A 144,179-nucleotide genomic window follows, 5' to 3' on the forward strand; every position below is an offset into this window, starting at 1 on the left:
TTAACTTGGTTACCTTTCTTTGCTATTATTTTTCCTTTGTTTTTCTTGTATTTTCTTTTCTTGTATTTCATTATTTTATGTCTCCTCACTCATAACGAAGTGTAATTCCAGGCATCCTAGCTGTCCGGACAACACTGGTCACCGGAGTAGTAGAACGCACTACCGAACTTAGGGGTGTTATAATTCTCCCCCCCTTAAAATAAATTTCATCTCGAAATTTTACCTGGCATTAGTCTCTGAAGAGCTGTGGGTGCTGTCTCCTCATATCATCTTCACGTTCCCAAGTAGCTTCCTGGCCTGAATGATGGTTCCACAGCACTTTAACCAGGTGTATCTATTTGTTCCTCAGCTGCTTCACCTCATAAGCCAGAATTTTTATGGGTTCTTCCTCATATGAGAGGTCTGGATTTACCTCAATCTCTTCAACTGATAGTACATGAGATGGATCAGATCTGTACCTCCTTAACATGGACACATGGAAGACACTGTGTATCCTTGCTAGCTCTGGAGGTAATGCCAACCGATATGCCAAAGGACCCACTCTTTCCAGAACTTCATATGGTCTGATGAAACGAGGACTCAGTTTTCCTTTTCTGCCAAATCTCATAATCCTCTTCCAAGGAGAAACTTTGAGGAATACCTTATCACCCATTGCATATTCAATATCTCTTCTTTTCAGATCAATATAGGACTTCTGACGGTCTGATGCAGCCTTGAGTCTATCTCTAATCACTCTGATATTTTCCTCTGTCTGCTGAACAATTTCTAGTCCAATCATCTTCCTCTCACCTACTTCATCCCAACATAAGGGAGTTCTACACTTTCTGCCATACAAAGCTTCATATGGAGGCATCCCAATGCTTGATTGGTAGCTGTTGTTATAAGCAAACTCAATCAAAGGCAAGTATGTATCCCAACTACCTTCAAATTCAATCACACAAGCCCGTAGCATATCCTCCAATATCTGAATAACCCTCTCGGTGGCCATCATGCATGGGTGGAATCTTGTCTTTGAAGTTCAATCTAGTTCCTAGGGCTCTCTGAAGACTACCCCAGAATCTAGAAGTGAACCTAGGATCTCTGTCAGATACAATTGATACTGGCACTCCATGCAATTTTACAATCTCATATATGTACAATTTGGGCAATCTTTCCAGGCTATAGTCCATCCGTACTGGCAAAAAGTGAGCAGACTTGGTCAATCTGTCAACTATAACCCATACTGCATCATGACTACTCTTTGTCCTTAGAAGTCCTGTAACAAAATCCATAGTTATTCGTTCCCATTTCCACTCTTATACTGACAAAGGATGTAACAAACCAGCTGGAACTTGATGTTTTGCCTTCACTTGCTGACAAGTTAGGCATTTGGAAACAAATTCAGCTATATCTCTCTTCATACCCATCCACCAGTAATGCTCTTTCAGCCCTCTGTACATTTTAGTTCCACCAGGGTGCATAGCAAATGGAGACTCATGTGCTTCCTTCATAATGATCTGTCTCAATTCAGTATCATTAGGAACACACATTCTGCGCTAATGTAGCAATAAACCATCATCTCTCACAGAAAATTCAGGTTTCTTGCCCTGCTGGACTTCTTTTAGTAGCTTCTGATATTTTTCATCACTCTGAGCAACCATTCTAATCTGATCAATCAACACTTGCTGTACATGCCAAGCAACTACTGTCTGTCCCTCATTATCAATCTCTAAACTGGCATGCTGTGCTTTCAATTCACCTACCATGGACAAAGGAGAAACTTTGAGACTTGCCATAGTCTTACGACTTAAGGCGTCAGCAACCACATTTGCTTTTCCTGGCTGATAGTCTATTAAGCAATCATAATCTTTGATGAGTTCTAACCATCTCCTCTGCCTCAAATTTAATTCCTTCTGGGTGCCTAAGTACTTCAAGTTCTTGTGATCTGTGTAAATGTAGCATTTCTCCCCATAGAAATAGTGTCTCCAGATCTTCAGAGCAAAAACAATAGCTGCTAGCTCCAGATCATGTGTTGGGTAGTTCCTCTCATGCGGTTTCAGTTGGCGTGATGCATAAGCAATGACATTCCGATCTTGCATCAGTACACAGCCTAGCCCATTGTGAGAAGCATCACTATAAACTGTGTATTCTTTACCCGGAGTAGGTAAAGTGAGAACTGGAGCATCAGTCAAACACCTCTTCAACTCATCAAAACTTTGCTGGCATTTATCAGTCCACTGAAATTTTACATCTTTCCGAAGCAGTTTGGTCAGTGGAGAAGATAACATAGAAAACCCCTTTACAAACTGACGGTAATATCCAGCTAGACTCAGAAAACTGCGAATTTCTGTGATGTTCCTGGGCGGCTTCCATTAAGGATAGCTTCTACCTTACTGGAATCTACCTTGAACCCTTCAGCTGACACAACATGTCCCAAAAAGGAGATTTCTTTCAGCCAGAATTCACATTTCGACAATTTGGCATATAGTTGTTTCTCCCTTAAAGTCTGCAGTACAATCCGCAGATGTCTGTCATGCTCCTCTGCATTCCTTGAGTATATCAAAATGTCATCAATAAACACCACCACAAATTGATCGAGATACGGTCTGAAGATAGTGTTCATCAGATCCATAAAAGTAGCTGGAGCATTTGTTAACCCGAATGGCATTACTAGAAACTTATAGTGGCCATACCGAGTTCTGAAAGCAGTTTTTGGAATACTCTGCTCTTGCACCTTCAACTGATAATAACCAGATCGCAGATCAATTTTGGAGAATACAGCTGCACCCTTCAACTGACCAAACAGATCATCAATGCGAGGCAATGGATATCTGTTCTTTATTGTCACCTTATTCAACTGTCGGTAGTCAATGCATAAGCGGAGAGTACCATCCTTCTTCTTAACAAACAATACTGGTGCTCTCCAAGGTGACACACTAGGGCGGATGAAGCCCTTTCCAAGTAATTCTTGCAATTATATCTGCAACTCCTTCAACTCCGCTGGTGCCATTCTGTATGGCGTTATGGAGATTGGTTCCACACCAGGCATAACATTAATTTCAAACTGCACTTCTCTTTCCGAAGGTAATCCTGGCAATTCATCAGGAAACACATCTGGAAAGTCATGTACTGTAGGGATGTCCTTCAATGCTGGACTCCCCACTTGGGTGTCTACCACATGTGCCAAGTAGGCTTCACACCCCTTTCTGATCATCTTTCTGGCTAGTGTAGCCGAAATGATGTTTAATGGCAATAACTGCCTCTCCCCAAGTATTACCACATCATTGTCTTGAGGAGACCAAAGTGGATCTTTAGCCTACAGTCAATCATGGCATGATGCCTAGCTAACCAATCCATGCCCAAGATGATATCATAATCTCTGAAGGGCATTTCAATGAGATCAGACAAAAAAGTGTGTCCTTGGATCACCAAAGGACAATCTCTATATATTCTATTAACCCTGACCTCCTGTCCTAACGGACTGGTTACTAGCACCTCAAAGTCCATTTTTGTACATGGAACAACAATGCAATCAATGATGCTAGCACTCACATAAGAATGGGTAGAACCCGGATCAAATAACACAAACACATCTTGGTTAAAAGTTGAGAAGGTACCAGCCACAACATCAGATGTCTCTGCCTCTTCCCTCTGTCTCATTGCATACATTTTGATTGGAGCACTATCCTGCTCTGAATGTTTCACTGTTCCTTGGCTGCCTGCTGGGCTACCTGTACCCCTGCCTTTACCTCTGCTGGGTGGTTGTGAACTTCTGGTGACAGGGCTGCAGGCGGCCCTTCTCTGATGGTAGGAGGTGGTCCAACTCTGCGACTACTGGTGCAGTCCTTGGCAAAGTGTCCGGTGCCTTCACAGTTATAACAGGCTATAATAGCCTTGTAGCAGATCCCACCATGATTTCTTCCACATGTCTCACATTGGCGGGGAGGGTAGGAACCTCTGGTACTCTGCTGACCAGATAGGGGAGGCTTCTGTCCTCAATATCTTCCCCTACCAGATTTCTTGCCACCTCTGTTGTGTCCCCCATAGTTCTTCCTCTTTCCAGTAGGACCACTGGAACTCTGTTCTATAGATTTTCCCTCTTTCTCTGTCTTCTCTGATTTCTTTTTCTCAGGAGCAGCTTCAGACTCAATTCTTTCTAACTCTAGAGCTTGAGAAATAAGTTCAAAGAAGTTAGTGTGTTTGAAGCCGACTACTTATAATCTGATACTGGGCTTCAAGCTAGTTTCAAACCTCTTGCATCTCTCCCTGCTGGTAGCAAGTAAACTTATTGCAAATGGATCAGGCGGGAAAATTCTCTTTCATACTCAGCCACTGATCTGTTCCCCTGTTTCAGACTTAGGAATTCTTGTAACTTCTGGTCAACATAAGCATCAGGGACATATTTCTGTCTGAATTCCCTGAGAAAGTCATTCCATGTTAGCACTGCAGGTTCTACCAGACTGTGGGGAATGGTTTTCCACCAGTCATAAGCATTCCCCTGTAACAAAGATACTGAATATTCAAATCTGAGCTCCTCCGTGCAATGCAATTTCTTGAATACCCTATCCATCCTTTCTAACCACTGTTCAGCCTCTAGAGGATCTACTTGTTAGTAGTATGCCCTATAGCATATCATTTAGTATGTATCTTGTACATATTTTATTAATAAATGGCATTTCCACTTTTCTGTTTATATAATATATTTATGTGTAATAGAAAAGGTCCATTGATATTTTGTTAGAAATATTATTCTTAAGTTGTTAAGAATATGAGTGACAATATTTCTAACACAAAGTATCATAAATAGGTTCACAATCGAGGATACTTCATAATAAGGACATGACTTATCCAGAAAGATTGTATTCATGTTTGTTCCCAAGTTATTTATATGAGATATAAATAAGATGGAATGGTGAGTCTCATGCCATATAACAAACATGATAGGCACTTATAAATGATAAGTAGGCCGAACCAGTGACACTTATGACAAGCACATGGAGTTTACTCTTGTCAATGTTTTGTCATAAATCATATCAGTGCATATGATCTTTAGACCTGAGATAGCACAGTTATCTTGTATATAGGTAGTTTGAGTTTGATACTGCTTTCATACTTATACTGTGTATGGGTTTATGGGCATCTGTTGGCTCCTACTAGTTATATATGGTGGTAGGTGTTGATCAAGATGGAATCTGTTCCTCTAAATAAATAGAGATAAAATCCTATGTTTATTTAATTCTTCTTGATGTTTCAAGTTCCTAGCCAGGACAGATAGATTTATTCAGAAAAGAGTTTCTGATGAGAAAAATCTTTTTAATCAAGAACTGGAATTAAAAGAGAACATAATATTCATAGCAAATGGAGTTTGACATAAACCATGACTCCAGCTTGAGTTGGGATTTTGTAACAGAGAGATTATAGTGCATGGTAACATATGATTTTAGGTTCATTTAAGGTGAACCTTATTACTAATTTGGTGGCCATGGCATGCTATGCTAGGTGTTAACCATGGTCTATGAGGTTCATAAAATGATTTAGAGAAATCATTTATGGTAAGAAAGAGTTCTGATGATATTAAGAGTTGATATCATGTCTCATTGCCAATTAGTGATGAGCCTAGTAAGTCACACACATACACAAGTAATCACCTATTTAAATATGATTTAATTAATTAATTAAAGAGTTTAATTGATTAATTAAATAGGTTTGGTTTGCAATTAAATTGCAAAGTCCCTAGCATGACTTGAAACCAAATCTAGATTATTGGATGTATAATATAAGTTAAATTTATATTTAAAGTGTTTAAATATGAATTTAATTAATGAGAAATTAATTAATAGAGATTAATTAATTAATTTATATTTGATATAAATTAATTAGAAGAAGAAAATAATTATTTTGGGTTAAGAACTCAAAATTAAGACACAGGGGCATTTTGGTCATTTTGCAGTGTGACACGTGGCACCATGAGATGGTGACACATGGGATTACACATAAGCGTGCCAAATGTTTTTTAATCATGTAAGATGATTAAAATCAAGATTACATATAGGTTTGACACTTGGCACAATGTGATTGGAACCTAGAGCTAATCAAAGGGTGACATGTGGCAAGGGTTTAATGTGTTAACCTAGCTATTTAAGTGTTGTTATGAGAAAATAAAACACAACCAGCAGCCACACTCCTTTGTTATGCCACTTTGAGGGTTTTTATCTATTCTTCTTCATCTCTTATCAATTCAAAGAGATTAGCCATCAATCTCTTGAATTAAGAACACTAGAAATTGTTTCTAGTGTCCTGTTTACATCTCCAATCTCTTAAAAGGTAGAACTTGAATTTCTAATTAATAGAAAAAGCTTTAGAAGCTGTTCAAGGGCTGCCATAGGTGTTCTTGGTGTGGACAAGCTAGAGGGACAACATTTGGTGTCCTAAAGACGAATCTCAAAGGCGCAGACACGCTGCAGTGCATCAAGAGGTTAGTGTAATCGTTCTTGATTTAATCTAGGGTTCTAAAATTAATCTGATTAATTTTAAAATCTTAAATGGCAAATACAGATCCAAAAACATATTAAAAGAGTTTTAATATGTTGTTTATCATTGAATTCAAATAGATAAAAATAAATCTTGCATGATGCATGTGACCCTAGGTGAAAATTTTTGAATTCAATGGTATAAACTTGTGTTTTTCACGCTTCCGTTCCTTCAATTGGTATCAGAGCCACTATATTTGCCATTTAGATTGTTGATTATATGATTTAATTGTGTGATTTGATCATGAGATGATTGATCATTGCTGGTTGCAAAGCAAGTTGGCGGCATACTTGAAAAAACACCATCAATGGTGCGCATGGTTTGGCTTCCATGGGTGGTTTAAGGTTTGGCTTTTAATTCTGCAATTGTTGTATGATATAAGGCCTATTCTTTGACTAATTAAAGTGTTTAAAAATTGTTTGAATGTGATTCAAATCTGAATTTTAAAAGTTGTTTGAATGTGATTCAAATCTGAATTTTTAAAGTTGTTTGAATCATATTTAAATCTGATTTTTTAAAATTGATTGAATAAAATTCAGATCTGATTTTTTAAAAAATGTTTGAATGTGATTCAAATCTGATTTTTTAAAAAATGTTTGAATGTGATTCAAATCTGAATTTTTGAAGTTGTTTGAACGTGATTCAAATCTGAATTTTTAAATTTGTTTGAATGAGATTCAAATATGAATTTTTAAATTTATTTGAATCATATTCAAATCTGGATTTTTAAGTTGAATATGAGATATTCAATTTAATTTAAGTATGTATGTTTTATTTAATTGTTAAATAGTGATATGCATGATGGATGATCATAGACTATAAAAGACCAATGTGATTGGATTTATTTCTTTTATGTTTCTTTGGGATTGTAAATTAATTAATTTATTTTAATTTATTTTGGGCATGTATTATTAAGTTTGTAATAATTTTTGGGTTGTAATTTCATTTATTTAAGTTCTTGTAAATTCGCCTTGGTATGCCAAGGATTACTATGTAATATTGGATTGCAAGAAGTTCAAGGAGGTCAAGAGCATTGGTGGGACCAGTGGGAGGAATTCAAGATCAAGTGTTGATTATGTACTCCTTCAGCAACTCTTGTAAAATGAATGAATGAAATGCACCTAGGAATGCCCTGATTCAATTCTTGGTGGCTTAGAATTGAATCCCTTAGAAAGTCCATGATCATACCATATTTACTGCTTATCCATGAATGCATGAGATGTATGGGAATGTATGCAATTATATGATATATGCATGCTAGATGGATAATATGCAAAGTGAGACCTTAATAGTAATTAGAATGACCATAAAATCTTCCAAACAAATGATTAAGTTGGAAATGCTATAATTAAAGTAATTATAACATAGGCCCTCCATTGGGGCAATTATTTTAAGAAATTTTAAATAGTTGCATAAGATGCAATTAATTTAAGAGATTTTCTTAAGAATAATTGTTAAGCATGAGATGTTGTAAATATGTAAATGGTTTAGTGGCCAATATTGGATGTACCTGAGGACATTAAAATTATTTGCATAATTACTAGCTCAATGGGATCAACTTAACTAATGCAAGATAAGTCAATAATGGATGTACTTGAGATTTTGAGCATTAGGGGCTAGGTAAATGATTGAACCTCACATGAGATGTGATGGGCAAGGAGTTGCTCACTTATAGTTTATTGTAATTCCAATAATGGATGTACCTGAGGATGATCAATAGAATTATAAGAATTCAATCACCCACTAGAAATCCATCCAACTAGGATTTCCGTTTCCTACTTTGGAAGTGTAGGATTCGCTAAGTTAGTGGGAGGACCAATTTGATTAAAAGACCATAATCATTTTGGTTAATTACATGATACATTTACTAATTAATCTAGTTATTTTCTGCAGTTAATTTTCTGATAAAAATGAGCATAAAACAACCACCACCATCCAATATCCTTGCAAGCATACTTGATCACAATAGGTTGACAGGACCTAATCATGCGATTGGCTAAGAAATTTGAAACTTGTCCTGAACCTTGAACATATAGGATATGTTCTAGATTCAAATGTTCCTGGTCCCTTACCTCCAGAGGCCACACAAGAGGAACATGAAACTTTGGACAAGTGGAAGGAGCATGATATGAGAGCTAAGTGTTACATGCTTGCTTCCATGAGTAATAGGTTACAGAAGCAACATGAGAATATGCAGAGTGCGGTGAGATCCTCCTTCACCTACAAGAGTTGTATGGTGAGCACAGCAGGAATGCTAGGTATGAGATATCTAGACATCTTTTCCGTATTAGGATGTCTAAGGGACAGAATGTTGGGGATCATGTCCACAAGATGATTCGGCTGATTGAGCAGTTGGAACATCTTGACTTCAACATGGATTTCCAACTACAGACGGATTTGATCCTTCAGTCCCTTCCTGAGTCTTTTGGGAATTTTGTGACAAATTTCCATATGACTAAACAGGAATGCACCTTAGCTGGTTTACTTAACATGCTGGTTATTGCCCAAAAGAATATGCTAGGTAATAAAGGAAAAGAGGTAGCTTTGGTTGTATCTTCTTCTGCTGGAAAGTCCAACAAGAAGAAGGGCAATAAGAAAAAGAAACCTCAGATTCCTGGTCCTTCCAAGAAAATAGCTAAACAGAAAAGGAAGACTAAAGCTGATGGAGGCAAAGGAAAGTGTTTCCATTGCCAACAGGAAAGTGTTTCCATTGCCAGTAAGAAAGTGTTTCCACTGGCCAGAGTATAGCAATCTAAATGAAAGCAATGTCGTGGTGAAAACCAACTCAAGTTCAAAATATATTTGTGACACCCCTTACCCGACTACAGTGTAGCCGAGCAAGTTATGCCACTCAGTGTGCCGGAGCACTCTATTTTATCTTAATTCATTTTTATCATAGTTTTGAAAATAATTTGTGAAATATAATTCATTTATTGAAATTGTAATTTATTTGAGGTTCCGAAAATTTTAAAGAAAATCCGAGTAAATCTGGCTAAAAATGGAGAAAACCGTTCTTCGGAACCTGTGAAAAACACTTCCTATATTCTTATTCATTCATCTCAACTCCATTTATCAAAATCTCAATATTTTTCAGTTCACGTTCATTTCATGTGATAATCATATATATATCACAGATAAACATTCACTTTTTCATTTACAAACACAATTCTCATTATTTACATGAGCATCAAATTACATTTCATAAGTTCATTTACACATGAGAAAATAAGATCAATTACAAAATACCAAAATGACACCTAGTGTCCTACCAATGCACTGTGGAAGTTGAGGTGACATGGACACTATGCAGAACTGTGAACGGCCTTACCCAATCTGTGGTCTACCGGGCCCTCTGTCCAAATCTTGATGCCTACAGCGTTGCAAAGCGGCCGCGCTAAGCATAAAGCTTAGTGGTGCAAATAATAAAATAGAAAGAAATAATATGCAAATAAAAATCATAATTTCTTAGCCATTGTGTTCATAAGAACTGAATAATTACTAACTTATTGTTTAGTCGAGGGCTAATCATGTTTTATGATATTAACTTCTTCATGCATTTCGTTAATTATTTTCTTCATGATCTTGAGCTTCTTTGTATTTTTGTAATCATTCCTGATTCTTAATTTTTGTATTTTCTTTAATAATCAGTTCAATCACAGTTATACTTTTCCATGCCCAAGTAACCTATCTTTGACGACGGATGGATAACGGGTCGTTAACCTTGGAACCGGGTGCCTCGGGCGTCATACCATGGGACCAGACGCGTCAACCACGTGTATGCGATCGGTATGGCTAAAAAGCCATGATATCACATAATCGGCATAAAAGCCATGAATACGGGCATAAAAGCCATGAATACGGGCATAAAGCCATGAATACAGGCATAAACCTTTCCTTTCGCAGTACTGCTAAAACAATACCCTATTGGCATGCCAAACTATCCAAACCAATCACATTAGGCCTACTAGGGCATTTTGCATTTTTAAGTTTCACAATTTTTGAATTTCAAGTTTTCATGTCACTATTCATTTCATTAGTCAACTAAAATGTTGACTTTTGCATAAACAATAGGTACATCGGTTTTAGTACTCCCAACATACCACATGTTGTATTCAAAACTTGTTGGTTTTGGTCACTTTCTTAAAGTTTAGGTCATTTTGGCAAAATTGCCAATTTTTTGTTTTGGTGTCACTATTCACCTCATTGGTCAACAAAAATGTTGACTTTTCGATAGAAAATAGGTGTATTGGTCTTAACACCTCAAACATACCACATTTTGTATTTCAAACTTGTTGGTATTGGTTGCCAATACCATTTTTAAGCTTAATGCTAATTGAGCAAAATTTTCGGTTTTCATGCTTCATCTTTACTGTTCCATTTGTTATTTTTACAGTGGGAATTTGAGGAAATGGTAAACATGAAAGTTGTTCCTTATTTTGTCTAGTTGAATTTCCTTTTTTGAATCACTCCATTTGGAGTTTTGTAGCTCAAGTTATAGCCAAAATAAGTTTACTGTTCACGTGCCTTTATTCATGCTGAGATTTTGGGTCCGCAGATTTTTGGTCCAACTTTGGTCAGTAATTTGATCAAGTTAAGTTCATAATTTGGTCTAACTTTCTTCATATGAAATGTTCTACTATGCCTTAGGTTTCCATCGGTTCAAGAATCGCCTAAATCCGAGTTTTCTAGAGAGAGTTATAGTCCTCCAAACATTGCTGCTCAAATGAAAATTCTGGAAATCTCAGTACAGTAAACTTCACTTTGCTCAATGATTTGATTAGGTTCTGCTCATAATTTGGGATAGCTTTCTTCATGAAAGTTGTTTGTCTATGTCTTAGCTTCTTGCTGTAAAACTTTCAGGTCAATTGACCATATCTACAGTGAGTTATGGCCAAATGAACAGTTACTATTCATTTGGTCATTCTGCAGAATTGGCTTGCAGGGTACCCGAATTGGGGCCAATTTTTGGTCCTCTTGCTTTGGTCTTTTGGGCATGGTTTCTTCAGAAAAATTGTGCCATTATATGTCTAGTTTTATGTCCAATTGGCCAAACACCAATTGAACCTACACAGCCAAAGATATGGCAGTCCAAACAGGCTGGACTCACAGCCTCCCTGCTGCTGTCACTAGGCAGCATGCCCATTTCAGTTTGCCATGCAATAGTTCACTCCAAATTATGGTCAACTTACCCCAAATGGTCACTAATTGACCATTAGAATGTTCTTTAACAATTTCCTAAGCAAAGTCAAATTTTCACTCCCAAACCCTAGCTCAAAGTCAAGGTTTTCACAAATTTCCTTAGTTAACTCTTGCATTCCTTATATATATATATATATATACACTTTAAACATAATCTCTAATTCACTATAAGTCCATTAAAACAATCAAACTCATTCCTTCCTTAGGGCTGCCGAAATTCATGGTATACATACACATGAATTCTTTTCATTTAATTTACAAATTCTTGTTCACTTTAAGTCCTTAACATGGAATGAAAGGGATTTAGGTATAAATATTCACTAACCTTTTTGAAACCAACCTTGAGCTTGTTATTCTTCAAGATTTCTCCTAGAATCATAATAATCATAATCAATTATAACTTCACTTTCCTAAATTAAATATCCAATAAAAATTCAACAGCATTTCCCCTTAAATTGGACTAAACTCCTATCATAAATCTTAAATCCACAACCACCCATTAATACCCAATCTGGCAGCTTGTGCATTCAAATTTATATATAATGATCTAACTGTTAGATAAATCCAAAATTTTAACCATATATTCAATACATCCCTATACAATATCAGTAAAAATTTTAGCATCAAATAATCTCTATATCATGAGATATCAAAACATTCATTCAACCCTTCAAAATCTAAATTTTTGCAGAAATCAATGTTACTCAGACAGCTCATGCAAAACAATTTATATCTCATAAACCACAAGTCTAAAATTCACCAAATTTTAACCCAGCAGCCTCAACATCCCAAGTATCATTTGTACCAAATTTCATAATTTTATAAGCATCCTAACTATTTATTTTTCTCAAATTTCAGTAGCCAAAATTCAGAATTCAAACTACAGACAGCCTGTGTTCAACAATATATTTCTCCAAATCCAACCGTTGAACAATCACCAAATTTTAACCATAACTTCCAAACATGCATACCTCAAACATATCCAAAAATCAGCCGTAGATGTTGAGCCAAACTTACCTGGACGGAAGAGAACAATGCTGCCCTGCTGAACCCCTTTTTCTGCTACTGTTCATCTCCTTCTCCTTCTTCCTTTCTTTCTTTCTTTTCCTTTTCTCTCTCTTTCTCTCTTGATTCAGCCCGTATGAAGAAGGGAAACTGCTGGTTTCTTTTGTTTTTATCTCATTTTTGCTTCATTTTTATCCCTTTTATTTATTTTTTCAAGTGGTGATTGGGTGGGAGTGCTTAGTGACATAAGCATGAGGTCAAAATTGCAATTTTAATTCATTTTCTTTTCTTTTCTTTGCTACTCATTTTCAATTCAATTTTTAGCAATATTTATTCACATTTTATGTCATAATAATTATTTACTCAACTGGACAAGTCGGCCAAAAATCACCTCTGAAGGCGAAATGACCAAAATGCCCTTTGTTTGGCTTAACGGGTCAAAATTGTCTGTACCGATTGAAAAATTTTTCTAACTATTTTATTGGCATTATAATGCCATAGGAACCTCAATGACCCTTCTCTGGAGTCCCAAAAATTATTTTATAATTTTTTCCCTGGGTCTAGGGCTCCTCGTTGTGAGAACCGCAACTTACCTCTGGTTACCCATCGCTTGGGCACCGGCTCTTTTGACTTAACTGTATTTTATTTCTAAAATTTTTACTAAATTTTTCTCATTAATATTTGAGTTAATTATGGTCCCTCACTTTGATTTGAATATTTTTCCGGACGTTCTAGCTGTCCGGACCGACACTACCACGAATAAAGAGATCAAAATTGCTACCGGGAGGATGTTACAATATTTGGTACTTAAGGTTATGTCATGTTGCAGAAGATAGGATTACAAAATTGGAGAAAATGGGGATTCTATCCTCATTGGGCTCTGAGCCTACTCCAACTTGTGAATCTTTCCTTCAGGGCAAAATGACTAGATCACCCTTTGTTGGACAAGGGCTAAGAGCTGAAAATATTTTGGAGCTAATACAAAGTGATGTATGTGGTACGTTTAAAGAAATGGCTAGAGGGGGCTTTCATTATTTTATTACCTTTACTGATGATAAATCAAGGTTTGGGTATTTGTATTTGATGAAATACAAATATGAATCTTTTGAAAAGTTCAAAGAATTTAAATCTGAAGTAGAAAATCAAACAGGAAAGAGTATTAAAGCTCTTCGATCAGATCGTGGAGGTGAATATTTGAGTACTGAATTTGATGAATACTTGAGAGAGCATGGCATTGTTTCTCAGCTGACTCCTCCAGGAACGCCATAGCTGAATGGTGTATCTAAAAGGAGAAATCGTACCCTATTGGATATGGTACGTAGTATGATGAGCTATACTGATATGCCAATCTTCTTTTGGGGATTTGCATTAGAATCAGCTTTGTATATTCTGAATAGGATTCCATCAAAATCAGTTTCTTCCACACCTTATGAGATATGGCATGGAAGAAAACCAAGTGTTAAGCATGTTAAGATTTGGGGTTGTCCAGCTTATATAAAAAAGCTGAACACTGATAAATTGGAGACCAGATCAGAAAAAGGTTGATTTGTTGGATATCCAAAAGATAGTTTTGGATATTATTTTTATTTACCTACTTCACAAAAGGTTGTGATAAGTAGAGATGCCACATTTCTTGAATAACAGTTTGTTCAAGAAGGAGGCAAAGGAAGGCAAATAAAGTTAGAGTTGGAGAATTCTGACCAACCAACAGATCAGATGGATATAGATCCATCTAGTCAACCAATACCCGTTGATGAAACATCTACAGTTGTTCCTCGTAGAACAACCAGGGTATCTCACCCACCAGTGAGATATGGTTTTCTTCATGAAGAAGAACAAGAGTTGTCTACTCATGAAGAAGTAGATCATGGAGATGATCCACTTACCTATGAAGAAGCTATATCAGATATAGACTTTTCAAAATGGATTGATGCTATGAAATCCGAGATTGATTCCATGTATAAGAATCAAGTTTGGGATCTTGTTGACCCACCAGAAGGTATTATACCTATAGGGAACAAATGGGTTTTCAAGAAGAAAATTGGTTCTGATGGATAGGTGGAGACCTATAAGGCAAGGCTAGTAGCGAAAGGGTTTCGCCAAAGGAAAGGAATCGACTATGAGGAGATTTTCTCGCCTGTTGCCATGCTTAAATCAATTAGGATTTTACTAGCAATAGCTGCATACTATGATTATGAGATTTGGCAGATGGATGTCAAAACAGTTTTTTTTCAATGGATACATTGAAGAAAACATTTTCATGGAACAACCTAGGGGATTTGAATCCCAAGATGGTTCCAAGGTATGCAAGCTAAAGCGATCCATTTATGGGTTGAAACAAGCTTCGAGTAGTTGGAACATCCGTTTTGATGAAGCCATTAAATCCTTTGGTTTTATCAAAAATGAGGATGAGCCCTGTGTATATAAGAAGGTTAGTGACAGTGCTATCACTTTCCTTGTCTTATATGTGGATGACATACTGTTGATGGGTAATGACACAGGTATGTTGACGACTTTAAAGGTATGGTTGTCAAATACATTCTCCATGAAAGACTTAGGGGAGGCAACCTATATTCTTGGGATTCGCATCTATAGAGATAGAGCGAAAAGAATAATTGGTTTATCCCAAAGTCTATACTTTGAAAAGGTGTTAAAGAGGTTTAACATGCTTGATTCCAAGAGAGGATTGTTACCAGTGAGACATGGTATCCATCTTTCTAAAGAGATATCTCCAAAGACACCTGAAGAAAGAGATAAGATGTCCAGGATTCCATATGCTTTGGCTATTGGAAGTTTAATGTATGCAATGTTGTGTACTAGGCCGGATATCGCATATGCTGTTAGTTTGACTAGCAGGTATCAATCCAATCCAGTTTGGAACATCGATAGTCATCAAGAATATCCTTAAGTACTTGAGAAGAACTAAGGATTTATTCTTGATTTATGGAGGTAGAGACTTGCAATTGGATGGTTATACTGATTCTAATTTCCAATCAGATATCGATGATAGAAAGTCTACCTCTGGATATGTGTTCTTTTATAATGGAGGTGCAGTCAGTTGGAAGAGTTCCAAACAGAGCACGACTGCAGATTCCACTACAGAGGCTTAGTATATTGCTGCATCGAGATCTTTGCAAAGGAAGTCGCTTTTGGATAAAGAAGTTCGTGATGAGAACTTACAGAGTTCCTTCCATTGAGTCAGCGGTTCCACTACACTATGACAATAATGGAGCATCATACTGAGCTAAGGAACCAAGGTCTCACCGTAAATCCAAACACATAGAAAGGCGCTACCACATTATCGGAGAAATAGTTGGGCAAGGCGATATAGCCATGCAGAAACAAAGATCACGGTGAAAATCCGGTGATCCATTCACTAAGCCTATGTCACAGACTCAGTTAGACCGACATCTTGAGAAGATAGGTCTGAGATATTGTAATAAGTGGCTCTAGTGCTAGTGGGAGATTGTTAGTAGTATGCCCTAGAGCATATCATTTAGTATGTATCTTGTATATATTTTATTAATAAATGGCATTTCCACTTTTCTGTTTATATAATATATTTATGTGTAATAGAAAAGGTCCATTGATATTTTGTTAGAAATATTATTCTTAAGTTGTTAAGAATGTGAGTGACAATATTTCTAATACAAAGTATCATAAATAGGTTCACAATCGAGGATACTTCATAATAAGGACATGACTTATCCAGAAAGATTGTATTCATGTTTATTCCCAAGTTATTTATATGAGATATAAATAAGATGGAATGGTGAGTCTCATGCCATATAACAAACATGATAGGCACTTATAAATAATAAGTAGGCGGAACCAGTGACACTTATGACAAGCACATGGAGTTTACTCTTGTCAATGTTTTGTCATAAATCATATCAGTGCATATGATCTTTAGACCTGAGATAGCACAGTTATCTTGTATATAGGTAGTTTGAGTTTGATACTGCTTTCATACTTATACTGTGTATGGGTATATGGGCATCTGTTGGCTCCTACTAGTTATATATGGAGGTAGGTGTTGATCAAGATGGAATCCGTTCCTCTAAGTAAATAGAGATAAAATCCTATGTTCATTTAATTGTTCTTGATGTTTCAAGTTCCTGGCCAGGACAGATAGATTTATTCAGAAAAGAGTTTCTGATGAGAAAAATCTTTTTAATCAAGAACTGGAATTAAAAGAGAACATAATATTCATAGCAAATGGAGTTTGACATAAACCATGACTCCAGCTTGAGTTGGGATTTTGTAACAGAGAGATTCTAGTGCATGGTAAAATATGATTTTAGGTTCATTTAAGGTAAACCTTATTACTAATTGGGTGGCCATGGCATGCTATGCTAGGTGTTAACCATGGTCTATGAGGTTCATAAAATGATTTAGAGAAATCATTTATGGTAAGAAAGAGTTCTGATGATATTAAGAGTTGATATCATGTCTCATTGCCAATTAGTGATGAGCCTAGTAAGTCACACACATACACAAGTAATCACCTATTTAAATATGATTTAATTAATTAATTAAAGAGTTTAATTGATTAATTAAATAGGTTTGGTTTGCAATTAAATTGCAAAGTCCCTAGCATGACTTGAAACCAAATCTAGATTATTGGATGTATAATATAAGTTAAATTTATATTTAAAGTGTTTAAATATGAATTTAATTAATGAGAAATTAATTAATAGAGATTAATTAATTAATTTATATTTGATATAAATTAATTAGAAGAAGAAAATAATTATTTTGGGTTAAGAACTCAAAATTAAGACACAGGGGCATTTTGGTCATTTTGCAGTGTGACACGTGGCACCATGAGATTGTGACACATGGGATTACACATAAGCTTGCCAAATGTTTTTTAATCATGTAAGATGATTAAAATCAAGATTACATATAGGTTTGACACTTGGCACAATGTGATTGGAACCTAGAGCTAATCAAAGGGTGACATGTGGCAAGGGTTTAATGTGTTAACCTAGCTATTTAAGTGTTGTTATGAGAAAATAAAACACAACCAGCAGCCACACTCCTTTGTCACGCCACTTTGAGGGTTTTTATCTATTCTTCTTCATCTCTTATCAATTCAAAGAGATTAGCCATCAATCTCTTGAATTAAGAACACTAGAAATTGTTTCTAGTGTCCTGTTTACATCTCTAATCTCTTAAAAGGCAGAACTTGAATTTCTAATTAATAGAAAAAGCTTTAGAAGCTGTTCAAGGGCTGCCATAGGTGTTCTTGGTGTGGAAAAGCTAGAGGGACAACATCTGGTGTCCTGAAGACGAATCTCAAAGGCGCAGACACACTGCAGTGCATCAAGAGGTTAGTGTAATCGTTCTTGATTTAGTCTAGGGTTCTAAAATTAATCTGATTAATTTTAAAATCTTAAATGGCAAATACAGATCCAAAAACATATTAAAAGAGTTTTAATATGTTGTTTATCATTGAAATCAAATAGATAAAAATAAATCTTGCATGATGCATGTGACCCTAGGTGAAAATTTTTGAATTCAATGGTATAAACTTGTGTTTTTCACGCTTCCGTTCCTTCACTACTGTCCCCTTGAACTCTGTAGCCCCATACTTCATCAATTTATCATACTGCCTAGTAGGAGATTGTGGTTGTACCACTGGTGTCTATATTGGGACTTGAGTAGGCACATTACCAGCCATTTGTTGGAACATTACAGCCATCTGCTGAGCGAACTGAGCAGGAAACTGTGGTACTGCAGGGGCTGGTGCTGCTAAACCACTGACATTTTGTAGGCCTGGGGCATCCCCTTGCACCTCAGCCTCAATAGATTGATCGACTGAACGATCACCCTCTTCCATAGTCAATGCGAGGATTTTAGATCTACTGAACAAATCACACAAGGAGATTTTCTCCCGTTAGTGCATATTTATAATGTAATGTACAGTATGTATCAAACGATGATATTGAGTAGTTGTACTATGAAGAAAGAATATTCAAATAACAGGTGAAAACAGAATTTAAAAAAAAAACTAGCTCTGATACCACTAAAACATGTCACACCCTACCCCTCTGTAAGGCATAACATGATCCCATAGTATATCTAATGAATTACCAATTCCGTCTACTGATAACCCATTAAATACACTACAAGGGATTTTAAAAACTTTTCTTACTTCTTTTACAGTGGTGGGCACTATTTACAGATATTAAAAACCTTTTGAATTGTAGTGATAGAACTAACATATTTGAATTATTTGGAATTTTTGTAAAAATTTTGGCAGAGTGCCATCTGTATTTTGGATAAAACAGTTCTTCAAAAAAACTGTAAAAAGCACTTCAATATTTTTCCAAATCTCAACTTCAACATATTTCTCAACACAACATATTTATCAACTCAAATCCACAGTGATTTTTCAAAGACTGAGATAAAAGAAATATAATACAATTTTTACAAGTCAAAATAACTCATAATTTACTTTACAACTTCAATGTATAATTTTAATTTATAACTGCTCAAAACCAAAAATAATATGTACATACAGTGGTCATACATTACAGTACAAAATGCAAAATGTTGGTATACTCATTATACCCGGTAATCTCTCATTTGGAGGTACTAGCGACCTAGTCTCACGCCTGTCTGTCTGTCTACTGCGGCAAAGAATAAAGCTATCATTTGAGACAATGTCTCAGTGGTGCACAACACTAACCAAATACAATTTAAATCACAATTCATAAATCATATAAATAGTGGATACTTAAAACCATAGTAAATTTCAAGACAGTAATTGTCCACAAGAATTTAAACTCCATTTCTCAATATCACAATAAATTTCAATAAGTCATATCATGGTTAAATTCAAAAGACAGTATATGTCAATAAGAGTTTAAATTCATTTCACAATCTCACAATACATATCAATAAATCACACACAGCTTAATCATGTTCCAAAGTTCAATTCGTCCCAAAAGCCGATGGCTAATGAGGTATTCAATTCGTCCCAAAAGTCGATGACTAATGAGGAATAACATAGCTAGCTAGCAAAAATATGAGTACTCACACACCTCAACACTTCAGCCAGAGAGGGAATTCAATTCGTCCCACTAGACAAGCTAGAGAGGAATACAATCAATATACATGATAGCTGTGGTTTCAAACCATTTACAGTGCTTTTTAATCAATAAGTATCCATCAAATATCATTCAAACAATTTTTCACAGTTTCACAATTTAAAACAATAATATACAAATAGTCAAAATTTATTTCAATTGAAAATAATTCAAAAGAAATAGCTGTTGTGCACAAACCTCTGATAACTGTCTCTTGGTCTGGACTCAGTGTTTCCTTCCCTTTCCCAAATTAGTGTTTCCTTACCTCGCTGGAATCTACCTTGATCCTTTCAGCTGGCACATCATGTCCCAAAAAGGAGATTTCTTTCAGTCAGAATTCACATTTTGACAATTTGGCGTATAGCTGTTTCTCCCTTAAAGTCTGCTGTACAATCCGCAGATGTCTGTCATGCTCCTCTGCATTCCTCGAGTATATCAAAATGTCATCAATAAACACCACCACAAATTCATCGAGATATGGTCTGAAGATAGTGTTCATCAGATCCATAAAAGCAGCTGGAGCATTTGTTAACCCGAATGGCATTACTAGAAACTTATAGTGGCCATACCGAGTTCTGAAAGCAGTTTTTGGAATACTCTGCTCTTGCACCTTCAACTGATAATAACCAGATCACAGATCAATTTTGGAGAATATAGCTGCACCCTTCAACTGATCAAACAGCTCATCAATGTGAGGCAATGGATATCTATTCTTTATTGTCACCGTATTCAACTGTCGGTAGTCAATGCATAAGCGGAGAGTGCCATCCTTCTTCTTAACAAGCAATACTGGTGCTCCCCAAGGTGACACACTAGGGCAGATGAAGCCCTTTTCAAGTAATTCTTGCAATTGTATCTTCAACTCCTTCAACTGTGCTGGTGCCATTCTGTATGGCGTTATGGAGATTGGTTCCACACCAGGCATAACATTAATTTCAAACTGCACTTCTCTTTCCGGAGGTAATCCTGGCAATTCATCAGGAAACACATCTGGAAAGTCATGTACTATAAGGATGTCCTTCAATGCTGGACTCCCCACTTGGGTGTCTACCACCTGTGCCAAGTAGGCTTCACACCCCTTTCTGATAAACTTTCTGGCTAGTGCAGCCGAAATGATGTTTGATGGCAATAACTACCTCTCCCCATGTATTACCACATCGCTGTACTGAGGGAGACCAAAAGTGACTGTCTTCAGCCTAAGTCAATCATGGCATGATGCCTAGCTAACCAATCCATGCCCAAGATGATATCATAATCTCTGAAGGGCATTTCAATGAGATCAGACAAAAAAGTGTGTCCTTGGATCACCAAAGGACAATCTCTATATATTCTATTAACCCTGACCTCCTGTCCTAACGGACTTGTTACTAGCACCTCAAAGTCCATTTTTGTACATGGAACAGCAATGCAATCAATGATGCTAGCACTCACATAAGAATGGGTAGAACCCGGATCAAATAACACAAACACATCTTGGTTAAAAGTTGAGAAGGTACCAGCCACAACATCAGATGTCTCTGCCTCTTCCCTCTGTCTCATTGCATACATTCTGATTGGAGCACTGTCCTGCTCTGAATGTTTCACTGTTCCTTGGCTGCCTGCTGGGCTACCTCTAACCCTGCCTCTACCTCTGCTGGGTGGTTGTGAACTTCTGGTGATAGGGCTCTGAACTGACCCTTTTACAGTAGTAGGAGGTGGTCCAACTCTGCGACTACTGGTGCAGTCCTTGGCAAAGTGTCCGGTGCCTCCACAGTTATAATAGGCTCCAATAGCCTTGTAGCAGATCCCACCATGATTTCTTCCACATGTCTCACATTGGCGGGGAGGGTAGGAACCTCTGGTACTCTGCTGACCAGATAGGGGAGGCTTTTGTCCTGAATATCTTCCCCTACCAGATTTCTTGCCACCTTTGCTGTGTCCCCCATAGTTCTTCCTCTTTCCAGTAGGACCACTGGAACTCTATTCTATAGATTTTCCCTCTTTCTCTGTCTTCTCTGATTTCTTTTTCTCAGGAGCAGCTTCAGACTCAATTCTTTCTAACTCTAGAGATTGAGAAATAAGTTCAGAGAAGTTAGTGTGTTTGAAGCCGACTACTTGTAATCTGATACTGGGCTTCAAGCTAGTTTCAAACCTCTTGCATCTCTCCCTGCTGGTAGCAAGTAAACTTACTGCATAATGGCTCAGGCGGGAAAATTCTCTTTCATACTCAGCCACTGATATGTTCCCCTATTTCAGACTTAGGAATTCTTGTAACTTCTGATCTACATAAGCATCAGGGACATATTTCTGTCTGAATTCCCTGAGAAAGTCATTCCATTTTAGCATCAGAGATTCTACGGTATCGTGGGAATGGTTTTCCACCACCATAAGCATCCTCAGAACAAAGATATCGAATATTCAAATATGAGCTCCTCCGCAATGCAATTTCTTGAATACCCTATCCATCCTTTCTAACCACTGCTCAAATTTCTAGAGGATCTACTGTCCCCTTGAACTCTGTAGCCCCATACTTCATCAATTTATCATACTGCCTAGTAGGAGATTGTGGTTGTACCACTGGTGTCTGTATTGGGACTTGAGTAGGCACATTACCAGCCATTTGTTGGAACATTGCAGCCATCTCACGAGCAACCGAGCAGAAACTGCGGTACTACAGTGGTCTTCTTTGAACCACTGACATTTTGTAGGCCTGGGGCATCCCCTTGCACCTCAGCCTCAATAGATTGATCAACTGAACGATCACCCTCTTCCATAGTCAATGCGAGGATTTTAGATCTCCTGAACAATGATAATGTAATGTATATTTATAATGTAATGTACAGTATGTATCAAACAATGATATTGAGCAGTTGTACTATGAAGAAAGAATATCCAAATAACAGGTGAAAACAGAATTTAAAGAAAAAACTAGCTCTGATACCACTAAAACATGATCCCATAGTATATCTAATGAATTACTAACTCCTTCTACTGATAACCCATTAAATACACTACAGGAGATTTTAAAAACTTTTCTTACTTCTTTTACAGTGGTGAGCACTATTTACAGGTATTAAAAACCTTTTGAATTGTAGTGATAGAACTAACATATTTGAATTATTTGGAATTTTTGTAAAAATTTTGGCAGAGTGCCATCTGTATTTTGGATAAAACAGTTCTTCAGAAAACCTGTAAAAAGCACTTCAATATTTTTCCAAATCTCAACTTCAACATATTTCTCAACACAACATATTTATCAACTCAAATCCACAGTGATTTTTCAAAGACTGAGATAAAAGAAATATAATACAATTTTTACAAGTCAAAATAACTCATAATTTACTTTACAACTTCAATGTACAATTTTAATTTACAACTGCTCAAAACCAAAAACAATATGTACATACAGTGGTCATATATTACAGTACAAAATGCAAAATGTTGGTATACTCATTATACCCGGTAATCTCTCGCTGGAGGTACTAGCAGCCTAGTCTGCTGCCCTGTCTGTCTGTCTACCTGCGACAGCAATAAAAAGCTATCGCTGAGACAATGTCTCAGTGGTGCACAACATTAATCAAATATAATTTAAATCACAATTCATAAATCATATAAATAGTGGATACTTAAAACCATAGTAAATTTCAAGACAGTAATTTTCCACAAGAATTTAAACTCCATTTCTCAATATCACAATAAATTTCAATAAGTCAGATCATGGTTGAATTCAAAAGACAGTATATGTCAATAAGAGTTTAAATTCATTTCACAATCTCACAATACATATCAATAAATCACACACAGCTTAATCATGTTCCAAAGTTCAATTTGTCCTAAAAGCCGATGGCTAATGAGGTATTCAATTCGTCCCAAAAGTCAATGACTAATGAGGAATAACATAGCTAGCTAGCAAAAATATGAGTACTCATTCGATTCGTCCTCAACAGGCACACACCTCAACACTTCAGTCAGAGAGGGAATTCAATTCATCCCACTAGACAAGCTAGAGAGGAATACAATCAATATACATGATAGCTGTGGTTTCAAACCATTTACAGTGCTTTTCAATCAATAAGTATCCATCAAATATCATTCAAACAATTTTTCAGAGTTTCACAATTTAAAACAATAATATACAAATAGTCAAAATTTATTTCAATTGAAAATAATTCAAAAGAAATAGCTGTTGTGCACAAACCTCTGATAACTATCTCTTTGTCTGGACTCAGTGTTTCCTTCCCTTTCCCTGAGTCTTTGGTAACTGAGAAACACAATTTGAAGTGTTTCAGTACTAAATTAACTTGTCTCTAACGATAATGTTCGATAAGTAATTCACTGAAAGCTATTATTTGCTTAATCACCTAATATACCGACCCTCGATGCGTTCTAGGTAAATTACGTTTTGGTGTCACTAATATGTCACATTCGATAGTGTTTTAGGGTTGGTACACGTTACCAATTTCATTTCCTTGTTTAGTGCATTTTATTGCAACTTGTTGGATTCCGGTATACTAGTTTGACCTAGCCGGAAGACCTAGTTCCCTCAGTTTTCTGGTTTCGGTCAAAACTACAAACTTGTAGATCTATGTCTTGTGGAACGCCGGGCAAAATTTTAGGTCATTCTGAGTTATGTAGACCAAGTTATGGTCATTTTACTATTGCTGGTCAAATGGCATCAAATTATGTCATTTTAGGTCAAATTTGGTCAACTTTGGTTCGGCCAGGTTTTGGACCTGAACTTATGCAAGCTGTTTGACTTGCTTATGGTCATTTCTGGGCTTTGGTGTCTTCATAAGACTTGTAGATATGGGTCTTAGCTATTCATGGTTAAAATTTTAGGTCAATTGGACCTGTTTTGAGTGAGTTATGGCCTAAACACTAACTGCTGCCTAATTGGTAAATTTTCAGGTCTCAATTGTACTTAATCCGAATTGGTCATTTTTCATGCTACATTGCAAGCAGAATTTTGGTATGCTTTCTCAATGAAAGTTGGCACATTTTGTGCCTAGTTTCACCTCCCATTGGTCTCATACCAATTGGACTTACATATTTAGAGTTATAGGCTAAAATGCATACTGCCCTTAAATACATTGCATAAACATGTATCAATTACACATTTACCTTACCATAATTCCACTCCTCAACCCAATTCTGTTTTGGTACATTACCAAAACCATATACCACTTCACTTTAAAGTCACTTTGGACAGATTACAAACATCCTTAACACACCAAATAAAACTCTAATTCATAAAGTCCAAATACAACCACAAATACACATAAACACTACTCATTATTTCATACAATTTCCACAACTAATTTATATACATATCCATCAATCCTCAATGTCATAATTCTGCCAATATCTTCATGAATTTATACATTCATCATGGAGTCTCAAGGCTACCGAAATGCTCCACCTTGCCAAAGTTTCACATAATTTCCTCAACTTTAATTTCAAATGCACCTTTACCATTACATATGGAAATAACTAACTAGGACATTAAATCACCCTACTCAACATGAATCCACATCAAATATATGTAGGAATACTTCATCAAATATAGAACTCCATGGCTATCCAAAATTGGACATATCAAGAACTCCTCAAACTTGAAAATTTTCTTCACAAATCAAACACCCATAACATGTATACAAAGTTTAACAAAGCAATATTCAAAAATACAAACTTACCTATGTTTGGGACTTGCTAAACCTTCACTAAACTTCTTGATTTTGGTATCTAACTCTTCCTTGTGATGTGGAGGTAATCTTTAATGAAGAAAATTAATCAAAATCTAGCTTGAAAATGGGTGAAATGAAGCCATGCAAATGGGGTGGCCATGGAAGGGCTTTAGGAGTTCTTCCTTACGGCAATGGATGAATAAATGAGGAAGATGAAGTTTTAATGGAAGTAATCTGCCCACTTAATCAATATTTTAATTCATATTATAATTCTTAGTGGTCCACTTACTCAAATTAATCATATAATAAGCTTAAAGTGCTAATTACACAATTTTCACTCCACTTTTGACTATTTGCATTAGGAACTACTAAACTAATTTTTCATTTTATTTTCTAAGTGTAATATTATTTATTTTTAATGGATATTTAGGTCAAAAGACAATTCGGGATGTCAAATGACCATAATGCCCCTGTTCGGGTTGCATTCCCGATTTTTCGGTAACACCGAATTTTGTCTGTTTTTCGATTTCACTTTTCTTTGTACTAATTATTTAATTTTTCTTTGATATTTCTAATGATATTTATACTTCAATTGATGTCTCTTTAAGTCCTAAAAATATTTTCCAGGGTTCCCATGATCGGGAGCTAGTCAACGGTCCACGCCGTGACTTTCCGGTGCGGTCACCCATCGCTAGGGTTCTCGACTCGCTTAACTTGGTTACCTTTCTTTGCTATTATTTTTCCTTTGTTTTTCTTGTATTTTATTTTCTTGTATTTTATTATTTTATGTCTCCTCACTCATAACGAAGTGTAGTTCTAGGCATCTTAGCTGTCCGGACAACACTGGTCACCGAAGCAGTAAAACGCACTACCGAACTTAGGGGTGTTACATCAACCCAAATTCAATGTACAACAACACATATATCACACATACACTTCCATGGCAATTATACGAACTGCCAACTATTCAACAACATCATATTTCATTAATAAATTTCATAAACTCATGCACAAATTCATGATATTTAAGGCTGCCCAACATGGCAGTTTACTAAAGCATCAAAGTCCCACTATTAAACTCTTAATTCAAGCACTAACATACACCTACTTGGATATTAACTTACTACAACTTCCATTTGAGTTAATCAAACTTAATTCCCATCCATTAAATTTAAGAATAAGTCACTAACCATGCATTTTCATGGCTGTCAAAACTAAGGTTCACCAATACACAATCATTTCCTCAATTTTTCTTAGCATCCAACTTACCCAAAGCTCAACACAAGAATTAGTGAAGGAAAATGGGATGATTAAGCACTAACCTTTATTTGGAGCTTGCTAAACCTCACCAAAACTCTTCCTTTTTGCTACCTATAGGTTGCCCATGGTGTAAGGATCATTTTTCTTGAAGGAAGCTTGAAGAAATAATGGCTTGATCATGGAGAACTCGAGCTCCATGCAGGGTGCGGCCATGGAGGAAAACTTGAGAACTTGAATTCGGCCATGGGTGTTTGGGTCATGAATTCTGTCCACTTAAGTATTTATACCCTCCAATAATGTAGATTAATGAATATAATATTTACCACTCACTTTAGGTTAATATTAGAATAATTAAACTTATGGTTATTTCAATCATGTCCCCATAATTTCTTTTAATTACACTGTGTATAAAACTTCTTATTTTCATGATATTTTCAATATTTAATATTACTTATTTTTAATGAAAAATTAGGTCAAAAGGCAACTCTAGGTGTCAAATGACCAAAATGCCCCTCTTCGGGTCAAATTTGGACATTTTTTGTGCTACCGATTTACTTCTTGTCATGCTGATTTCTTAAATTTTCGTTTTTGTTTATATTGACTTACTAAATTTTCATTGACATTTTCAATGTCAATTACACCTCAGTAGACCTTTTATTATGTCCCGAAAATATTTTCCCGAGTTCCCCGCAGTCCAAGGCTAGTCAACGGTCCTCGCCGTAACTTCCCGGTGCGGTCACCCATCGCTATGGGTTCGGCTCGTTTAACTTAGTCACATTTTATCTTTTTTATTTTTCCTTAATTTTTTTTATCACATATTTCATTATTTTATGCTTCCTCACTGTCAATTAAGTGTAGTTCCAGACATTCCAACTTGCTGTGGTAGACATTAGCTATCGGAATAGTAGGATATACAGGCTATGAAAATGAGGATGTTACAACTCTTCCCCTCTAAAAAGGAATTTGGTCCTCGAAATTCATCAGATTCAAACAACTGAGCTTATCGTTATCTCAAAATTTTATTCACTTTCCCGTCATTGTTTTCTTTTGCCTTTATTATTTCTACTCATGGAAGTCTATTATTCATTAGTTCTCTGATTTCTCATACTGGAATCCTTACTGGTCCTTCAGTCTCTTTTACCAATTCCAACTCTGTTAAATTACCCTTTGTTTAGGTATTCTGCATTTATCTCATATAAGACCTTATAACTTGGTATCTTCATGCTTATTTAATACATATCACTATGCACAAATTGTAACACCCCTATGTTCGGTAGTGCGTTCTACTGCTCCTGTAACCAGTGTTGTCCGGATAGCTAGGATGCCTAGAACTACACTTAGATATGAGTGAGGAGACATAAATTCATGAAATAAAAGAAAAGAAAATACAAGAAAAACAAAGAAAAATAATAGCAATGAAATGTAACCAAGTTAAACGAGCCGAGAACCCTAGCGATGGGTGACCGCACCGGGAAGTCACAGCGTGGACCGTTGACTAGCCCTTGATTGTGGGGAACCCTGAAAAATATTTTTAGGACTTATATAAATGTCTATTGAAGTATAAATACCATTAGAAATATCAAAGAAAAATAAATTAATTAGTACAAAGAAAAGTGAGAAATCGAGAAAACGATAAAACTCAGTGTTATCGAAAAATCGGGAATACAACCCGAACAGGGGCATTGTGGTCATTTGACATCCCGAGTTGTCTTTTGACCCAAATGTCCATTGAAAATAAATTATATTACACTTGGGAAATGTCTAAGAAAAAAATTAGTAAGTCAGTATAAACGGAAAACAAAAATTAAAGAAATCGGCGGTACAAAGAGTAAATCGATAGCACCGAAAAAGTCCGAATTTGACCCGAAGAGGGGCATTTTGGTCATTTGACATCTAGAGTTGGCTTTTGACCTAAATATCTATTAAAAATTACTAGTACTAAATATTGAAATTTCATGGAAATAAGAAATTAATATAAAATGTAATTAAGGAAATGTGGGAGGAATAATTGTAATTATGAAAATTTGAATATTTTAACTGTTAAACTAATTGAAAGTGGGGGTATAAAAGGGCTTGGGAATAGGATTTATCAACTCACAACTCCATTTCCTTCAAATCACACATCCATGGCCGAATTCCCAAATCTCCAAATTCCTCCATTGCTGTCCATGCAAGAGCTCCAATAGTCCATGATCAAGCCATGATTCCATGCAAGTATCTTCATTAAACTTGTTCTACACATCATGGGCAGTATGTAGGAAGCAAGAAGATCAAGTTTTGGTGAAGTTTTGAAGAGTTTCAAAAGTGGTAAGTAGGTATTTTTGATGCTTGCTTCATTAAAGTTTGTGTGGGTGTTACGGGTTGTTGGATTGTGGAAAGAATTTAGGAGTTTGATGTTTTAAGAGAGATGTATATTTTTGGCAGCCATGGAAACTCCTTAAGGGCAGTTTATCCTTGTATGTAAATGGTGGATTAAAGTGTTGATGAAGTGTTTATATGTGTAGGAATAAATTGGGTGATGTATACTAAGTATATGTGAATGTATACTTGAATTTGGAAGCTTGGAATTTAATGGAGAGAGATGTATGAATCGGCAGCTTGAATTGTGAACCAAAAAAATTTTGTTTCATGGTTTGGTTTATGGAATTATATGGTTGAATTATGGTACTTATTATGGCAGCATGTAGATGTGTATAAGGGTTTGAGTTTGGACATGTAAATAAGCTAGACTATGTAGTTAAATTGTGTGTAATTTGGACTCGGTAAATTCTATACTATAAGGTGCATATTGAGTGTGATTATAAGCTGTCAAAATGACCAACAACGTGAAGTAAAATGTGTTTAGGTTATGGTACAAACCAGAATTGGCATGAATGTGTAAACTAGTAAGTGTTAAAGGTGTCCTTTGATTGAGTGATGGACAATGTGCAATAGGGCAGTGTGTAATTTGGCTTAGAACCTTAAGTGTGTTACTCTAATTGGTATGAGACCAATTGAAGGTGAAACTAGGCACAAAATGTGCCAACTTTCATGAAGGAAGCTTACCAAAATTCTGCTTGGAAGGTAACTTGAAAAATGACCAAATCCGGATTAGTGCAATTAAGGCCTGAAAATTGACCATTTGGGCAGCAGTTAGTGTTTTGGCCATAACTCACTCAAAACAGGTCCAATTGACCTGAAATTTCTACCATGAATATTTGAGACATATATCTACAAGTCTTATGAAGACACCAAAGCCCAGAAATGACCATAAGCAAGTCAAATAGCTTGCACAAGTTAGGGTCCGAAAACTGGCCGAACCAAAAGTGACCTAACTTGGTCTACATAACACAGAATGACCTGAAATTTTGCCCCACGTGCAATAAGACATAGATCTACAAGTTTGTAGTTTTTACCAAAACTCAAAAACTAAGGGAACTAGGTCATGGGGTTAGGTCAAATTAGTATACCGAAATCCGACAAATTGCAGTAAAGTGCACTATACATGGAAATGAATTGGGTAACATGTACCAATACTAAAAGGCTATAAAATGTGACATATTGGTAACATTGAAACCTAATTCACCTAGACTGCATCGAGGGTCGACATCTTAGGTTGACTAAGAAAATAATAGAATTCGATAAATTAATTATTGAACCTTATTCTTAGAGACAGTTTAAATGAGTACTGAAACACTTCAAATTATGTGTTTCAGTTAGCAAATATTCAGGGAAAGGGAAGGAAACACTGAGTCAGACCCAAGAGACAGTTATCAAAGGTTTGTGCACAATAGTTATTTCTTTTGAATTTTTCAATTGAAATAAATTATGATTATTTGTATGTTATTGTTTTAAATTGTGTTTGTACACAATAATTTTGACTTCTCATTTTCTACTTAAAAATTTAATTGAACACTATAGTTTTAAATTGTGTCTGTGCACAATATTTTATATTCACTGCTTTTACTAGCAAATTTATTTGGAGAAATGAGTTATGAATAATTTTTTTATTGTTTTGGTTTTGGGAATATTATTTGGAAATTATTGTGTTGTCTACTTTGTAAATGGAAATTTTGAGATAAATTGTGTTTAGTGGTATCAGAGCAAAGTAGGGACGGCGATACGTAACACCTACGATTCCTGGGAACTCTCACGCGTGAACCCATGAGCTTGCAGGGATGGCGATACGTAACGCTTGTAAGTGCTCTGACTATATTCCTCCTCCATTCATGGGGTGAGTATGACTATATTCCTCCCTCCTTGACTTGTCAGTCTGAGGTGAGTGTGGATGAGTACTCATTATTTAGCTAGCTTCCTCCCTCATTGATTTCAATTATTGGGGTGAGTGTGTCTTGTCGTGGTATACAACACGGTATGTGTGGAAAAATTGTGTCATGGCCTAAATTGTGTTATCGATTGGCAACACTGTATTCTTCAGTTATTTGATCAAATTGTGTTATTGATGGGTAAAACTGTGTTATTCAGTTATTTGATCAAATTGTGTTATTGATTGGCAAAACTGTATTGTTCAGTTATTTGATCAAATTTGTGTTATATGAACTTTGTAAATTGTGAAATGGAATTGTGAATCATTTGATTTGTGAATTGTCAATAAAAGATTTATATATCGCATTTCAAATTGTTATTGTGCACCACTGAGTAAATTTTACTCAGCGATAGCTTTTCATTGCTGTCCCAGGTAGACAGACTGATAGGGCAGCAGACTAGGTTGCTAGTGCTTCAGTGAGAGATTATCGGGTATATTGAGTATACCATATTTTTCATTTTGTATTATAATGTATGATCACTGTATGTATATAGTGTTCTTGGTTTTAAGCAGTTGTAAATTAAAATTGTACATTGAAGTTGTAAAATAAATTGTAAATTATTTTGGGCTTGTAAAATTTGTAATATATTTCTTTTATCTCATCCTTTAGAAATATTGAAAAATTATTGTGGTTTTGAGTTGAGAAACATATTATGTTGATTAAATGTTAGATTTTGAGATTGAGAAATATATTTGAAGTGCTTTTTACAGGTTTTTGAAGAACTGCTTTATTCAAAATACAAATGGCACTCTGCCAAACTTTTTACAGAAATTATTATTTCTTCAAATGTGTTAGCTGTTTGACTTCAGTTCAAAAATTTTTTTTTTAACACCTATAAATAGTGCTCACCACTGTAAAAAGAAGTAAGAAAAGTTTTAAAATCCCTTGTAGTGTATTTAATGGGTTATCAGTAGGCGAAGTTGGTAATTCATTAGGTATACTACGGGATCATATCATGCCTTACAGAGGGGTAGGGTGTGACACAAACTCCATCAATGGAAGGTATCTATTCTTGCTTCCAGAGGGAGTAGCACTACAACTTCTAAATATATTTTCAAATACCTAAATCATTCTTTTCTGACAAAAATATCAAAATAATTATAAGACTCTATATCAATGTTTAGATATCTTTTCCCTACTCAGTTCAACGTACTGATGTTCTGCACTTTTTCCCTTACAGTGTTTCATAAAGTGTCGTTTGTATGCTAGCTTGACATTTATTATTGTATACAAATTCTGTTAGTGGGACGTATTTGTCCCATCTCCCCTCGGATTCAATGACACAAGTTCTTAGTATATTCTCAAGGGCTTATCACATATTACAAGTTATTATTATCATTTCATTTCATTGTTTACAGGAACTCAATTTGTTTCAAAATTTATCTAAGTTACTTGTTTCGACTGTCCATCCGTCTGAGAATGATAAGTCGTATTGATATCTCTAAGCTTATAGCAATTACTGTGGTATAAGGCAGTTCATATTAATGTAACCGAGTCACTAACTCTAGCTACCTTACAAGTGTAGTCTTTCAATAGGCTAGTTCTGAAGTTTTAAATTTCTGATAAGAATTTTCACATTTATTTCCTGTAATAGTACTCTATTCGGGTGTAACTGTATCAAATTATAGACTACTTACAAATATTCTTAGTTTATTGTACCACGAGGAAGCATGTATCTCTACACAATAATCTCATGTCAGTACTGTAATCTGCAGCTTACAATACAAACATCGAGAACATTACATAGTCACTACGTTATAACCTCATGAACTAGGTTTTTTACTTCTTTTTCTAATGCCCTCTATGACTCTGAGTCCATATCTTAACCTTGAATAATCAAAAGTAAACAGATCTGCATTAGTGTCACTTTGACTCTTATGAATGCAATGCATGTATGCACACTAGTTCTTTCTACTTATCTGTGCCTAGGAACGCCTAAACCTAGCTCTGATACCACTAAATATAACACCCCTCACCCGTCTATAGTGTAGTCGAGTAAGGGGTGCTACACAGTGTGTCGGAGCACCTAATCTTATCTGATTTCATTATAGTTCTTGATTCACTTGTTCAAAAACATTATATGAGGTTTAGGCTATTTTTATTGTTTATCAAAATCTGACTAATTTGGAAAATTCAGAAATTTTAATGATAATCCGGCAGAGTACCAGCTGTAATTTGGACTAACAGTTCTTTTGAACCTGCTAAAAACAATTTCAATATATGCTCAAATTGTAATACCCCTATTTTCGATAGTGCGTTCTACTATTCCTATGACCAGTATTGTTTAGACATCTAGGATGCCTAGAACTACACTTAAATATTGGTGAGGAGACATAAAATAATGAAATACAAGAAAATAAAATACGAGAAAAACAAAGAAAAAACAATAGCAATGAAATGTATTCAAGTTAAACGAGCCGAGAACCATAGCGATGGGTGACCGCACCGTGGACCGTTGACTAGCCTTGGACCACGGGAAACCCTGGAAAATATTTTTATGACTTAAATAAACATCTATTGAAGTATAAATGTCATTAGAAATATCAAAGAAAAATTAAATAATTAGTACAAAGAAAAATGAGAAATCGAAAAAACGACAAAACTCGGTGTTACCGAAAAATTGGGAATACAACCCGAACAGGGGCATTGTGGTCATTTGACACCCCGAGTTGTCTTTTGACCTAAATGTCCATTAAAAATAAATGATATTACACTTTATAAATGTTATGAAAAATTAAAATAGTGGTACATAATCTAAATAGCAAAAGATAGGAGGAAAATATGGAAAATTTGAAAGTTTAACATAAAAAAATACTTTTAATCCTATTAGTGCTCCACTAACTCCACTTAAGTGGACATTTAATCAACATATGGACAGAATATGGCTTCATCTTCCACACTTTGCAAAACTAGCCGAAATTGAAATGCTCTCAAACCTCCATGGCCAAATTGCATGCAAGCTCCATTCTTCCATCTTTAAGCCATGATCCTTGCATTTTCCTTCACTAAACTTTGCCTACACATCTTGGGAAACATATAGGTAGTAAGAAAGTTAAGTTTTGATGAGGTTTTGAAGAATTTCAAAAGTGGTAAGTATGTATTTTTTATTCTTATTTCATTAAACTTTTAATGGATGTTGTGGGTAGTTGATTTGTGGAAGAATTTTTAAATTTTGATGAGTTAGAGGAAATGTACATTTCGGCAGCCATGGAACTTCACTATGAATAGTTTGTTCTTGCATGTAAATAGTGGTTTGAATGATGATTTAAATGTTTGGTTTATTTTAGTTGAATTCCATGAGTAAGGTTTGATTTGTAAGCTTGAAAATTGCAAATGGAGGTTGGTGGGTATGTGTAAACTTGTGGCAGCCTCGTGAAGAAGATTGAAGTGTTTGAGTTCATGAAATATTGTTGAATTATGTTGTCATGGATGGCAGCATGTGTGTGTATTTAATTGTTAGAATTTGGACATGGAAATGAGGTATGTTCATGTGGTTGAATTGTGGTAAATGGGACTTTAATTGTTGTAAATGGGACTTTGGAAAATTCTGTATTATAGTGTGTATGTTGAGAGTGGTTACAAGCTGCCAAAATGACCAAAAATGTGTTGCTAAGTGTGTTAATGTTATTGTAACACCCTCCCGGTAGCAACTCCGTACATTCTACTATTCCGGTGACCGGTGTCGGTCCGGACAGCTAGAACGTCCGGAAAAATATTTAAACTAAAGTCAGGAACCATAATTAACTCAAATATTAATAAGAAAAATTTGGTAAAAATTTTAGAAATAAAATACAACCGAGTTAAACGAGCCGGTGCCCAAGCGATGGGTAACCAGAGGGAAGTTGCGGTTCTCGCAACGAGGAGCCCTAGACCCGGGGGAAAAATTATAAAATAATTTTTGGGACTCCAAAGAAGGCTTACTGAGATTCCTATGGCATTTGAATGCCAAGAAAATACCTAAAAAAATTTTTCAATCGGTACAGACAATTTTGACTCTTTAAGCCAAACGGAGGGCATTTTGGTCATTTCGCCTTCAGAGGTGATTTTTGGCCGACTTGTCCAGTTAAGTAAATAATTAATATGACATAAAATATGAAGAAACATTACGAGAAATTAAATTGAAAATGAGTAGTGGAGGAAAGAAAAGAAAAATATAATATATGCAATTTATGACATCATTGTGATGTCATTTAAAATTACCAACCAATCACAATTAAGTAACTATTTGACTAACAAATAAAAGAGACTAAAAGAAGACCAAAATAACAAAAAATGCAGCAGCCATCTCCCTCCCCAAAAAGCCAGCCGAAACCTTAATTGCCCTGAACCTCCATTAATCCTTCAACCAAAGCTCAAGTTCTCCCCTTATTTCACCATAAATTTCCCTACTCTATTCACTAAAACTTATCCCCACATCACAAGGTGTCTCTAGGCAGCCACAAAGAGGAGGAATTCTAGAGTTTTCACAAGCTCAATAAGTTGAGCAAAGAGGTTAGTGCTATACTTTCACTCTCACTCTTTTAATCCTTGTTAGAGCATCACTTTAAGTTAAGAAATTGTAAGAATTTGAAGTATATCATATATGTTAGGGTATCTTCAATTTTTGGCAGCCCTAAGGAAGGATGAGTTTGATTGTTTTAATGAATTTAGAGTGGCTAGAAATGATGTTTAAGGTATGAATATGCATGGATGTTGAACTAGTGTACTAATTGAGGTTTATGGGTAAATTGAATTGGACATTAGGGTTTTGAGAAGTACAAATTGACTTGGCTTATGAAACTATTAAAGAACACTCTAATGGTCAATTAGTGACCATTTGAGGTATGTTGACCATAAATTGGACTGAAAAATAGCATGGCAAAGTGGAATGGTAGGCTGCCTAAAGACAGCAGAATGGTGACTGAGATTCCAGTCCAATTACACAGCCATAACTTTGGTTGTGTTGGTCCAATTGGTGTTTGGCCAATTGGACATGAAACTAGGCTTATAATGGCACATTTTTGCTGAAGAAACCATGCCCAAAAGACCAAAGCAAGAGGACCAAAACTTGGCCCCAATCCGGATACCCTGCAACTGATTCTGCAGAATGACCAAATGAACAGTAACTGTTCATTTGGCCATAACTCACTGTAGATTTGGTCAATTGACCTGAAATTTTTACAGAAACAAGTTAAGACATAGAAAATAAACTTTCATGAAGAAACCTACCCCAAATTATGGCCAGAACCAATTCAAAAATGCAATCACAGTCACTATTCATGTTACTGTAGATATGGTCAATTCTGCAGATTGGCAATCCGGCCAGCTATTGTTTTTGAGCCATATCTGGAGCTACAAAACTCCAAATGGAGTGATTCAAAAAAGGAAATTCAACTAGACAAAATAAGGAACAACTTTCATGTTTTTCATTTCTTCAAATTCCCAATGCAACAGTGTTTAATGGAACAGTAAACATATGCTTCAAAAACTGAAATTTTCTGCCCTCTTGGTTTTAAGTTAGAAATGGTAATGGTGACCAATTCCAACAAGTTTTAAAGGCAAAATGTGGTATGTTGGGAGTGCCAAAAGCAATGTACCTAATTTCTACCTAAAATGACCAAAGAGGTGAATAGTGACACCGAAATTTGAAATTCAAAGATTGAAGAATTTAAAAGTTTCAAATGCCCTAGTATACCTAACAAGATTGGTTTGGATAGTTTGGCATGCCAATAGGGTTCGATTAGCGATCGCACATGGCAACATGCCATTCGTGATTCTATGGCTTTTAGCCATTCGACCTTGTATTGAGATTTGGCATTGTGCACGATGTATTTCTGACTTGTTAGCTCATTACATGCCGGAGATGCATATGTGACCGATGGTGTGACGGCCCGAGGTACTAGGTACCCAGTGCCAGTTTACCCATTTATCCAGTCCAATCGTCTAGTGTAGGTTACTTGGGCAACCAAATGAATGAAAGTGAACAAAGTTAATGAAATGATGGATGTACCAATACCAAACAAACAAATCACACACATTCTATACATATTTATTTTCTGCTATTTTCTTTTATTATATTATTGTACCACTAAGCATTATTGCTTAGCGCGTTGCTTTTGCCATGCATAGGTACTGGAGATACAGATCGTGAGCCCAGTAGACCGCAGACTGGGTGAATCCATCCTGCAGTTCTGCACAGTGTCCGTGTCACCTCAACTTCTGCAGTGCATTAGTAGGACACTAGGTGTCATTTTGGCATTCTGTAATAAACTTTGATTTTCTCATATGTAATTAAACTTGTGTAATGTATATTAATGTTCATGTAAATTATGAAAATTTTATTTGTGAATGGAAAAGTAAATGTTTATTTGTGATTTATACTTGATTATCACATGTGATGGATGTTTGAGAAATGAAAAGGTTGTTGAGAACTGAAATTGAGAAATATTGTTGAGATTTTGGATATTGGAGTTTGAAATGATGGAATACAAATATTGGAAGTGTTTTTAACAGGTTCCGAAGAACTGTTTTCTCCATTTTTAGCCGGTACTCCGTCGGATTTTCTTTAAAATCTTCGGAACCTCAAATAAATAATACTTTTGATAAATGGCTAAAATAAATTATATTTCATAAATTATATTCAAAAGCATGGTATAAATTAATTAAGGTATATTAGAATGTGCCGGTACACCGTGTGGCATTACTTACTCGGGTATATTGTACACGGGTAAGGGGTGTCACAGTTATGGTACAAACCAGAATTGGCATGGAAGAGTGAACTTGGTAAGCATTGGATGTGTAATTGGTAAAGGATGAACAAATTATAATAGGGCAGTGTATGTTTTAGCTTAGAACCTTAAGTGTGTGACTCCAATTGGTATGAGACCAATTGGAGGTGAAACTAGGCACAAAATGTGCCAACTTTCATGAAGGAAGCTTACCAAAATTCTGCCTAGAAGGTGACTTGAAAAATAACCAAATCCGTATTAGTGCTTTGAAAACCTGAAAATTGACCATTTGGGCAGCAGTTAGTGTTTTGGCTATAACTCACTCAAAACAGGTCCAATTGACCTAAAATTTTTACTATGAATAGTAGAGACATATGTCTACAATTCTGATGAAGACACTAAAGCCCAGAAATCGCCAGAACCAAGCCAAATAGCTTGCACAATTTCAGGTCCAAAAACTGGCCGAACCAAAAGTGACCTAAAAATGACCTAAAGTTACCATTTTGGTACATTCTGTCCAGCATTGGTTAATTGACCATAACTTGGTCTACAAAACTCAGAATGACCTGAAATTTTTCCCCGCATGCAATAAGACATAGACCTACAAGTTTGTAGTTTGGACCGAAACCCGAAAACTGAGGGAACTAGGTCATCCGGCTAGGTCAAATTAGTATATTGAAATCCGGCAAATTACAATGAAATGCAATATACTTGAACATGAATTTGGTAACATGTACCAATACTAAAAGGCTATAAAATGTGACATATTGGTAACATTAAAACCTAATTCACCTAGAGTGCATCGAGGGTTAACATTTTAGGTTGACTAAGGAAATAATAAAATTCAATAAGTTAATTATTAAGCTTTATTCTTAGAGACAGTTTAAATGAGTACTGAAACACTTCAAATTGTGTGTTTCAGTTAGCAAAGACTCAGGGAAAGGGAAAGAAACACTGAGTCAAAGCCAAGAGACATTTATCAGTGGTTTGTGTACAACAATTACTTCTTTTGAATTTTCAATTGAAATGAATTATGACAAATTGTCTATTATTGTTTAAATTGTGAAAACTTGTTTGAATGATATTTGATGGATACTTATTGATTGAAAGACATTGTAAATGGTTTGAAACCACAGCTATCATGTATATTGATTGAATTCCTCGCTAGCTTGTCTAGTGGGATGAATTGACTTTGAATTCCCTCTCTGGCTGAAGTGTTGAGGTGTGTGCTTGTTGAGGACGAATAGAATGAGTACTCATATTATTGCTAGCAAGCTATGTTATTCCTCATTAGCCATCGGCTCTTGGGATGAATTGGACTTTGGAACATGATTAAGATGTGTGTGATTTTATTGATATTTATTGTGATATTGTGAAATGGAGTTTAAATTTTTTATGACATTCACTGTCTTTGAATTTAACTATGGTTTTAAGTATCCACTATTTGTATGACTTATGATTTGTGATTCAAAGTTGCATTGTGTTAATGTTGTGCACCACTGAGACATTGGCTCAGCGATAGCTTTTCATTGCTGTCGCAAGTAGACAGACTGACAGGGCAGCAGACTAGGTTGCTAATACTACACTGAGAGATCATCGGGTATATTGAGTATACCATATTTTGCATTTTGTATGGTAATGTATGTTCACTGTAGGTATATATTGTTCTTAGTTTTGAGCAGTTGTAAATTAAAATTGTACATTAAAGTTGTAAAATAAATTTTAAATTATTTTGGCTTGTAAAATTTGTGATATATTTCTTTTGTCTCAGCTTTTGAAAACACTGAAACATTATTGTGGATTTGAGTTGACAATTGTTGAGAAAATTATTGTGTTGATTGAATATTGGAGTTTGGGGATTGAACAAAATAATTGAAGTGCTTTTTACAGGTTTTTGAAGAATTTTTTTATTAAAAATACAGATGGCACTCTACCAAAATTTTTACAGAAACTATTAGTTCTTCAAATGTGTTAGCTGTTTCACTTCAGTTCAAATTTTTTTTTTTATAACACTTATAAATAGTGCTCACCACTGTAAAAAGAAGTAAGAAAAGGTTTAAAATCCCTTGTAGTGTATTTAATGGGTTATCAGTAGACGAAGTTGGTAATTCATTAGGTATACTACGAGATCTTGTTATGCCTTACAGAGGGGTAGGGTGTGACATGTTTAAGTGGTATCAGAGCTAGTTTTTAAATTCTGTTTTCACCTGTAAATTGAATATTCTTTCTTCATAGTACAACTGCTCAATGTCATTATTTGATACATACAGTACATTACATTATAAATATGCATTAACGGGAGGAAATCTCCTTGTGTTATTTGTTCAGGAGGTCTAAGATCTTCGAATTGACTATGGAAGAGGGTGATCATTCAGTCGATCAATCTATAGAGGCTAAGGTACAAGGGGATGCCCCAACCCTACACAATGTCAGTGGATCAGCCGCGCTAGCCCCCTCAGTACCGCAATTTCCTGCTCAGTTCGCTCAGCAGATGGCTGCAATGTTCCAACAAATGGCTGGTAAGATGCCTACTCAAGTCCCACTACAAGTCCCACTACAGACACAGTGGTACAACCACGGTCTTCTGCTAGGTAGTATGACAAATTAATGAAATATGGGGCTACTGAGTTCAAGGGGACAGTAGATCCTCTAGAGGTAGAATAGTGGTTAGAGAGAATGGATAGGGTATTCAAAAAGCTACATTGTACAGAGGAGCTTAAATTTGAATATTCAGTGTCTTTACTACAGGGGGATGCATATGACTGGTGGAAAACCATTCCCCATGGTTTGGTAGAACCTTCAGTGCTAACATGGAATGATTTTCTATGGGAGTTTAGACAAAAATATGTCCCTGATGCTTATGTGGACCAGAAGCTGCAAGAGTTCCTAAGTCTGAAACAAGGGAGTAGATCAGTGGCTGAATATGAAAGGGAATTTTCCCACCTAAGTCATTATGCAATAAGTTTACTTTCTACCAGTAGGGAGAGATGTAAGAGGTTTAAAACCGGCTTGAAGCCCAATATCAGATTACAAGTGGTCAGATTCAAACATAACAACTTCTCTGAGCTTATTTCTCAAGCACTAGAATTAGAAAGAATTGAATCTGAAGTGGCCCCTGAGAAAAAGAAATCAGAGAAGACAGAAAAAGAGGGAAAGTCAGTAGAATAGAGTTCCAGTGGTCCTATTGGAAAGAGGAAGAACCATGGGGGACGCAGCAGAGGTGGTAAGAAGTCTGGTAGGGGAAGATATTCAGGACATAAACCTCCTCTATTTGGTCAGCAGAGTACCAGAAGTTCCTACCCTCCCTGCTAATGTGAAACTTATGGAAGAAACCATGGTGGGGTGTGCTACAAGGCCATAGGAGCCTGTTATAACTGTGGAGGCACAGGGCACTTTGCCAAAGACTGCACCAGTACTCGCAGGGTTGGAGCACCTCCTATTACTGCTGAAGGATCAGTTCAGAGTCTTGTCACCAGAGGTTCACAACCACCTAACAGAGGTAGAGGCAGGGGTAGAGGTAGTCCAGTAGGCAGCCAAGGCACAGTGAATCAATCAGAGCAAGATAGTGCTGCAGTCAGAGTCTACGCAATGAGACAGAGAGAAGAGGCCAAGATATCTGACAATGTGGCTAGTACCTTCTCAACTTTTAATCAAGATGTGTTTGTGTTATTTGATTCGGGTTCTACCCATTCTTATGTGAGTGCTAGCATCATTGATTGCATTGTTGTTCCATGTATAAAAATGGACTTTGAGGTGCTAGTAACAAGTCCGCTAGGACAAGAGGTTAGGGTTAATAGAATGTATAGGGAATGTCCTTCGGTGATCCAAAGACATACTTTTCTGTCTGATCTCACTGAAATGCCCTTCAGAGATTATGATATCATCTTGGGCATGGATTGGTTAGCCAGGCATCACGCCATCACTTTTCGTCTCCCTCAATACAATGAAGTGGTAATACACGGGGAGAGGCAATTATTGCCATCAAACATCATTTCGGCTGCACTAACTAGTAAAATGATCAACAAGGGGTGTGAAGCATACTTGGCACATGTGGTAGACACCCAAGTGGGGAGTCCAGCATTGAGGGACATCCCTACAGTATATGACTTTCCAGATGTGTTTCCTGATGAATTGCCAGGATTACCTCCAGAAAGAGAGGTGTAATTTGAAATTAATGTTATGCCTGGTGTGGATCCAATCTCCATAACACCATACAGAATGACACCAGCAGAGTTGAAGGAGTTAAAGGTGCAGTTGCAAGAACTACTTGAAAAGGGCTTCATCCGCCCTAGTGTGTCACCTTGGGGAGCGCCAGTATTGTTTGTTAAGAAGAAAGATGGCACTCTTCGCTTATGTATTGACTATTGGCAGTTGAATAAGGTGAAAATAAAGAACAGATATCCATTGCCTCGCATTGATGATCTGTTTGATTAGTTGAAGGGTGTAGCTGTATTCTCCAAAATTGATTTGCGATTTGGTTATTATCAGTTGAAAGTGCAAGAGCAGAGTATTCCAAAGACTGCTTTCAGAACTCGATATGGCCACTATGAGTTTCTGGTAATGCCATTCGGGTTAACTAATGCTCTAGCTGCTTTTATGGATCTGATGAACACTATCTTCAGACCATATCTCGACCAGTTTGTGGTGGTGTTTATTGATGACATTTTGATATATTTGAGGAATGCAATGGAGCATGACAGACATCTGCGGATTGTACTGCAGACTTTAAGGGAGAAACAGCTATGCGCCAAATTATCGAAATGTGAATTTTGGCTGAAAGAAATCTCCTTCTTGGGACATGTTGTGTCAGCTGAAGGGATAAAGGTAGATTCCAGCAAGGTAGAAGCTATCCTTAATTGTAAGCCGCCCAGGAATATCATAGAAATTCATAGTTTTCTAGGTTTAGCTGGATATTACCGTCGATTTGTGAAAGGGTTTTCTATGTTAGCTTCTCTGCTAACCAAGCTGCTTCGGAAAGATGTAAAATTTCAGTGGACTAAAAAATGCTATCAGAGTTTTGATGAGTTGAAGAGGTGTCTGACTGAAGCTCCAGTCCTTACTTTACCTATGCCGGGTAAAGAATACACAGTTTATAGTGATGCTTCTCACAATGGCTTAGGCTGTGTACTGATGCAAGATCGGAATGTCATTGCTTATGCATCACGCCAGCTAAAACCGCATGAGGGGAACTACCCAACACATGACTTGGAGCTAGCAGCTATTATTTTTTCTCTGAAGATCTGGAGACACTATTTGTATGGGGAGAAATGTTACATTTGCACAGATTACAAGAGCTTGAAGTACTTAGGTACCCAGAAGGAATTGAATTTGAGGCAGAGGAGATGGTTAGAACTGATTAAAGACTATGATTGCTTAATAGACTATTAGCCAGGGAAAGCAAATGTGGTGGCTGACGCCTTAAGTCGCAAGACTATAGAAAGTCTCAGAGTTTCTCCTTTGTCCATGGTACATGAGTTGAAAGCACAGCATGCCAGTTTGGAGACTAATGATGAGGGATAGACAGTAGTTGCATGGCATGTACAGCCAGTATTGATTGATCAGATCAGAATGGCTGCTCAGAATGATGAAAAATATCAGAAGCTACTGAAAGAAGTCCAGCAGGGCAAGAAACCTAAATTTTCTGTGAGAGATGATGGTTTACTACTACATCAAGGCAGAATGTGCGTTCCTAATGATGCTGACTTGAGACAAATCATTATGAAAGAAGCACATGAGTCTCCTTTTGCTATGCATCCTGGTGAAACTAAAATGTACAGAGGGCTGAAAGAACATTACTGGTGGATGGGTATGAAGAGGGATATAGTTGAATTTGTTTCCAAATGCCTAACTTGTCAGCAAGTAAAGGCAGAACATCAAGTACCAGCAGGTTTTTTACATCCATTTCCAGTACCATAGTGGAAGTGGGAATGGATAACTAAGGATTTTGTTACGGGACTTCCAAGGACACAGAATAGTCATGATGCAGTATAGGTTATAGTTGATAAACTGAACAAGTCTGCTCACTTTTTGCCAGTCCGGATGGACTATAGCCTGGAGAGATTGGCCAGATTGTACATAAATGAGATTATAAGACTGTATGGAGTGCCGGTATCAATTATATCTGACAAAGATCCTAGGTTCACTTCTAGATTTTGGGGTAGTCTTCAGAGAGCCCTAGGAACTAGATTGAACTTCAGCACAACATTCCACCCACAGACAGATGGCCAATCTGAAAGGGTAATTCAGATATTGGAGGATATGCTATGGGCATGTGTGATTGAGTTTAAAGGTAGTTGGGATACACACTTGCCTTTGATTGAGTTTACTTATAACAACAGCTACCAACAAGCATTGGGATGCCTCCATATGAAGCTTTGTATGGCAGGAAGTGCAGAACTCCCCTATGTTGGGATGAAGTAGGTGAAAGGAAGATGATTGGGCCAGAAATTATTTAGCAGACAGAGGAAAAGATTAGATTGATCAGAGATCGACTCAAGGCTGCATCAGACCATCAGAAGTCATATGTTGATCTGAAGAGAAGAAATATTGAATATGCAGTGGGTGATAAGGTGTTCCTTAAAGTTTCTCCTTGGAAGAGGATTATGAGATTTGGCAGAAAGGGGAAATTGAGTCCTAGTTTCATCGGACCATATGAGGTTCTGGAAAGAGTGGGTCCTTTGGCATATCGGTTGGCATTACCTCCAGAGCTAGAAAGGATACACAGTGTCTTCCATGTGTCCATATTAAGGAGCTACAGATCTGACCCATCTCATGTACTATCAGTTGAAGAGATTGAGGTAAATCTAGACCTCTCATATGAGGATGAACCCATGGAAATTCTAGCATATGAGGTGAAGCAGCTGAGGAATAAATAGATACACTTGGTTAAAGTGCTGTGGAACCATCATTCAGGCCAGGAAGCTACTTGGGAACGTGAAGAGGACATGAGGAGACAGCACCCACAGCTTTTCAAAAACTGATGCCAGGTAAAAATTTCGAGACGAAATTTATTTTAAGGGGGGGACAATTGTAATACCCCTATGTTCGGTAGTGCGTTCTACTGTTCCTGTGACCAGTGTTGTCCGAACAGCTAGGATGCCTAGAACTACACTTAAATATTGGTGAGGAAACATAAAATAATGAAATACAAGAAAAGAAAATACAAGAAAAACAATAGCAATGAAATGTAACCAAGTTAAATGAGCTGAGAACCATAGCGATGGGTGACCACACCGGGAAGTTGCGGCGTGGACTGTTGACTATCCCTGGACTGCGAGGAACCTTGAAAAATATTTTTAAAACTTTAATAAACATCTATTGAAGTATAAATGTCATTAGAAATATCAAAGAAAAATTAAATAATTAGTACAAAGAAAAACAAGAAATCGAGAAAGCGACAAAACTCGATGTTATCGAAAAATCAGGAATGCAACCCGAACAGGGGTATTGTAGTCATTTGACACCTCGAGTTGTCTTTTGACCTAAATTTCCATTAAAAATAAATGATATTACACTTTAGAAATGTTATGAAAAATTAAAATAGTGGTACATAATCTAAATAGCAAAAGATAGGAGGAAAATGTGGAAAATTGGAAAGTTTTACATAAAAAAATACTTTTAATCCTATTAGTGCTCCACTAACTCCACTTAAGTGGACATTTAATCAACATATGGATAAAATATGGCTTCATCTTCCTCACTTTGCAAAACCAGCCATAATTGAAATGCTCTCAAACCTCCATGGCCGAATTGCATGCAAGCTCCATTCTTCCATTTTCAAGCCATGATCCTTGCATTGTCCTTCACTAAACTTTGCCTACACATCTTGGGAAACATATAGGCAGCAAGAAAGTTAATTTTTGGTGAGGTTTTGAAGAATTTCAAAAGTGGTAAGTATCTATTTTTTATTCTTATTTCATTAAACTTTTAATGGATGTTGTGGGTAGTTGATTTGTGAAAGAATTTTTGAAGTTTGATGAGTTAGAGGAAATGTACATTTTAGCAGCCATGGAACTTCACTATGAACAGTTTGTTCTTGCATGTAAATAGTGGTTTAAATGATGATTTAAATGTTTGGTTGTATTGTAGTTGAATTTCATGAGTAAGGTTTGATTTGTAAGCTTGAAAATTGCAAATGGAGGTAGGTGGGTATGTGTAAACTTGTGGCAGCCTCATGAAGAAGATTGAAGTGTTTGAGTTCATGAAATATTGTTGAATTATGTCGTCATGGATGGCAATATGTGTGTGTGTTTAATTGTTAGAATTTGGACATGGAAATGAGGTATGTTCATGTGGTTGAATTGTCGTAAATGGGACTTTAATTGTTGTAAATAGGACTTTGGAAAATTCTGTATTATAGTGTGTATGTTGAGAGTGGTTACAAGCTGCCAAAATGACCAAAAATGTGTTGCTAAATGTGTTAATGTTATGGTACAAACTAGAATTGGCATGGAAGAGTGAACTTGGTAAGCATAGGATGTGTAATTGGTAAAGGATGAACAAATTGTAATAGGGCAGTGTATGTTTTAGCTTAGAACCTTAAGTGTGTGACTCCAATTGGTAACATGTACCAATACTAAAAGGCTATAAAATGTGACATATTGGTAATATTAAAACCTAATTCACCTAGAGTGCATCGAGGGTCAACATTTTAGGTTGACTAAGGAAATAATAAAATTCAATAAGTTAATTATTAAGTTTTATTTTTAGAGACAGTTTAAATGAGTACTGAAACACTTCAAATTGTGTGTTTCAGTTAGCAAAGACTCAGGGAAAGGGAAGGAAACACTGAGTCAGGGCCAAGAGACATTTATTAGAGGTTTGTGTACAACAGTTACTTCTTTTGAATTTTCAATTGAAATGAATTATGATAAATTATCTATTATTGTTTAAATTGTGAAAAAAATTTTGAATGATATTTGATGGATACTTATTGATTGAAAAACATTGTAAATGGTTTGAAACCACAGCTATCATGTATATTAATTGAATTCCTCGCTAGCTTGTCTGATGGGATGAATTGACTTTGAATTCCCTCTCTGGCTGAAGTGTTGAGGTGTGTGCCTATTGAGGATGAATAGAATGAGTACTCATATTATTGCTAGCTAGCTATGTTATTCCTCATTAGCCATCGGCTCTTGGGATGATTTGGACTTTGGAACATGATTAAGCTTTGTGTGATTTTATTGATATTTATTGTGATATTGTGAAATGGAGTTTAAATTCTTTATGACATTCACTGTTTTTGAATTTCACTATGGCTTTAAGTATCCACTATGTATATGACTTATGATTTGTGATTTAAAGTTGCATTGTGTTAATGTTGTGCACCAATGAGATATTGGCTCAGCGATAGCTTTTCATTGCTATCACAGGTAAACAAACTGACAGGGTAGCAGACTAGACTGCTAGTACTACACTGAGAGATCATCGGGTATATTGAGTATACCATATTTTGCATTTTGTATTATAATGTATGTTCATTGTATGTATATATTATTCTTGATTTTGAGCAGTTATAAATTAAAATTGTACATTGAAGTTATAAAATAAATTGTTAATTATTTTGGCTTGTAAAATTTGTGATATATTTCTTTTGTCTCAGCTTTTGAAAACATTGATAAATTATTGTGGATTTGAGTTGACAATTATTGAGGAACTTATTGTGTTGATTGAATATTGGAGTTTGGAGATTGAACGAAATAATTGAAGTGCTTTTTACAGGTTTTTGAAGAACTGTTTTATTCAAAATATAGATGGCACTCTGCCAAAATTTTTACAGAAACTATTAGTTCTTCAAATGTGTTAGCTGTTTCACTTCAGTTCAATTTTTTTTTTTAAACACCTGTAAATAGTGCTCACTACTGTAAAAAGAAGTAAGAAAAGGTTTAAAATCCCTTGTAGTGTATTTAATGGGTTATCAGTAGACGAAGTTGGTAATTCATTAGGTATACTACAGGATCATGTTATGCCTTACGGAGGGGTAGGGTGTGACACAAATTCATAACTCAGATTATCTCAAGGCATTCTCATCAGTTTCTCAAACTTAGATTCAGTCTCAAAATTTCTCAAATTGAATCTCATTCAGAATCATTATGATTAGATAATCAATTCAAATATCAGAATTCTTATATTTTATTAACTTAAATTAAGTAAAAATAGTAAGAGTTTGGACACTAACCTCTTTTGACCACTTTCTTGGCTTGTTAAAACTTCAATCTCTCTTTAATTTTCTGCTACTTAAAGCTTCCTCAAGGTTTAGGGATAATTTTTTGTGAAGCAAGTTTAGGGTTTTGGGGTGGAAAGCTTAGGGAAAATAAAGCTTGAGCAAGAGCTTTTATGGAGGTCTTTTTTTTTCTCTCTCTCTCTTTCTCTCTTGGTTCAGCCGGTATGAAGAAGAAACTGCTGGTTTCTTTTGTTTTTTTTTTTTTTTTATCTCATTTTAAGTTCATTTTTATCTCTTTTTATTAGCTTGTCAAATGGTGATTGGTTGGGGGTATGTTAATAACATCACATAATGTCATAATTCCTAATTTATTTCATTTTTCTTTCCTTTTCTTTTCTACTCATTTTCAATTTAATTTTTAGCAATATTTATTCACATTTTATGTCATAATAATTATTTACTTAACTGGACAAGTCGGCCAAAAATCACCTTTGAAGGCGAAATGACCAAAATGCCCTCCGTTTGGCTTAACAGACTAAAATTATCTGTATCCATTGAAAAATTTTTCTAAGCATTTTCTTGGCATTCTAATGCCATAGAATCCTCAATGACTCTTCTCTGGAGTCCCAAAAATTATTTTATGAATTTTCCCCCAGGTCTAGGGCTCCAAGTTGCGAGAACCGCAACTTCCTACTAGGTTACCCATCGCTAGGGCACTGGCTCATTTAACTTGGTTGTATTTTAATTCTAAAATTTTTCCTAAATTTTTCTTATTAATATTTGAGTTAATTATAGTTCCTCACTTTAGTTTAAATATTTTTCCAGATATTCTAGCTGTCCGGACCGACACCGGTCACCGAAATAGTAGAATGTACGGAATTGCTACAGGGAGGGTATTACATTGACACTTGGCACAATGTGATTGGGTCAATTAAGCCTAGAACCAATCAAAGGGTGACATGTGGCAAGGGTTTAAGTGATGACCTAGCTATATATGTGTTGTTGAGAGAAAATAAAACACATAAGCTGCTGCTCCCAAAGGTACTGCCACCCCTTGGCTGCCTCTCCCTTGTTTTCTTCTTCATCTCTCATTAATTCCAAGAGACTAGCAAACAATCTCTTGAATTAAAAATACTATAAATTGTTTCTATTGTCCTGTTTACATCTTTAATCTCTTAAAAGGCAGAACTTGATTTTCTAAATAATAGAAAAAGCTTTAGAAGCTATTCAAGGGCTGCCATAGGTATTCTTGGTGTGGAAAAGCTAGAGGGACAACATCAGGTGTCCTGAAGACACATCTCAAAGGCGCAAATACACTGCAGTGTATCAAGAGGTTAGTGTGTTTGTTCTTGATTTAATTTAGGGTTCTAAAATTAATTTAATTAATTTTAAAATCTTAAATAGCAAATACAGATCCAAAAACATATTAAAAGAGTTTTAATATACTGTTTATCATTGAAATAGATAAAAATAAATCTTGCATGATACATGTGACCCTAGGTGAAAATTTTGAATTCAATGGTATAATCTTGTGTTTTTCATGCTTCCGTTCCTTCAATTGGTATCAAAGCCACTATATTTGCCATTTAGATTGTTGATTATATGATTTAATTGCGTGGTTTGATCATGAGATGATTTATCCATTGCTGGTTGCAATGGATGTGTAGCGGCATGCTTGAAGAACTGTAACACCCTCACTGTAGCAATTCCGTACATTCTGCTGTTTCGGTGACCGGTGTCGGTCCGAACAGCTAGAACGTCTGGAAAAATAATTAGAATAGAGTGAGAAGTCATAAATAACTCAAATATTAATAAGAAAAATTTAGGAAAAATTTTAGAAATAAAATACAACCAAGTTAAATGAACCGGTGCTCTAGCGATGGGTAACCTAGTGGGAAGTTGCGGTTCTCGCAACTAGGAGCCCTAGACCCCGGAGAAAATTCATAAAATAATTTTTGGGACTCCAGAGAAGAGTCATTGAGGTTTCTATGGCATTAAAATGCCAAGAAAAGGTTTAGAAAAATTTTTCAATCGGCACGAACAATTTTGGCCCGTTAAACCAAATGGAGGGCATGTTGGTCATTTCGTCTTCAGAGATGATTTTTGGCCGGCTTGTCCAGTTAAGCAAATAATTATTATGATCTAAAATATGAATAAATATTGCTAAAAATTAAATTGAAAATGAGTAGAGAAGAGAAGAAAAGAAAATGAAAGAAAATGCTAATTATGACATCATATGATGTCATTTAAATTTCCTCCACCAATCACAATTTGTTAAACTCATTAAAAGAGATAAAAGAGACCAAAAAAATTGAAAAACCAATCTGCATCTTCAACCTTTGGGCAGCCAAAAACGTTGAGAGAGAGAGAGAGAGAAGAGGTTCCACCATTAAAGCTCCCTTAAGCTTCATTTCCCACTTCAATTCACCTTAAAACCTTATCCTTCCTTCACTAAAAATTATACCCACACCAAGGAGAAGTATTTGGCAGCCAAGAAAGAGTAAGAAAGTAAAGGAACATTAAAGTCTTGGTTGGCTTGGATTTGAGCTACAAGAGGTTAGTGCCCTAAACAATTTCTTTTCTTTCTTTAATCTTGTAAGCATGCTAAATCAAGTAGAAATTGTGTGAAATTAAAAGAAAAACTTGAGTAAATGAAATCTCTAAATTTGGCAGCCATGAGAAAGTTTAAGGATTGTTGGTTTTTAATGAAATTAAGTGGCTTAATTATGTTGTTGATGAATATAGATGATGGATAAAGTGATTTGGTATGGGTTTGGTGTGTGTATGCCATGAATTGGAAATTGGAGTTAGGGTTTGAGCATGAAATTGAGAATTTGATCATGTAACGATGAAAGTGAGTTTTAATGGTCAATTAGTGACCATTTGGTTAAATGAAGTGTGCTTAGTGATGGGATTTAGGTTTAGTATGGCTGCCCTAGGTGACCTGTAGAATTGGACATGAGTCCAGCAGGTTTGGGCAGCCATAACTTAAATTGTAGAGGTTCAATTGGTGTTTGGCCAATTGGATATGAAACTAGACACATAATGGCACAACTTTGGTGAAGAAACCATACCCATAGGACCAAACCAAGCTGACCAAAAGCTTGCCCCAATCCGGGTGACCTGCAGTCTGTTTCTGCAGAATGACCAAATGAATAGTATTTAGTCATTTAGCCATAACTCAGTGTAGAATGGTCCAATTGACCTGAAAGTATACCCACAACAAGCTGAGATATAGAACAACAACTTTCATGAAGAAACCCAACCCAAATTATGACCAGAACCTATCCAACAAGTGAGTTGAAGTTACTCTTTACTGCACTGTAGATATGGTCAGTCCAGAAAAAATTTCAATCCGGCCAGTTGTGGTTTTTGGACCATAACTTGAGCTACAAAACTCCAAATGGAGTGATTCAAAAAAGGAAATTCAACTAGACAAAATAAGGAACAACTTTCATGTTGATCATTTTGCCAAATTCCCATTACAAAATTGACCAATGGAATAGTAAACACAAGGCATAAAAACTGAAAATTCTGCCCAATTAATATTAACCTTGGAAATGATATTGGCAACCAATACTAACAAATTTTGAATGCAAAATGTGGTATCTTGGAGAACTTAGGTTCAATAAATTTATTATGTATTAAAAAGTCAACAATTTGAGTGAATAGTAATGTGAATAGTAATACAAAGACACAAAGTATAATAACTAAATTGGTAGAGGAAATTAAGGTATGAAATTTGGAATCCATGAAACATTCATGGATTATTTGGAATAGAAATAGTAAATCACCTAAATGGCTTAATGAACATTTAAGTTATGTGAGTATATAGTTAAGATTTATTTCCATTACTAGTAGGTCTAATAAAACATAAGTAATACCACTTGAATATGAAATGACATTAACCTAGATGGATTGTTGAGTATAAATGGGATGAGGTTTACATTAGGATTTATGTTCTCATTACAAATAAGATAATAACACCTTGTATGAGTTATGAATTCATATAAATATTGTAATGAATAAATGAATTACATGAAAATATGAATGAAACATTAGTTTTCTTTATAAGAGAAAGGAAAAATGTTTTGAGTACAATGGTATATGAACACCATTGTTGTGAATTGTGATCAATATGAATGATGTAAGGAATGTATGAATATTATGATTAATGTATAAATTATGAAAGTTATCATGAAATAATAAAGTCATAAAACATAATATATTAATATTTAATGATATTATGTGCCATTGTATTGCCTAGACATGTGTGTCAGATTAGATAGTTTGGCATGCCAATAGGGTATTGTTTTAGCAGTACTGCGAAAGGCTTTATGCCTGTATTCATGGCTTTGTGCCCATATTCATGGCTTTATGCCAACATTCATGGCTTTTATGCTTGATTATGTGTTATCATGGCTTTTAGCCATACTGACTGCATACGTGGTTGACGTTCTGCGTCCCATGGTATGACGGCCCGAGACATCGCGGTGTCCAGTGCCAACGACCCGTTATCCAGTTTAGTCAGCCTGTCATAGGTTACTTGGGTAGTGAAATTTATTGAGATAATTTAAGAATATTAGCAATTAAAAATATTAGAAATTAAATAAAATAAATGAGTAAGATGACCTAAAATAAATTAGGATAGTTATTTATTGGAAAGAATCGAAATGAACTGGACAGATATTAAAATTTACTTATTATGAGATAATCTGAGACAACCTAGCAAGTATAGAGAAAATGCTAAAAGATTAGCAAAGAAAATTATAACATAAATAAATATTGCAAATGTGACTTATATAATAATATAAGCATAAATTTATTATTTTTAGATCATTTTTCTTTGTACATTATTACTGTACGTTGGCAAAGTAAACACTTTCAAAGAAGACTAAATTAGGATAAAACATATTAAATTTTAGAAACTGCATGTGAAGTATAAATAAATAAATCTTAATTATTTGAATTATGTTTTATTTTTATCTTTATTTGTATATTATTTCCTTGTTATATTATTGCACCACTAAGCAGCGATGCTTAGCGCGATGGAATTATTTCCTCGTGCAGGTACTGAAGGTAAAGCCCAGATAAAAATATTAAACAGAGATTTTGGAGTTATGATCTGCAGAAGTGCTTGAAGTATTCAAGGTTGTCACCTCCTCAGCAATGCATGTAGATAGGGCCCGTATAGAACATATTTTATATTTTGTATAAATTGCTTAGATATTGTATTGTAATGTATATTATGAACAGGTAATTAATAGGAATGCGATGTAAATTAATAAATTAGCTTTTTCATATGTAATTAATTTATATATCATGTAAATTATGAAATTTTGCAATTATTTTTTAAATTTTGTAAATTAAAGAAATTTTGAAAATTTTGCTTATGTAATTTGAGAATGTTTACATATGAATTGAGTATGAATGGAAATGTATAGAAATGATTATGAAATTGAAATGTATGGATGAGATTTGAAATATGAGAAAATTATGAGAATGATTGATGAGATAATTATTATTAGCATCGATGAGATTTTTATTTTAAAATATTATTGAATTTCAAACAGGTAAATATTGAAATACGCCAAATGATAATAAAATAGGGGAAACTTCACTGGTTTCTCCGTAAAAAAATGATATTAAATTAAACGAATTCAAAATTATTAAAAAAATAAAGTAAGATAAGTTAGGGCACCGATTGTAGCACGCCTTGCTCGGCTACACTGTAGTCGGGTGAGGGGTGTTACATTTATTGGTATCAGAGCACGGTTTAGGCGTTCCTAGGCATAGATAGATGGAAGGGGATAGTGTGCATAACATGCATTGCATTCATATGAGTCGAGGTGACATTAATGCAGATATGTTTTCTTGGTTATTTTAGGTTAAGCTATGGACTCAGAATCACAGAGGGTAGTAGAAGAAGAAGTAGTAAGCCGTATCCTGACTGAGAGTGATATTAGAAATTGGGGAGATCTTGCTCCATCAGTGCAAGAGGTGCCTGTACATTCCCAACAGGCCTTGTTTGAGCAGATGATTGAATTCTTTCGACAGATGACTGGGGTTATTCCACCACCGCCTCAGCAGAAATCACCTCTAAGAAAAATTAGGAAATATGGAGCCGTAGATTTCAATGGTAAAAAGGAAGACGATTCTTCAGCGGCAGAGTATTGGTTAGAAAGGACTGAAAGAGTCCTACAGCAGCTCCATTGCACACAAGAACAAAATTTGGAGTGTGGAGTTTCATTGTTACAAGAAGCTGCATATCGGTGGTGGGATGTCGTAACCAAGGTAGTGCCACCAGTCGACGTAACTTGGGAATTCTTTCTGATAGAGTTCAGAAAGAAATATATTAGCTGTCTTCATGAATAGGAATAGAAGAGGAGTGGTGATCAGCAAAAGAGGAAATTTGGACAGTCTAGTAATAAGAGGCCAAGAGAACAGTTAAGTCAGACATCTGATCAAAGTAGGAGATCCAAACCCAGACCTATACCCAGAAGAGATCAACCAGAAACACTAGTAGTGAGTGCGCTAGGACTAGCAAGAAAATGTGGGCATTGTAATAAGTGGCATAAAGGTGAATGTAGGGGATTGACTAGAGCCTGTTATAGATGTGGGGCCATAGACCATCGTCTGAAAGATTGTCCTAAGAGGAATTTACCACGGACCTAGACAGAGGTTGTGTAAGGACCAACTACAATAGTAACACCACTTCCAAATGTCACCCAAGCCGGAGAGGAGCAAGAAGCCCCAGATGTGAATTTGAGGTAAAATATTTCCTTTATGATATGCCTAAGTGTATAATGATATATTCGAAAAGACTAAATAGTACCATATATATAAAAGAAGTAGACAGAGGGAGCAATAGAAAGGTAAAACAATTATCTTAGATACTTACACCCAGTAAATTTCGAGGACGAAATTTAAATTAGAGGGGAAGAATTGTAACACCCTCACTGTAGCAATTCCGTACATTCTACTGTTCCGGTGATCGGTGTCGGTCCGGACAGCTAGAACGTCTGGAAAAATAATTAGAATAGAGTGAGAAGTCATAAATAACTCAAATATTAATAAGAAAAATTTAGGAAAAATTTTAGAAATAAAATACAATCAAGTTAAATGAGCCGGTGACCTAGCGATGGGTAACCCAGTGTGAAGTTGCGGTTCTCGCAACTAGGAGCCCTAGACCCTGGAGAAAATTCATAAAATAATTTTTCGGACTCCAGAGAAGAGTCATTGAGGTTTCTATGGCATTAGAATGCCAAGAAAAGGTTTAGAAAAATTTTTCAATCGGTACAAACAATTTTGGCCCGTTAAGCCAAACGGAGGGCATTTTGGTCATTTCGTGTTCAGAGATGATTTTTGGCCGACTTGTCCAGTTAAGCAAATAATTATTATGATTTAAAATATGAATAAATATTGCTAAAAATTAAATTGAAAATGAGTAGAGAAGAGAAGAAAAGAAAATGAAAGAAAATGCTAATTTTGGCATCATATGATGTCATTTAAATTTCCTCCACCAATCACAATTTGTTAAACTCATTAAAAGAGATAATAGAGACCAAAAAATTGAAAAACCATTCTGCATCTTCAACCTTTGGGCAGCCAAAAACGTTGAGAGAGAGAGAGAGAAGAGGTTCCACCATTAAAGCTCCCTTAAGCTTCATTTCCCACTTCAATTCACCTTAAAACCTTATCCTCCCTTCACTAAAAATTATACCCACACCAAGGAGAAGTATTTGGCAGCCAAGAAAGAGTAAGAAAGTAAAGAAACATTAAAGCCTTGGTTGGCTTGGATTTGAGCTACAAGAGGTTAGTGCCCTAAACAATTTCTTTTCTTTCTTTAATCTTGTAAGCATGCTAAATCAAGTAGAAATTGTGTGAAATTAAAAGAAAAACTTGAGTAAATGAAATCTCTAAATTTGGCAGCCATGAGAAAGTTTAAGGATTGTTTGTTTTTAATGAAATTAAGTGGCTCAACTATGTTGTTGATGAGTATAGATGATGGATAAAGTGATTTGGTATGGGTTTGGTGTGTGTATGCCATGAATTGGAAATTGGAGTTAGGGTTTGAGCATGAAATTGAGACTTTGATCATGTAATAATGAATGTGAGTTTTAATGGTCAATTAGTGACCATTTGGTTATTGGTAAATAAGAAATGAAGTGTGTTTAGTGATGGGATTTAGGTTTAGTGTGGCTGCCCTAGGTGACCTGCAGAATTGGACATGAGTCCAGCAGGTTTGGGCAGCCATAACTTGAATTGTAGAGGTTCAATTGGTGTTTGGCCAATTGGATATGAAACTAGACACATAATGGCACAACTTTGGTGAAGAAACTATGCCCATAGGACCAAACCAAGTGGACCAAAAACTTGCCCCAATTCGGGTGACCTGCAGTCTGTTTCTGCAGAATGACCAAATGAACAGTATTTGGTCATTTAGCCATAACTCAGTGTAGAATGGTCCAATTGACCTGAAAACAAGCTGAGATATAGAACAACAACTTTCATGAAGAAACTTAACCCAAATTATGACCAGAACCTATCCAACAAGTGAGTTGAAGTTACTGTTCACTGCACTGTAGATATGGTCAGTCCAGAAAAATTTCAATCCGGCCAGTTATGGTTTTTGGACCAGAACTTGAGCTAAAATACTCCAAATGGAGTGATTCAAAAAAGGAAATTCAACTAGACAAAATAAGGAACAACTTTCATGTTGATCATTTTGCCAAATTCCCACTGCAAAATTGACCAATGGAACAGTAAACACAAGGCATGAAAACTGAAAATTCTGCCCAATTAATATTAACCTTGGAAATGGTATTGGCAACTAATACCAACAAATTTTGAATGCAAAATGTGGTATCTTGGAGAACTTAGGTTCAATAAATTTATTATGTATTAAAAAGTCAACAATTTGAGTGAATAGTAATGTGAATAGTAATACAAAGACACAAAGTATAATAACTAAATTGGTAGAGGAAATTAAGGTATGAAATTTGGAATCCATGAAACATTCATGGATTATTTGGAATAGAAATAGTAAATCACCTAAATGGCTTAATGAACATTTAAGTTATGTGAGTATATACTTAAGATTTATTTCCATTACTAGTAGGTCTAATAAAACATAAGTAATACCACTTGAATATGAAATGACATTAACCTAGATGGATTGTTGAGTATAAATGGGATGAGGTTTACATTAGGATTTATGTTTCCATTACAAATAAGATAATAACACCTTGTATGAGTTATGAATTCATATAAATATTGTAATGAATAAATGAATTACATGAAAATATAAATGAAACATTAGTTTTCTTTATAAGAGAAAGGAAAAATGTTTTGAGTACAATGGTATATGAACACCATTGTTGTGAATTGTGATCAATAGGAATGATGTAAGGAATGTATGAATATTATGATGAATGTATAAATTATGAAAGTTATCATGAAATAATAAAGTCATAAAACACAATATATTAATATTAAATGATATTATGTGCCATTGTATTGCCTAGACATGTGTGTCAGATTGGATAGTTTGGCATACCAATAGGGTATTATTTTAGCAGTACTGCGAAAGGCTTTATGCCTGTATTCATGGCTTTATGCCCGTATTCATGGCTTTATGCCAACATTCATGGCTTTTATGCTTGATTATGTGTTATCATGGCTTTTTAGCCATACTGACTACATACGTGGTTGACGTTCTGCGTCCCATGGTATGACGGCCCGAGACATCGCGGTGTCCAGTGCCAATGACCCGTTATCCAGTTTAGTCAGCTTGTCATAGGTTACTTGGGCAGTGAAATTTATTGAGATAAGTTAAGAATATTAGCAATTAAAAATATTAGAAATTAAATAAAATAAATGAGTAAGATGACCTAAAATAAATTAGGATAGTTATTTATTGGAAAGAATCGAAATGAACTGGACAGATATTAAAATTTACTTATTATGAGATAATCTGAGACAACCTAGCAAGTATAGAGAAAATGCTAAAAGATTAGCAAAGAAAATTATAACATAAATAAATATTGCAAATGTGACTTATATAATAATATAAGCATAAATTTATTATTTTCAGATCATTTTTCTTTGTACTTTATTACTGTACATTGGCGAAGTAAACACTTTCAAAGAAGACTAAATTAGGATAAAACATATTAAATTTAAAAAACTGCATGTGAAGTATAAATAAATAAATCTTAATTATTTGAATTATGTTTTATTTCTATCTTTATTTGTATATTATTTCCTTGTTATATTATTGCACCACTAAGCAGTAATGCTTAGCGCGATGGAATTATTTCCTCGCGCAGGTACTGAAGGTAAAGCCCAGATAAAAATATTAAACAGATATTTTGGAGTTATGATCTGCAGAAGTGCCTGAAGTATTCAAGGTTGTCACCTCCTCAGCAATGCATGTAAATAGGGCCCATATAGAACATATTTTATATTTTGTATAAATTGCTTAGATATTGTATTGTAATGTATATTATGAACAGGTAATTAATAGAAATGCGATGTAAATTAATAAATTAGCTTTTTCATATGTAATTAATTTATATATCATGTAAATTATGAAATTTTGCAATTATTTTTTAAATTTTGTAAATTAAGGAAATTTTGAAAATTTTGCTTATGTAATTTGAGAATGTTTACATATGAATTGAGTATGAATGGAAATGTATAGAAATGATTATGAAATTGAAATGTATGGATGAGATTTGAAATATGAGAAAATTATGAGAATGATTGATGAGATAATTATGATTAGCATGGATGAGATTTTTATTTTAAAATATTGTTGAATTTCAAACAGGTGAATATTGAAATACGCCAAATGATAATAAAATAGGGGAAACTTCACTGGTTTCTCCGTAAAAAAAATGATATTAAATTAAACGAATACAAAATTATTAAAAAAATAAAGTAAGATAAGTTAGGGCACCGATTGTAGCACGCCTTGCTCAGCTACACTGTAGTCGGGTGAGGGGTGTTACAAGAACACCATCAATGATGCACATGGTTTGGCTTCAAGGGTGGTGCAAAGGTTTGGCTTTTTAATTTGCAATTGTTGTATGATCTAAAAGCTCATCCTATGTCTAATTAAATTGTTTAATTATAATTTTAATCAAATAATTAATTTCGCCAAAGGCAAGGAATCGATTATGAGGAGACTTTCTCGCCTGTTGCCATGCTTAAATCAATTAGGATTCTATTAGCAATAGCTGCATACTATGATTATGAGATTTGGCAAATAAATGTCAAAACAGCTTTTCTCAATGGATAAATTGAAGAAAACATTTTCATGGAACAACCTAGGGGTTTTGAATCCCAATATGGCTCCAAGGTATGCAAGCTAAAGCGATCCATTTTTGGGTTGAAGCAAGCTTTGAGGAGTTGGAACATCCGTTTTGATGAAGCCATTAAATCCTTTGGTTTTATCAAAAATAAGGATGAGCCATGTGTATATAAGAAGGTTAGTGACAGTGCTATCACTTTCCTTGTCTTATATGTGGATGATATACTATTGATGGGTAATGACACAGGTATGTTGACAACTATAAAGGTATGGTTGTCAAATACATTCTCCATGAAAGACTTAGGGGAGGCAACCTATATTCTTGGGATTCGCATCTATAGAGATAGAGCAAAAAGAATAATTGGTTTATCCCAAAGTCTATACTTGGAAAAGGTGTTAAAGAGGTTTAACATGCTTGATTCCAAGAGAGGATTATTACCAGTGAGACATGGTATCCACCTTTCTAAATAGATGTCTCTAAAGACACCTGAAGAAAGAGATAAAATGGCCAGGATTCCATATGCTTCGGCTATTGGAAGTTTAATGTATGCAATGTTGTGTACTAGGCTAGATATAGCATATGCTGTTAGTTTGACTAGCAGGTATCAATCCAATCCAGGTTTGGAGCACTGGTTAGCTGTCAAGAATATCCTTAAGTACTTGAGAAGAACTAAGGATTTATTCTTGATATATGGAGGTGGAGACTTGCAATTAGATGGTTATACTGATTCTGATTTCTAATCAGATATCGATGATAGAAAGTCTACCTCTGGATTTGTCTTCATTTGTAATGGAGGTGTAGTCAGTTGGAAGAGTTCCAAACAGAGCACGACTGCAGATTCCATTACCAAGGCTGAGTATATTGCTGCATCAGATGCTGCAAAGGAAGCTGTTTGGATAAAGAAGTTCGTGACAGGACTTACAGTAGTTCATTCCATTGAGTCAGTAGTTCCATTACACTGTGATAACAATGGAGTAGTCATACAGGCTAAGGAACCAAGGTCTCACCACAAATCCAAACACATAGAAAGGCGCTACCACATTATCAGAGAAATAGTTGGGCGAGGCGATGTAGCCTTGCAGAAAATAGCAACTGTAACACCCTTCCGGTAGCAACTTCGTACATTCTACTGTTCCGGTGACCGGTGTCGGTCCGGACAGCTAGAACGTCCGGAAAAATATTTAAACTAAAGTGAGGAACCATAATTAATTCAAATATTAATAAGAAAAATTTAGAAAAAATTTTAGAAATAAAATACAACCAAGTTAAATGAGCCTGTGCCCAAGCGATGGGTAACCCAGAGGGAAGTTGCGGTTCTCCCAACTAGGAGCCCTAGACCCGAGAGAAAATTCATAAAATAATTTTTGAGACTCCAGAGAAGGGTCATTGAGGTTCCTACGGCATTAGAATGCCAAGAAAATATTTAGAAAAATTTTTCAATCTGTACAGACAATTTTGACCCGTTAAGCCAAACAGAGGGCATTTTGGTCATTTTGCCTTCAGGGGTGATTTTTGGCCGACTTGTCCAGTTAAGTAAATAATTAATATGACATAAAATATGAATAAACATTAGTAAAAATTAAATTGAAATTGAGTAGTGATGAAAAGAAAAGAAAAATAAAAAAAAGGCTCATTTATGGCATAATGTGATGTCATTTAAAAAGCTACCACCAATCATATGTAAACAACCAAGTAACTAACTAATAAAAGAGATAAATGAAGACCAAAAAAAATAAAAAAACACAGCAGCCATCATCCTCCCCAACCAGCCGAAAACCTTGCCCTAGCCAAACCTCCATTAAAACCATCAAAAAGCTTCATTTCTCTCTTGTTTCCACTACTAAACCCTAAACCCCTTTCATTAAAACTTATCCACTCATCTTGGGAAAGTGTTTGGCAGCCTAGAAAAGAAAAGAAAGTGAAGATTAAACTTGGAAAATTCTGCCCTACAAGAGGTTAGTGCATCTATATACCTAAAACTCTTTAATTTCATGATTAGGGACTTGAATTTAGTAAGAAATTGTAATTTAAATGGACAAAAACTCATGTGTATGTGTACATGAATTTCGGCAGCCCTAAGGAAGGAATGAGTTTGATTGTTTTAATGGATTTAGAATGAATTAGAGATTATGTTTAAGGTGTATATACACATATATAATGAATGAAAGTGTTTAATTAGGTGTATGGGTAAATTGAAATGGAAATTAGGGTTTTGGGAGTGAAAAATTGGACTTGGCTTATGAAATGATTAATGGACATTCTAATGGTCAATTAGTGACCATTTAAGGCAAGTTAATCATAATTTGAAGTGAGCTAATGCATGGCAAACTGAAATGGGAAGGCTGCTTAAAGGCAAGAAATGAGTCGTGAGTCGGCTGTTTGGACTACCATATCTTTGGCTGTGTAGGTTCAATTGGTGTTTGGCCAATAGGACATGAAACTAGACTTATAATGGCACAATTTTGCTGAAGAAACCATGTCCAAAAGACCAAAGCAAGTCGACCAAAAATTGGCCCCAATCCGGATACCCTGCAAACAGGTTCTGCAGAATGACCAAATGAACAGTGGTCATTCTGCAGAACCTGTTTGCAGGGTATCCGGATTGGGGCCAATTTTTGGTCGACTTGCTTTGGTCTTTTGGACATGGTTTCTTCAGCAAAATTGTGCCATTATAAGTCTAGTTTCATGTCCTATTGGCCAAACACCAATTGAACCTACACAGCCAAAGATATGGCAGTCCAAACAGGCTGGACTCACAGCCTCATTTCTGCTGTCTTTAGGCAGCCTTCCCATTTCAGTTTGCCATGCATTAGCTCACTTCAAATTATGATTAACTTGCCTTAAATGGTCACTAACTCACTGTAGATATGGTCAATTGACCTGAAATTTTTACAGCAACAAGTTAAGACATAGACAAACAACTTTCATGAAGAAACCTACTCCAAATTATGACCAGAACCTATCCAACAAGGAAGTGGCAGTCACTGTTCATTGTACTGTAGATTTGGTAAATTCTGCAGATTGGAAATCCAGCCAGCTGTGGTTTTTGGACCATATATGGAGCTACAAAACTCCAAATGGAGTGATTCAAAAAAAGAAATTTAACTAGAGAAAATAAGGAACAACTTTCATGTTTACCATTTCCTCAAATTCCCACTGCAACAGTGCTTAATGGAACAGTAAAGTTAGGCTTCAAAAACTGAAAATTCTGCTCTCTTGGTTTTAAGTTTAGAAATGGTAATGGTGATCAATTCCAACAAGTTTTAAATATAAAATGTGGTGCACTGGGAGTGTTAAAACCAATGTACCTATTTTCTATCCAAAAGTCAACATTTTTGTTGACCAATGAGGTGAATAGTGACACCAAAACTTGAAATTCAAAATTTAAAGAATTCAAAAGTATCAAATGCCCTAGTATACCTAACAAGATTGGTTTGGATAGTTTGGCTTGCCAATAGGGTTCGGTTAGCAGTACTGCACATGGCATTATGCCATTCTGTGATTTTATGGCTTTTAGCCATTTTGATATTGTGTTGGGACTTGGCCTTGTGCCTATTGTTATTCTGACTTGTTAGTCATTACGATGCACACCGGGAGATACATATGTGACCGATGGTGTGACGACCCGAGGTACTTGATACCTAGTGCCAGTTTACCCGTTTATCCAGTCCAGTCGTCCAGTATAGGTTACTTGTGCAACTAAATGAATGAAAATGGACAAAGTTAAAGAAATAAATAAATATAACAAATACAAAACAAAAAAGACATATACATTCAATACATATTTATTTTCTGCTATTTTCTTTTATTTTATTATTGCACCACTAAGCATCATTGCTTAGCGCGTTGCTTTTGCCACGCGTAGGTTCTGGAGATACTGATCGAGAGCCCAGTAGACCGCAGACTGGGTGAGTCCATCCTGCAACCTGCATAGTGTCCGTGTCACCTCACCATCTATAGTGCATTGGTAGGACACTAGGCTTCATTTTGATATTTTGTAATTGATTTTTATTTTCCTTTGTGTAAATGAAACTTATGTAATGTATTTTGATTTTCATGTAAATAATGAAAATTGTGTTGATGAATGGAAAAGTGAATGTTTATTTGTGATTTGTACATGATTATCATATGAGATGAATGATTGAGAAATGAAATTGAAAAATAGTGAGATTTTGATATTGGAGTTTGAGATGATTGAATATGAATATTGGAAGTGTTTTTCACAGGTTCCAAAGAACTGTTTTCTCCATTTTTAGCCGGTACTCTGCCGGATTTTCTATAAAATTTTCTGAACCTCAAATAAATTAAAATTTCGATAAATGGCTCAAATATATTATATTTCACAAGTTACATTCAAAACCATGATAAAAATTAATTAAGGTATAATAGAGTGTGACGGTACACCGTGTGACATTACTTACTCGGGTATACTGTACACGGGTAAGGGGTGTCACGTTTAGTGGTATCAGAGCACGGTTTAGGCATTTCTGGGCCTAGATTGAGTCCATACCATGCATTGCATTTGTAAGAGTCGAGGTGACACTAATGCAGATCCGTTTGTCTTTGTTATTTTGAATAGGATATGGACCCTACATCTCAGAGGGCAGTTGAGGAGGAAGTGGAGAGTCATGCTCCACTGCGGCACCGAGGCGGGGGTAGGGGAGAACCTACTCCGCCAGCTCAAGCAGAACCTGCTCAGCCTCCACAGGCCATGTTTCAGCAAATGGCCGATTTCTTTAGACAAATGGCCGGGGTAATGCCAGCAGCACCACCACCACCACCTCCACAGCAGAAATCACACCTGGAAAGACTAAGAAAATTTGGAACAGTGGACTTCTTCAGCAAGAGAGAAGATGATTACATTGCGGTAGAAAATTGGTTGAGCAGGCAGCGAGTTCTAAAACAACTCCACTGCACCCCAGAGCAAAACTTAGAAGCTGCCATATCTCTATTGCAAGATGATGCATATGAGTGGTGGGATACGGTGTCCAGTGAAGTACAGCCATAAGCTATAACTTGGGACTTCTTCCTCTCCGAATTTAAGAAGAAATATGTGGGTATTGTATACCTAGAAGAGAGAAGAAGGGAATTCATTAACCTGAGGCAGAGACAGCTGTCAGTGGCCGAATATGAGAAGGAATTTGTCCGATTGAGCCGCTATGGAAGGGAGATAGTCCCTAATGAAGCTGAAAGGTGCAAGAGATTCGAAGAGGGAATCACAGCTCACTGCCTTGGGAATCACAGAATTTACCAAGTTAGTGGAAGCTGCAATAAAGGTTGAAAAAGTAAGAATCAGTGAGCAGACCAGAAGAGAGAGACAGCAGAAGAGGGGCCCAGGTCAGTCTAGTTCATCTCCTGCACCTGGGAAGAGGTTTAAGGGTCCATCTGCACAGAGTTCAGGCCAGCCACAAGGTCAGGGTCAGTCTTAGGGGCCCAGGCCACAGTTTACCCCTAGGAGAGGTCAGTCCACACCATCAGTGGGCAGCTCTCCAGGGATGGGGTTCAGGGGACCAGCCCCAACATCTTCTGTATGTCCACACTGTTTGAAATGGCATAAGGGGGAGTGTTGGAGAGTGACTGGTGCCTGCTTAAGGTGTGGGTCGACAGAGCATCAGTTGAAGAACTGTCCATGGAGAACTACTACATTGCTCTAACACAAGCGTAGACCTACTCCTACACCACGAGAGGGTAGAAAATCGCAAATCGGCGTAGTGGGACCATCGCGAGGCTCGCATCGAGCCGGCAGAGGCTCGATAGCGGACCACTGCGAGCCTATGCCATTAGAGCCCAGGAGGAGGAAGATGCCCCGGACGTCATCAGGGGTATGTTCTCCCTCTACAATACGTCTGTGCATGCATTGGTGGATCCAGGATCCACTCATTCATACATCTGCATCAACTTACCCGTAGAAAGGGGGATACTAGTAGGGGAGAGTGATCAAGACATTCTGGTCACTAATCTATTGGGCCACAGTGTAGTGGTGAACAAAGTATACAAGGGTTGCCCGTTAAGGATTCAAGGGTATGAATTCTTGGCAGACCTAATTGAGTTGCCCTTCCATGAGTTTGACGTGATTTTGGGAATGGACTGGTTGTCACGTCATCAAGCAATAGTTGATTGCAAATTGAAGAGAATTTCTTTAAAAACTTCTGAAGGTAATGAGATCACTGTTGTGGGGGAAAGGACAGATTTCTTGTCCAATGTTATCTCAGCCATAGTTGCAAGAAGAATGATGAGAAAAGGCTGTGAAGCCTACCTAGCACATGTGGTGGATACTAGGCAGGCTAAGCCAAACCTGAGTGACATACCCACAGTAAGAGACTTCCCAGAAGTATTTCCTGAAGAGTTGCCTAGTTTGCCACCAGAAAGGGAAGTTGAATTTGCTATTGAAACACTGCCGGGTACAGCACCCATTTCCATTGCTCCTTATAGGATGGCACCCACTGAATTAAGGGAGTTGAAAACTCAGTTATAAGAGTTGCTTGATAAGGGGTTTATACCCCCCAGTGTGTCACCATGGGGAGCTCCAGTGCTGTTTGTGAAAAAGAAGGATGGGACTTTGAGGCTATGCATTGATTACCGGCAGTTGAATAAAGTGACTGTGAAGAACAAATATCCGTTGCCTAGAATTGATGATCTGTTTGATCAGTTAAAGGGAGTAGGAGTATTTTCTAAGATTGATCTCAGATCAGGGTACCATTAGTTGAGGGTGAAGGATGTAGATGTGCCCAAGACTGCATTCAGAACCCGATATGGGCATTATGAGTTTCTGGTGATGCCCTTTGGCCTAACAAATGCACCAGCAGCATTCATGGACCTTATGAACCGTATCTTCCATCCACACTTAGATCGGTTCGTAGTGGTCTTTATTGATGATATTTTGGTGTATTCCAAGACCAGGGAAGAACATGATGAGCATTTGAGGATTGTTCTGCAAACCCTGAGAGAAAAGAAGCTGTATGCTAAATTGTCCAAGTGTGACTTTTGGTTGAATGAGATTGCATTTCTTGGACACATAGTGTCAGCTGATGGGATTAGGGTGGATCCCAAGAAAATAGAAGCAGTGATGGAATGAAAGCCTCCCAGAAATACAACTGAGGTCAGAAGCTTCATGGGGCTAGCTGGGTATTACAGAAGATTTGTGAAAGGATTTTCCTTAATAGCTGCTCCAATGACCAAGTTGTTACACAAGAATGTTAGAATTGACTGGAATGATAAGTGTCAGACCAGTTTTGAGAAATTGAAGGCTATGTTGACAGAGGCACCAGTGTTAACACAACCAGTGTCAGGAAAGGACTTTGTGGTCTACAGTGATGCCTCTCATAATGGCTTAGGGTGTGTATTGATGCAAGAGGGGAAGGTGGTCGCTTATGCTTCCAGGCAGCTAAGGCCACATGAACAGAATTACCCTACCCATGATCTAGAGCTTGCAGCAATTATCATCGCACTGAAGATATGGAGGCATTACTTGTATGGTGAAAAGTGCTACATTTACACGGACCACAAAAGCCTAAAATACTTGCCAACCCAGAAGGAGCTCAACCTTAGACAGAGGCGATGGATTGAGTTCCTGAAAAACTATGATTGTGTAATTGACTACCATCCTGGGAAGGCAAATGTAGTTACTGATGCTTTGAGCAGAAAATCCATGACAACTTTGAGATCATTGAATGCCTGTCTATCTTTGGTTCGAGATGGAGCTATTTTGGCTGAGTTGCAAGTGAGGCCAAACCTGCTAAAGCAGATTTTAGATGGCCAAAAGGCAGATGAAAAGTTAATGGCTATTATGAGCAAAATCTCAGAGGGAAAAGCAACTGACTTTGAGGTGAAAACAGATGGGTGTCTGTACTACAAAGGAAGAGTATGTGTACCAGATGATGGGGAATTGAAGGCCAATATTCTGAAAGAGGCACATACCAGTGTTTATGCTATGCACCCAGGAAGTACAAAAATGTATCATGATCTGAAGCTTCAGTATTGGTGGCCTGGTATGAAGAAAGACATAGCTTACTATGTGACTAAATGCTTGACATGTCAGCAAGTCAAGGCAGAACATCAAGTTCCATCAGGTTTGCTACAGCATATACGCATACCTGAATGAAAATGGGATCGGGTCACCATGGATTTTGTAAGTGGTCTACCTCTCACCCGGAAGAAACATGATGCAATATGGGTGATCGTTGATAGATTGACAAAGTCAGCACACTTTCTGCCAGTTAGAACTGACTACTCACTGGAGAAGTTAGCAGAATTGTATATCAGTGAGATAGTTAGACTGCATGGAATTCCACTTTCCATCATATCTGATCGAGACCCAAGGTTTACATCGAGATTTTGGAAGAAGTTGCATGAGTCCTTGGGTACACAACTCCACTTCAGCACAGCTTTCCATCCTCAGACGGATGGGCAATCCGAAAGAGTAATCCAGGTAAACAATTGAAACCAATGGAATTGATACAAATATTGAATTAAAATGATAATAATAACATGAAATATATGTCAGGTCCTTGAGGATATGCTGAGGAGTTGTGTCATTGAGTTTGAGGGAAGTTGGGATAGATACCTCCCACTGGTAGAATTTGCATACAACAATAGCTACCAAGCTAGTATCCAAATGGCCCTATATAAAGCACTGTATGGGAGGAAATGTAGAACTCCAGTGTGCTGGACTGAATTGGGCGAAGACAAGCGGTGGGACGGACACAGTGAAACAGATCGAGGAGAAAGTGAAACTAATCAAAGCCAATCAAGGTTGCCTCGCATGCATGTAAATCTTATGCCGACCTGAAGAGAAAAGAAATGGAATATGCGGTTGGCGACAAAGTGTTCCTCAAGGTGTCACCGTGGAAGAAGGTATTGAGGTTTGGAAGAAAAGGTAAGTTGAGCCCTAGGTTCATTGGCCCATATGAAGTCATTGAACGTGTGGGTCCAGTGGCCTATAGGCTAGCTTTACCACCAGAGCTGGATAAGATCCAGAATGTGTTCCACGTGTCCATGCTCAGAAGATACCGCTCAGATCCTTCACATGCCATCTCCAGGGAAGAAATTGAAATACAACCGAATTTGACATATGAAGAAGAACCTCTACGGATCCTAGCTCGGGAAGTAAAAGAATTGAGGAACAAACAGATTCCACTGGTGAAAGTGATTTGGAGGCACCACAACACCGAGGAGGCAACTTGGGAAAGTGAAGAGACGATGAGGCAACAGTTCCCTCAACTGTTTGCATCAGGTAAATTTCGAGGACGAAATTTAAATTAGAGAAAAAGAGTTGTAACACCCTCCCGGTAGCAACTCCGTACATTCTACTGTTCCGGTGACCGGTGTCAGTCCGGATAGCTAGAACATCCGGAAAAATATTTAAACTAAAGTGAGGAACCATAATTAATTCAAATATTAATAAGAAAAATTTAGAAAAAATTTTAGAAATAAAATACAACCAAGTTAAATGAGCCGGTGCCCAAGCGATGGATAACCCAGAGGGAAGTTGCGGTTCTTGCAACTAGAAGCCCTAGACCCGAGAGAAAATTTATAAAATAATTTTTGGGACTCCAGAGAAGGGTCATTGAGGTTCCTATGGCATTAGAATGCCAATAAAATATTTAGAAAAATTTTTCAATCGGTACAGACAATTTTGACCCGTTAAGTCAAACGGAGGGCATTTTGGTCATTTCGCCTTCAGGGGTGATTTTTGGCCGACTTGTCCAGTTAAGTAAATAATTAATATGACATAAAATATGAATAAACATTACTAAAATTAAATTCAAATTGAGTAGTGATGAAAAGAAAAGAAAAATAAAAAAAATGGCTCATTTATGACATAATGTGATGTCATTTAAAAAGCTACCACCAATCATATGTAAACAACCAAGTAACTAACTAATAAAAGAGATAAATGAAGACCAAAAAAATTAAAAAAACACAGCAGCCATCATCCTCCCCAACCAGCCAAAAACCTTGCCCTAGCCAAACCTCCATTAAAACCATCAAAAAGCTTCATTTCTCTCTTGTTTCCACTACTAAACCCTAAACCCCTTTCATTAAAACTTGTCCACTCATCTTGGTAAAGTGTTTGGCAGCCTAGAAAAGGAAAGAAAGTGAAGATTAAACTTGGAAAATTCTGCCCTACAAGAGGTTAGTGCATTTATATACCTAAAACTCTTTAATTTCATGATTAGGGATTTGAATTTAGTAAGAAATTGTAATTTAAATGGACAAAAACTCATGTGTATGTGTACATGAATTTTGGCAGCCCTAAGGAAGGAATGAGTTTGATTGTTTTAATGGATTTAGAATGAATTAGAGATTATGTTTAAGGTGTATATACACATATATAATGAATGAAAGTGTTTAATTAGGTGTATGGGTAAATTGAAATGGAAATTAGGGTTTTGGGAGTGAAAAATTTGACTTGGCTTATGAAATGATTAATGGACATTCTAATGGTCAATTAGTGACCATTTAAGGCAAGTTAATCATAATTTGAAGTGAGCTAATGCATGGCAAACTGAAATGGGAAGGCTGCCTAAAGACAGCAGAAATGAGGCTGTGGGTCCAGCTTGTTTGGACTGCCATATCTTTGGCTGTGTAGGTTCAATTGGTGTTTGGCCAATTGGACATGAAACTAAACTTATAATGGAACAATTTTGCTGAAGAAACCATGTCCAAAAGACCAAAGAAAGTGCACCAAAAATTGGCCCCAATCCGGATACCCTGCAAACAGGTTCTGCAGAATGACCAAATGAACAGTAACTGTTCATTTGGCCATAACTCACTGTAGATATAGTCAATTGACCTGAAATTTTTACAGAAACAAGTTAAGAAATATACAAACAACTTTCATGAAGAAACCTACTCCAAATTATGACCACAAACTATCCAACAAGGCAATGGCAGTCACTGTTCATTGTACTGTAGATTTGGTAAATTCTGCAGATTGGAAATCCGGCCAGCTGTGGTTTTTGGACCATATATGGAGCTACAAAACTCCAAATGGAGTGATTCAAAAAAAGAAATTCAACTAGACAAAATAAGAAACAACTTTCATGTTTACCATTTCCTCAAATTCCCACTACAACAGTGCTTAATGGAACAGTAAAATTAGGCTTCAAAAACTGAAAATTCTGCTCTCTTGGTTTTAAGTTTAGAAATGGTAATGGTGATCAATTCCAACAAGTTTTAAATGTAAAATGTGGTACACTGGGAGTGTTAAAACCAAAGTACCTATTTTCTATCCAAAAGTCAACATTTTTGTTGACCAATGAGGTGAATAGTGACACCAAAACTTGAAATTCAAAATTTGAAGAATTCAAAAGTATCAAATGCCCTAGTATACCTAACAAGATTGGTTTGGATAGTTTGGCATGCCAATAGGGTTCGGTTAGCAGTACTGCACATGGCATTATGCCATTCTGTGATTTTATGGCTTTTAGCCATTTTGATATTGTGTTGGGACTTGGCCTTGTGCCTATTGTTATTTACAGCTTGTTAGTTGTTCTGATGCACACCGGGAGATACATATGTGACCGATGGTGTGACGGCCCGAGGTACTTGATACCTAGTGCCAATTTACCCGTTTATCTAGTCCAGTCGTCCAGTATAGGTTACATGGGCAACTAAATGAATGAAAATGGACAAAGTTAAAGAAATAAATAAATATAACAAATACAAAACAAATAAGACATATACATTTAATACATATTTATTTTCTGCTATTTTCTTTTATTTTATTATTGCACCACTAAGCATCATTGCTTAGCGCGTTGCTTTTGCCACGCGTAGGTTCTGGAGATACTGATCGAGAACCCAGTAGACCGCAGACTGGGTGAGTCCATCCTGCAGCCTGCATAGTATCCGTGTCACCTCACCATCTACAGTGCATTGGTAGGACAATAGGCTTTATTTTGGTATTTTGTAATTGATTTTTATTTTCCTTTGTGTAAATGAAACTTATGTAATGTATTTTGATTTTCATGTAAATAATGAAAATTGTGTTGATGAATGGAAAAGTGAATGTTTATTTGTGATTTGTACATGATTATCATATGAGATGAATGATTGAGAAATGAAATTGAAAAATAGTGAGATTTTGATATTGGAGTTTGAGATGATTGAATATGAATATTGGAAGTGTTTTTCACAGGTTCCAAAGAACTGTTTTCTCCATTTTTAGCCGGTACTCTGCCGGATTTTCTATAAAATTTTCGAAACCTCAAATAAATTAAAATTTTGATAAATGGCTCAAATATATTATATTTCACAAGTTACATTCAAAACCATGATAAAAATTAATTAAGGTATAATAGAGTGTGCCGGTACACCGTGTGACATTGCTTACTCGGTATACTGTACACGGGTAAGGGTTGTCACAGCAACAGTTGAAAATCCAGCTGATCCATTCACTAAGCCTATGTCACAGACTCAGCTAGACCGACATCTTGAGAAGATGGGTCTAAGATATTGTAATGAATGGCTCTAGTGCTAGTGGGAGATTGTTAGTAGTATGCCCTAGAGCATATCATTTAGTATGTATCTTATACATATTTTTATTAATAAAAGGCATTTCCACTTTTCCGTTTACATAATATATTTATGTGTAATAGAAAAGGTCCATTGATATTTTGTTAGAAATTCTATTCTTAAGTTGTTAAGAATATGAGTGACAGTATTTCTAGCACAAAGTATCATAAATAGGTTCACAATCGAGGATACTTCATAATAAGGACATAACTTATCCAGAAAGATTGTATTCATGTTTGTTCCCAAGTTATTTATATAAGATATAAATAAGATGGAATGGTGAGTCTCATGCCATATAATAAACATGATAGGCACTTATAAATGATAGGTAGGCTGAACCAGTGACACTTATAATAAGCACATAGAGTTTACTCTTGTCAATGTTTTGTCATAAATCATATCAGTGCATATAATCTTTAGACCTGAGATAACACAGTTATCTTATATATAGGTAGCTTGAGTTTGATACTGCTTTCATACTTATACTGTGTATGGGTATATGGGCATGTGTTGGCTCCTACTAGTTATATATGGAGGTAGGTATTGATCAAGATGGAATCTGTTCCTCTAAGAAAATAGAGATAAAATCCTATGTTCATTTAATTATTCTTGATGTTTCAAGTTTCTGGCCAAGACAGATAGATTTAATCAGAAAAGAGTTTCTGATGAGAAAATCTTTTTAATCAAGAACTAGAATTAAAAGAGAAGATAATATTCATAGCAAATGGAGTTTGACATAAACCATGACTCCAGCTTGAGTTGTGATTTTGTAACAGAGAGATTCTAGTGCATGGTAACATATGATTATAGGTTCATTTAAGGTAAAACTTATTACTAATTGGGTGGCCATGGCATGCTATGCTAGGTGTTAACCATGGTCTATGAGGTGCATAAAATGATTTAGAGAAATCATTTATGGTAAGAAAGAGTTCTGATGATATTAAGAGTTGATATCATATCTCATTGCCAATTAGTGATGAGCCTAGTAAGTCACACACATGCACAAGTTATCTCCTAATTAAATATGATTTAATTAATTGATTAAAGAGTTTAATTGATTAATTAAATAGGTTTGGTTTGTAATTAGATTGTAAAGTCCCTAGCATGACTTGAAACCAAATGTAGATTATTGGATGTAAAGTATAAATTAAATTTATATTTAAAGTGTTTAAATATGAATTTAATTAATGAGAAATTAATTAATAGAGATTAATTAATTAATTTATATTTTATATAAATTGATTAGAAGAAGAGAAAAAATTATTTTGGGTTAAGAACTAAAAATTAAGACATAGAGGCATTTTGGTCATTTCATAGGGTGACATGTGGCACCATGAGATGGTGACACATGGCATTACACATAAGCTTGACAAATGTCTTTTAAACATGTAAGATGAATAAAATTAAGATTAAATATAGGTTTGACACTTGGCACAATGTGATTGGGTCAATTAAGCCTAGAACCAATCAAAGGGTGACATGTGGCAAGGGTTTAAGTGATAACCTAGCTATATATGTGTTGTTATGAGAAAATAAAACACACAAGCTGCTGCTCCCAAAGGTGCCGCCACCCCTTGGCTGCCTCTCCCTTCTTTTATTCTTCATTTCTCATTCATTCTAAGAGATTAGCAAATAATCTCTTGAATTAAAAATACTAGAAATTGTTTCTAGTGTCCTGTTTACATCTTTAATCTCTTAAATGGCAGAACTTGATTTTCTAAATAATAGAAAAAGCTTTAGAAGCTATTCAAGGGTTGCCATAGGTGTTCTTGGTGTGGACAAGCTAGAGGGACAACATCTGGTGTTCTGAAGATGCATCTCAAATGTGCAAATACACTGTAGTGCATTAAGAGGTTAGTGTGTTTGTTCTTGATTTAATCTAGGGTTCTAAAATTAATCTAATTAATTTTAAAATCTTAAATGGCAAATAAAGATCCAAAAACATATTAAAAGAGTTTTAATATGTTGTTTATCATTGAAATCAAATAGATAAAAATAAATCTTGCATGATGCATGTGACCTTAGGTGAAAATTTTGAATTCAATCGTATAATCTTGTGTTTTTCACGCTTCCATTCCTTCACCCATATGGAGAGCCTTAGGAAAAATTATGACTGTAATATGTCCAACTATTTAGACAAAGTTAGGATTCCAGACTATGCCTAGTTCTGGAATCAAAAGGAGACAGTGAACCAATTACGGTTATTTGACCATAAATGGAGCTCTAAAACCTTAATTGATATAATTCAAAATAATATGAATAACTAAGATGAAGACTTAGAACTTTATTTTAAGGACCTAGTCCTAGTACTTGGAATTGTGTAACAAGGAAGATAGAGAAATTTTCTGAAATTAGTAAACTTGCAGGGTTCAGTACCCTGGACGATCATTAATTAATTGATTAAAATTAGAGTTATATTACATAGAAAGAGAAATTGAGAAAATTAAAAAGAGAAATTAAAGTTAATACATAAAGAAGTCTGTATCTAAACTACATTGCTTGTAACACCCTCCCTGTAGCAACTTCGTACATTCTACTGTTCCGATGACCAATGTTAGTCCGGACAATTAGAACACCCAGAAAAAATATTTAAACTAAAGTTAGGAACCATAATGAACTCAAATATTAATAAGAAAAATTTAGAAAAAATTTTAGAAATAAAATACAACCAAGTTAAATGAGCCGTTGCCCTAGTGATGGGTAACCTAGTGGAAAGTTGCGGTTCTCGCAACTAGGAGCCGTAGACCCAGTGAAAAATTCATAAAATAAATTTTGGGACTCTAGAGAAGGGTCATTGAGGTTCTTATGACATTAGAATGCCAAGAAAATGCTTAGGAAAAATTTTCAATCGGTACAAACAATTTTGGCTCAATAAGCCAAGCGGAGGGCATTTTGGTCATTTCGTCTTCAGAGATGATTTTTGGCCGACTTGTCCAGTTAAGTAAATAATTATTATGACATAAAATGTGAATAAATATTGCTAAAAATTAAATTGAAAATGAGTAGAGAAGAAAAGAAAAGAAAATGAGATTTAATGTCAATTTTGACATCATATGATGTCATTTAAAGTAATTCCCACCAATCACATTAAAGCATCACTTAAGTAAGTAATAAAAGAAGATAAATAACACCAAAAAAAGAAAAAAAAAAACAATTTGTTTCTTCACCAAACTAAAGAACAGCCGTTTCCCTCTTCTCCCATAGCTATTTCCCCCATGAAAGCTCACCCAAGCTCCCAACCTCACCAAATCTCACTTGAAACCCTTACCTAGCTTCATAAAAAATTATCCTAGCAACTTGAACATCCTCTAGGAAGCGAAAAGAGGAAGGAAAGAGCAAGTTTAATTGGTTTCAAATTCTGCTCCATTCAAGGTTAGTGTCCAATCTTAGTTTTTTTTGCTTTAATTCATGTTTAAGGGCATGAATTGTATAAGAAAGGTAAGAAAATAAAATAAACATGTTTGTGTGTGCACCCTACAATTTTGGTAGCTAGGGTTAGTTAGGGTTTGATGATTGTTCTTAGTAGAAAAATGGTTATGAGCAGCCTTTGGTAGTGGATGAGGCATTGAACATAATTGAGTAAATGAAATGCAAGAATTGTGCATGTGGGAAATGAAAAAAATTGGACACTTGAACAATTCTAGGGTTTGCTTATGTGATGGTTCATGTCACACCCTACCCCTCTGTAAGGCATAACATGATCCCGTAGTATACCTAATGAATTACCAACTCCGTCTACTGATAACCCATTAAATACACTACAAGGGATTTTCAAAACTTTTCTTACTTCTTTTACAGTGGTGAGCACTATTTACAGGTGTTAAAAACCTTTTTGAACTGAAGTGATAAAACTGACACATTTGACTTAATTGGAGTTTCTGTAAAAATTTTGGCAGAGTGCCATCTGTATTTTGGATAAAACAGTTCTTCAGAAAACCTGTAAAAAGCACTTCAATATGTATTTGCAAATCTCAACTCCAACATATTTCCCAACACAACATTTTTCTCAACTCAAATCCGCAGTGATTTTTCAAAGACTGAGATACAAGAAATATAATACAAAACTATTCAAGTAAATGAAATCTCAAATTTACATTTACAATAATTTACATTTAATTACATACCAAAATATTTTACAAGAGTTTCTATACAACTGCGCAAATAATTTACATACATATTATTACATGTATACATCAAAACCTATGTAAATGGGTATACCTATGATATACCTGGAGCTGATCTGAATATATCTTCAAGGAAATTTACTTACTGCTCTATGCTCTTCTTACCTGCGACAGCATACAAAGCTATCATTGAGTGGTGAACTCGATGGTGCACAACTATAATTTAAAACATAGTACAATATACATTGACAAAATTCTGATAAATAATTTGGAAATCTGAATACTCATCAAATTCCACAACTCAAAATATTCATTGCCAATAATGTAAATCATTTGTATAAATGACTTTGATCACAAAATTCAATTTATCAAATCATGACTATCCATTTAAATAATTCTAACGAAATCAATTATACATAAGCCATAATTGAAATCAAAATTCCTTACCATTCAAAAGCCATTCTGTATCTCAAAAATCAATCTTTATCTCACTAATATGCAAGACTAATCCGAAAGGGCCATATTCGATGTGATTCTAACTCCCTATGGTCGGGGAGGTCGAATCAGATTCTAACTCCCTATGGTCGGGGAGGTCGAATCATCGTGCACAGTACCATCACAATAATGAATCTTCCGCAAGGGCCATAACGATAAAATAAACTTAGATCTAACCTCAAATCAGAGGAAAATATAAGCCGTGCACGCGTTCATGGTAATCAAAACACAACTCACTCCATTGTCTTCTCAACAAATGAGAGAGACGGGTAATAACCTAGTCAAGCATCTATAGTGAGATATAAAACAATATCACAATCCTTTTAGTGAGCATAAATCACAATATAATTCGATTCAAAGTCAATTCCAATATCCAATAATTTTTATGCTCAACACAATTCAAATCATAAATTTGCATTTTCCCATGAAAATTACCATCACAATTCAAAACATGTTCTATCACAAATTTCCAAAACATAATTTATTCAATCCATAACAATGCTTAATACTTGTGGAAATACCATTTCACAAAGCTAAATTCATACATACTATAACAATTTTCAATAATCATTGAATTAAATCTAATGCTTGTTAAACATAATACATAAGAAAAATATGTCATTTAATCATATAAAATATTCAAAACAAAATCAGTTAAAAACTAGTTGTGCACAAACCTCTGATATTTGTCTCCTGGTCTTGACTCAGTATTTCTTCCCCTTTTGCTGAGTCCTTGTTAACTGGGAAATACAATTTGAAGTGTTTCAGTACTAAATTAAACTGTCTCTATCGATGGTGTTTGGTAAATAATGCACTGAACTCAATTATTCACTTAATCACCTAATATACCGACCCTCGATGCGTTTTAGGTAAATTAGGTTTTAGTGTCGTTAATATGTCACATTCGATAGGGTTTTAGGTTTGGTACGTTTTGCCAAACTCGTTTCCTTGTTTAGTGCATTTTAATGCAACTTGCTAGATTTCAGGATACTAGTTTGACCTAGCCGGACGGCCTAGTTTCCTTGGTTTTCGAGTCTCGGTCAAAACTACAAACTTGTAGATCTATGTCTTATTGCACACGGGGCAAAATTTTAGGTCAATCCGAGTTAAGTAGACCAAGTTATGGTCATTACACTATTGCTGGTCAAATGGCATCAAATTAGGTCAATTTTAGGTCAATTTGGCCAACTTTGGTTCGGCCAGTTTTTGGACCCGAACTTGTGCAAGCTTTTTGACTTGCTTCTGGTCATTTCTGGGTTTTGGTGTCTTCATAAGACTTGTAGGTATGGGTCTTAACTATTCTTGGTCAAAATTTCAGGTCAATTGGACCTGGTTTGAGTGAGTTATGGCCTAAACACTCACTGCTGCCCAATTGGTCAATTTTCAGGTCCTAATTGCACCTAATCCGAATTGGTCATTTTTTTAGGTCACCTTGCAAGCAGAATTTTGGCATGGTTTCTCAATGAAAGTTGGCACATTTTGTGCCTAGTTTCACCTCAAATTGGTCTCATACCAATTGAGGTTACACATTCAAGGTTATAGGCTAAAATATACACTGCCCTCAATATGCATTTCACACCCCAACTTCAAACACACACTTACCTTTGCCATTTGTTTACTTACCTACCAAACTGTTTTGGCACATTACCAAAAGAATTTTCTACATTACATTAGCATTATTTTGGGCAGATTCCAATCACCCTCAACACACCAAATATCATTCACAATTACAATTTCTAAGTACCATTACAAACACACCTAAACATTACAAACTTTACATACACTTTACAATGTTAATTTACATACATATCATCAATCCTTCTAGGTCAATATTCTGCCCACACTTCCTTCAATATATACCATTACTCAAGTGTCCACAAGCTGCCACAAACCATTCTTCAACATCACATTGCCGTCCCATATACCAATTCCCATCAAAGTGCATAATTCACCATATAAACATGAAATAATTCACTAAGTTACTAAATCACCATGATTGACATTATTTCTCATCAATTATATGCACAAATACCTCATCAAAAACGTGACTCATGGCTGTCCAAAATGAAAACAACAATAACTCTTCAAACTCAAAATTTTCCTTCACCAAACCAACACCCATAACATAAACATAAAGTTTAACAAAGGAATTCTCAAAAAATGTAAATTTACCTTTAATTGTAACTTGCTAAACCTCCACCAAACTTCTCAAAATTGGTATCAATATCTTCCTTGTGATGTGTAGACCATTTTTTGTGAAGTTACCTAGGTGATTTGGGGTTGAAATGAGGGATTAGGTGAGCTTGGAGAAAACGTTAATGGTGTTTCCTCTCACTTTCATTCACGGCTAGTTTTATGGAAATGGAGAAGATGAAGTATCCAGCTGCATATTAAGTGTACACATGTCCCACTATGTGTTTAATTAATTCCCTTAGTGGTCCACTTAGTCACTTAATCATATAATAAGCTAAATTCCCACTTATTCCACATTTAACCTTTAATTTCTACTATTTACTTTAGGTACCACCAATTTAATTTTTCATTTTATTTTCTAAGTGTAATACTATTTATTTTTAATGGACATTTAGGTCAAAAGACAATTCGGGGTGTCAAATGACCATAATGCCCCTGTTCGGGTCGCATTCCCGATTTTTCGGTAACACCTGGTTTTGTCCGATTTTCGATTTCTCACTTTTCTTTGTACTAATTATTTAATTTTTCTTTGATATTTCTAATGATATTTATACTTCAATAAATATTTATTAGAGTCCTAAAAATATTTTTCGTGGTTCCTCATGCCCGAGGCTAGTCAACGGTCCATGCCGTGACTTCTCAAAGGATCACCCATCGTTAGGTTTCCTACTGCTTAACTTGATCACATTTCTTTGCTATCATTTTTCCTTTGTTTTTCTTGTACTTTCTTTTCTTGTATTTCATTATTTTATGTCTCCTCACTCATATCGGCGGTTCTAGGCATCCTAGCTGTCCGGATAACATCGTCACCGAGCGGCAGAACGCACTCACCGAATTTTGGGGTGTTACAATTCTCTCCTTAAAATAAATTTCGTCTCGAAATTTTACTCAGCGTTAGTCTCGAACAAGTGTGGGTGTTGTCTCCTCATATCCTCTTCACGTTCCCAAGTAGCTTCACTTTGAATGATGGTTCCACAAAGACTTTAACCAGTGTATCTGCTTGTTTCTCATTTGTTTCACCTCATAAGCCAGAATTTTTATGGGTTCTTCCTCATATGAGAGGTCCGATTCACTTCAATCTCTTCAACTGACAGTACATGAGATGGGTCTGATCTGTACCTCCTTAACATGGACACATAGAAGACACTGTGTATCCTTACTAATTCTAGAGGTAATGCTAACCGATATGCCAGAGGACCCACTCTTTCCAGAACTTCATATGGTCTGATGAAACGAGGACTCAGTTTCCCCTTTCTGCCAAATCTCATAATCCTCTTCCAAGGAGAAACTTTGAGGAATACCTTATCACCCACTGCATATTCAATATTTCTTCTCTTCAGATCAACATAGGACTTCTGGCGGTCTGATGCAGCCTTGAGCCTATCTCTGATCAATCTGATCTTTTCCTCTGTCTGCTGGACAATTTCTGGTCCAATCATATTCCTTTCACCTACCTCATCCCAACATAAGGGAGTTCTACACTTTCTGCCATACAAAGCTTCATATGGAGGCATCCCTATGCTTGATTGGTAGCTATTGTTATAAGCAAACTCAATCAAAGGCAAGTGTGTATCCCAACTACCTTCAAATTCAATCACACAAGCCCGTAGTATATCCTCCAATATCTGAATAACCCTCTCGATCGCCATCATGCGTGGGTGGAATCTTGTCTTTGAAGTTCAATCTAGTTCCTAGGGCTCTCTCAAGACTACCCTAATCTAGAAGTGAACCTAGGATCTTTGTCAGACACAATTGATACTGGCACTCCATGCAATTTTACAATCTCATATATGTACAATCTGGCCGATCTTTCCAGGCTATAGTCCATCCGAACTGGCAAAAAGTGAGCAGACTTGGTCAATCTGTCAACTATAACCCATACTGTATCATGACTATTCTGTGTCCTCGGAAATCTCATCACAAAATCCATAGTTATCTATTCCCTTACAATGTTTCATAGGGTGCCACTTATATGCTAGCTTGACACTTATTAATGTATACAAATTCTGTTAGTGGAATGTATCTGTCCCATCTCCTTCGGATTCAAGGACAGAAGTTCTCAGTATATTCTCGAGGGCTTATCACGCATTACAGGTTATTATTATCATTTCATTTCATTATTTACAGGAACTCAATGAGTTTTTTAAAATTTACCTGAATCACTTGTTTCGACTGTCCATCCATCTGAGGATAATAAGTCGTACTGATATCTCTAAGCTTATAGCAATTACTGTGGTACAGGTAATTCACACTAATGTAACTGAGTCACTGACTCTAGCTACCTTACAAGTATAGTCGTTTGATAGGCTAGTTCTGAAGTTTTAAATTTCTGACTAAAATTTTCACATTTATTTCCAGTAATAGTATTCTATTCGGGTGCAACTGTATCAATTTATAGATTACTTACAAATATTCTTAATTTATTATACCACGAGGAAGCACATAGCTCTACACAATAATCTCGTGTCGATACTGTAATCTGCAGCTTACAATACAAACATCGAGAACATTATATAGTCACTACGTTATAACCTCATGGACTAGGTTTTCTAACATCTTATCCTTCTCGAATCCACTAATATCCTATACCGATTCTGATTATAATATCCATTAATAATTACTAACAGTAACATCTTTGCCCTCATCTAGAGCAATTCTATTACTGTAACTTACTTTTTGGTCCTCATGCCTTACATTAAGTAGGCTTGCCAATTAGCTTTTATAATTTATGGTGTGTTAGAAAATACTTTTCACTGATAAACTCTTCCAAACTAATTTCACTTATTATCACAATTCTTATACATTTTATTATCCTAAAGGACTAGTCACTAATACATCAAAATTCATTCCCATGTAAAGGAATAACAACAAAACATATAGTTCTGACACTAACACACAACTAAGTAGTGCTGGGATCAAATAATAACTAATTGTTTCTTTCAAAAATTAAGAACTTACCAAAAGCCTACATCCAAGTTTCTGCTCTTTCTCCTTGGCGCATAGTGGACGCTCTGACTGGTGTGCTACCATATTCGGGTTGATTCACTGTGTTATAGTGGTGAGGAGTACCAACTCTATTTCTATCTTGACTCTGACTGACGGTCTGTGAAATCCGGAGAGCAGATCGAGGTGGTTTAGTACAATCTTTAGCAAAGTGTCCAAGTTTTCCACAATTGTAGCAGGCTCCAGAGGTCTTATAGCATATCCCACCATGATATTTTCCATAAGTTTCACATTGGCGGGAAGGGTAGGAACTTCTAGTTGTTCGACGACTGGACCTTGGTGGTCTCTGTCTTAATGATCCGCCTCTATCGTATCCCTGAGCTCGGGGTTCCTCAAATTCTTTTCTCTTTCTCAAATTACTGTTCGAGCTCTGACCCATAGGTTTCTCCCTCTTTTCCATTTCACACTGCCCTTGTGGGGTTGGAGTCTCAGATTGGGCTTGGCAGTGATTATCAGCCATTTGTTGGAAGAAAGTGGCCATTTGCTGGGCCATTTGTGCAGTAATTTGTACCGGTAAAACTGGTACAGTCCGGCCTTCGACATTTTGTGGAGCTGGGGCCTCAACTTGTTCTTCTGCCATCACAGACTGTTCTATTATCTCATTCTTCTCTTCCATTTTTCTCACAGAATTTTCTATTCCTGTACATCCAACACAAGGAGATTCCTCTCCATTAGTTCACATTTATGATGTAAATGTACTATATGTATCAAACATTTGAGCAGTTGTAATTACCGACAAAAAGATTTCAAATTCACAGTTCGAAATTTACTTTAAAACCATTGCTCTGATACCACTAAAACATGTCACACCCTACCCCTCTGTAAGGCATAACATGATCCCGTAGTATACCTAATGAATTACCAATTCCGTCATCGATAAACCATTAAATACACTACAAGGGATTTACAAAACTATTCTTACATCTTTTACAGTGGTGAGCACAATTTACAGGTGTTAAAAACCTTTTGAATCAAGTGATAAACCGACACATTTGACTTAATTGGAGTTTCAGAAAATTTTGGCAGAGTGCCATCTGTATTTTGGATAAAGCAGTTCTTGTAAAACTCAAAAAGCACTTCAATATGTATTTGCAAATCTCAACTCCAACATATTTCCCAACACAACATTTTTCTCAACTCAAATCCGCAGTGATTTTTCAAAGACTGAGATACAAGAAATATAATACAAAACTATTCAAGTAAATGAAATCTCAAATTTACATTTACAATAATTTACATTTAATTACATACCAAAATATTTTACAAGAGTTTCTATACAACTGCGCAAATAATTTACATACATATTATTACATGTATACATCAAAACCTATGTAAATGGGTATACCTATGATATACCTGGAGCTGATCTGAATATATCTTCAAGGAAATTTACTTACTGCTCTATGCTCTTCTTACCTGCGACAGCATACAAAGCTATCGCTGAGTGGTGAACTCAGTGGTGCACAACTATAATTTAAAACATAGTACAATATACATTGACAAAATTTACAGTAAATAATTTGGAAATCTGAATACTCATCAAATTCCACAACTCAAAATATTCATTGCCAATAATGTAAATCATTTGTATAAATGACTTTGATCACAAAATTCAATTTATCAAATCATGACTATCCATTTAAATAATTCTAACGAAATCAATTATACATAAGCCATAATTGAAATCAAAATTCCTTACCATTCAAAAGCCATTCTGTATCTCAAAAATCAATCTTTATCTCACTAATATGCAAGACTAATCCGAAAGGGCCATATTCGATGTGATTCTAACTCCCTATGGTCGGGGAGGTCGAATCAGATTCTAACTCCCTATGGTCGGGGAGGTCGAATCATCGTGCACAGTACCATCACAATAATGAATCTTCCGCAAGGGCCATAACGATAAAATAAACTTAGATCTAACCTCAAATCAGAGGAAAATCTAAGCCTGTGCACGTACCATGGTAATCAAAACACAACTCACTCCATTGTCTTCTCAACAAATGAGAGAGACGGGTAATAACCTAGTCAAGCATCTATAGTGAGATATAAAACAATATCACAATCCTTTTAGTGAGCATAAATCACAATATAATTCGATTCAAAGTCAATTCCAATATCCAATAATTTTTATGCTCAACACAATTCAAATCATAAATTTGCATTTTCCCATGAAAATTACCATCACAATTCAAAACATGTTCTATCACAAATTTCCAAAACATAATTTATTCAATCCATAACAATGCTTAATACTTGTGGAAATACCATTTCACAAAGCTAAATTCATACATACTATAACAATTTTCAATAATCATTGAATTAAATCTAATGCTTGTTAAACATAATACATAAGAAAAATATGTCATTTAATCATATGAAATATTCAAAACAAAATCAGTTAAAAACTAGTTGTGCACAAACCTCTGATATTTGTCTCCTGGTCTTGACTCAGTATTTCTTCCCCTTTTGCTGAGTCCTTGTTAACTGGGAAATACAATTTGAAGTGTTTCAGTACTAAATTAAACTGTCTCTATCGATGGTGTTTGGTAAATAATGCACTGAACTCAATTATTCACTTAATCACCTAATATACCGACCCTCGATGCGTTTTAGGTAAATTAGGTTTTAGTGTCGTTAATATGTCACATTCGATAGGGTTTTAGGTTTGGTACGTTTTGCCAAACTCGTTTCCTTGTTTAGTGCATTTTAATGCAACTTGCTAGATTTCGGGATACTGGTTTGACCTAGCCGGACGGCCTAGTTTCCTCGGTTTTCGAGTCTCGATCAAAACTACAAACTTGTAGATCTATGTCTTATTGCACACGGGGCAAAATTTTAGGTCAATCCGAGTTAAGTAGACCAAGTTATGGTCATTACACTATTGCTGGTCAAATGGCATCAAATTAGGTCAATTTTAGGTCAATTTGGCCAACTTTGGTTCGGCCAGTTTTTGGACCCGAACTTGTGCAAGCTTTTTGACTTGCTTCTGGTCATTTCTGGGTTTTGGTGTCTTCATAAGACTTGTAGGTATGGGTCTTAACTATTCTTGGTCAAAATTTCAGGTCAATTGGACCTGGTTTGAGTGAGTTATGGCCTAAACACTCACTGCTTCCCAATTGGTCAATTTTCAGGTCCTAATTGCACCTAATCCGAATTGGTAATTTTTTTAGGTCACCTTGCAAGCAGAATTTTGGCATGGTTTCTCAATGAAAGTTGGCACATTTTGTGCCTAGTTTCACCTCAAATTGGTCTCATACCAATTGAGGTTACACATTCAAGGTTATAGGCTAAAATATACACTGCCCTCAATATGCATTTCACACCCCAACTTCAAACACACACTTACCTTTGCCATTTGTTTACTTACCTACCAAACTGTTTTGGCACATTACCAAAAGAATTTTCTACATTACATTAGCATTATTTTGGGCAGATTCCAATCACCCTCAACACACCAAATATCATTCACAATTACAATTTCTAAGTACCATTACAAACACACCTAAACATTACAAACTTTACATACACTTTACAATGTTAATTTACATACATATCATCAATCCTTCTAGGTCAATATTCTGCCCACACTTCCTTCAATATATACCATTACTCAAGTGTCCACAAGCTGCCACAAACCATTCTTCAACATCACATTGCCGTCCCATATACCAATTCCCATCAAAGTGCATAATTCACCATATAAACATGAAATAATTCACTAAGTTACTAAATCACCATGATTGACATTATTTCTCATCAATTATATGCACAAATACCTCATCAAAAACGTGACTCATGGCTGTCCAAAATGAAAACAACAATAACTCTTCAAACTCAAAATTTTCCTTCACCAAACCAACACCCATAACATAAACATAAAGTTTAACAAAGGAATTCTCAAAAAATGTAAATTTACCTTTAATTGTAACTTGCTAAACCTCCACCAAACTTCTCAAAATTGGTATCAATATCTTCCTTGTGATGTGTAGACCATTTTTTGTGAAGTTACCTAGGTGATTTGGGGTTGAAATGAGGGATTAGGTGAGCTTGGAGAAAACGTTAATGGTGTTTCCTCTCACTTTCATTCACGGCTAGTTTTATGGAAATGGAGAAGATGAAGTATCCAGCTGCATATTAAGTGTACACATGTCCCACTATGTGTTTAATTAATTCCCTTAGTGGTCCACTTAGTCACTTAATCATATAATAAGCTAAATTCCCACTTATTCCACATTTAACCTTTAATTTCTACTATTTACTTTAGGTACCACCAATTTAATTTTTCATTTTATTTTCTAAGTGTAATACTATTTATTTTTAATGGACATTTAGGTCAAAAGACAATTCGGGGTGTCAAATGACCATAATGCCCCTGTTCGGGTCGCATTCCCAATTTTTCGGTAACACCTGGTTTTGTCCGATTTTCGATTTCTCACTTTTCTTTGTACTAATTATTTAATTTTTCTTTGATATTTCTAATGATATTTATACTTCAATAAATATTTATTGGAGTCCTAAAAATATTTTTCAGGGTTCCATGATCGAGCTAGTCAACGGTCCATGCCGTGACTTCCCAATCTGATCACCCATCGTTAGGTTTCCTACTGCTTAACTTGATCACATTTCTTTGCTATCATTTTTCCTTTGTTTTTCTTGTACTTTCTTTTCTTGTATTTCATTATTTTATGTCTCCTCACTCATATCGAAGTACGGTTCTAGGCATCCTAGCTGTCCGGACAACACTGGTCACCGGAGCAGCAGAACGCACTACCGAATTTTGGGGTGTTACAGTTCATTAACCTTATAGTGTTCAATTAGTGGCCATTTGAATGTGTATGATGAGGAAATGAAGTGAGTTGAGGCTTGGCATTTGTGTATGGGTGAGCTACCTTGGCTGACCTGCAGGACTGAGTATGAGTCCATCATGTTTGGGTGGTTATAAATGGAATTGTAGAGGTTCAATTGGTGCAAGGCCAATTGGACATGAAACTAGACACATAATGGCACAACTTTGGTATAGAAACCTTGTCAAGAAAATCAAACCAAGTTGACCTAAAAATTGCCCTAATCAGGGTGACCTGCATTCTGCCTGGGCAAAATGATCAAATAAACAGTATTTATTCATTTGGTTATAACTCAGTGTAGAGAGGTCCAATTGGCCTGAAATTTTACCAGAAGAAAGCTGAGAAATAGATCTACAACTTTAGAACAAAAATCCAAATTCTGATCATAACCTAGTCAAATTGCCAACCAAAGTTAGGTTACCAAAACTGGCAGAACCAGTTTTGCCCAAAATTTTGGATTCTGTCCAATCCGTCAAGTTATGGTGTTTAGGCCATAACTTGAGCTATAAAACTCCAAATGGAGCAATTTGAAAAAGAAAATGTAACTAGACAAAATAAGGAACAACTTTCATGAAGACAATTTTGCCAAATTCCTACTGTACAAATGACCAATGAACAGTAAATATGAGGCTTGAAATCTGAAAATTTTGAATAACTAACACTAAGCTTAGAAATGGTATTAGCAACCAATACCAACAATTTTAGAATGCAAAATGTGGTATGTTGGGAGTATTAGAACCAATGTACCTATTGTCTATGCAAAAGTCAACATTTTAGTTGACTAATGAAATCAATAGTAACACCTAAACTTAAATTTCAGGAATTGTACAATTTAAAAGTATAACATGCCCTAGTACACCTAGCAATATTGCTTTGGATAGGTTGGCATGCCAATAGGGTTTAGTTAGCAGTACTGCACATGGCATTATGCCATTCTATGATTTCATGGCTTCTAGCCATTCTGACATTGTGATGATACTTGGCCTTGTGCCTAATATTATTACAGCTTATTAGCTGTTCTATTGCACACCGGGAGATACATAAGTGACCGATGGTGTGACGGGCCGAGGTACTTGATACCCAGTGCCAGTTTACCCGTTTATCCAGTTCAGTCATCGAGTATAGGTTACTTGGGCAACTAAAAATGGAAGTGGATAAATTTAATGAAATTATGAATATAACAAGTACAAATAAATAAGATTACCAATAATGATCGAAAATTGTTTACATAAGACATCAGAACACGCATTGCATATTTATTTTCTGTTGTTTCTTTTTATTTTATTATTGGCACCACTAAGCATTATTGCTTAGCGCGTTGCTTTTGCCACGCGTAGCTTCTGGAGAGACCGACCGAGAGCCTAGTAGACCACAGACTGGGTGAGACCTTTTGCAGCTCTGGATAGTGTCCGTGTCACTTCACCGACGTTAGTGCATTGGTAGGACACTAGGTTTCATTTTGGGTATTTTGTAATTAACTTTTGCTTTCTCATGTGAAATTGAAACTCATATAATGCATTTTGTCATCAATGTAAATAGTGGAAATTATGTTTATGAATGGAAAAGTGAATATTTATTTATGACTTTTGCATGAATATCATATGAGATGAATGATTGAGAAATGAAAATGTTGTTGAAAAATATTGAGATTTTGTTGATGAAATGGAGTTTGGGATTGATTGAAAATTTTGGAAGTGTTTTTCACAGGTTTCGAAGAACTGTTTTCTCCATTTTTAACCGGTACTCTGTCGAATTTTCTATAAAATTTGCGGAACCTCAAATAAATTAATGTTCTCCATAAATGACTTAAATAAATTATACTTCACCAAATTGTACTTTATAACTATGATAAAAATAAATAAGGAAGGATAAAAATGATTGAAATAAAATAGGGTGTTCCGGTACACTGTGTGACATATCTTACTCGGCTATACTATAGATGGGTAAGGGGTTTCACATTCCTAAGGGAAAATTGAGTTTTCAGTTCTGGAAACTCATAATATATTAATAATACAATTGGGAATATAAAATGTGATTTATATATGAATGGATTGTTAAACGTAAAAATGAGGTAAAACTATCACTAGGACTTATGTCTCTTTTCCAAATTGAAATTTATACCTTGCATACTTAATGGCATATGAGAAATAAGAAAAATGTTTTGAGTACAATGATACATAAGAACCATTGTTATGAATTGTGATTAATATGAAGGGATATAATGAATGTATAAAATTTTGATGAATGCATAAACTATGTAGAATTGTGATTTAGAAATTTATACTTCTGCTAAGAAAAAAATTAAAATATAATAAATTATAATTGGAACCTATAATTAAATAAGGAAATAATAAAACATATTAACTTTAAATGGTACTTATGTGCCCATGTATTTCCTAGACATGTATGTCAGATTGGATAAATTGGCATGCCAATAAGGTATTGTTTGAGCAATACTGCGTAAGGCTTTATGCCTGTATTTATGACTTGTATGCCCGATTATCTATTATCATGGCTTTTAGCCATACTAATTGCATACGTGGTTGACATTCCATATTTCACATCCCATGGTATGACGGCCCGAGACACCACGGTGTCCAGTGCCTAGTGACCCACTTATCTAGTTTAATCAGCCTATCATAGGTTACTTGGGCAGCGAAATTTAGTGAAATAAGTTAAGAATATTAGCAATTAAAATATTAAAAATTAAATAAATGAGTAAGAAGACCTAAAATAAATTAGATTAGCTCTAAGAATTTATTTATTTGAAAGACCTAAAATGAACTAGATTAATATTAAAATTTATCTATTATGAAATAACTCTAAGTATTTTAATTATTATGAAATGATCTAAGATAACCTAGGAAATATTGAGAAAGTGTTAATAAGATTAGCAAAAGAATTATAACTTAAATAAACATTTCAAATGCACCTTTTCATAATAATATAAAGTTAAGAATAATATTCTTAGAATTTTTGGTGGATTGTATATTATTACTGTGAATTTACGAATTAAGCGCTTCTGAGAGAAATAAATTAGAACAAAAGATAGTTGATACTAGAAGTATTATATTAAATTAGATTAAATTCAAGAGTATCCAAATTATGATCCATTCTTTCTTTATTTGTATATATTATTTTCTTGTTCTATTATTGCACCACAAAGCAGAAATGCTTAGCGTGATGGATTTGTTTCCCTCACGCAGGTACTAAAGACAAAACCCAGCGGACATTAGACTAGGATTTTGGAGTTCAGATCTACAGAGTGTTCATGGTTGTCACCTCCTCAGCAATGTACGTAGATAGGGCTCATATAGGTCATATTATGTATTTTGTAGATTATAATTAGTTATTATTTGTAATTTAAGTTATGAATTGTATGTTGAAATATAGATTATGGAATTGTAATTAATTTGTAGATAATGTAAATTATAAATTTATGTAATTAGTTTGTAAATCATGTAAATTAATAAAACTTGAGAATTTCTATATACAAATTTTGCATGAATGGAAATGCATGGAAATGAATATGAAATTGAAAAATGATATTTGAAATATAAGATGATTATGAGAATAATTGATAAGATTTTTATTGTAGAATGTTATTTAAAAATTTCAAGCAGGTGAATAGTGAAACACGCCAAACAGCAATACAATAGGGGAAACTCCGCCAGTTTCTCCCTCATAAATAAATTGAATGATTAATTAAAATGGCGAAAAGAACAAAAAAAATTATTTAGGAATAAAGTAAGGTAAGACAGGGTGCTCAGGCACCAAGTGTGACATGCCTCACTCGCCTACACTATAGACGGGTAAGGGGTGTTACATGTATTCGTATCAGAGCATGGTTTAGGCATTCCTAGGCATAGGTAAATAGAATAAAATTGTGTGCACAACATGCATTGCATTCATAAGAGTCGAGGTGACACTAATGCAGATCTATTTTCTCTTATTATTTTAGGTTAAGGTATGAACTTTGAGTCGCAGAAAGGCAATAGAGAAAGAAGTACAAATTCATCCCCTAGTTGGGAGTGATGTTGGAGATAGAGGAGAACCTGCTCCACCAGTGCCAGAGGGGCCTGCACAACCGTAACAAGCATTATTGGAGCAAATGATAGAATTCTTTCGACAGATGACTAGGGCAATTCCACCACCACAACCTCAGTAGAAGTCACCTTTGGTAAGAATCAGAAAGTATGGGGCTGTAGATTTCAAGCGTAAGAAGGAAGACGATTCTACAGCTACTGCATATTGGTTAGAAAGGACTGAAAGAGTCCTACAACAATTACATTGCACACCAAAATAGAGTTTAGAGTGTGCAGTTTCACTACTACAAGAAGCTACATATCGTTGGTGGGATATTGTAACCAAGGTAGTGCCACCAGTAGAGGTGACTCGAGAATTCTTTCTGATAGAGTTCAGAAAGAAATATATTACCCGTGTCTATAAAGAGGAACAAAATAGGAGTGACGATCAGCAAAAGAGATTATTTGGACAGTCTAGTAGTAAGAGGTCTAGAGAACAGTCGAGTCAGATATTGGATCAGAGTAGGAGACATAGGCCCAGACCCATATTTAGAAGAGACCAACCAAAGACACCAGTGACGAGTACATCATCGTTAACAATGAGAAGCTCTACCCCAAGGAAATGTGGCCATTGTAAAAAGTGGCATAAATGTCAGACCTTACCCCTCTGTAAGGCAAAACAAAATCCCGTAGTATACCTAATGAATTACCGACTCCGTCTACCGATAACCCATTAAATACACTACAAAGGATTTTAAAACAATTTTCTTACTTTTTGAAAGTGGTGAGCTTTTATAGCAGGTATTAAAAACATTTACTTGAAGTTTAAAGACCAGTTATTTTTGTCCATTTTTATTTTTAAGCAAATTTTGGAAAAATTTCAACAGAGTATCGTCTATATTTGTAAAAAATAGTTCTTCAAACACCTGTAAAAACACTTCCAATAATTCATTTCATCAAAATCAACCACTACCACAACAAACTATCAACATCATTTCTCCCAATTCCATAATTCAAAATAATTCTCAATTCAATTGTCTTCAAAAATAATACTAAATAAATTCATTCATATTCCATTAAAGAAAAATCAATTTACATTCATCAACCCAAAATTTACATTAGAAAATCCAAAATAATATTATTACAAAATTTATACAACTGCTCATGACCAGTTTATACATGTACATACATTTACATACACCAAAATAAACATTACAATTAGGGTATAAAATTATACCCGAAAAAATCTCAAGGATGTCGCTTCGAGATCCTCAGCAGCTCACTCTGCTACTCCACTAGTCTCTCTATCTGCGACAGCAATAAACAACCATCGCTGAGTACTATGACTCAGTGGTGCACAACATACTAAAATAACATTTATGCATAATTTAAATCACATTTATTAAAATACAGTACTGAAAATGAAAAGTAGATACAAAAGACAATTCATAATTTTAGTCAAAATAGTCTCATTTTGGAAGTCTCAAAACAGGTTTCATGAAAACACACAGTTATATCATACCATTCAGAATAATATTCATCTTAATAGCCAGAGGCTTATGAGAAATCACAAGGCTAGCTAGCTCAATCTATGGGTACTCTTATGAGAAATCACAAGGCTAGCTAGCTCAATCTATGGGTACTCATTCAATTTCTTCCTCTACTAGCACATACCACAACACTTCAGCCAGAGAGGGAATCAAAATTCAAAACTAATTCCTCCAACTAGTAATGTTAGTGAGGTATTCAAATATATGGTCATGACACTGTGGTTTCAAAACTGACTTAGTAATTTACTAAACATTTATTGCCAATTCAAACACATACAATTAAGCTTTCAACAATTTAAGTCAAAAGCATAATATACATTTCAATTACCATTTTGCAATATAAGTAAATCACAATTCATTTCATACACTTTGTAAAGGAATTTTAAAGAATATTTGTGTTTTGCACAAACCTTATGTGAGTCGCCTCTTGGCCTTGACTCGATGCCTCGGGTTCCTTCTCGGTATTCTTTTCGACTGAAACACACAATTTTACAGTGTTTCAGTATCATAATTTATCATAAGTCCAAAAATAAATTCAAATCTATTTATATCTAGCTTTATTATGCTTAACTTGATATTCTTTAAAATTTGTATTTCGGGGTTACTATTCATGATACTATTCAAGTCAAATGGTTGACTTTCTCATGCTTAATAGGTATTAATTTCACCCACATACCACATTTTGGTTACCTAATTTGTTGGTTTTGGTTGTTTCCTCAAATTTTAAATTTCTTAGGTGAAATTTCCAAATTTCAGATTTGGTGTCCTGTTTTGCACTGTTCCATTGGTCAAGCTGCTGTTGAAATTTGGCAAAGTTTTCTTCATAGAAGTTGTTCCTTATTATCTTAAATTTATGTCTCTTTTTTAATCACTCAATTTGGATTTTTGTAGCCCAAGATATGACTATTTGAATGGGGTTGGCTGGATTTGGTGTTACCCAGAATTTTGGGCATTTTCTGGATATTGGCAATTTTTGGTGTGTTGATTGCAGGTGGCTTTCATATAGGTTATTATCAAAATTTGGGTTTTTTTTTCTGCATGAAAGTTGTAGGGCTATGTCTCATCTTTCTATCGGTATAAGATTTAGGTCATTTGGACCTTCCTAGACCAAGTTATGGTCATTTAAGTAACAACTGTTCATTTGGTCATTTTTGTACAGGGCAGTGTGCCCAAATCCAGATTGGCCTAATTGTTCACTAAGTTATGGTCATTTTCTGAGCATAATTCCTGAATGAAATATGGTCCATTTTATGTCTAGTTTCATTCCCAATTGATCTCACACCAATTGGGTTGGTAAATTTTAAATTTTGGTCCTTGAAAAGGACCTAGGTCAATTTGTCTGCATATTGACCTTAACCAATCCGAATTGAAACTTAGATCTAACAATTCACACACACCACAAATGGTCACAATTGATCATTTCTCAGCTCAAGTAAGGTCAATTACATCAATTGACCAATTCTCAACTTTTTTTCCAATTTTCACATGCTCAAAACCCTAATTACATAGAGTTCAAATCTAATGCATTCAAAGTGCACATTCAATGTTTACATACTTCATTCAACCTAAACAACCAATCAAACACCTTAAAATCATTCATTTCAAACCCTAACATCAGCTGGCCAAAATTTCTTCTCTGGTCCCCCAACAAGTGTTTTCTTTTGTTTTTAAGTTAAGATCTAAGCTACTTACACTAAAAACATAAGTACTAAACATAAATTTTCAATTTAACTCACTAACCTTAAACTTTGAAGTTCAATCTTCACTTTCTTCCTTTTCTTCTTTTCTTTCCTTCTTCTAAAGCTTTCTCAAGTTGATCAAACAAGTTTTTATGGATTAGTTTGGGGTCAAAGTAGGCTTAAGTGGTTATTTTAAAGCTTGAACTCAAGCTTCAATGGTGTAAACATGCTGGTTAGGTGAGAGACGAGGGGCGGCCGAACTAATGAAGAAGATGAGTGATTTAATTTTTTCCAATTTTATGTTTATTTTATGTATTTTAGTCTTATTTGACTTAGTAAAAAATTGTAGGAAAATTAAAATGATTTTTGACATCATGATGATGTCATCCAATGAGGTAAGCATGATGTAAATAAACTTTTTTCTTATTTTTCTTTTTCTTTTGCATTTATTTTTTCATTAGTTCTTTAATTTAATTCTTGATCCTGAAATTTTATTTTCCCTAATTTTATTGGATATCAGGAGTCAGCTCTGGAGGTGAATTAACCAAATTGTCCCTCGCTGGTTCAATCAGGTTTGCAAGTTATTAGATATTTCTTCCGGATCCCTGACCTAATTATTTGACTTGCTTAACAACTCTTTTTCATGATTTTCTCTTTTCCACTGTGTTCGCAATAGTCCTAAGGACCGCAGGGTCACATTTTATGGTTCAAAATTTAAGTTAAGGCTGATCTTGCAGTCATTTCTCGAGAAAGTCACCCATTGCTGTGACTCCCAGCTCATTTAACTTTTTATGCTTTATTTTTCTTCTTTATACTTAACTATTTGGTAATTACTAATTATTTGCGTTCAAGGCTTATCTAGGTGTCTTAGATGTGATTCTAATCCCCTTAATTGTCCGGACCAACACCGATCACTGGAACAGTAAAATGTACCAGGCTATTTAAATAGGTGTTTTACAATTCTCTCTCCCTTAAAATAAATTTCGCCTCGAAATTTTACTTGGTATTAGTCTCTGAACAACTGTGGATGCTGTCTCCTCATGTCATCTTCTCGTTCCCAAGTAGCCTCCTGGCTTGAATGATGGTTCCACAGCACTTTTACTAATGGTATCTGCTTGTTCCGTAGCTATTTCACCTCATATGCTAGAATCTCTGTGGGCTCTTCCTCATATGTGAGGTATGGATTCACTTCAATTTCCTCCACTGGTAGTACATGAGATGGGTCTGATCGATACCTCCTCAACATCGATACATGGAAGACATTATGTATCTTCTCCAACTCTGGAGGTAGTGCCAAACGATATGCCAAAGGACCCACTCTCTCTAGAACCTCATATGGCCCGATGAAATAAGGACTCAGTTTCCCCTTTCTGTCGGATCTCATAATTTTCTTCCAAGGGGAAACCTTGAGGAATACTTTCTTACCCACTACATACTCAATATCTCTTCTCTTCAAATCAATATAGGACTTTTAATGGTCTGATGCAGCTACGAGTCGATCTCTAACTAATCTGATTTTCTCCTCAGTCTGCTGAACAATTTTGGGCCCAATCATCTTTCTTTCACCCACTTCATCTCAACACAACAGGGTTCTACATTTTCTGCCATACCAAGCTTCATATGGAGGCATTCCAATGCTTGATTGGTAGCTATTATTGTAAGCAAACTCAATCAAAGGCAAGTGTGTGTCCCAACTGCCCTCAAACTCAATCACACAAGCCCGTAGCATGTCCTTCAAGATCTGAATTACTCTCTCAGACTGGCCATCTATTTATGGGTGAAATGCCGTACTAAAGTTCAATCTAGTTCCTAGAGCTCTCTGAAGACTACCCCAAAATCTAGAAGTTAACCTAGGATCTCTATCTGATACGATGGATACTGGCACTCCATGCAGTCTTGCTATCTCATCAATGTACAACTTGGCCAATCTTTCTAAACTGTAGTCCATCCGAATAGGCAGAAAATGAGCAGACTTAGTCAGTCTGTCAATAATGACCCATACTACATCATGGCTCTTCTGTGTCCTCAGAAGTCCCATCACAAAATCCATCATTAATCTCTCCCATTTCTATTCCGATACTAGTAGTGGATGTCACAAACTAGCTAGTACTTGATGCTCTGCCTTCACTTATTGATAAGTTAGGCATTTGGAAACAAATTCTGCTACATCTCTTTTCATACCCATCCACCAGTAGTGCTCTTTTAGCCCTCTATACATTTTTGTGCCATCAGGGTGCATAGCAAAAGGAGACTCATGTGTTTCCATCAAAATGATCTGTCTCTAGTTAACATCATTAGGAATGCACATTCTGCTCTGGTGAAGCAGTAGGCCATCATCTCTCAGTGAGAATTCTGGTTTCTTGCCTTGTCTGACTTCTTCTAATAGCTTTTGACACTTCTGATCATTTTGAGCAGCCATTCTGAGCAGATCAATCAACACTGGATGTACATGCCATGCAACTACTGTCTGCCCCTCATCATTAATCTCTAAGCTAGCATGCAATACTCTCAACTCATGTACCATACACAAAGGAAAAACCCGTAGACTTGCCATAGTCTTACGACTTAAGGCATCAGCCACTACATTAGGTTTCCCTGGCTAATAGTCTATTAAACAATCATAGTCTTTTATCAACTCTAAGCATCTCCTCTGTCTCAAATTCAACTCTTTTTAGGTGCCTAGATACTTCAAACTCTTATGATCTATGTATATGTAGCACTTCTCCTCATATAAATAGTGTTTCCAGATCTTAAGAGCGAACACAATAGCTGCAAGCTCCAAGTCATGTGTTGGATAATTCCTCTCATGCAGTTTCAGCTAGCGTGATGCATAGGTAATGACATTCCGCTCTTGCATCAGTACATAGCCTAACCCATTGTGAGAAGCATCGCTGTAAACTGTGTATTCTTGACACGGGGTAGGTAAAGTAAGGATTGGAGCTTCAGTCAAACACCTCTTCAACTCATCAAAACTCCATTAACATTTATCCGTTGACTGAAATTTCACATCTTTTCGAAGTAATTTGGTCAATGGAGATTCTAACATGGAGAACCCTTTCACAAAACGGCGATAGTATCCAGCTAAACCCAGAAAACTGTGAATTTTAGTGATACTTCTGGGTGGCTTCCAATTAAGGACAACTTCTATCTTACTTGGATCTACCTTGATGCCCTTTGCTAATACTATGTGCCCCAAGAAGGATATTTCTTTTAGCCAAAGTTCACACTTCGTCAATTTGGCTTATAGTTGTTTCTCCCTCAAAGTCTACAGTACAATCCGCAGATGTCTATCATGCTCCTCTGCACTCCTCGAGTAGACCAATATATCATCTATGAATACCACAATAAACTGGTCGAGGTATGGTCTGAAGATAGTGTTCATCAGATCCATAAAAGCAGCCAGAGCATTAGTTAAGCCAAATGGCATGACCAAGAACTCAAAATGGTCATAATAGGTTCTAAAGGCAGTTTTAGGAATACTCTGCTCTTGTACTTTCAGCTGATAATAACTCGATCTCAGGTCAATTTTGGAGAACACAGATGCACCCCTTAACTGATCAAATAAGTCATCAATGCGGGGCAATGGATATCTATTCTTTGTTGTCACCTTATTCAACTGTAGTAGTCAATACATAAGCGGAGAGTGCCATCTTTCTTCTTAACAAACAACACTGGCGCTCCCTAAGGTGACACACTAGGGTGGATAAAGCCCTTGTTAAGCAGCTCTTGCAACTGCACTTTCAATTCTGCTGGTGCCATTCTATATGGTGTTATCAAGATTGGGTCCACACCAGGCATAACATCAATCTCAAACTGCACTCCTCTTTTCGGAGGTAATCTTGGCAACTCATCAGGGAACACATCCGAAAAGTCACATACAGCAGGGATGTTTCTCAGTGTTGGACTCCCTACTTGGGTGTTTATCACATGTGCCAAGTATGCTTCACACCCCTTTCTGATCATCCTTCTGGCTAGTGCAACCAAAATAATGTTTGATGGCAGTAACTACCTCTCTCCATGTATTACCACAATACCGTATAGAGGGAGACCAAAAGTGACTGTCTTCAGTCTACAGTCAATTATGGCATGATACCTGGCTAACCAATCCATGCCCAAGATGATATCATAATCTCTGAAGGGCATTTCAGTCAAATCTGATAGAAAAACATGTCCTTGGATCACCAAAGGACAATCTTTATAAATTTTGTTGACTCAGACCTCTTGCCCTAATGGACTAGTTACTGGCACTTCAAAACGCATTTTGACACACAGAACAGCAAGGGAACTAACTATGCTAGCACTAACATATGAATGGGTTGAACTCGGATTAAACAACACAAAGATATCCTGATCAGAAATAGAGAAAGTACTAGCTATAATATCGGAAGTCTCAGCCTCTTCCCGCTGTCTCATCGTGTAAACCCTGGCTAGAACAATCCCTTATGCTGACGGGCTAATGGTACCCTGACTGCCAGAAGCATTGCCTCTACCTCTGCCTCTTCCTCTGCTAACCGGTTGTGAACCTCTAGTAGCAAAACTCTGAATGGACCCTTCTGCAGTAGTGGGAGCTGGCCCAAATCTACAGGCACTGGTGCAGTCCTTAGCGAGATGGCTCGTGCCTCTATAGTTAAAGCAAGCTCCTATAGCCCAATAGCATTCTCCCCCATGAGTCTTGCCATATGTCTCACAAGGACGGGGAGGATATGAACCCTTGGTCGACTGTTGACCAAACCTAGGGGGTCCCTGTCCAAAGAATCTACCCCTTTCAAACCTTCCACCTCTGCCTGATCCCCTAAATTTCTTTCTTTTTCCAGTATTGACACTGGAACTTTGCTCAACTGATTTTTCACCTTTATCTTTATCTGATTTCTCAATCTTCTCTATTTTCTCTTTCATTGGTGTCGCTTCTAACTCAATTCTCTCTACTTCAAGTGCTTGGGACATAAGTTCAGAGAAGTTACTATATTTAAAGCTGACCACTTATACTCTTTGACTAGGCTTCAGGCCGGTTTCAAACCTCTTGCACCTTTCTCTGCTGGTAGACAGGAGACTCCCAGCAAAGTGGCTTAAGCGGGAGAACTCCCTCTCATTCTCTGCCACTAATCTGTTGCCTTATTTCAGACTAAAAAATTCTTGCAATTTCTGATCTACATATGCATCTGGGACATATTTATATCTGAACTCTCTGATGAAGTCGTCCCAGGTCAATACTGGCAGTTCTGCCAAGCTATGGGGGATGGTCTACTACCAGTCATACGCATCCCCTTGTAGCGAAGACACTGAATATTCAAACTTCAATTCATCCGGGCAGTGCAGTTTCTTGAATACTCTGTCCATTCTTTCTAGCCATTGTTTTACCTCTAAAGGGTCTACTGTACCCTTAAATTCTGTCGCCCCATATTTCAACAGCTTATCATACTGTCTGACTGGATCCTGAGGTTGCACCACAGGAGTCTGGGGTGGAGCTTGAGCAGGCATACCCCCAACCATCTGTTGAAACATTACAGCCATTTGCTGGGAAAACTGTGCCAGAAATTGTGGCATTTATGGGGCTATTGCCACTGAACCACTAACATTTTGGAGAGCTAGGGCTTCCCCTTGGGCCTCAGCCTCTACTGACTGCTCAACTGAGTGATCCCCTTCTTCCATTTCAATTTGGAATTAGGATATCTCCTGAACAAATAACACAAGGAGATTTCCATCCGTTAGCTTATATTTATGATGTAATGCACTGTATGTAACAAATAAGGACATTAAGCAGTTGTACTTATAAAAGAAAAGATATAAATTCACAAGTCAAAACATACTTCAAAAATTAGCTCTGATACCACTAAAACATGTCACACCTTACCCCTCTGTAAGGCATAACATGATCCCATAGTATACCTAATGAATTACCGACTTCGTCTACTGATAACCTATTAAATATACTACAAAGGATTTTAAAACAATTTTTTTTACTTTTTTAAAGTGGTGAGCTTTTATAACAGGTATTAAAAACATTTACTTGAAGTTTAAAAACTAGTTAAAATTTTTATCCATTTTTATTTTTACGCAAATTTTGGAAAAATTTTGACAGAGTACTGTCTATATTTGGGAAAAATAGTTATTCAAACACCTGTAAAAACACTTCCAATAATTCATTTCATCAAAATCAACCACTACCACAACAAACTATCAACATCATTTCTCCCAATTCCATAATTCAAAACAATTCTCAATTTAATTGTCTTCAAAAATAATACTAAATAACTTCATTCATATTCCATTAAAGAAAAATCAATTTACATTCATCAACACAAAATTTACATTAGAAAATTCAAAATAATATTATTACAAAATTTATACAACTGCTCATGACCAGTTTATATATGTACACACATTTACATACACCAAAATAAACATTACAATCAGGGTATAAAATTATACCCGATAAAATTTCAAGGATGTAGCTCTGAGATCCTCAGCAGCTCACTCTGCTGCTCCACTAGTCTCTCTATCTGCGACAGCAATAAACAGCCATCGTTGAGTACTTTGACTCAGTGGTTCACAATATACTAAAATAAAATTTATGCATAATTCAAATCACATTTATGAGAAATCACAAGGCTAGCTAGCTCAATCTATGGGTACCCATTCAATTTCTTCCTCTATTGGCATACACCTGAACACTTCAGCTAGAGAGGGAATCAAAATTTAAAACCAATTCCTCCCACTAGTCATGCTAGTGAGGCATTCAAATATATGGTCATGACACTGTGATTTCAAAACTGTCTTAGCAATTTACTAAACATTCATTGTCAATTCAAACAAATACAATTAAACTTTCAACAATTTAAATCAAAAGCATAATATACATTTCAATCACCATTTTGCAATATAAGTAAATCACAATTCATTTCATGCACTTTGCAAAGGAATTTTAAAGAATATTTATGTCGTGCACAAACCTTATGCGAGTCACTTCTTGGCCTTGACTCGATGCCTCGGGTTCCTTCCTGGTATTCTTTTCGACTGAAACACACAATTTTACAGTGTTTCATTATCATAATTTATCATAAGTTCAAAAATAAATTAAAATCTATTTATATCTAGCTTTAATATACTTAACTTGACGTTCTTTAAAATTTGTATTTAGGGGTTACTATTCACAATACTATTCTAGTCAAATTGTTGACTTTCTCATGCTTAATAGGTATGGGAATTTTAATTTCACCCACATACCACATTTTGGTTACCTAATTTGTTGGTTTTAGTTGTTCCCTCAAATTTTATGTCTCTTAGGTGAAATTTCCAAATTTCAGATTTGGTGTCCTGTATTGCACTGTTCCATTGGTCAAGTTACTGTTGAAATTTGGCTAAGTTTTCTTTATAGAAGTTGTTCCTTATTGTCTTAAATTTATTTCCCTTTTTCAATTAGTCCATTTGGAGTTTTGTAGCCTAAGATATGACTATTTGAAAGGGGTTGGCCAGATTTGGAGTTACCCAGAATTCTGGGCATTTCTGAATATTGGCAGTTTTTGGTGTGTTGACTGTAGGTGGCTTTTCATATAGGTTATGGTGAAAATTTGGGTTTTTTTTCTTCATGAAAGTTGTAGGGCTATGTCTCAACTTTCTATCGGTATAAGATTCAGGTCATTTGGACCTTCCAAGACCAAGTTATGGTCATTTAAGTAACTACTGTTCATTTGGTCATTTTTGTACAGGGTAGTGTGCCCAAATCCGGATTTGGCCTAATTGTTCACTAAGTTATGGTCATTTTCTAGGCATGATTCCTGAATGAAAAATGGTCCATTTTATGTCTAGTTTCATTCCCAATTGGCCTCACGCTAATTAGGTTGGTAAATTTTCAGTTTTGGTCCCTGAAAGGGACCTAGGTCATGCTGTTTGCATATTGACCATAACCAATCCAAATTGAAACTTGGTTCTAACAATTCACACACACCACAAATGGTCACAATTGACCATTTATCAACTCAAGTAAGGTCCATTACATCAATTGACCAATTCTAAACTTTTTCTCTAATTTTTCACTTGCTCTAGAGTTCAAATCTAATGCATTCAAAGTGCACATTTAATGTTTACATACTTCATTCAACCTAAACAACCAATCAAACACCTTAAAATCATTCATTTCAAACCCTAACATCAGTTGGCCGAAATATCTTCTTTGTTCCCCCAACAAGTGTTTTCTTTTAATTTTAAGCTAAGATCTAAGCTACTTACACTAAAAACATAAGTACTAAACATAACTTTTCAATTTAACTCACTAACCTTAAACTTTGAAGTTCAATCTTCACTTTCTTCCTTTTCTTTTTTTCTTTCTTTCTTCTAAAGCTTTCTCAAGTTGATCTAAAAAGTTTTTATGGATTAGTTTGGGGTCAAAGTAGGTTTAAGTGGTTGTTTTAAAGCTTGAACTCAAGCTTCAATGGTGTAACCATGGTGGTTAGGTGAGAGAGGAAAGGCGGCCGAACTAATGAAGAAGATAAGTGATTTAATTTTTTCCAATTTTATGTTTATTTTATGTGTTTTAGCCTTATTTGACTTAGTAAAAAATTGTAGGAAAATTAAAATGATTTTTGACATCACGATGATGTCATCTAATGAGGTAAGCATGATGTAAATAAACTATTTTCTTATTTTTCTTTTTCTTTTGTATTTATTTTTTCATTAGTTTTTTAATTTAATTCTTGATCCTAAAATTTTCTTTTCACTAATTTTATTAGACAGTTAGGTCAGGAGTCAGCTCTAAAGGTGAATTGACCAAATTGTCGCTCACTTGTTTAATTCGGTTTGCAAGTTATTCGATATTTCTTTTGAATCCCTAACCTAATTATTTGACCTGCTTAACAATTCCTTTTCGTGATTTTCTCTTTTCCACTGTGTTCGTATATAGTCCTAAGGACCGCAGCATCTCATTTTTTGGTTCAAAATTTGAGTTAAGACTAACCTCGCAGTCATTTCTCGGGAAGGTCACCCATCGTTGTAACTCCTGGCTCATTTAACTTTTTATGATTTGTTTTTCTTCTTTATACTTAACTATTTGGCAATTACTAATTATTTGCGTTCAGGGCTTATCTAGGTGTCTTAGATGTGATTCTAATCCCCTTAATTATCCGGACCGACACCGGTCACCGAAATAGTAAAATGTACCAAGCTATGCAAATAGGGGTGTTATAATAAAGGTGCATGTAGGGGATTGACTGTAGCCTATTATAGATGTGGGGCCATGGACCATTTTCTGAAGGATTGCCCTCAGAGGAGGCTATGTGTTATGTGGGCTCGAGAGGAGTCAGGTCCAGATAATGAAGAGGTAACACAGGGAAGCGAAGAAGCAAGGAGGCAGCAGATCTTTGACTACATATATTAATTAAATTTCGAGGATGAAATTTTTGTTAGAGGGGAAGAATTGTGACGCCGTCACTTTAGATAGTCCGTACATTATACTATTTCGATGACCAGTGTCTGTCTGAATAGCTAGAATGTCTAGAACTATATTTAATCTAGAATGAGGAGTCATAAATAACCTAAATAATGATAAGAAAAATTAAGAAAAAATTTTAGAAATGAAATGCAATAAGGTTAAATGAGCCGGAGCTCCAGCGATAGGTGGCCTAATGGGAAGCGACTGTAAAGATAGTTGTCAACCCTATACCCATGGGAAAACCCTGTGAAATTATTTATGGGACTCCAGTGAAGAGTCATAGAGGTTTCGATGGCACTAGAATGCCATGAAAATGTTTAGAGAATTTTCTAAATCGGTATAGACAATTTTAGTCCGTTAAGCAAAACGGAGGACATTTTGGTCATTTCGCCTTCAGAGATTATTTTTGACCAACTTGTCCAATTAAGTAAGTTAATTATATGATATAAAATATGAATAAATATTACTAAAAATTAAATTAAAAATGAGTGGAAAAGAAAGAAAAAGAAAATAAAAGAAAAGCCTAATTATTACATCATGCTTAAGTAAACATGATGCAATTAAATTTTCCCACCAATCAAAATTTGACAAGCACTTAAAGAAAGAATGAACGAGATAAAATTTAACCAAAATTTCAGTTGTCTTCCTCCTTCACCAAGCTGGCCGAAGCTCTCTTTTCACCTTTCCATTGCCATTCTTTCATCACACCTTGCAAACCTTTGATTTTTCACCATAAAATCCATAAATTATTTCATTAAAACTTGATATTCCACCATGGGAAAGTGTTTGGCAGCTAAAAAAACCAAAGAAAGTGAAGGAAAATTGAAGATTAGGTGAGGGAAAATTCTGCTCGCAAGTTTAGTGCACTATTGAAGTATTCTCTCTTCTTTAAGTTTTATAAACATACTAAACTAAGTTGAAATCACATGGAATTGAAGGAAAATGATGAGGAATTCAAAGATTAGAACTTTGGCAGCCATGAGAACATGTGAGAAATTTATGTTTTTCTTATGGAATTAAATTGATTAGTAGTATTATTGATGAGTTTGAATGTGTTAGAGGTTGGATTACTTGATGTTATGCATGAATTAGGGATTTGAAGTTAGGGTTTTGTGACTAAATTGGGGGTTTTGTGCTTTGAGGTTTAATTGGAGTTTTAATGGTCAATTAGTGACCATTAGAGGTGAATTGACCATAAATTGGAATGAGTTGTGGCATTGGAATGTGAATTAGGTGCTGCCCCAAAAGTGCCAGAATTTCTGGACCTAGAGTCTAATGTGTTTGGGCAGCCCTAACTTGGTTTGTGTAGCCTCAATTGGTACAAGGCCAATTTGAGATGAAATTAGACACATAATGACACATTTTTTTATGAAGAAACCCTGCCCTGAAAACCAACTTAGGATGACTTAAAAACTGCCTCAATCTCGGTAACAAATAAGCTAGCCCCGGAAAATGACTAAATGAATAGTGTTTGTTCAAATGGTCATTACTCAATGTAGAAATGTCCAATTGATTTGATTTTTATGTCAATAGAAAGCTTAGATAATTTAGAACAACTTTCATGAGGAACACAAACTGAAATTCTGGCCTTAAAAAATTTAAATTGCTAGCTGAACTTAGATTACAAAAACGGCCAGAACCAGTTTGCCCAGAAATTCTGGGTAGGAAGCAATTCAGCCAGCCGTAAAGGAATTAGCATAACTTAAGCTAGAAATCTCCAAATGGAGTGATTCAAAAAATGAATTAAAGAAGACACAATCAGGAACAACTTTGATGAAGAGAAATTTGCCAAATTCCTACTATAGCAATGACCAATGGAACAGTAAACTTAAGGCATAAAATCTAAAAAATTGAAATAACATACAATAAGCTTTGAAATGGTATTGGCAACAAATGCCAACAATTTTAGAATACAAAATGTAGTATGTTGGTGTTATTAGAACTAACATACCTATTGTATATGAAAAAGTCAACATTTTGATTGACTAATCAAGTGAATAGTAACTTCTAGGACATAAGAAAAAGTAAAATAAATTCGAGAAGACATTATGAATGATAATATATAATGCAATTAGTGAATTTTAATTCTTGAACTTGAGTGACTCTAGGACATAAGGGAATAACCCATATGGAGGACCTTAGGAAAAATTATGACTATAATATATCCAATTATTTAGACAAAGTTAGGATTCTAGAATATGCCTAGTTCTGGAATCAAAAGGAGACAGTGAACCAGTTATGGTTATTTGGCCATAAATGGAGCTCTAAAACTTTAATTGACATAATTCAAAATAACATAAACAACTATGATGAAGAGTTAGAACTTTATTTTAGGGACCTAGTCCCAGTTATAAGCCTAAGTACTTGGAATTGTGTAACAAGGAAGATAGAGAAATTTTCTAAAATTAGTAGACTTACAGGGTTCAGCACCCTGGATGGTCATTAATTAATTGATTAAAATTAGAGTTATACTACATAAAAAGAGAAATTGAGAAATTAAAAAGAGAAATTAAAGTTAATACATAAAGAAGTCTATATCTCAACTACATTGCTAGGGGAAAATTGAGTTTTCAGTTTTGGAACTCATAATATATTAATAATACAACTGGGAATATAAAATGTGATTTATATATGAATGGATTGTTAAATGTAAAAATGAGGTAAAACTATCATTACGACTTATGTCTCTTTTGCAAATAGAAATTTATACCTTGCATAATTAATGGCATATGAGAAAAAAGAAAAATGTTTTGAGTACAATGGTAGATAAGAACCATTGTTACGAATTGTGATTAATATGGAGGATATAATGAATGTATAAAATTTTGATGAATGCATAAACTATGTAAAATTATGATTTAGAAGTTTATACTTCTACTAAGAACAAAATTAAAATATAATAAATTATAATTGGAACCTATAATTAAATAAGGAAATAATAAAACATATTAACCTTAAATGGTACTTATGTGCCCATATATTGTCTAGACACGTGTGTCAAATTGGATAGATTGGCATGCCAATAGGGTATTGTTTAAGCAGTATTGCATAAGGTTTTATGCCTGTATTTATGACTTGTATGCCCGATTATCTGTTATCATAGCTTTTAGCCATACTGATATGTTATTATGGCTTTTAGCCATACTAATTGCATTCATGGTTGACATTCTGTATTTCACATCCCATGGTATGACAGCCTGAGACACCACGGTGTCCAGTGCCCAGTGACCCGCTTATCTAGTTTAGTCTGCCTATTATAGGTTACTTGGGCAGTGAAATTTAGTGAAATAAGTTAAGAATATTAGCAATTAAAAATATTAGAATTTAAATAAATGAGTAAGAAGACCTAAAATAAATTAGATTAGCTCTAAGAATTTATTTATTTGAAATACCTGAAATGAACTAGGTTAATATTAAAATTTATCTATTATGAAATAACTGTAAGTATTTTAATTATTTTAAAATGATCTAAGATAACCTAAGAAATATTGAGGAAGTGTTAATAAGATTAGCAAAATAATTATAACTTAAATAAATATTACAAATGTAACTTTTCATAATAATATAAAGTTAAGAATAATATTCTTAGAATTTTTGGTGGATTGTATATTATTACTGTGAATTTAGGAATTAAGCGCTTTTGAAGAGGAATAAATTAGAACAAAAGATAGTTGATACTAGAAGTATTATATTAAATTAGATTAAATTCTAGAGTATCCAAATTATGATCCATTCTTTCTTTATTTATATATATTATTTTCTTGTTATATTATTGCACCACTAAGTAGAAATGCTTAGCGCGATAGATTTATTTCCCTTGTGTAGGTACTAATGACAAAGCCCAGTGGACATTAGACTGGGATTTTGGAGTTCGGATCTGCAGAGTGTTCAAGGTTGTCACCTCCTCAGCAATGAATGTAGATAGGGCCCATATAGGTCATATTATGTATTTTGTACATTATAATTAGTTATTATTTATAATATAAATTATTAATTGTATGTTGAAATATAGATTATGGAATTTTAATTAATTTGTAGATCATGTAAATTATGAATTTATATAATCAGTCTGTAAATCATGTAAATTAATGAAACTTGAGAATTTCTACATATAAATTGTGCATGAATGGAAATGCATGGAAATGAATATGAAATTGAAATATATGGATGATATTTGAAATATGAGATGATTGAAAATTTCAAGCAGGTGAATAGTGAAACACGCCAATCGGCAATACAATAGAGGAAACTCCGCTAGTTTTTCCCTCATAAATAAATTGAATGATTAATTAAAAGGGCCAGTCTTACACTATAGACGGGTAAGGGGTGTTACACACTTCTAAGGGTGAATTGACTAAAATTCCCCTCATTGGTTATAATCCATCTTTTATTAATGTCTGATGAGTTTTTGATTCCTGATACACTTATTTGAGCTTGTTCTCTTTTCTTTTCTATGGTTTTCACATTCCCATTAGTTTCCCAATTATTCCTTAGCCTAAGATGTCATGGGGTCCCACATGAATTTAGGGTAGCAATTGAGTCGCAGTCATTTCTCTGGTCGGTCACCCATCTCCGGCACCTCGGCTCATTTAACCGATTTAGGCTTTATTCTTCTTATTTTTCATTCATCCTCATATGATCTTTGTTACTTTTATTTATGGCTTATCTATGTGGCTTAGGTATGGTTCTAGACATTCTAGCTGTCCGGACAGATACTGGTCACCAAAATAGTAGAATGTGTGAACTACTTAATACGAGGGTGTTATAATTCTCCCGTCCTTAAAAGAAATTTTGTCCCAAAATTTTAGATGGTGTTAGCCTCTGAATAGCTATGGATGCTATCTCCTCAAGTCCTCCTCGCACTCCCATGTAGCCTCCTGGCCTGAATGATGGTGCCACAGTACCTTGACCAGTGGTATCTGCTTGTTCCTCAGCTGATTCACCTCATGTGCCAAGATTCTTATGGGTTCTTTATCGTATGTGAGGTTTGGATTCACTTCAATCTCTTCTATTGGCAAGATATGAGATGGGTCTGTTCTATACCTCCTTAGCATAGAAACATGGAAGACATTGTGAATCTTCTCCAACTCTAGAAGCAATGCAAGTCTGTATGCTAGTGAACCCACTCTTTCCAGAACCTCATATGACCCGATGAAGCGAGGAATTAGTTTTCCCTTTCTACCAAATCTCATAATTTTCTTCCAAGGGGAAACTTTAAGGAATGCCTTATCACCCACAGAATACTTAATATCCCTTCTCTTCATATCAATGTAGGACTTATGTCTGTCTGATGCAGCGCTGAGCCTATTTCTAATAAGCTTAACTTTTTCCTCTTTTGCTGTACAATTTCTGGGCCAATCAATTTTCTTTCAACCACTTCATCCCAACACAAGGGAGTTATACACTTCATGCTGTACAAAGCTTCATATGGAGGCATCCCAATGCTTGACTAATAACTGTTGTTGTAGGCAAATTCAATTAAAGGCAAGTGTGTATCCTAGCTTCCTTCAAACTCAATCACACAAGCCCGAGGCATGTCCTCCAAAATCTGAATTATTCTCTCAGATTGGCCATCTGTCTGTGGATGGAATGCAGTGTTGAAGTTCAATCTAGTTCCTAGGGCTTTTTGGAGATTACACCAGAATCTAGAAGTGAACTTTGTATCTCTATTTGACACAATAGACACTGGTACTCCATGTAACCTCACCACTTCATTAATGTACAGTCTAGCCAATCTTTCTAGGCTATAGTCTATCTTTACTGGCAGAAAGTATGCAGACTTGGTCAATCTATCCACAATGACCCAAACTACATCATGATTCTTCTGTGTTCTAGGAAGTCCCATCACAAAATTCATCATAATCCATTCACATTTCCACTCGGGAATTGGCAATGGCAGTAGCAAGCCAGTCGGCACTTGGTGTTTTGCCTTCATTCGCTAACAAGTTAGGCATTTGGCTACATACTCAGCTATGTCTTTCTTCATACCCATCCACCAATAGTGCTTTTTCATGGTTCTTTACATTTTTGTTCCACCAAGGTGCATAGCAAAAGGTGAGTCATGTGCTTCCTTCAAGATGACTTGCCTCAACACCACATCATTTGGAACACACATTCTGCCCTGGTGTAGCAGTAAGCCATTATCATTCACTGAAAATTCTGGTTTCTTGCCATCCCAAGCCTCTTCCATTAATTTCAAATACTTTTCATCATTCTGAGCTGTTGTTTTAATCTGATCAATCAGCATTGGCTTCACTTGCCAAGTAGCTACCATTCACCCATCATTATCAATATCTAAATTAGCATGCAATGCCCTCAACTCATACACCATGGATAAAGGTGATGCTTTCAAACTAGCCAAGGTTTTGCAACTCAAAGCATCTGCTACCACATTTGCTTTCCCAGGCTGATAATCTATCAGGCAATCATAGTCTTTTATCAGCTTTAACCTCCTCCTATGCCTCAAATTCAACTCCTACTGTATGCCTAATTATTTCAAGCTCTTGTGATCTGTGTAGATGTAACACTTTTCCCTATACAAGTAATGTCTCCAGATCTTCTGAGCAAATACAATGGTAGCAAGCTCCAAGTCATATGTAGGATAGTTCCTCTCATCTAGTTTTAGTTAGCATGAAGCATATGCAATAACATTTCTATCTTGCATCAGCACACAACCTAACCCATTATGAGAAGCATCACTGTCACACCTTACCCCTCTATAAGGCATAACATGATCCCATAGAATACCTAATGAACTACCGAACTTCACCTACCAATAACTCATTAAGTACCCTATAAGGGATTTTAAAACAATTTTCTTACTTTTATAAGTGGTGAGCATTTCTAAATAGATATTAAAATCATTTATTCAAAGTTTAAAACTAATAAAATTTTTGTCCCATTTTATTTTTCGCAAAATTTATGGAAATTTCGGTAGAGTGCCGTCTGTATTTTGAGAAAACAGTTCTTCAAATACCTGAAAAAAACACTTCCAATAATTTGTCTCAACAACTTCTTCAAATTCACAACCATCCCAATCAATTTCAACATCATTTACTAATTTCCAAAAATTCAAATCCACAAGTTCCAATATTCAACAATCATCAAAATACCATTAATCAATTTCATTCAATTTTAAGCAAAATACTTCCATTCATATTTCATTAAAGATAAAACAATTTATATACATCATTACAAAAATTTACACTAAGAGAAATTCAAAATAAAATTTATTACAAACTTTATACAAACTTTATACAAACTGCTCAAGACAGTTTTACATGTCCATACCTTTACATACATTACATACATCAAAATAAATTTTTACAGTCAAGGTATAAATTATACCCGATAGCTTCAAAGTAGGTAGCTCCTCAATTCTCAGTAGCTCAATCTGCTACTCCTCTAGTCTATGTGACAGCAATAACAACTATCGCTGAGTACTAGGACTCAATAGTGCACAACATACTAAAATAATCTTTATGCAGAATTTAAATCACATTTATTCAAAAATTGGATTGCACATGAGAATTAAATATAAAACATGAATTATGAGATTTTAATTCAAACAAGTTCATTTCGAAGTGTCAAAACCAATTTCATAAAACCCACAGTTATATCATGCCATTCGAAACAAATATAATCTCAATAGCCAGAGGCTAAAGAGAAGTCACATCACAAGGCTAGCTATCTCAAATATATGGATATCCATTCAATTTCTTCTTCTACTAGCACACACCTCAACACTTCAGCTAAAGAAGGAATCAAAATTTGAAACTAATTACCCCCACTAGTCATGCTAGTGAGGTGTTAAATATATGGTCATGACACTGTGGTTTCAAAACTTATCTTAACAATTTACTAAACATTGCCAATTCAAATATACACAAATAACTTTCAACAATTTAAATCAAAAGCATCACAAATACTTCATCATAATGATGTCACAATTCAATATTTCAAATTATTCAAAACAATATGCAGAAGAAAATTTAAAGAAATTCTACGTTGTGCACAAACCTTATACGAGTCGCCTCTTGGCCTTGACTCGATCCCTTGGGTTCTTTCCCGGTGTTCTTTTCCACTGAAACACATAGTTTCACAGTGTTTCAGTACCATAACTTAGCATAAATCCAAAAATAAATTTAAATTCACTTTTACCTAGCTCTAACGTGCTAAACTTGATGTTTTTTAAAATTTGTGTTTCGGGATTACTATTCACGACACTATTCAAGTCAATTTATTGACTTTCTAAGGCTTAATAGATATGGGAATTCCAACTTCACCCACATACCACATTTTGGTTACTAAATTTGTTAGTTTTGGTTGTTTACTCAAACTCTAAGTCTTTTAGGCAAATTTACAAATTTTCAGTTTTGGGTGTCTTATGTTGCACTGTTCCATTTGTCATTTTACTGTTAGAATTTGGCAAAATTTTCTTCATAGAAAATGTTCCTTATTGTCTTAAATTTATTCTCCTTTTTGAATCACTCTAATTGGAGTTTTTTAGCTCAAGTTATAGCCATTTGAATCATGGCTGCCGGATTGGACTTAACCCAGATTTCTGGGCAAATTCTGGTTCTGGCAGATTTAGGTCACCAATTTTGGGTGGCCAAAAAACTTTGTTAAGGGCATAATTTGGGTTTGTGTTCTTCATGAAAGTTTTAGGTCTATATCTCAGCTTTTCACTGGTAAAATCGCAGGTCATTTAGACCTGCCTAGCCGAAGTTATGGCCAAATGAACAAATACTATTCATTTGGTCATTTTTGGTACAGGTCAGATTGCCAATTCTGGATTTGGTCAATTTGTTCACTAGGTTTTGGTCACTTTTTGGGCATGATTCCTGAATGAAAAATGTTCCATTTTGTGTCTATTTTCATTCTCAATTGGCCTCACACTAATTGGACTTGTAAATTTTCAGTTTTGGTCCCTGAAAGGGACCTTGGTCCTGCTGCCTGCAGCATGACCCTAAGCAATCCGAATTTGCATTTGGTTCCAACACTTCTAACATACTCCAATTGGTCTCAAATGACCAATTCTCAACTCAAAATAGGTCAAACACATCATTTAACAATTTCTCACATTTTTTCTTCCAAAACCCTAGATGCTAAAACCCTAGTTCATGCCATTGATTAATTCCTAATCAAATCATTACACTAATCACATTACCCAAGCTCCAAATCATATTATAACTTCATCAAACACTCCAATTCCCATCAACCCTAGGCTGGCTAAAATTCATAGGGTTCCTTAACATATCATTTTTGTTTCATTTTACACAATTTCTAAGTTTATTTTAGCATATTTGTATGAAATTTAAAGAAATAAATTAGAGTTTATTACTAACCTTTGTGTAGCAATTTCTAACTCTCCTTTTCTCCAATTTGCTTTCTATTTCTTACTCCCCTATACTTTTTCAAGATGCAAGGATGAGGTTTAAGTTGATAATTTAGGGAAATTAGGGTTTAATTGGTGGGTTCAAAAGCTTTTGTGCAAGCTTCTATTAAGGTTTAGAAATGGAGAGGGAGAGAGAGATGGGAGACGGCTAACTTGAGAAGATGAGTGTTTTTCTTTTTTTTTTTTCTTTTCTTTTTCTTTTATGAGTTTATACCTTAGGAAGACCAAAATTATTTAAATTTTATTTTTTTATTAGTGTTTATGACATCATCCATGATGTCACTAATTTCTACTTCTCCTTTTTCTTCTTTTTTTATTTATTTTTTCCTAGTTCTTTAATTTAACTTTCGCTTCTAATATTCGTTTCTCTAATTTTATTTGACAGTTAGGTCAGGAGTTAGCTCTCACGATCAATTGACCAAATTGCCCCTCACCAGTTCGACCCGGTTTGCAAATAATTTAATATTTCTTTCGGCTTCCTGACCTAATTATTTGACTAGCTTAACAATTCTTTTTTGTGATTTTCACTTTTTTACTGCGTTCGTAATAGTCCTAAGGACTGCAGTGTTACATTTTATAGTTCGAAATTCGAGTTTAAATCGACCTCGCAATCCTTCTAGAGAAGGTCACCCATCGTTGTGACTCTCGGCTCATTTAACTTCTTATGTTCTGTTTTTCTTATTTATACTTAACTAATTGACAATTACTAATTATTTGTATTCAGGGCTTATCTAGTTGTCTTAAGTGTGATTCTAATCCTCTTAAGTGTCCAGACCGACACCAGTCACCAGAATATTGAAATATACCAGGCTATACAAATAGGGGTATTACATCACTGTATATAGTATACTCTTTACCTAGAGTAGGTAAAATCAAGACTGGAGCTTCAGTTAGACATTTCTTCAACTCATCAAACTTTGATAACATTTATCAGTTCACTGAAATTTTACATCTTTCCGAAGCAACTTGGTCAGTGGAAATGCTAACATGTAGAATCCCTTCACAAAATGACAGTAGTAATTAGCCAAACCAAGGAAACTCCGAGCTTTTATAACATTTTTGGGCAGTTTCCAGTTAAGGATAGCTTCTACCTTGCTGGGATCCACCTTAATACCTTCAGCTAATACAATGTGCCCTAAAAATGCAATTTCCTTCAACTAAAACTCACATTTCTACCGTTTCGCATACAACTGTTTCTCCCTTCAAGTCTGCAGTACTATCCTCAGGTGTTTGTTATTCTCCTCTACATTCTTCGAGTATACCAAAATATCATCAATGAATACCACAACAAACTAGTCAAGATATGGCCTAAAGATAGTGTTCATCAGGTCCATAAAAATAGCTGGAGCATTAGTTAACCCGAATGGCATTACTAAAAACTCATAGTGGCCATATCGAGTCTTGAAGGCAGTTTTTAGAATGCTTTGTTCCTACACCCTCAACTGATAATAATCCGATCTCAAGTCAATTTTGGAGAACACAGCTGCATCCTTCAACTGATTAAACAAATCATCTATTCGAGGCAGTGCATATTTATTCTTTATGGTCACCTTATTCAACTGTTTGTAGTCGATACACAGACAGAGAGTACCATTCTTCTTCTTAACAAACAAAACTGGTGCTCCCCAAGGTGACACACTAGGGAGGATGAAATCCTTATCAAGTAATTCTTGCAACTGCACTTTCAACTCCTTTAACTCAGCCTGTGCCATTCTATATGGAGTAATGGAGATTGGGTCCACACCAAGCATAACCTCAATTTCAAACTGCAACTCTCTTTCCGGAGGTAATCCTGGCAACTCATCAGGAACGACGTCTGGAAAGTCACATACTGTAGGGATATTCTTCAATTCTGGACTCCCTACTTAGGCGTCTATCACATGAGCTAAGTAAGCTTCACACCCCTTTCTGATCATTTCTCTAGCAAGTGTAGCTGAGATGAGATTTAATGGCAGTAATTGCCTCTCCCTCAATATTACTACACCCTCGTGCTGGGGAAAACCAAAAGTGACTGTCTTCAATCTACAGTCAATCATAGCATAATACCTGGCTAACCAATCCATGCTCAAGATGATGTCATAATCTCTAAAGGTTATTTCAATCAGATCAGATAAGAAGGTATGTCCTTGGATCACCAACAGACAATCCGTATACAACTTATTTACCCTGGCCTCCTAGCCTAATGGACTAGTCACTAACACATTAAAATCCATTTTTAAGTAGGGAATAGTAGCAAAACAAAGAATGCTATCACTTATGTATAAGTGTGTGGAGCCAAGAGTGAACAATTCTAGTTTTTAGGTATTCTATAATCCAAGCAAATTCTGGACTCATTTAGTCAAGTTGCTTTGGATAGGTTGGAGTCATAATTTTGTTAGTAGTATGCCCTAGAGCATATCATTTAGTATGTATCTTGTACATATTTTATTAATAAATGGCATTTCTACTTTTCTGTTTATATAATATATTTATGTGTAATAGAAAATGTCCATTGATATTTTGTTAGAAATATTATTCTTAAGTTGTTAAGAATATGAGTGACAATATTTCTAGCACAAAGTATCATAAATAGGTTCATAATCGAGGATACTTCATAATAAGGACATGACTTATCCAGAAAGATTGTATTCATGTTTGTTCCCAAGTTATTTATATGAGATATAAATAAGATGGAATGGTGAGTCTCATGCCATATGACAAACATGATAGGCACTTATAAATGATAAGTAGGCCGAACCAGTGACACTTATGACAAGCACATGGAGTTTACTCTTGTCAATGTTTTGTCATAAATCATATTAGTGCATATAATCTTTAGACCTGAGATAGCACAGTTATCTTGTATATAGGTAGTTTGAGTTTGATACTGCTTTCATACTTGTACTGTGTATGGGTATATGGGCATGTGTTGGCTCCTACTAGTTATATATGGAGGTAGGTGTTGATCAAGATGGAATCTGTTCCTCTAAGTAAATAGAGATAAAATCCTATGTTCATTTAATTGTTCTTGATGTTTCAAGTTCTGGCCAGACAGATAGATTTATTCGTAAAATAGTTTCGATGAGAAAATCTTTTAATCAAGAACTGGAATTAAAAGAGAACATAATATTCATAGCAAATGGAGTTGGACATAAACCATGACTCAAATTTTGAGTTGGGATTTTGTAACAGAGAGATTCTAGTGCATGGTAACATATGATTATAGGTTCATTTAAGGTAAACCTTATTACTAATTGGGTGGCCATGGCATGCTATGCTAGGTGTTAACCATGGTCTATGAGGTTCATAAAATGATTTAGAGAAATCATTTATGGTAAGAAAGAGTTCTGATGATATTAAGAGTTGATATCATGTCTCATTGCCAATTAGTGATGAGCCTAGCAAGTCACACACATACACAAGTTATCACCTAATTAAATATGATTTAATTAGTTAATTAAAGAGTTTAATTGATTAATTAAATAGGTTTGGTTTGCAATTAGATTGCAAAGTCCCTAGCATGACTTGAAACCAAATCTAGATTATTGGATGTATAATATAAGTTAAATTTATATTTAAAGTGTTTAAATATGAATTTAATTAATGAGAAATTAATTAATAGAGATTAATTAATTAATTTATATTTGATATAAATTAATTAGAAGAAGAAAATAATTATTTTGGGTTAAGAACTCAAAATTAAGACACAGGGGCATTTTGATCATTTTGCGATCGACACGTGGCACCATGAGATGGTGACACATGGCATAACACATAAGCTTGCCAAATGTTTTTTAATCATGTAAGATGATTAAAATCAAGATTAAATATAGGTTTGACACTTGGCACAATGTGATTGGGTCACTTAAAACTAGAACTAATCAAAGGGTGACATGTGGCAAGGGTTTAATGTGTTAACCTAGCTATTTAAGTGTTGTTATGAGAAAATAAAACACAACCAGCAGCCACACTCCTTTGTCACGCCACTTTGAGGGTTTTTATCTCTTCTTCTTCATCTCTTATCAATTCAAAGAGATTAGCCATCAATCTCTTGAATTAAGAACACTAGGAATTGTTTCTAGTGTCCTGTTTACATCTCTAATCTCTTAAAAGGAAGAACTTGAATTTCTAATTAATAGAAAAGGCTTTAGAAGCTGTTCAAGGGCTGCCATAGGTGTTCTTGGTGTGGACAAGCTAGAGGGACAACATCTGGTGTCCTGAAGACGAATCTCAAAGGCGCAGACACGCTGCAGTGCATCAAGAGGTTAGTGTAATCGTTCTTGATTTAATCTAGGGTTCTAAAATTAATCTGATTAATTTTAAAATCTTAAATGGCAAATACAGATCCAAAAACATATTAAAAGAGTTTTAATATGTTGTTTATCATTGAAATCAAATAGATAAAAATAAATCTTGCATGGTGCATGTGACCCTAGGTGAAAATTTTTGAATTCAATGGTATAAACTTGTGTTTTTCATGCTTCCGTTACTTCAATTGGTATAAGAGCCACTATATTTGCCATTTAGATTGTTGATTATATATTTAATTGTGTGTTTTGATCATGAGATGATTTATCCATTGCTGGTTGCAATGGAGGTGTGGCGGCATGCTTGAAAAACACCATCAATGGTGCACATGGTTTGGCTTCCATGGGTGGTTCAAGGTTTGGCTTTTAATTCTGCAATTGTTGTATGATCTAAGGCCTATTTTTTTTTTGACTAATTAAAGTGTTTAATTAGTAGTTTTAATCACACAATTAAATTATGATTCAAATCAGAATTTTAAAAATTGTTTGAATGTGATTCAAATCTGAATTTTAAAAGTTATTTGAATGTGATTCAAATCTGAATTTTTAAAGTTGTTTGAATCATATTTAAATCTGATTTTTTAAAATTGATTGAATAAAATTCAGATCTGATTTTTTAAAAAATATTTGAATGTGATTCAAATCTGATTTTTTAAAAAATGTTTGAATGTGATTCAAATCTAAATTTTTAAAGTTGTTTGAATGTGATTCAAATCTGAATTTTTAAATTTGTTTGAATGAGATTCAAATCTGAATTTTTAAATTTATTTGAATCATATTCAAATCTGGATTTTTAAGTTGAATATGAGATATTCAATTTAATTTAAGTATGTATGTTTTATTTAATTGTTAAATAGTGATATGCATGATGGATGATCATGGACTATAAAAGACCAATGTGATTGGATTTATTTCTTTTATGTTTCTTTGGGATTGTAAATTAATTAATTTATTTTAATTTATTTTGGGCATGTATTATTAAGTTTGTAATAATTTTTGGGTTGTAATTTCATTTATTTAAGTTCTTGTAAATTCGCCTGGTATGCCAAGGATTACTATGTAATATTGGATTGCAAGAAGTTCAAGGAGGTCAAGAACATTGGTGGGACCAAAGGAGGAATTCAAGATCAAGTGTTGATTATGTACTCCTTCAGCAACTCTTGTAAAATGAATGAATGAATGAAATGCACCTAGGAATGCCCTGATTCAATTCTTGGTGGCTCAGAATTGAATCCCTTAGAAAGTCCATGATCATACCATATTTACTGCTTATCCATGAATGCATGAGATGTATGGGAATGTATGCAATTATATGATATATGCATGCTAAATGGATAGTATGCAAAGTGAGACCTTAATAGTAAATAGAATGACCATAAAATCTTCCAAACAAATGATTAAGTTGGAAATGCTATAATTAAAGTAATTATAACATAGGCCCTCCATTGGGGCAATTATTTTAAGAAATTTTAAATAGTTGCATAAGATGCAATTTATTTAAGAGATTTTCTTAAGAATAATAGTTAAGCATGAGATGTTGTAAATATGTAAATGGTTTAGTGGCCAATATTGGATGTACCTGAGGATGACCAATAGAATTATAAGAATTCAATCACCCACTAGAAATCCATCCAACTAGGATTTCCGTTTTCTACTTTGGAAGTGTAGGATTCGCTAAGTTAGTGGGAGGACCAATTTGATTAAAAGACCATAATCATTTTGGTTAATTACATGATACATTTACTAATTAATCTGGTTATTTTCTGCAGTTAATTTTCTGATAAAAATGAGCACAAAATAACCACCACCATCCAATATCCTTGCAAGCATACTTGATCACAATAGGTTGACAGGACCTAATCATGCGATTGGCTAAGAAATTTGAAACTTGTCCTGAACCTTGAACATATAGGATATGTTCTAGATTCAAATGTTCCTGGTCCCTTACCTCCAGAGGCCACACAAGAGGAACATGAAACTTTGGACAAGTGGAAGGAGCATGATATGAGAGCTAAGTGTTACATGCTTGCTTCTATGAGTAATGAGTTACAGAAGCAACATGAGAACATGCAGAGTGCGAGTGAGATCCTCCTTCACCTACAAGAGTTGTATGGTGAGCACAGCAGGAATGCTAGGTATGAGATATCTAGACAGCTATTCCGTATGAGGATGTCTGAGGGACAAAATGTTGGGGATCATGTCCACAAGATGATTCGGCTGATTGAGCAGTTGGAACATCTTGACTTTAACATGGATTTCCAACTACAGACGGATTTGATCCTTCAGTCCCTTTCTGAGTCTTTTGGGAATTTTGTGACAAATTTCCATATGACTAAACAGGAATGCACCTTAGCTGGTTTACTCAACATGCTGGTTATTGCCCAAAAGAATATGCCAGGCAATAAAGGAAAAGAGGTAGCTTTGGTTGCATCTTCTTCTGCTGGAAAGTCCAACAAGAAGAAGGGCAATAAGAAAAAGAAACCTCAGATTCCTGGTCCTTCTAAGAAAATAGCTAAACAGAAAAGGAAGACTAAAGCTGATGAAGGCAAAGGAAAGTGTTTCCACTGCCAACAGGAAAGTGTTTCCATTGCCAATAAGAAAGTGTTTCCATTACCAGTAAGAAAGTGTTTCCACTGGCCAGAGTATAGCAATCTAAATGAATGCAATGCCATGGTGAAAACCAACTCAAGTTCAAAATATATTTGGCACTTAAGGTTATGTCATGTTGTAGAAGATAGGATTGCAAAACTGGAGAAAATGGGGATTCTATCCTCATTGGGCTCTGAGCCTACTCCAACTTGTGAATCTTGCCTTCAGGGCAAAATGACTAGATCACCCTTTGTTGGACAGGGGCTAAGAGCTGAAAATATTTTAGAGCTAATACATAGTGATGTATGTGGTCCATTTAAAGAAATGGCTAGAGGGGGTTTTCATTATTTTATTACCTTTACTGATGATAAATCAAGGTTTGGGTATTTGTATTTGATGAAATACAAACATGAATCTTTTGAAAAGTTCAAAGAATTTAAATCTGAAGTAGAAAATCAAACAGGAAAGAATATTAAAGCCCTTCGATCAGATCGTGGAGGTGAATATTTGAGTACTGAATTTGATGAATACTTGAGAGAGCATAGCATTGTTTCTCAGCTGACTCCTCCAGGAACGCCACAGCTGAATGGTGTATCTGAAAGGAGAAATCGTACCCTATTGGATATGGTACGTAGTATGATGAGCTATACTGATATGCCAATCTCCTTTTGGGGATTTGCATTAGAATCAACTTTGTATATTCTGAATAGGATTCCATCAAAATCAGTTTCTTCCACACCTTATGAGATATGGCATGGAAGAAAACCAAGTCTTAAGCATGTTAAGATTTGGGGTTGTCTAGCTTATATCAAAAAGCTGAACACTGATAAATTGGAGACCAGATCAGAAAAAGGTCGATTTGTTGGATATCCAAAAGATAGTTTTGGATATTATTTTTATTTGCCTACTTCACAAAAGGTTGTGATAAGTAGAGATGCCACATTTCTTGAACAACAGTTTGTTCAAGAAGGAGGCAAAGGAAGGCAAATAGAGTTAGAATTGGAGAATTCTGACCAACCAACAGATCAGATGCATATAGATCCATCTAGTCAACCAATACCCGTTGATGAAACATCTACAGCTGTTCCTCGTAGAACAACCAGGGTATCTCACCCACCAGTGAGATATGGTTTTCTTCATGAAGAAGAACAAGAGTTGTCTACTCATGAAGAAGTAGATCATGGAGATGATCAACTTACCTATGAAGAAGCTATATCAGATATAGACTCTTCAAAATGGATTGATGCTATGAAATCCGAGATTGATTCCATGTATAAGAATCAAGTTTGGGATCTTGTTGACCCACCTGAAGGTATTATACCTATAGGGAACAAATGGGTTTTCAAGAAGAAAATTGGTTCTGATGGAAAGGTAGAGACCTATAAGGCAAGGCTAGTAGCGAAAGGGTTTCGCCAAAGGCAAGGAATTGACTATGAGGAGACTTTCTCGCCTGTTGCCATGCTTAAATCAATTAGGATTTTATTAGCAATAGCTGCGTACAATGATTATGAGATTTGGCAGATGGATGTCAAAACAGCTTTTCTCAATGGATACATTAAAGAAAACATTTTCATGGAACAACCTAAGGGATTTGAATCCCCAGATGGTTCCAAGGTATGCAAGCTAAAGCGATCCATTTATGGGTTGAAACAAGCTTCGAGGAGTTAGAACATTCGTTTTGATGAAGCCATTAAATCCTTTGGTTTTATCAAAAATGAGGATGAGCCATGTGTATATAAGAAGGTTAGTGATAGTGCTATCACTTTCCTTGTCTTATATGTGGATGACATACTGTTGATGGGTAATGACACAGGTATGTTGACGACTATAGAGGTATGGTTGTCAAATAAATTCTCCATGAAAGACTTAGGGGAGGCAACCTATATTCTTGGGATTCGCATCTATAGAGATAGAGCGAAAAGAATAATTGGTTTATCCCAAAGTCTATACTTGGAAAAGGTGTTAAAGAGGTTTAACATGCTTGATTCCAAGAGAGGATTGTTACCAGTGAGACATGGTATCCATCTTTCTAAAGAGATGTCTCCAAAGACACCTGAAGAAAGAGATAAGATGGCCAGGATTCCATATGCTTCGGCTATTGGAAGTTTAATGTATGCAATGTTGTGTACTAGGCCGGATATCGCATATCTTTATTAGTTTGACTAGCGGTATCAATCCAATCCAGTTTGGAACATCGATAGTCACAAGAATATCCTTAAGTACTTGAGAAGAACTAAGGATTTATTCTTGATTTATGGAGGTGGAGACTTGCAATTGGATGGTTATACTAATTCTGATTTCCAATCAGATATCGATGATAGAAAGTCTACCTCTGGATATGTGTTCATTTGTAATGGAGATGCAGTCAGTTGGAAGAGTTCCAAACAGAGCACGACTGCAGATTCCACTATAGAAGCTTAGTATATTCTTTGCATCGAGATCTTTGCAAAGGAAGCTGTTTGGATAAAGAAGTTCGTGACAGAACTTACAGTAGTTCCTTCCATTGAGTCAGCAGTTCCACTACACTGTGACAATAATGGAGCAGTCATACAGGCTAAGGAACTAAGGTCTCACTAAAAATCCAAACACTTAGAAAGGCTCTACCACATTATCAGAGAAATAGTTGGGCGAGGCGATGTAGCCATGCAGAAAATAGCATCAGCTGAAAATCCAGCTGATCCATTCACTAAGCCTATGTCACAGACTCAGTTAGACCGACATCTTGAGAAGATAGGTCTAAGATATTGTAATGAATGGCTCTAGTGCTAGTGGGAGATTGTTAGTAGTATGCCCTAGAGCATATCATTTAGTATGTATCTTGTACATATTTTATTAATAAATGGCATTTCTACTTTTCTGTTTATATAATATATTTATGTGTAATAGAAAAGGTCCATTGATATTTTGTTAGAAATATTATTCTTAAGTTGTTAAGAATATGAGTGACAATATTTCTAGCACAAAGTATCATAAATAGGTTCATAATCGAGGATACTTCATAATAAGGACATGACTTATCCAGAAAGATTGTATTCATGTTTGTTCCCAAGTTATTTATCTGAGATATAAATAAGATGGAATGGTGAGTCTCATGCCATATGACAAACATGATAGGCACTTATAAATGATAAGTAGGCCGAACCAGTGACACTTATGACAAGCACATGGAGTTTACTCTTGTCAATGTTTTGTCATAAATCATATCAGTGCATATAATCTTTAGACCTGAGATAGCACAGTTATCTTGTATATAGGTAGTTTGAGTTTGATACTGCTTTCATACTTGTACTGTGTATGGGTATATGGGCATGTGTTGGCTCCTACTAGTTATATATGGAGGTAGGTGTTGATCAAGATGGAATCTGTTCGTCTAAGTAAATAGAGATAAAATCCAATGTTCATTTAATTGTTCTTGATGTTTCAAGTTTCTGGCCAGGACAGATAGATTTATTCAGAAAATAGTTTCTGATGAGAAAATCTTTTTAATCAAGAACTGGAATTAAAAGAGAACATAATATTCATAGCAAATGGAGTTTGACATAAACCATGACTCCAGCTTGAGTTGGGATTTTGTAACAGAGAGATTCTAGTGCATGGTAACATATGATTATAGGTTCATTTAAGATAAACCTTATTACTAGTTGGGTGGCCATGGCATGCTATGCTAGGTGTTAACCATGGTCTATGAGGTTCATAAAATGATTTAGAGAAATCATTTATGGTAAGAAAGAGTTCTGATGATATTAAGAGTTGATATCATGTCTCATTGCCAATTAGTGATGAGCCTAGTAAGTCACACACATACACAAGTTATCACCTAATTAAATATGATTTAATTAATTAATTAAAGAGTTTAATTGATTAATTAAATAGGTTTGGTTTGCAATTAGATTGCAAAGTTCCTAGCATGACTTGAAACCAAATCTAGATTATTGGATGTATAATATAAGTTAAATTTATATTTAAAGTGTTTAAATATGAATTGAATTAATGAGAAATTAATTAATAGAGATTAATTAATTAATTTATATTTGATATAAATTAATTAGAAGAAGAAAATAATTATTTTGGGTTAAGAACTCAAAATTAAGACACAGGGGCATTTTGATCATTTTGCAGTCTGACACGTGGCACCATGAGATGGTGACACATGGCATAACACATAAGCTTGCCAAATGTTTTTTAATCATGTAAGATGATTAAAATCAAGATTAAATATAGGTTTGACACTTGGCACAATGTGATTGGGTCACTTAAACCTAGAGCTAATCAAAGGGTGACATGTGGCAAGGGTTTAATGTGTTAACCTAGCTATTTAAGTGTTGTTATGAGAAAATAAAATACAACCAGCAGCCACACTCCTTTGTCACGCCACTTTGAGGGTTTTTATCTCTTCTTCTTCATCTCTTATCAATTCAAAGAGATTAGCCATCAATCTCTTGAATTAAGAACACTAGGAATTGTTTCTAGTGTCCTGTTTACATCTCTAATCTCTTAAAAGGAAGAACTTGAATTTCTAATTAATAGAAAAAGCTTTAGAAGCTGTTCAAGGGCTGCCATAGGTGTTCTTGGTGTGGACAAGGTAGAGGGACAACATTTGGTGTCCTGAAGATGAATCTCAAAGGCGCAGACACGCTGTAGTGCATCAAGAGGTTAGTGTAATCGTTCTTGATTTAATCTAGGGTTCTAAAATTAATCTGATTAATTTTAAAATCTTAAATGGCAAATACAGATCCAAAAACATATTAAAAGAGTTTTAATATATTGTTTATCATTGAAATCAAATAGATAAAAATAAATCTTGCATGGTGCATGTGACCCTAGGTGAAAATTTTTGAATTCAATGGTATAAACTTGTGTTTTTCATGCTTCCGTTCCTTCAAATTTAACTTTGTGTTCTTCATATGAATTGTTCTCCTATATCTTAGGATTACACAGGTTCAAGAATCACTCAATTTAGGGTTTTGTACAGTGAGTTATGGCTAAATGATCAACTCTTGTTCACGAATGCAGTATCCTGCAGTACCAGCTACTATATCTGATGCCTCAGCCTACTCTCTCCAACTCAATGCAACTCATTGTGTACACCCTAGTTGGTGCGCCACTTGGCTCTAGCTAATTTACTGTGCCCTAGCTGCTCGAGGTGCTACCCTGCCTCTACCTCTACCTCTACCTCTACCTCTACCTCTGCTGGCTGACTGTGAACCTCTTATGGCAGAACCTTGAACTGACCCTTCAGTGGTGGTAGGTGGCCTAAATTTGTGAGCACTGGTATAATCCTTATCAAAGTGCCCCGTACCACCATAGTTATAGTAGGCGCCAATAGCCTTGTAGCATACCCCTCCATGGGTCTTACCACATGTCTCACAAAGATGAACTGACAGTGCACTTCTGGGTGTCTGTTGGATAGACCTGGGTGGGCTCTGGCCTGAAGATCTTCCTCTACCAGACTTGCAAGAGCTAGATCCTCCAAAATATTTCCTCTTTCCTAATCCACTACCAGAAGCTTGGCCTGAAGTCTTCCCACTATTCTCTTTTTCTTCTGTTCCCTTTTTAACTATCTCTTCAACTTCAATTCTTTCTAGCTCCAGGGCTTGTGAAATCAACTCTAACAAATTTTCTTTTCTAAATCCAACCACTTACAGTCTGAAACTCAGTCTCAATCTAACCTCAAATCATTTGCATCAGTCCCTGCTGGTGGTGAGTAGACTCTCAGCATAATGACTCAGCTTGGAAAAATCCCTCTCATATTTTGCCACCGTTCTGTCCCCTTACTTCAGACTCAAGAATTCTTATAGTTTCATATCAACATATGTGTTTGGGATGTACTTCTGCCTAAATTCTCAAAGGAAGTCATCCCAAATCAGCATAGGGGGTTCCACCAAACTGTTGGGGATGGTCTTCCACCATTCATATGCATCTCCTTGCAATAAGGAAACAGAATACTCAAATTTTAACTCATCCGTGCACTGCAGTTTCTTGAAAACTCTCTCCATTCGTTCCAACCATTGTTCAGCTTCCAGTGGATCTACTATTTCCTTGAATTCAGCTGCCCCATATTTCATCAGTTTGTCATATTGCCGTGACAAGGGTTGAAGTTTCACTGCTGGTGCTTTAATTGGATCTTGGACTGGCATATTTCTAGCCATTTATTGGAATAAAGTAGTCATTTACTGGGCAAATTATGCAGAGAATTGTTGCATTAGTGGAGCTGGTGTAGTTGACCCACCGGCGTTCTGAGGAGCTGGGGCTTCCCCCTGTGTCTCAGCCACAACTGACTGCTCTACTGAGCGATCTTCTTCTTCCATTTTAATTAAAGGGTATTCTATCTCCTGAACAAACAACATAAGGAGATTTTCCTTCGTTAGTTCATATTCATGATGTAATGCACTATATGTATCAATTAATGACATTGAGCAGCTGTACTTATTAAGAAAATATTTCAATTTCATAATTCAAAATATGCTTTGAAAACTAGCTCTGATACTATTAAAAAATGTCACACCTTACCCCTCTATAAGGTATGGCATGATCCTGTAATATATCTAATGAATTATTGAACTTCGTTTGCTAATAACTCATTAAATATACTATAAGGGATTTTAAAACAAATTCGATTCATTTTAAAGTTTTAAGTGATGATAAACAATTATTAAAGAGCTTTTAAATGAGGCTTATGTCATAAATTGTAATTTGAATTAATTTGGTATTTCTAAAATTTTATAGAAATTTTGGCAGACTAATGACTAAAATTTGAGAAAATAGTTCTTCTAAACCTGTGAAAAATAATTTATAAAAATATTATTAACAACCAAGTTCAATCAAATTCAATTCATCACATTGCTTCCCATCATTCCACAAATCATTTCTCATTCTCATCTCAAAAGGAGATAATAATTATTTGTGAAAATCAAAGGAGTTCATGTTACTACAATTTACATTATTCATGTTACAAAGAAATACAATTATAATAATTACAAATTCAAAATGTTATACAAGACTTTTATACAACTACTCATCTATCTTAATATACATACAGATCAATTTACATCAAAAAAAAAAATTACAAAGGGCATAACTGATATATCCGAAAATGGTCAAAATCTAGCTTTAATCCCCGCTATAAGTAGCTCACTCTACTGCTTTATCTATCTCCCTACCTGCGATAGCATAAACAAGCTATCGCTGAGTGGTGAACTCAGTGGTGCACGACTTAAAAATTAAAAACTCAATACAAAACACAGTTTATCAAAAGGGGTAAATAAGAGTTCCGACATTCAAATTTTCAATAACATTTTATCAAGGTAATTTCAAACACCAGTGTTGCCACAATTCATATAACTTAGGTCATGATACAAAATTTTCAATAAATGTCGTGTTGTACACCATGACAAAGCAATCTACAACCTTACTAACTGAAATTAATGAGGGAGGTGGCTACCTAGCTAAATGAGTACTCATCCGAACTCAACCTTAACTGGCAAGCCAGAGAGGGAGGAAACATAAACAAACTCAACCGCATAAATGGAGGAGGAACACAATAAGAATTACCATGCTAAGTGTGGTTTCAAAAACCAATCCAACAATTTCATTCAAATAAATTCATTGCAAATCAACAATCACATTTCATTTATAAATTTTCCCTTATAGGGTTGGCAACACACAATTTCTCAAATTGAAATTCTCAATGCAATAAAAATAATAACTCAATCATACAAACTTATTCAAATTAATTTCAAATTAAAAAAAAAAAAAACAAAGAAGAAGGTTTAGTTGTGCACAAACCTCTTTATATTCCTCTTTCTTAAGTCCACTTGTCCCCTCTTTAAGAGGCTCCTTTTCCACTGAAAATACACAATGAAAATATCTCATACTTATCCCAATTATCTCTAATAACTAATCAAATGAATGCCTAATGAATACCTAAGGTACTTATGCAATTTCAAGAAATTTGGGTTCTGGACAGTTTTATGCCCTGACTTTTGAACTTTCCACCTAGTTCTAGTCATAATTTGGTGAAGTGTTCTCCATGGAAGCTGTTCCTTTATGTCTTAGTTTTATTTTTATTTTTGAATCACTCAATTTGGAGTCTTGCAGCTCTAGTTATAGTCAATTCACCAAGTAATGGTCCAATAACGAATACTGTTCCAGAACAAGGCAGATTTTGGAACTCAAATTTGTCAAGCTAATTGGACTAGTAATGGTAATAATTTGGCTTGGTGTTCTTCATATGAGTTGTTCCCCTGTGTCTTATGGTTACACATATTGAAGAATTCTAAATTTGAAGCTGTATAGGGTGAATTATGGCTAATTAACCAACCTGGACTCATAATCCCTATACATTCTGGATTTCAAGTTCAGGTTAGTCTTTGCAATTCATATTTGAGGTCCTTACACTCCGAATTTGAGTAAGGTTTGTAAACCAAAGTTTTAGCCCTAAGTCTTAAGTTTTCATATCAATTTGGCTCCTCACAATTGGAGTTTTCTGCTGAAAGTTATGATTCATTTACTATCCAGATGTCAAATAGTCAATCTACCCAGGCGCAGAAATTTCCAGATTGGGAATTCCTAAATTATCCTAACAATTTCCCTAAGTTCTTTTAAGATATGGTTCTGGCCAAAACATCAAAGTTGTAGTTTTAGGTCTTATGAATATTTTTGTTTTTGAATCACTGCATTTTCAGTTTTGTAGACTAAGTTATGGCATTTTTTCCACAACTGATCAGATGGCCTAAAATCCAAAATTTCTAGGTTAGTCCAAAATCAAGCAGATTTAATGAACTGAATTTGCTTAGCAATTTGACTATGTTAGAGTCATAATTTGGGTTTATGATCTTCATAAGAAGTGTTCTACTATGTTTCAAGTTTCCATTGGTTTAGAATCACCTAATTTGGATTTTTCTAGTATGAGTTATGCCTAATTGAAATGTACTATTCATTTTGTCATTTCTGGTCAAATCCAGAGCACCAATTCCATATTCAAGAAAAATTTAGGGCAATTTGTGGTAAGTTTCTAGGCAAGCTTTCTTCATGAAATTTGTGGCTATTAGTCTCAAGTTTTATCTCTAATTGGCCTCACACCAATTGGAGCTATACAATTCAACTTATAACCATCTAAGTGGACTAGACTCAAGCTGTCCAAAATTCCAACTTAGGGCACACTACCAATTCATCATTCCCATCCCTCAATTCAACATCAATACACATTTATGGCACATTATATGACCTTAATTTACCATTAATAAGATAAATTCAGTGATCTACCATAAAATCTTAATTCTCCATAAACCCTAATTCTTCATCATCCCTAATTCATGTAATTTCATCTTTCCAATCATGTATATAACACCACATGTGCAAGATTTCATCATTAATTCCATCAAAACACATCAACCCTAGCATCCCATAAAGTTGGCTGAATTTCCCTCCCAAATTTCATACATGATTTTCAACTTTTCTTAAGTTAATTATACCATATTCAAACTCAATTTCATGCCTACACCATTAATTAAGTTAGAGAGACAACTTACCTCTAATTAAGTTCTTCAACTTAAGTGTCCCTCACTTGTTTTCTTAAATTTTCTCTTCCAACCTTCTTACCAAAGTGAGATATCAACCTTTTGTTGAAGTGGCTATCAAATTCATGGGATAAAATTAGGGTTTTAAGAGTTATAAAGGTGCATCAATGGAGGAATTTTTAGGAATGCTACAGAGAGAAGGCCGGCCAAGGTTGAAGAAAGAGAGAATTTTTGTTTCTTTTTCATTTTATCTTATTTTAGTAATATTTATCCCTAACATTTTGTAATTTAATAATTAAAATTTTAATTGTGTCATAGTGACATCATGCTTATGTCATAAAGCATTAAAAATAGCATTTTTTTTCTTTTCTTTTCCTACACCTCTTCATCATTAATATCTTTTTCAATATTTTAATTTCCTACATTTTAATAGACATTTAGGCCAAAAGTCACCACTAAGGATTAATTAACAAAAATGCCCCTCATCAGTTATAATCCATCTTTTATTAATGCCCCATGAGTTTTTGATTCCTAATTCGCTTATTTGAGCTTGTTCTATGATTTTCACATTCCTATTAGTTTCACAATTATTCCTTGGCCTAGTATGTCATGGGGTCCCATATGAATTTTGGGTGGCAACTGAGCTCACAGTCATTTCTCGGGTCGGTCACCCATCGCCGAGACCTCGGCTCATTTAACTTATTTAGGTTTTATTCTTCTTATTTTCATTCATCCTCATATGATCTTTGTTACTTTTATTTATGGCTCATCTATGTGGCTTAGGTATGGTTCTAGACATTCTAGATGTCCGAATAGATACTAGTCACCAAAACAGTAGAATGCACGAACTACTTAATATGAGGGTATTACAGGACTGAAAAGTTCTTGGTCCCTTGCCTAAAGAGGCTTCTCCAGAAAATGGCGTGATTCCTTCTTTCCTTTCTCTTTTGATTTCTCTCTCTTTCTCCTTATGGTAAAAATGAGAATATGATGCTTATATATCTCCTCAAATTTTGCCCTTAAAATAGTCTCTAAAGGGATAAAGACAAAAGGTATAAAAGGTGTGAAAAAATAAAATTTTTCCATTTCAGTAAATCTGCCAGTGCCGTCCCACATGCCTCATGTTGATTTAAGTTATTTTCAGCATGCCTCATGTTGATTCGATAGTGCTCACCTGTAATAGTGCTCACCACTGTAAAAAGAACTAAGAAAAGGTTTAAAATCCCTTGTACTGTATTTAATGGGTTATCAGTAGGCGAAGTTTGGCAATTCATTAGGTATACTACGGGATCATGTTATGCCTTACAGAGGGGTAGGGTGTGACATTTTTAATCTTTTTCTCAAGCTTGTCTTGCTTCTGATCCTGTGCATCAACCATAGCCTCTAAAGCTTTCAGAGCAACAAAAATATCAGAACTATCTTTAAAGGCAGGTTGTTGTACATCACTCATTTTGTCAATTTTGGCTTCTAAATTTTCAAGAAAAGCAAATAAGTCTGATTGTCCAACAATAGGTGGGTGAGAGGTAAAAGGACCAACATTAGGTGGATGTCATATACCCTATGATTATTGCTGCTCTTCACCCTCATGGCCCCTATTTACCAGCACATAAACATCACCTCTTTTCATATAAATTTTAATTTGAGTCATGATAATCCTATCCATAAAGGACTGGTCAACCCTAGACACCAAAGCATATTTGATGAGAATCAAGCTACATCCACAACAAAGGATTTCATCCAAGGTCCAATTACTAGGGCTAGAGCTAAATCACTTCAGAATTTAATTTGTGAAATCATAAGGAGCAAGGATTATAAGCTGGAATGGCATGAAGAAAAATGTAAAGGATTAAATTTGGTGAAAATTATGCTTAGAAGTGACCAGGTGTCATATGGAGCATTAGATTTCATGGAATAACCTGTGGACATGCATGCACCAGATCCAACCCATGTACATGTATCTGCTGGCACCTTTTTCAAGGAATATTCCATATGTTATAACCACTTCTCTTTTGGACTTAAATGCCCTTATTTGCTGCTGCATTAAATTTACTTTTTGTAAGGAGTTTTTAGTCTTTTGATAGATTAATTTTTGTTTGGACTTAAAGCTCCCTACAGCTGTTACAAAAGTATGGATATTTTTGTCTTTAGCTTTGAAGCCAAGAGGCTATAAATACAAGTGTAATGAGAGAGTGGAGGACACACTTGAATATTAATGAGAGATTGTTTCTGCTCCTCTAGTGAGTAAATTGGCTGTTGCCTTTGTTCTTGTGAAGCTCATTAACTTGCTGAGATTCTATCTTGCAAGGTTTAATGTGCATAATATTCTTGGTTTATTCATTCTCCATATGAATTAGGTCAAGAATCCTATTTCTGATATTTTCTTTGAATTACACAACAATTTGATTGTGCTGGTTCAAAGATTCAAATTCATACATCTTGATTTGGTGCTTTCCATATTGTTCACTTAATTCTTGAATGTGGGTTTTTAAGTTACCAATTACTTGAAGGTTCACATCAGTTTTGAGTAAATTGGCTGTTGCCTTTGTTCTTGTGAAGCTCATTAACTTGCTGAGATTCTATCTTGCAAGGTTTAATGTGCATAATATTCTTGGTTTATTCATTCTCCATATGAATTAGGTCAAGAATCCTATTTCTGATATTTTCTTTGAATTACACAACAATTTGATTGTGCTGGTTCAAAGATTCAAATTCATACATCTTGATTTGGTGCTTTCCATATTGTTCATTTAATTCTTGAATGTGGGTTTTCAAGTTACCAATTACTTGAAGGTTCACATCAGTTTTGGTACCCGTCCTTTTGGTACCAAAGGCAAGTTGAGGAATTGCTAGCTAAGGGATATGTGAGAGAAGGTATGAGCCTTTGTGCTGTACCCGTCCTTTTGGTACCAAAGAAAGATGGCACATGGCGCATGTGTGTGGATTGTAGGGCGGTCAACAAAATCACTGTAAAGTATCGCCATCCTATACCTAGATTGGATGATATGTTGGATGAACTTTGTGGTGCTTGTGTTTTTACCAAAATTGACTTGAAAAGCGGATATCATCAAATTCGCATGAAAGTAGGTGATGAATGGAAGACTGCATTTAAAACAAAACATGGACTATATGAGTGGTTAGTGATGCCTTTTGGGCTAACTAATGCTCCTAGCACTTTTATGAGATTGATGAATCATGTGTTGCGTGCTTTTATTGGAAAATTTGTTGTTGTTTATTTTGATGATATATTGGTTTACAGCAGAGGCATGAATGAACATATGCATCATTTAAGGGCTGTATTCGATGTGTTAAGAAAGGAAAAATTATATGCTAACTTGAAGAAATGTTCATTTTGCATGGAAAAGGTTGTCTTTTTAGGATTTGTCATTAGTGCTAATGGTATTGAAGTTGATGATGAAAAATTAGAGCTATTAGAGACGCCCATTCCAAAGATCGCATCTCAAGTACGTAGTTTTCATGGACTAGCTAGTTTCTATAGAAGATTTATTAAGAATTTCAGTACCATTGCAGCACCATTGAATGATCTTGCCAAAAAGAATGTTAATTTTGTTTGGGAACAGAAACAAGATGATGCTTTTCACAAAATTAAAGAGATGTTATGTTCCGCCTCCCGTGTTGGCTTTACTCGATTTTTCTAAAACTTTTGAGATTGAGTGTGACGATCGAGAATAGGTATTGGAGCCGTTTTAATGCAGCAAAAGAGACCAATAGCATACTTTAGTGAGAAGCTTAATGGAGCAGCTTTAAACTATTCTACATATGACAATGAGTTGTATGCATTGTTACGTGCCTTGGAAACATGGCAACATTACCTTTGGCCAAAGCAATTTGTCATCCACACGATCATGAGTCATTGAAGCATATCAAGGGGCAAAATAAGTTGAGTAGGCGTCATGCAAAATGGGTTGAGTTCCTTGAGACCTTCCCATATGTGATTCAATACAAACATGGGAAAGAAAATGTGGTGGCTGATGCCTTATCTCGAAGGTATAACCTTCTTGCCCTTCTTGATGCAAAGTTATTAGGATTCGAATATGTGAAAGAATTATATGCTGAAGATGATGACTTTGCTAGAGTGTATGCAGCTTGTGAAAAGAATGCTTTTGAGAAGTTTTATAGGCATGATGGATATTTGTTTAGAGAAAATAGATTGTGTGTGCCTAAGAGTTCCATGCGTGAATTACTTGTGAATGAGTCTCATGCTGGTGGATTAATGGGTCTTTTTGGTGTTGCCAAAACTTTAGATGTATTGAAGGAACATTTTTACTGGCCGAATATGAAAAGAGATGTTAAAAGAGTATGTGCTAGGTGCATTGTGTGTGCTAAGGCTAAATATAGAGTTTTGCCACAAGGTTTGTATACACCTTTGCCTACCCCTAGTGATCCTTGGGTTCATTTGTCTATGGATTTTGTGTTGGGATTACCTAGGTCTAAACAAGGCCATGATTCAATTTTTGTTGTTGTTGACAGTTTTTCAAAAATGGCACATTTTATTCCATGCCATAAAACTGATGATGCTACAAATGTTGCAAATTTATTTTTTAGAGATATTGTTAGGTTGCATGGCATACCTAAGAGTTTAGTTAGTGATAGGGATGTTAAATTCCTTAGTCATTTTTGGAAGGTTTTGTGGGGAAAATTGGGCACCAAGTTGTTATTTTCCACCACTTGTCACCCACAAACCGATGGTCAAACTGAAGTAGTAAATAGGACACTAACTACTCTTTTGCGTGCTGTGGTTAAGCAAAATTTGAAGTCATGGGAAGATTGCATTCCACTTGTTGAATTTGCATACAATAGAAATGTGCATTCTTCTACTAGCTATTCTCCATTTGAAATTGTGTATGGTTTCAATCCTTCAACTCCTTTGGATCTTTTACCTTTGCCTGTGAATGAGCTTGCTAATTTAGATGGAAAAAGAAAAGCAGAATTGGTGAAGAAAATCCATGAACAAGCCAAGCTTCAAATTGAAAAGAACAATGAAAAATATGCCAGTCAAGCCAACAAAGGAAGGAAGAAAGTCACATTTCAACCTGGAGATTGGGTATGGGTTCACTTGAGCAAAGAAAGGTTTCCCTCTCGAAGGAAATCAAAATTACAACCAAGATGTGATGGACCTTTCCAAGTGCTGACCAAAATTAATGATAACGCTTACAAAATAAACCTGCCCGGTGAGTATAATGTCAGTGCCACCTTCAATGTTGCTGATTTATCTCCTTGTGTTGATGCAGGAACAGATTCGAGGATGAATCCTTTTGAAGCGGAGGGGAATGATGAGAATCAAGCTACATCCACAATAAAGGATTTCATCCAAGGTCCAATTACTAGGGCTAGAGCTAAATCACTTCAGAATTTAATTTGTGAAATCATAAGGAGCAAGGATTATAAGCTGGAATGGCATGAAGAAAAATGTAAAGGATTAAATTTGGTGAAAATTATGCTTAGAAGTGACCAGGAGTCATATGGAGCATTAGATTACATGGAATAACCTGTGGACATGCATGCACCAGATCCAACCCATGTACATGTATCTCACTGCACCTTTTCAAGGAATATTCCATCTGTTATAACCACTTCTCTTTTGGACTTAAATGCCCTTATTTGTCTTGCATTAAATTTACTTTTTGTAAGGAGTTTTTAGTCTTTTGATAGATTAATTTTTGTTTGGACTTAAAGCTCCCTACAGCTGTTACAAAAGTAGGGATATTTTTGTCTTTAGCTTTGAAGCCAAGAGGCTATAAATACAAGTGTAATGAGAGAGTGGAGGACACACTTGAATATTAATGAGAGATTGTTTCTGCTCCTCTAGTGAGTAAATTGGTTGTTGCCTTTGTTTTTGTGAAGCTCATTAACTTGCTGAGATTCTATCTTGCAAGGTTTAATGTGCATAATATTCTTGGTTTATTAATTCTCCATATGAATTAGGTCAAGAATCCTATTTTTGATATTTTCTTTGAATTACACAACAATTTGATTGTGCTGGTTCAAAGATTCAAATTCACACATCTTGATTTGGTGCTTTCCATATTGTTCATTTAATTCTTGAATGTGGGTTTTCAAGTTACCAATTACTTGAAGGTTCACATCAATATTGGTCAGGGTTAAAACAAAATGATTTGGCAATCACAGTCACCATCCATCTAATAACTATACTGCCAGCTGAATGCTTAGACACTGTATGTTCCATATGAGAGTAAAGAAAATAAGCACCATTTATCTTTTTCTTCTCTTTCATGCACCATAAAAAGAATAAATCATTTTTCCCTACAACTCCATTGCTGTACCCCCTGCGTAGTATATTATAAGACATGAACCTTAGCAAAACTAGGGTTGTAATACTTTCCATATGATGCAATTGACTTCCAAAATGAAGAGGGATCATAAATAGTCCTTTGCCACTTAATTACTTTTGCACCATCATTATAGAAACCAAATAAAGCATTTACTTGAGTAGTGTCAAGTTCCCTATCCTGACCCAAATACCTAAAGGAAATGGTGGCCCTATGGTTATTGGTCATGGCCTAGAAATCCAATTTCACGGAGCTTAAAAACTTAAATGTCAGCTCTTTAGAAGCAGGTTATTGAATTCTAGCAAAATCACTCCAACCTACATTCTTCAGATATTCACTAACAGACTCATATAGCCCTCTCTCCTTGAGACTATGTTCATCAACATACTTGGTGGATAAACTTTTCTTATTAGAAAGTGCCTCATAATTTTTCCTCATTTCATCATCTCTAAAAGTCCAAGGGTAAAATGAATTTACCTTCTCGTCAAATTGAGGGTTAACTAGAGCAGTTTGAGACACCGTTGGGGAATGATGCAGAGGTGATTGAACCCTAGTTAGAGCAGAAGAGACCTGCAGAGAAATAGGACCTTCGGCAGTGAAGCGAGTCCTAGTACTGACTGGTTGTGGAGAAACAATCCTAGGTTGTTTCGGTGGAGCAGAGGAGCTAGGGACTGATTTTTTGCCTTTTGCATCTCATACACAGCGGACGTGGTGGATTTTGTGTGTTTTTGGGAGGAAGGTGTGGCATTTTGGGTTGCATTATTGGGATTAGGGCTAAAATGAGAGGATTGGCGAGGTGAAGAATTAGGATTTGTATCGGGAATTTAAGGATTTGGGGTCAAAATGGGAACTTCAACTGTAGCATTGGGTGGTGTAGGACTTAGTGCTGGGGTTAAAGAATCACTGTTACTAGCCATTTTTATGGCTCGTAGTTTGAGTATGTGGGTAGAAGGTTGTTTGGTGTGCACCATGAAAGGAAGAGTGAAGGTTTTGGATCGTCCGGCTGATGAGATGAAATAGAATAAGATGGTTAGGGTAAAGGTTTAAGTGGTGATATACCTAGGGTCTGACATGAGGCATGTTGGGAACAGTTGTAGAGTGAAATGCCTCATGTGGTTAGGTGAAAAATGGATGACATGAGGCATGTTTGTGACACCCCTTACCCATTTACAGTGTAACCGAGCAAGGCATGTCACACTCGGTGCTGGAGCGTTTTATCTTATATTATTACATTCCTATTAATTACATCAAATTTTATTTTTTTATGCATTTTATGTTCACACATTTAATAAATAAACTAACAGAGTTTCTCCTAAAATATTAATATTTTGACGTTTTCCCACCTGTTAAAAGTCTCAATAATATAATTCCAAACATATAAATTTTTTAGAAATTCAACATCATCTCAAAATTTTCAATCAATTATTTCATCTCCATTCTCATTTCGAATACATAATATCATCAATTCACATTCATTCATAAACAATTCAAGAAGAAAAATTTTCAAATATTATTAATTTACATCATGTACAAAATTAATGTACAAATATATAATTTACATTACATGTCCAAAATTTAATTACAAAGTCCAAAAAAAAAATACAAGGCTAGCGGAGTCTACCCAAAATATGCACTGCTAGATGAGGTGACACTCGAGACCCAATGCAGATCAAAACTCTATCTCCTAGTCTAAGGCCTATTGGGCTCTCTCTCCTGATCTCCAGTACCTGCATGTGGCAAAAAGCAATGCGCTAAGCATAAAGCTCAGTAGTGCCAATATAATATAAAAATAAACTAAATAATTAAATACAAAGAAATTATGCTAACAAATCACACCGACTGAAATCTTGGTAACTATTTGTAATATCCTTAATTTAGAGATTTTTATATTCATTATTTAATTGTAAATTTTTAAGACTTATTTTAATTGCCCAAGTAACCTATACCAGTTGACCGGATTGGATAAATGGATAAACTAGCACTGGGTACTAAGTACCTCAAGCCGTGACATCATCGGTCACATAGTGTCTGCCAGGTGTGTGACAGAATGGCTAACAAGCCATAAAATCAGTCGGGCATGAAGTTGTGTATATCAAAGAATAGAAAAATGGCCAAAGGCCATAAAATCACAAAATGGTAATAAGAGTCATAAATCACAAAATGACACGAAGCCATAAGCAGTACTACAATCAAAACCCTATTGGCATGCCAACCTATCCAAACCAATCATACTAGGCATACAAGGGCATATTAGCAAAGTTAGGTTTCAGTTCTTTGCATTTGTTGTTATTGTGATTACAATTCATATAACTATTCATGCAAATTTTTTACTATTTCATAAATAATAGGTATACAAATTCTAAACACATGATCATACCTCATTTTGGGTTCTAAATTTGTTGGCATTAGTTGCCAATTACAATTCAAAGCTTCATAGAAGTATTTTCAAAATTTTAGATTTTGACTATTTCATAAATAATAGGTATACAAATACTAAACACATGATCATATCACATTTTGGGTTCCAAATTTATAGGCATTAGTTACCAATCACAATTCAAAGCTTCCTATAAGTATTTTCAAAATTTCAGATTTTGTCACTTATGTTTACTATTCCATTGGACCAATATACAGTAAAATTTTGGCTAAACTTTCTTCATCAAAGTTGTTTCTTAATGTCTCTACTTTAATTTCCTTTTTAAATCACTCCATTTGGAGTTTTTTTAGCTCAAGTTATGGCATTTTTACCATAACAAGCCAGATTGGTCCATGTCCAGAATTTTTGGGCCAATTTTGGTTCTAGCAGTTTTGATAAGCTAATTTTGGTTAGCATTTTGATTAGATTATGGCTAGAATTTGGATTTCTGTCCTTCATGAAAGCTGTTCTACTATGTTAAAGCTTTTCATGGGTTCAAGAATCAGGTCATTTGGACCTCTCTACATAAAGTTATGGCCATTTGAACAATCACTATTCATATGATCATTTTTCCAGGTCCAGATTTTGGTTACCCGGATTCAAGCAAATTTTAGGTTGCTTTGTATTGGTTTTCTAGGCAGGGTCTCTTCATAAAAAATGTGACATTATGTCCCTAGTTTCACCTCCAATTGGCTTTACACCAATTGAAGCTACATAATTCAACTTATGATTGCCTAAACTCACGAGACTCAAAGTCTAGAAGTTCCAGCTCATATGGAAGCTCACCCAATTTACAATTCAATGCCACAATCAATTCCATTTTAAGGTCAAATCATGTCAAATGGTCACTAATTGACCTTAAAAACACCAATTCATCATTAATTTGCCAAAACGCTAATTTTGGCTTAAACCCTAATTCCCAATACCTCAATCTCATACCACACATAGAAATCAATGTTCTAATACATATATACTCATCAAAGGCCATCTCTACACCATTTTAATTCAAATAAAAATCATCAACACTATCCTTAACTCATGGCTGCCAAATTTCATGGGTGCCCTAAGATGCATATTTTGTTTTAATATCAACAAATCCTAACTCAAATAAGGTTCCTAATAATGAATTGACAGAGGGAGGAGTAAGAATTGGCACTAACCTCTTGTAGCAAAATCCCAAGGTTTCCAAATCTTCACTTTCTCTTCAATTCTTGGTAGCCAAACACCTTAGCAAGGTTAGATCACAAGTTTTAATGAAGAAAGTTATGGGTTTTATGGTAGAAAGTCAAGGATTTGCAAGGTTGATGTAGGAATAACAATGGAGGAAATGGGAGTGAGGGTTCAGCCAAAGTGCTAAGATAAGAAGAAGATGACTTAATTAAATTTTATTTCTTTCCTTTTGCTTTTATAGTTGAGCTTGTCTAATTTTGATTGGTTGAGAAATTTTTAATTGCATCATGCTTAGGTAATAATTCTAATTTAATTTCATTTTGTTTTATCTTTCTTTATTCTCTCTTTTATTTATTTTTAATTAAATTTTCATCAATATTTATTCATATTTTATGGCATGAATCTCACCTACTTAAATGGACATATTGGTCAAAAATATCTCTGAAGGTGAAATGACCAAAATGCCTTTCGTTGTGCTTACTAAGCTAAAATTGTCTGTACCGATTTACATAATTTTTCTTATATTTTCTTGGTATTCTATTGTCATCTAGACCTTAGAAATCCTTCACTTAAGTCCCAATAATTATTTCACAGGGTTCCCCATTGGTCTAGGGTTACGAACTGTCTTCACAATCGCTTCCCATTAGGGTTACGCATCGCCGTAGCTTCAGCTCATTTAACCTCTTGCATTCCATTTTTTAAAATTTTTCTTTAATTTTTCTTGTCATTATTTGAGTTATTTATGACTCCTCACTATAGTTGAAATATAGTTTCAGACATTCTGGCTGTCTGGACAGACGTTAGTTACCAGAACAGTAGAATGTATATGGACTACCTAAAGTGAGAGTGTTACAATGTTAGGATAAAAGGGAAAAATGACATGCCTCATATGATTATAGGATGTTTTACATGAGGTGCTACATGAGGCATGTTAGACCCCTTAAAACTCTCGGTAGGTTTTAAATTTTTAACAGCTTAAAGTACTAAGAACAAGTTTCGATGGTAACACTACCCCCAGCTTACATCATGTTGAACCTAGTGCTAAATGACCTAATATACGACCCAAAAATGTGATCCTAAACACACTTAAACCTAACCTAAGACACAATTTGCACAAAAATTTCACCAAAAAATCAAATTGAAACCCAATTAATCACTAAGAACAATCAAAATTCATTAATCCACCAAACACAAACTAAAACATTACTCAACTAATATTCACATTAACAATCACACCACAAGGAATAACACCCAAATTCATGTTAGTAGTATGCCCTAGAGCATATTATTCAGTATTTATCTTGTACATATTTTATTAATAAAAAGGCAATTTCACTTTTTCATTTACATAATATATTTATGTGTAATAGAAAAGGTCCATTGATATTTTGTTAGAAATTCTATTCTTAAGTTATTAAGAATATGAGTGACAGTATTTCTAGCACAAAGTATCATAAATTGGTTCACAATCGAGGATACTTCACACAGGACATGACTTATCTAGAAAGATTGTATTCATGTTTATTCCCAAGGTATTTAAATGAGATATAAATAAGATGGGATGGTGAGTCTCATGCCATAAAACAAACATGATAGGCACTTATAAATGATAAGTAGGCCAAACCAGTGACACTTATGACAAGCACGTGGAGTTTACTTTTGTCAATGCATTGTCATAAATCGTATCAGTGCATATAATCTTTAGACCTGAGATAAGACAGTTATCTTGTATATAGGTAGTTTGAGTTTGATACTGCTTTCATACTTATACTGTGTATGGGTGTATGGGCATGTGTTGGCTCCTACTAGTTGTATATAGAGGTAGGTGTTGATCAAGAAGGAATCTATTACCCTAGGTAAATAGGGATAAAATCTTAAGTTCATTTAATCATTCTTAATGTTTCAAGTTCCTGGCCAGGACAGACAAATTTAATCAAAAAAGAGTTTCTGATGAGAAAATCTTTTTAATCAAGAATTAGAATTAAAAGAGAACATAATATTCATAGCAAATGGGGTTTGACATAAACCATGACTGCAGCTCGAATTGGGATTTTGTAACAGAGAGATTCTAGTGCATGGTAACATATGATTATGGGTTCATTTAAGGTATTCCTTATTACTGATTGGGCGGCCATGGCATGCTATTCTAGGTGTTAACCATGGTCTATGAGTGCCTAAAATGATTTAGAGAAATTTATGATAAGAAAAAGTTCTGATGATATTAAGAGTTGATATTATATCTTATTGCCAATCAGTGATGAGCCTAGTGAGTCACACACATACACAAGTAATCACCAAATTAAATGTGATTTAATTAATTAATTAAAGAGTTTAATTGATTAATTAAATAGGTTTGGCTTGCAATAAGATTGCAAAGTCCCTAGCATGGCTTCAAACTAAATCTAGGTTATTGGATGTATAGTGTAATACCCCTATTTGCATAGCTTGGTATATTTTGCTATTCCGGTGACTAGTGTCGGTTCGGATAATTAAGGGGATTAGAACCACACTTAAGACAACTAGATAAGCTATGAACACAAATAATTAGTAATTGTCAATTAGTTAAGTATAAATAAGAAAAGCAGAACATAAGAAGTTAAATGAGCTAAGAGTCACAACGATGGGTGACCTTCTTGGGAAGGACTGCAAAGTCAATTTAAACTCAAATTTTGAACCGTAAGATGTGACGCCGAGGTCCTTAGGACCATTATGAACACAGTGGAAAAGAGAAAATCACAAAAAAGAATTGTTAAGTCAATCAAATAATTATGTCAGAGCGCCGGAAGAAATATTGAATTATTTGCAAACCGGGTTGAACCGGTGAGGGGCAATTTGGTTAATTGACCCCAAGAGCTGACTCCTGACCTAACTGTCAAATAAAATCGGAGAAAAGAAAATTTCGGAATCGGAAATTAAATTAAAGAACTAATGGAAAAAAATAAAAAAAAAAGAAAAAGAAAAAGTGGGAAGTGGTGACATCATGCATGACATCATGCATGATGCAATAAATATTATAATTAAAAGAAATAAATTTTGGATAATTATGGTCTTCCATAAGGGATTAATTTATTAAAGAAAGAAAAAAAAAAAGCAAAAGTCTTCATTCTTCCATTTTGCCGTCCCTCTCCCTTAGCTCTCTCTCTCTCTCATTTTTCTTTCTTGAAACCACCATGGGAGCTCACCTCAAGCTCTCATAAACCCTAAATTCAGCCACAAATTTCTGAACCCCCTTAAGCAAACCTTGCAAGTGGACCTTGATATGAAGCTTGGATGCCATTAAAACTAAGAAAGTGAGGAGAATTGAAGATTAAATTTCTGCACTAAGGTTAGTGATCCAACTTGAATTTTTTGGGTTTGATTCTAGTGTTTATGATTGAATGAACTTGAAAATAAACTTAAAATGAAAAGAAAATAAGTGTTGGAGGACTAGAAGTAAATTTGACCAGCTAGGGTTTGATGGATGTATACATGTGTTTTAATTTAATTAAAAGTGTAGGTAAGTTTGTATGAATGTGGAAGTGATGTTGGTATGCTTAGAATTAATTAAGTGTAACAAATTGGTGAATTAGGGTTTGGCACCTAGGGTTTGGAAGACAAAAATGTGAGAATGTATTAAATGGTGTGTTGGACTTGGTTTGAGGTAAGAAATGGTCATTTGTGACCAATTGGAGTATGTTAGAAGTGTTGGAACCAAATGCAAATTCGGATGGTTTAAGGTCATGTTGTAGGCAGCAGGACCAAGGTCCCTTTGGGGGACCAAAACTGAAAATTTACAAGTCCAATTGGTATGAGACCAATTGGGAATGAAAATAGACACAAAATTACACAATTTTCATCTAGGAATCATGCCCCAAAAGTGACCAAAACCTAGTGAACAAATTGACCAAATCCGGATTTTTGCAGTCTGACCTGTACAAAAATGACTAAATGAACAGTGTTTGTTCATTTAGCCATAACTTGGGCAAGGTAGGTCTAAATGACCTGAATTTTACCAGTGGACAGTTGATATATAGACCAAAAACTTTCATAAAGAACACAAATCCAAATTTTGCTCTTAACCAAGTCATTTAGCCACCCAAAGTTGGTGACCTAAAACTGCCAGAACCAGAATTTGCCTAGAAATCTGGGTTAAGTCCAATCCGGCAGCCATGATTCAAATAGCTATAACTTGAGCTACAAAACTCCAATTGGAGTGATTCAAAAAGAAGAATAAAGTTAAGACAATATGGAACATTTTCCATGAAGAAACTTTTGCTAAATTCTAACAGCAAAATGACCAATGGAACAGTGCAACCTAAGACACCAAAACTGAAAATTTACAATTTTGCCTAAAAGACCTAAATTTTGAGAAAATGACCAAAACCAACAAGTTTGGTAACCAAAATGTGGTATGTGGGTGAAGTTGGAGTTCCCATACCTATTAAGCCTTAGGAAGTCAACAAGTTGACTTGAATAGTACCATGAATAGTAACCTCAACATGAAATTTGCAAGAATATAAGTTTAAACATATTGGAATTAGTTATTGGAAAGTCTGAGAGACTTAGTCAAGGCCTAGAGGCGACTTACATCAGGTTTGTGCACAATAAACCCTATTTAAGCATTTTATCCTTGAAAAATTGATTTAGTACGCATTATGAGTTTAAGAACTTTTATGTTGCCACTTTGTGATGAAATTATAACTTTGGAAATTGATTTGATTTTTGTATGCAATATTGAATAAAATGTTTGAAATGGATTTTTGATTCACACTTAGCATGATAGTGCCTTATTATTCCTCCCCCAATTATGGGGTTGAGATCGATTATTTTCCTCCCTCTCTTGGTTACCAGTTGAGGTTGTAGATCGGATGAATACTCATTTGCTAGCTAGCCACTTCTCTCATTGATTTCGATTAGTAGGGTTGTAGATTGCTTTGTCATGGTGTACAACACGGCATTGATAGGAAATTTTGGGTCATGGCTTAAGTTGTGTATGAATTGGCAATACTATGTTTATTAAATTGTTTAACCAAAATTGTGCTATAATGAGTTTTGATAATTTGTGAAATGTAATTTTGCAATATTTAAATTGTGTATTGTCAATGAATATTTTATGTACTGCATTTCAAATTTTATTGTGCACCACTGAGTATTTTTATACTCAGCAATAGCTTATTTTGCTGTCGCAGATAAGGGCAAGGAGAAAACAGCAGAGTGAGCTACTACTGAGATAGTGGACTTCACTGATCACTTTTGTACGGGTATTTATTTATACCCTTGTAGTTAATTGATGTAAATATTATAATATTTTATGTATCAATGTAAAGTTAAGCAGTTGTATAATAAATTATAATAATATTATTTTTGGATTTTCTTTTTATAAATTAAGATTTGTATTCGTGAATTTCGTACTATATGCATTGTGA

Source organism: Hevea brasiliensis, chromosome 5 (genome assembly GCF_030052815.1).
Source record: "Hevea brasiliensis isolate MT/VB/25A 57/8 chromosome 5, ASM3005281v1, whole genome shotgun sequence".
NCBI classification, from domain to species: domain Eukaryota; kingdom Viridiplantae; phylum Streptophyta; class Magnoliopsida; order Malpighiales; family Euphorbiaceae; genus Hevea; species Hevea brasiliensis.